This window comes from Sinohyriopsis cumingii, chromosome 8 (assembly GCF_028554795.1).
Source record: "Sinohyriopsis cumingii isolate HCF-2022 chromosome 8, ASM2855479v2, whole genome shotgun sequence".
NCBI classification, from domain to species: Eukaryota; Metazoa; Mollusca; class Bivalvia; order Unionida; family Unionidae; genus Sinohyriopsis; species Sinohyriopsis cumingii.
Genome location: NC_142968.1, coordinates 26,058,110 through 26,202,288, shown reverse-complemented (window position 1 = coordinate 26,202,288; position 144,179 = coordinate 26,058,110).

The following is a 144,179-nucleotide window of genomic DNA, read 5'->3' as shown; positions in this document are numbered from 1 at the left end:
TTGTAATGTTTTGTATTGAACTGTAGTTCCGAAGTTTTACAGACAGGAAATACTTTGTCTGGCCCATGAAACTCATTTGGCTGGTCATTTTGGGATTAATAAGACTTATCAGAATATCTTGACTCACTTTTATTGGCCAAAAATCAAAAATGATGTTTGTAAATACTGTTGATATTGTCATACTTATTAAATGGTAGGAAAATACAATCAGAAGATATTTATGGCTCCTATTCATGCACTGTAAGTTGCACGACTGATTCCACTGGGAGTTGATGTCTGGGGTCTAAGAAAGGGAATGTATTTGATACATTCACTAACAAATATGGCACTTGATGATATTCTGTCTTTTGCCTAATTCGATGGCATCGACGACATGCATTAGTCCACAACTACAAATTTAAACGACGTTTGGAGCGATGCTCAAAGAAAGGCAACTTAAGATAATATATGGCTCGTGTATTCTGTATTGATACTGTGATTGTATCCTACGATTATTTTGAATATTATCTGCCATGAAAATACAAATTAACAGGTCACAAACATTTAAGAAAACTAAAACTGCTTTAGCTGACAACTGATATCGTAATATATTGTTGGATATATGATCCAACGACTGAAATGAGCTAATGCAGCTATAAATTCGATACAGTACACATAAATCCCTCTTGGCTTGCTTCACATCCCGACCCAGTTAGGTCACGCATTTAAAATGAAATAATCCGATAGACGAATGAAAAGCATTCTAGACGAGATGAAAATGTTGACAAAATATATGCACACTTGTATAGAAAACAAAGTCGAAAATAATATTTATTAAGGCACGCTGAAACAAGTCCACAAGTAACGACAAGGCACCAAACATGTATGCACTAGTAATGTTTGAAAGTTTAACTCTGCATTAGTCTAATGTCGTTATTTGTCCGTAAACAATTTTATTGTTAGTATTCTTGAGGCTTCAATTTGTATCAGATTATGAGCAATATTTATTTATAAGCTTTTATTGCAAAGTCATCAAAGACGAACAATAAACGACTAATAAATATGCACAATCACTAGACTTTATATAGTCTGACTGGCAAGGCATCCTTTCTCTCCTTAGGTTGTATTTCAAACATGATTGCAATTTTATTAGTGTGGCTCATTTGACAAACTCTGTAATCTCCGTCATTATCAGTTGTATCAGTTGTCTATACATATAATCTTGAGCTTTAAGGACCAAATTGTCGAGGACACTTAAGAGACGCTTTAGCATGAAAATACACGACTTTTATTAACCCTTTGGTCGTAAACGTGCGCTGTAACGAGCTACTAAACACGCTCATGGCATGACTTGAGATGGCTTCTTCCAGGGAAACTAACAAAGTTTGAATATTTCTTTCATTCGTCTTCGTGTGATTGTATTTACATTTTAGGGATAGGAAGGTAACAGGAAATATTAAGACAAAAGAGAAGTGTGCTTTCGAGAGCAAGATGTTTAAAGTACATGTGTTAATGTGTGTGCAAATTATAGACCAAATTCAATAATCTTCGGAACCATGGAGACAAAGGAAAAGCTGTTCAGTAATGAAGATGCTGTATAAGCAGAAACGGATAGCCATAATTATGAAGACTTTTTTTAAAAAAAATCTGAATGTATTAAACATTAAAAGCATCATCCTTGATTCATCCTGCAATCAGATCAGAAGTGTTTGAAAAAGCGATAATAAACAATGAAAGCACATTTTCTCATTACCTTCAATAGGTGGAATGTAGGAAAATATTGTGGGAAAACCCGCCAAGCAAGCAAGTCAAACTTTAATTCTCTGGCAACTTGATCAGTAGACGCCCGGATAAAATAATTTAATTAGTATCATAATGTATATTTTATGAAAAATTACTTGGTTGGAGTAAGATGTTGAATTTGTTACCTTATCGAGACTAAAAATGTGTGTGTGGTTTGTATTTCAGAAGTAGAGTTACTAATTGTTCAGTCATATAATAATAATAATAATAATAATAATAACAATAATAATAATGACTTTGTATAGCGCCTAATTTTTAGAAGCTCTAAGCGCTTTACAACATTAGATAACACATACAAGATTTTAAAAAAAAACATAATGATATGATTAACACAAACACCATAAAATTAGAAAACATAGAAAAAACATGCGGAGAATATTTAAGGTAGCAAACATTATTAGGTCTTTAAGTTTAATCTTGCAGTCGAAATAAGTGTTTTGAGAGCACTATTGAATGTGATCACTGTGTCTTTGTGTCTAAGTTCATTGGGCAATTCATTCCACGTTGCTGGGCCCTGGTATGCAAAAGAACGCTGTCCATATGACTTTGTTTTCATAGCGGGAATAACGAGTATACGATTGTCAGAAGAGGAGCGTAAGTATCTTGCTGGTGTGTACACATGGGTGAGGTCGCATAGGTATGTTGGACTAGAGTCCGTCAGTGAAAAGAAGCACAGAGAACAATTTTGTGTTTGATTCTGGATCGAATGGATAGCCAGTGTAGGGTACAGAGCAGCGGGGAGGTGTGCTGTGATCGTGGTACTCTAAGTATGATCCGAGCAGCTGTGTTTTGAACTTTTTGAAATTTTTGAAATAGATATTGTGATGAACCAGACAGAACTGAGTTACAATAATCCAGTCTTGAAAGTACTAATGAACACACAAGTGTTTTAGTGGCATCAACTGAAAGATATTTGCGAATGGAGCTGATGCGTCTCAGCTCAAGATATGCAGCCTTGCATATGTTCATGACATGTTGGTGCAATGTGAGAGTACTGTCCAGAGTAACACCTAGGTTTCGTACTGATTGTGTGAATTTAATGTTGGTGTTGCTGATATTTATTGTTTGAGGTAAAGGATGTGAATGAGAACGTCTTTGTGTTGTAATCAGAATGGCCTCAGTTTTATCATCATTCATCTGCAGCTCGTTACATGTCATTCATGATTTCATATCAGAAATGCACCTCTCTACACCTTGGATGGTAGCATCAACTTCAGTTGGGTGGCTAGATTTTTATATTTGGGTGTCATCAGCGTACAATTGGTGAGATACTGGATGATGATCTATGACACTTGAGAGCGGAAGAGTGTATAAAATGAAGATAACAGTTCCCTTGTGGAACACCACAACATGGATCAACTGTGCATGGGGTGTATTCCATTTGCAGACACAATTTGTGTCCTGTTGACCAAGTAGGACTTGAACCACGGTAAGGATGTTATCATGAATGCCAAATACATGCTGAAGACCGTGAAGTAAAATATCATGGTCTATTGTGTCAAATATTGTAGAAGTGTTCTCCATGGTATAGCAGTGTTGGGGACCAGCTTCGCACTGCTAAAAATCAAGGAGGGTGAGAACTGTAATCTTTCTGCTATCCAAAGCAGAGAGAATGTCATTAACTACTTTTAGAAGAGTAGTTTCAGTACTGTGGCAAGGGAGATATGCAGATTGTACATTGCTAAGAAGACTATTTTGAAGTCAGATGAGAACCAAGCTGGGATAGAACAACCTTTTCTAAGATTTTTGATATGAATGGGAGATTAGAATCTGGGCGATAGTTCTTTAAATCGTTATGGTCTAGTGTTGGTTTCTTCAGCAGAGGCTTTACAATGGCAGTTTTGAAAAATGATGGGTATTCCCCTGATGAGAGAGAGGTATTAATAACATCAGTAACATCTAAGCACTAAAGCCCCAGTGATGTTGGAATTGGATCAAGTTCACATGACTTAGGTGCACTCGTCATCAGGATTGTACGTACGAAATCCATAGAGACAGGTTCACATGCTGTTAATGGTTGCCGCTCAAATTCTGTATCGCAACTGTATGGTGACGACGAGTCAATTGAAATTGTGGTGTAAAGTTTATCTCTAATGGTTTGTACTTTGTCACGGAAGAAATTTGCAAAGAGAGAAGGTATTTGGAAGTGGTGTAGATTTGTTCCTCTGCCATTAGCTTCTTAGTAATCTCGATGAGCTCTTTGCAGTTGGAACTTTCCATGATCTTAGTAGTGTAGTGGGCTGATTTCGCTGCATGGACTATATTTGTGACATTCTTCTCTTTTAGCAGTGCGAAGCTGGTCCCCAACACTGCTATACCATGGAGAACACTTCTGAATTGATACTCTGCACTTGGTAGCTGGGGCATGTTTGTCGAGCAATGAACGCAGACAGTTATCGAGTTGTTCTGCGGTAGGAGGTAAGCAAGTTGTGAGGTTAGCTTGGATGTCGTGCATTAGTTTGGTTCTATTTATCATACAGAGATTTCTCTTAGTAGCAGATAAAGGTGGAGGGTTAGGGACTGATACGTCAAGATGGCATATAATGCAGAGGTGATGTGATGCAAAGTTCATAGGATACCAGGGAGGACCGTAGAATGTTATCATCAGGTCTATGAAGAATCCAGTCTAAAATGTGACCATGTTTATGGGTGGGTTGGTTAACTGGGTGGGTTGGTTAACTGACTGTTTGAGATTGAAGCCATTAATGGAATCTATGAGTTTTGATGTGTTTGGGTTCCCGGAACAGTCAAAGTGAAAATTGAAATCTCCAAGAATAATCAGGTTGCCACCTATAGAATTTCCATACTCCAGAAGATTCGGAAACTGCTCCAAAAAGTGAGATTCAGTCATCTTGTTTTTTCTACTAGGAGGAGGGCAGTATAGGCAGAAAATATGGACTGACCTTTGCTCCAGTGTGAGTGTGGTTTGGACTAGTTCCAACAATGTGTGGTCGAAATTGAATGTTGTGGTGTGGTTAAGACGTTTGATCATGGAGTTCTTTGTGATGATAGCAATTCCAATTACGCATGAGTTACGTGGAAACGACCTGATGGAGTAACCAGTGGGTGTTAGATCCGCACACTTGGGCTCATTGCCTGATGTTTTTAGCCATGTTTCTGTCAGGAAAAAGACGTCAATATTCTGGTCGTTGATAAAATTAACTATTCTGTGCGCTTTTGCGGTGGTCCTACTTTTCGGGCATTGAACAATGCAATTCGCAGAGGTATCTCTCGGATAGTTGACACGAAGGTTGACGAATTAATAGGGATTTTAATTAGGTTATCTAAATTAACAGTCGAATTTTTAAATTGTCGAGCCGGAAAGGGCATAAGGGAGATAACTGGAATACTTCTTCCTGTTCTACGCCGGCCAACTTTGAAACAACTTTTCTCTTTTCGCTTCTTTTTACATTTAGGTAATGATGGATGCAGTCCCAGTTCGTTTAGTCTAGAGCACAATGTAGTGTGGAGAGCCAAGGAGTGGTCATTTAAAGCAATTAATGAGGGTCCATCAAAGCATAAACGGGTTGACTGGTGAGTATCACGTGATGGCGGTTTGTTCAAATGGAAGTTGTAGTAGTGGAGCAAGACAGCTGAGAAAAAGTCTAATTGTTCTCGTTTCCAAAACAAGGAGATGAAGAAACACATACGAACTGAACAGCCAATACATAATGAACACAGAAACGCAGACGAAGACAGCCACCGAGCACAAATATCATGAAAACGGCACAAAAACGGAACAGCTGCATCAAGCCGGTTAAGCAATAGCGGCCATCTTTGTGATATCACTAATATGTATACAGCATGACAGTTTATCGTGTTATCTAGCATTGGGGCATCATGCCACAGACATGTATTATGTCCCACCCAGTCACATTATCCTGACACCAGACCAACCAGTCCTAACACTAACTTCTTAACGCTGAGCATCTTGCAGGGCAGATGCTAGTACCGTCTCTGCTAGTACCGTATCTGGTATGACTCGGCCGCAATTCCAACTCACGACCTCCGGCGCCGAGGAGGACGCTCTAACCACAATGCCACCGGAGAGGTCCCCGAGAGTAAATAAGTCACTATATATAATGGGCAGTTCTATAGATCTATGGTTAAAATAATGCAATGATAGCACGTCATCACTGGGTGGATGTCTTTATCGATGAATTCGACAGCCAGGGTGGAAGGCCTCCAAAATGAGCTTCATGACCAGGGCGTCGCAAATAATATCGGTGGACTTCGGCTGTGATCATCCAGTCAGGAGTGGAATGAACTCCTCCAGGCTGTATCTTGCCCTTAACACACCACGTGAAGACATCTAGCATATCGGATCGGTCACATCCCGGGTCAGCAGTGACCTCACCTGCCGCTGCACACCAGGACGAAAGTGACAAGCATGGTGCACCCACTGTCAAATTCAATGGAGAGACAACATCATTATCGGTACATGGAACGTTTGAACAGTGAGAGATATGGAAAATTAGAAAAGACTTAGACATGAGTTAGAAAAGGCACTACTGTATCATTATTGGTCTCTGCTACGTGGCTAGATTAAAACTTTGGCGAAATAAGAACAGAAGAAGGACATAAGCTTCGCTTCAGCCGATGAGGGACAAACACAATCATGGCGTTGTATTTCTTGTGAACAGCATAATGTGTTGCTGCCCAGTCTCAAACAGACTTATTACCATCCGTCCGAGGGCGGCTCCCTTTTAATATCACAATTATATTGTGTACCGACGCCTAACTATGATGAAAGCGAACTGTAGAATGTTATAATCAACTGCAAGATGTCATTGACAAATCGCCCCCCAAAAAAAGATTCGGTTTGTACAAGGAGACTGGAATGCAAAGGTAGGAGTTGATTCACAGACAAACTGGCAAAGGATTTGTGGACCCTTCTGCAATGTAGAGACAAATGAAAGTGGACTCAGGCTTTTGGACATTGCCGCCTACAACAATCTTGTGCTAACCATCACGTTCGGCCCTCACAAAGGATATTGAAGATGGGCCTGGCACGGTCCAAACGGACAATATCACAACCAGACCGACTCCATCTTGGTGACAAGACGATTCAGCACGGGACTGAATATCGCAATAACGCAACGTTTCCCATGAGCAGATATTGGAATTGATCATGATATATTAAAAGTGATCAAAACGCCGTACCAACCAAGAATAACCAATAAGTACGAGAAAAGCACAGGAGTCTAGATAGAAAGACAATGCTTTGAAATCCAAGACAGTCAAAGCAGAGACGTTAGCACGATGGATACCAGCTGGTGAAAGATCTCACATATCTTAAACAAGTACCACCATCCAAGACAAGTCAGGAAAATGGCCCACAGAAGATCAAGAGATCCTCAAACAATTGGCAGAATACTGCTCACAATTTTACAATTATAAAACCCAAGGAGACCCAACAGTATTAAAGCACCTTCCAGCAAAATAAATTGATGACAACACCATTCTTCGTGAGCAAGGAGAAACTGCAGTTAGGTCAGTAAAGACAGAAAATTCAGCTGGCGTTGACAACATGCCAGCAGAACTCATTCAAATAGGAAGAGAAAAGATAGTCACTGTCCTAAAAACAATCTGCAACAAGTTATTGCAGACAGTAGAATGACCCAAAACATGTACTCAACCTTTGGTCATCGTGCTCCCCAAGAAAGGAAACCTGCAGTTATTTCAAAACCACAACACCGTCAGTCTGATCAGCCGCCCAAGCGAAGTCATGCTGAAGACGAAAGACTCAAGCAGAGACTTTTTTGCTGAAGAGCAAGCAGGTTTTCGAGAAATAAGGAGCATAAAGAAACAAATATTCAATATCAGACTCCTTTGAGAGAAACACTTTTAGCATCAGCAAAATCTGTACCATGCCATCAAAGCTTTCAAGAAGGTCGAACAACAGTTGGAAGTCAAACAGGGTTGCATACTGCCACATACACTCCTCAGCAATGTTTTGGAAAGGATCGGAGGAAGAACAACCACCAAACTTCGCTTTACAGATGATAGTGATGGATTAACAGGAGATAAAAAAGAAGTACTTTCTGACTTGGGTGACAAACAACACCAATGGTACCAGTGCAGAAATAAAAGTACTTAGACAGAAGCTGGAAACAGTCACAAGTTTCAGGTACTTGTGAGCTATTATGAAAGATGAGGACTCAAAACTAGAATTACTTAGCAGGATTGCCCGGACAACAGCAGCAATAACAAGCTTGAGGCCAATATGGAAGGATACAAACATTGCTATTGCTTCCATTGACACTCACATCAGATCTACAGAACAGGATTCATTGAAATGAGATGCTTCCGCAAGATCTTCGGAATCGCATACATTGACCATGTATCTAACGCTCAGATAGGCAGAAAATAAAAAAAATAAAAAATCTCGCGCCAAATTAGTAAGGTATCGATTTATATTGAACAAAATCACGGCCATTTTTACAAAGGCGTATATAAGGAAATGTTTGTTTGGCTGAATGACATAAGTGCATAATGTGGTGTATTGAATGCATAGTTTTGGCTATAAAATATAATTAAATTTTGCTAGTACACTTTGGAGTGCGATAATCACTAGTATTAAGCAGAAGTGAATGCCTCAGGACTACCTTCTTTCTTACAATTTACTACTGTTTGCATAATATTCAGGAATACAATATTCCTTAAGAAAATTATATTAGATATTTATACCGGAAATGTTGTTATCCACGTTTTCTAACATGAGACATTACAGAAAATTCTCAGATAGTATTGACAGATTGTGTTATGTAAGAGCTATATTCAATTCATATAGGATGAATCTCTCAATAATAATATTTGGCGAATTCAACCGCATTTTCTAAAGAAAATGCTAGGCACCACAAACTGCACGTTCCTTGGTGAATACATAATGATACACATTTCCTGAAACAACGTAGATGTTACGTATTTTATACTACGGGATTAGTTAGATCTAGACTGGGGATAAACTATAGTTTTCTTAATACATAATATTTCCTTAGGTGCGATCACTTCTAAATATTATGCGAATTTGTTTCAATAAAAAAAACGAAATTCGAAATTGCTTTGTCTATTTGTCTTAACCAAAACATCAGGAAATAGTACTACTATGGCTACTGATACAACTGCTACGACAACTACCACTATTATAACTCAAAGTGCATTAGAAAATGCTACTTCTACTACAGTTGCTAAATTCCTAAATCATGCACTCATGCTACCATTACTGCAGCGACTACTACTGCTGCAACAATCAATATTAATAATACTAATATTACTATAAGCAAACACATAAAATATTGCACGTTATATTTATTCATGTGTTCAGAAATATATTCCAGGTTTTCTCTTTGGAATATTCATATCTTGTTTACACTGTGTTAGGAGATTAGATCATGTTCAATATAGTGGCATTTTGCAACACCAGATTAAATAATAAGTTCAAAATATATATATACACAATATTAAATTTTATAATTGTCTTTACTTTATATAATTTATGTTTGATTTTTTTCAGACGTAATGTCTTTATTATCAGAATATAATGGTAAAATACGACATTTTACGTTTTCTTTGTTTATTGTATCACCCAATGAGTACTGATTTTTATTTTCAAATACACGAAATATTGCATTAAATTCAGTCCAATTCATTTGTAATTAGTAGCACTTGAATAATAATAATAATAATAATACTAACAAAAATAATAATAATAATAATAAAACAGCATTAAAAGTACTACTACTACTATTGGTACTACTGCTACTACTGTTACTAATAATAATATTATCTAAGAAGATAGTTAATAGTCTTGCAGTGGAACCACTATATATGTGATCAGCAAAATCTCCAGGATTAGTGAATACATAAAACAGACGTACACTGCACCAAAAATGTGCACCAAATACACAGCTCATTAAAATATTTGTAGAGTTATAATTTTGCAGAAGACTAAATATTAAGTGCTGGCTTATAATCGTTTCCATTTAACTGTACTAGTTCAAGCCAACTATTTTCCTAACATAGTACTGTAGCGTCATATGCGGTAGTTAGTTTTATACTCAATATTTATAACATCATATGCCGTATTTCCACTATGATGCTGATAAAAGTAATTGATATATTTCCTGAAATCCTTGATCCCAAATCAGATTAAGATACAAAAAAATGAATAGGTTTCCCGAAATCTTTGATTCCCAAACATGTATGTATATTTCAATTTTTTTTAATAAAAAAATCCAATGCAAACAAATGCCGATAATTCAGCGCAACTAGTTTCGCATTTTATGTATGTATCTTCAGGCACAACATCTTTTGAAATAAATAGATGACGTCTTTATATTTTAAAATAACAATCCATGGTCACATTCTATCAAAATAACAGTAGTAACGGGAGAGTTATTATCACTTCCAAACGAGCAATAGAAACAACAGAAGTCGGACTTAGGCGCACATATAAATTTAGCCAGTTAAAGCTGATGTTGTAATGTCTATAAGTGTGTCAAAACAAACACCTTCACGTCCTTTTCTGGGTCTTTAGTATCTGTTAGAAAAGAAACACTACTCAGTGATTGCCAAATTATGTTAAACCATACATTCATTTCCCCAACGGTCGATGGTTTGTGTGTTTGAGTGTGTTTAAGTAACGTATCCATAATATGAGAAAATAAGACAGATGGACACATAAGTTTCCTTGGAATAGTTTCCTTTGAATCACAATGCAAATGTCATAACACATCACCAAATTCCATTTTGTCTTTCTTATAATGTCTGTCTCTACCTTTCATTCTCTTCGCATGCATTTTATTCCCTCTTCATTCTCTTTCTGTTACCTTAACGTCTTGTGTCTAAGACGGGTTTGTATCTTTCTGTTTCTAATTTTGAAGAGTTCTCAACTTCTCGCTTCTTGTGCTTCTTTTTAATAAGCCTTTCAGAAGACCAGTGTCCTGTAACCTGACAATGATAATACATATTTCTACCTTTGTTCAATTTTCTCTTGTTCTTTCTTTTCATTCAGATGTCGCATCTATTGTGACATTTGCTTCCAGAGCCCGATGTCAGATCTCGCATCAATCGTGACTTTTATTTCCAGACGAATTGTCCGTATTCTTATTTTAAGTATTCTTCGAATAACTATCTGTAAATCATAGAGGGTCGACTTAATTTCACTCTTCCATATTTTCCTTCTTCACAGTCGGAACGCAGATTTAATGTATCTGAGGCAACAGAAAGAGAATTTCACCAGCCAAAATTCCTAAAACTTGTATTAATCTATCCACACTCACGGTAGTCAGTTGTCAGCAGTATCAAACAACAATGACTACCAAAGCAACATCAACCGGTAATGAAATTGGACTTAGCTTGAGACATTTATAGCTAATAATACCAAGTCAATAAGTATATAAAGTGTGTTTTTCATGCATAGAAGATGTGAGTGCGTGCGTATAAATTAGTCAAATATAATGTTGTAATCAAATTAAAATGATCTCCATAGTCCAGCGAGATCGTGGACGTAGATGCCAAGTGGTGACATAGACGACGACTTTCCTTGTTTTTGTCCCACGTGCTAACTAAATGTTTAACGCAAGAACATGCCAGCGATGTCGACGATGTGGTGCGTGAAATGAATCAACGTACACTACCTCCTCGGCCACAAGACAAAGAGAATCCTGATCCAGCAAAGATAAAGTCGCTCAGAAACTCCAGAAAATTATTATCATATTTGATAGAGATGCAAAACCTGACCTGACCTGCAGCTAAATTTGACCTGCATCAAATGTGCACCAATGCTTACACCTACAAGATGAAATTTGCAAGAGGTCTTATTCATGTCTGAAGTGCCACCCTAGAAAACAGCAGATTTAATTACAGACTTGTGTGAATCCATCTTAGTTACAACAAAATTGCAGTGCCAAGCTAAAGAGGCCAACCCGGGTTTTTCCTCCACCATTAATACTGGCCGCTATGTGTGCTAAAATATGGCGTTAAACCCTACAACAACAACAACAACAACTATAGAGGCCAATTGTTTGAGAATCTCCATCCAGTTTAAAGTCTCCAATTTAGTAGACATGCATAAATCACACGGTTCAAAATAATTACATACTTCAACACATTCAACAAACCAGTGACAAGTTTAACATGACCGACGGAACCATTACGCTTTGCATGACCCACGCTTCACCTCCTAGAGAGACTGGGGCACCTCGCAAGACGAGAACTATACCGCATAATAGAAAACATCATTCACGTTTTCAATTTCTCCGTTGATCATGGGGCTTGTGAAACTTTAATACTGGAAGCAATTTTTTCCACTGTCTCTTTCCGATTTTAGACTCCACCGACGATATTGGCGCGAAGAGGAAGGATATGTAGCCTTACAAAGACAGCCGTAAGGATGCTACAATCATTGCTCACAATTTCTCTTGATACGACGGAATGTTTCCTTCTGAATCTATTCAAACGATCGCACCGATTATGGTTGGAGCCAGTCTAGTCGAAGTGAAATCGCGACAAATGCATTTTAAAGATTTCATGAATTATTTGGCCATGTGTTTGAAAAAAATGACTAAAATATTTGGAATGACACATGGACAGAAGTTTCTTTCTTTTCTTTTCTTTTTCTATACCTACTTGGTTCCCTCAATCACAATCTGAAATGTTCTTTTTTAGATTTTACCATGGAGGAGTTGTACGAGCAAACATACAGACGACGCCCGAGGTTAGACAGACACAGATACTTCTGAATCCACTAGACAATTTCTTTGTATAAAGAACCAATGCAACGCGCTTGCCATGCGATGAGGACGAATTTCGAAGAAAAGAAATCAAATACATCCATGTTTGTTCCTTGTATCTTTGAATACTTGGATAGTAAAATACAACGTGACCGTCTAGTTTGTAAAGCTTCAGATTAACGCAAATAATAATAATTGCGTCCAAACGAACATACCGCACCAGAGGTCTCAAAGTGGTCGATTTTATCAATCGTCATTTTTCAATAAACCATCTCACAGGGTCTTTGACTGTATGATTCATAGCTACATTGTTTGCATGCTTTGTAGCACTCTTGAAAGTGAAGACTTATACCAGATTGAATCAATACGTTTAAACACAACCTGGTTTGACACCTACGACAACACCCCTTAACGATGGGTGTAACATCAGTTAAAGAAATTAATATTTCCTTCAGATTTCTCTGTCGGATATCGTTTGTCTGTCGATTTCACTATTCGCTCAAAGAACAAAGAAAACAAAGGTATTTCTATGAATGACTAGTTTAGAATTCGGAATTTACCAATTCTGCTAACTGCACGCATTTGCAGAGAGTTTGTCAAGATACAAGTGAAACATCATTTGAGGAATTTTTCTATAATTGCTATTTCCACAGTAGATGAAAAGTTATTCTTGGCAAATACCATCACAGACAGAAAACAACAACGTGAATATGAAGTTTACCACGCTACGGCTTTTGTCCTCACTGTTGCAATAAATTCAGTGGAAGGAAGTCAATGACAGTGTTGAGTTATTAGAGTATCAAGAACCGTTAACAGAACTGATTCCATCCACGTCTATTCCATTATAGTTTGGACGACGGGTAATTTGCGTTTTAATGACGGCATTTTCGTCGGATTTCGGTTATCGAAGCGTAATAATTCCAAATTTATTTTCGTAAGTAAGATACGTTGTGTTAAAATAGCGATGAGCAAACGTTTTCATGCCCATGTTAAGAATACATTCGTCGATCATTAGTTCCGCTTTATACTTATCAAGATGCGTGTATATGCAGTTGTTTATACCAGCAACTTTTCCATTGGGAAGATGTACATGACAAGAAATTTTCTGGTGTCGATGCATGGAAGCAAGAAGGAGTTAACTTACAAACACTGAGAGGTGAACATGAGATAATGATAAAAGCCGTAGTAGAAAACCCGAAACAGGATCTATTACAAATCCACGAAAGTAATTTCGTACAAATATAAAGGAAATGAGAAGAAAGACAATACCGGAGAAATTAGAGACACTAAATTTGTATAAATATAAGAAGACGACCATAGCTTGCACATACATTTAATGGGACAGACATTAAATCACGAACGGAATAATATATGCCGTATGTGTTTTAAATCTTCGAAAGAAAAATGTTTTCTTGTGTTTTGACACCAATATTAGAAATGTTAGTCTAGCTTCAGATGTATTAAATGTATTTTGCATTTGATAATCTTTTCAGCATTCTCAACGTGTTACTATCGCTGCCTCGTCCTTCAATTCCTCTAGTATCAAACGATAGACAAACATTTAGAAAACGTTGGGAGTCCTTGCATATTCGCAATTTCTTTAAAATGTTGATTTATATATCGAGTGGTTCAAACAAACTAGAGCGTTTCATCGAATACAAATCGCATTTGTCTGATTGTCAAGCGTAAAATACCATGCGTTGTTACAAGGTGAGGTTTGCACTTTCTTTAAATTTCTTTCAATTAAATCGATTTTGTTTACAGAAGTCATTTTTCGTGAAGATTTTGGAATCGTGTTTGACTTCAGTCAAACCACATCGTGTCATCTTCGAGGAGATGTTAGAATAAGACGTAGAAGAATAAACCTTGGTTTAAACGCCACGGACACCATTGTAATGCCAGCACAACAGTTATTTCAAGCACATCCCAAAATCAGTCCCAATGCTCATTATGTGCTATTGTTCAAATATGGAAGAAACAGATCACAGGTACATATGTTAGCCAAACAATTGAACCCTATGACTGATCTATGACATTGCAACACCAATGCTTATTTACGCATCGATTTAGAACCAACCAATTCGCTATTATTTGAGACTACTTTGTACCAATTAGTTACACGTTAAGTGTTAATAATGATGTCCTGTTATTTACATATCTCTTTTCGCATCATTCGGAAGAAAGGAAGAAAATTTAAAATCATCCTACACTTCTTTTTTTTTTTTTCTTCTTCAAACGGTAGCCCACACGACCTCCTTTCAATCGCATTCTCCTGCCAAATTGTGTCGTAGTCCGTATGCCATCCGTTGCATTGAAGGTTCTTGCGCATTTATTAGAAGCTGGTTTCAAGTGTTACGACTGTTTACTTTGAGATCACGTCAATTACTTTAAAACATAATCAACATACCCAAACTAACAAACCCATTTTGAAGAAAAAACAAAACAAAAAAAAAACAATATGCAAACCAAAAATCAATTCATTTTTAACTGATGGATGTAATTGTTTATGAGGTGTCATTATTTTGTCCCCTTATATATAGAATCTTAAAAGAAAAAGCTAAATGAAGAAAAATATGAAAGGTCGCCAAAAAAGGCAACATCCCCACAAACAAAAGAATTGCCGCAGAAAGAAGAAAAGCTCCACGAAGAAAAGGGATAAAACAAATATCTTGACATAAAAGAGACGTGATGTTGCTACGTCGTGAAAGCACTATAAAACAAACGACGGCATTGACTGATTGTGTCTCCTCCTGCAAGATGTATTTCATCTTCTCCGTTCATGATCATGCCTGCCAAATCTAATCTAATATCATTGTCCATTGGATGGGAAAATAAAAATTCATTTCTAAATGAACTATTTCTACGGCAGCGACGACGTCTACTACTGTTCTAGCGGCTGCAAAGGTGGCCTTCTCTAAGACAAACGAAGATAAAGGGCAAGTGCACTACAATGTTTTACAAGAAATGTCACTCCTTTTCTCAACACGAGTTTGTAACAATGATTTGCTACACTTAAAAAATTTGTCAAAAGCAAAATGTTTACTATCAATATAAGCTATGTGAAGTGAATTTTCAAACTTACCCACTTATCAACTTTATGTTTTATGTTATACGAGATGTTTGCCGTTTATCACACACATATACCTACAACTTTACCAGAAACCATAACTATATACAATCCCCCATTTTAAATAGCTTGAAAAAATGGTCACAGAATCTAGCAACCCTTCCTTGCATAACTACCTCGGTGTGTGTATGCAAAAATGAGTAAGTGACAAACATTGTCGGTTTGGAAACGCAAACCATCAATGTTACAATGCACGATTTCATAACATGATTGTAAATTCACTATAGTATGTTCTGTAATTGTTGAAAATCAGATCATATGCATTAGGTTTCCACACTGCCTGTCGACAATCAAGAAGGAAACAAACATTTACGTTACTCGTTTTGAGTGATTTCATTGCTTTACATGCTATTTACACAGTGAGAGAGTTAGAGGAGGTTTTCTTTTCCAGGTCCTTATTCGTTTGAAAAAGGAAAACAACGTCCAACCAAAGTTGTTTTCGATGCAAACTGTGTCAGTAATATGTTAAAATACGTAACGGAATGTTTGGATAGCTTTGGTTAGAACTTACGTACTGTTTTCACAATCCATCGTGGACCTTTCTAGGAGCAGACAAGCACGTGATCTTCTGTTTAGGTCACTGGTCATGGAGTCACGTGCCTCGTCAGTATACATTGTCCCCGATGTTGCCCCCAACACGTGCGATTGTGACTTTGAGGTGTTTTTAAAAGCCAATTTCATGGCTGTTGACGTACTCTTTTTACAGCCACTTAACGTCGGAGGTACCAACCTGATTGTTTTAGACTACCTCCCGATCCGCGTTTGTTTTATAATGAATATTGTCCTCGCTAACCACAAGCAGTGCCGCGTCTTTCTGAGAGTATCTACTGGCATAATAGATATGGCCACGGCAAGATAGTTTCTAAACTAAGCGGCAACTCACAGATATGTCACTTCAAGCAGTGTGCCGGGCGTCGGGCCTACAGCACTTCTATGGACCAGTAAGTGAAATAAATGACGGTCAGCTGCTGGCCCAGCAGATGAAATCAATGAGTACTGATATATGAGTTGGACAAAAGTAGATGGTAATCAGTCTTATGAAAGCGGCGCTTAAAGAAACGCATATTCTTTACATGTTTATAATGTCTTCTGTGGCCTTAAAACTCTGCACCGATAGCCATTACGTGGTTGTTGAGAAGGTTCAGTTATGTGAATGATCGGCAATAGATGTACAGACTCGATTTCCGCTTGGTACTGCCATATAGCAACCGTGAAACATCTCTGATCCATGTGTGGTGTTGATTGTCATCGTAAACAAAGTATCCGCAGTTTGATGGTTTTAGCCTGACTTGTATCGGAGATGCACACAGGGTAGAGAGCATGAATTCAAGTCATTCATGTTCACCGCGATGGTATGGTTGAGGTCATCACTTTTGTCAGAGATCCTCATTGGAAACTTCAGTTTGTCAAAGAGAAAGGAATGTCTCATTCAAAATATCCGATGTCGAGTTCATAAGAACGGATCTGTTGGAAATCAACTAAATTTGGTGGTGTTAAAGTCATTTGCCATGAAACGGCTTGTACAGCGAAATTATTTTGCTAGGCCGCTAGCCTAAGTATTTGTTTAAAACTTTTCTATTCGATCAACAATCTTAGCGATTGTCATGATCATGCTTCAGTATCAGGTCGTCAAGGTCACCAGCCAACTTCATTATACTTTGCTGGCAGATATGTAAGCGAGCATGTAACCTTAAAGCTAAGGTTAAAGATGACGTCCTTCTTTCAAAAACCCATCCATCAACGACAACTAGGATCAAAGTAAGCTTATTGCTGCGTGAATTATTCAAATGTAATGCATAGCGGCCTCAAACTCCGAGTCACTCTTAATGTGATACATTGTATGACTCTGTCTAATTATGTTTTTAATGATGCGAATAAACCACTTCTACATATATTAAGTTTATGGAGTGCTATTTCATACCAAACAAAGACATTTTGATCATGATTTAATGTTTCAAAACTGTAGAATAAATATGTATTTAGCAACGTCAAAATGCTAAGAGTTAAAGACGCCCTTAAGTTTCTACACGTTGTTTTTCAAATCACTTTAGACACTCCTAGAACTAATTGGTCCTGATGCACAAACAAAGTTAAAGTCTAAAAGGATAGTGAATGTAAGAATTCAAAGAATTCGAGTGTATACAATCGTTATTGTTGCTTCTCCTTTATAATATTTGTACATTGCAGGTAGGAATATAATAAAATGCCGCGGAAGTGTATTACGATTTATATATGCACAGTAGAGACAGATGTACCAACCGCAGATCAGCAACGAAATGATAATTCTAAAACTCGTACGTTGATAGTGTTTGTGCTTTAGCGCAACCCTCACCTAGAATTATGTTGTGCAGTCAAGTTTCATGATAAGAAATACACAGTCCGATGACACTTCTTTGTGCAGACAAAATGCGCTAATATCTAGTTTGGAGTTCTATTTTTCGACGTACATGGATATTGTCAATTTGTTGCATAATGCATGCCATAACTAATAGTACATTGTACAGTGCTGTGCTTAAAACAGAAGTATACTAAAAGATGTAACGTTTCGTATTCAGCCGATAATGTGGAGAAATTAAAAAAAAAAAAAAGCACTGTTGAATCTGAATCTAATGTTATGCATTCTGTCGCACACACACATACATTCTAAAATACAGCTTGATATTATCTACAAATTAAAAAAAAGGTCAGGCATTGGTCTTCTTCCAGTTTTAATAGTATTACCGTTGAAAAATAAAATGGCCCTATTTTGTACAATCGTGGAGTGCGCCAGCCAAGAATCGATTTCACGTGCATTTTGCAATAACCACTTTGTCTGCTGCAAAAAAAAATGTTTACATCTAAACTCCTCTCACCAAAAACTAAGATCCATAATTTTTAAACCATATTGCAAGTGTCCGCTTGAAACAGCAATTGAATTGTGCGCATCGAACTCATGATGAACAGATTATCCTAAGTTTTAAAATCGATCAGGTCAAACATCTTATTTTATTCAACTTTATACAAGATTATTAATTTAAAAAAAGTTCAAAATGTTATTATCAGTTTAGCGAATAACTTATGGATACATAGTATAAATGAGCAATACGTAGTAAAGATGAAAACAATGCATTCTCTTCTTTGATAACCAGCACGTAAAGAGAAAACTTGTATCGGAAATCATATCACCTCTAATGGTTAATACATACAGAAAATCGGAGAAAAGGGATGAAATTGTCTCAAAATTAATATAGCATTTTGTTCATATTGTATAATGTATAATTTCATTTCAGATTAGTACAGTGCAATATTCATTATCATTTACAAGTGTGACAACTAAATAAATCTTATTGATAATTTTTCTTTAAAAAGTAGGAAACCTTTCCTCACGGAAAATACATTATTAATTAAATACGTATTTATTAAAAATGGAATCAAAATGTTATATTTTTTCAATAAGTAACATAATGCTTTTCCTGAAAAGTGTTCCATGCCGAATATGTAGAGATCGAAGAACACAAGATTACAAAACACAAGATTACAGATAAGTTACTAAACATATTGGGTAATAGCAAAGTTATCATACAGAACGAAACTGGAAACATGACAATTGTTTTTCTTATTCCATGTATTCGACATCGAACTAGATCATCAGCCAATACATGTAGTTGTTGTAGAATAACGATGAATACGACAGGTTACATAATATAACAAACTTAGGTATAGTGGATATCATCGTCATGGATATCGGACTACACATTTTGAACTGTTATCGTGGACACAGAGTGATTTAAGTTCACATAACTTTTCCAATTACAACTAATGTGTATGGCATGAGTGACTCACCCATACTACATTCTTCAAGGTTTCGCATTTGTGGGCTTCATAGAAGAAAAGCTTGAATTGTTCCTCAGAGGTGGCATTGTGGCGTATCACCTTAGATATACGGTCAAGGACTTTGATGAGTTTCGTTTTGGCCAAGACGAATATTTCGTCCTGTCTTTCAAATAATTGAGCTTTGACAAGTAATAAAATTTCCAGTCACATAAACCAGATTGCATCCTAAAGCAGTTTTGCATGATGGCTGCAAATCTTCCGCCAGATCATTAATATTTGGGTACAGCTATATATTATAATTCCTCTATGGAGTATTATGAACCATTCATGTCGAAGCTATGATAAAAACATTACAATATGCATTCGTCTTGTCTCTGATTATAAAGCACTAACAAACAATGCCACCTCTGAGGAACAATTCAAGCTATATCATGCTTATGTGTTTTGGCCAATCCCGTCCCTATAAATAATTTAAGTGACACAGGAGCTTCTGAGAGTCTTTATTATCAGGTACTTCTTCTAATGAGTGTTCTTATTCAGGGAGAAAAGTGCGGCTTTGTTAATATTCACTCTATTGTGTAAATTTGTCATCAGACTTAGTCTTCGGACCCGTGACAGTCGGAACAGTGTTTTACCCGTTGAGGGCATTTGTTTATCACTTGGCAACGACCCAGCTAGACAAAAGGTTGTGGTTAATTCACTTGTAATTGACAAGACTTGTTTGGATCAGAAAGTCGATCCAACTGAAAAAGAATTCTCTGTTTTATACCCAGCTTGTGCAGTTACCAGAGAAGAAAGCTTTTGAGAATGATATTGATAAGGAAAGTATTTCTTTATCTGACACATGTATTGATAAGGCTTTTGATGAGGTCACTTCACTCCTTGTTTGGATCAATCAAAAGGTATTGATCCCAGTTAAACTACTCATTTTCTTTTCTAAAAAGGGTGACAAACGACAATCACGGGTCATCGAATACGAAAAAGATCATAAGATCTTTTTGTTTCAAATGGCCATTAGTGAAACTGAAGCCACTGAAGTTCATGTCTGTTATTTCATTAAAAATGGAAGTCTTATTAGAAAATGGATACCTGCAAATGGAACACATAAGCATGATATAGCTTGAATTGTTCCTCAGAGGTGGCATTGTTTGTTAGTGCTTTATAATCAGAGACAAGACGAATGCATATTGTAATGTTTTGTATTGAACTGTAGTTCCGAAGTTTTACAGACAGGAAATACTTTGTCTGGCCCATGAAACTCATTTGGCTGGTCATTTTGGGATTAATAAGACTTATCAGAATATCTTGACTCACTTTTATTGGCCAAAAATCAAAAATGATGTTTGTAAATACTGTTGATATTGTCATACTTATTAAATGGTAGGAAAATACAATCAGAAGATATTTATGGCTCCTATTCATGCACTGTAAGTTGCACGACTGATTCCACTGGGAGTTGATGTCTGGGGTCTAAGAAAGGGAATGTATTTGATACATTCACTAACAAATATGGCACTTGATGATATTCTGTCTTTTGCCTAATTCGATGGCATCGACGACATGCATTAGTCCACAACTACAAATTTAAACGACGTTTGGAGCGATGCTCAAAGAAAGGCAACTTAAGATAATATATGGCTCGTGTATTCTGTATTGATACTGTGATTGTATCCTACGATTATTTTGAATATTATCTGCCATGAAAATACAAATTAACAGGTCACAAACATTTAAGAAAACTAAAACTGCTTTAGCTGACAACTGATATCGTAATATATTGTTGGATATATGATCCAACGACTGAAATGAGCTAATGCAGCTATAAATTCGATACAGTACACATAAATCCCTCTTGGCTTGCTTCACATCCCGACCCAGTTAGGTCACGCATTTAAAATGAAATAATCCGATAGACGAATGAAAAGCATTCTAGACGAGATGAAAATGTTGACAAAATATATGCACACTTGTATAGAAAACAAAGTCGAAAATAATATTTATTAAGGCACGCTGAAACAAGTCCACAAGTAACGACAAGGCACCAAACATGTATGCACTAGTAATGTTTGAAAGTTTAACTCTGCATTAGTCTAATGTCGTTATTTGTCCGTAAACAATTTTATTGTTAGTATTCTTGAGGCTTCAATTTGTATCAGATTATGAGCAATATTTATTTATAAGCTTTTATTGCAAAGTCATCAAAGACGAACAATAAACGACTAATAAATATGCACAATCACTAGACTTTATATAGTCTGACTGGCAAGGCATCCTTTCTCTCCTTAGGTTGTATTTCAAACATGATTGCAATTTTATTAGTGTGGCTCATTTGACAACCTCTGTAATCTCCGTCATTATCAGTTGTATCAGTTGTCTATACATATAATCTTGAGCTTTAAGGACCAAATTGTCGAGGACACTTAAGAGACGCTTTAGCATGAAAATACACGACTTTTATTAACCCTTTGGTCGTAAACGTGCGCTATAACGAGCTACTAAACACGCTCATGGCATGACTTGAGATGGCTTCTTCCAGGGAAACTAACAAAGTTTGAATATTTCTTTCATTCGTCTTCGTGTGATTGTATTTACATTTTAGGGATAGGAAGGTAACAGGAAATATTAAGACAAAAGAGAAGTGTGCTTTCGAGAGCAAGATGTTTAAAGTACATGTGTTAATGTGTGTGCAAATTATAGACCAAATTCAATAATCTTCGGAACCATGGAGACAAAGGAAAAGCTGTTCAGTAATGAAGATGCTGTATAAGCAGAAACGGATAGCCATAATTATGAAGACTTTTTTTAAAAAAAAATCTGAATGTATTAAACATTAAAAGCATCATCCTTGATTCATCCTGCAATCAGATCAGAAGTGTTTGAAAAAGCGATAATAAACAATGAAAGCACATTTTCTCATTACCTTCAATAGGTGGAATGTAGGAAAATATTGTGGGAAAACCCGCCAAGCAAGCAAGTCAAACTTTAATTCTCTGGCAACTTGATCAGTAGACGCCCGGATAAAATAATTTAATTAGTATCATAATGTATATTTTATGAAAAATTACTTGGTTGGAGTAAGATGTTGAATTTGTTACCTTATCGAGACTAAAAATGTGTGTGTGGTTTGTATTTCAGAAGTAGAGTTACTAATTGTTCAGTCATATAATAATAATAATAATAATAATAATAATAATAACAATAATAATAATGACTTTGTATAGCGCCTAATTTTTAGAAGCTCTAAGCGCTTTACAACATTAGATAACACATACAAGATTTTAAAAAAAACATAATGATATGATTAACACAAACACCATAAAATTAGAAAACATAGAAAAAACATGCGGAGAATATTTAAGGTAGCAAACATTATTAGGTCTTTAAGTTTAATCTTGCAGTCGAAATAAGTGTTTTGAGAGCACTATTGAATGTGATCACTGTGTCTTTGTGTCTAAGTTCATTGGGCAATTCATTCCACGTTGCTGGGCCCTGGTATGCAAAAGAACGCTGTCCATATGACTTTGTTTTCATAGCGGGAATAACGAGTATACGATTGTCAGAAGAGGAGCGTAAGTATCTTGCTGGTGTGTACACATGGGTGAGGTCGCATAGGTATGTTGGACTAGAGTCCGTCAGTGAAAAGAAGCACAGAGAACAATTTTGTGTTTGATTCTGGATCGAATGGATAGCCAGTGTAGGGTACAGAGCAGCGGGGAGGTGTGCTGTGATCGTGGTACTCTAAGTATGATCCGAGCAGCTGTGTTTTGAACTTTTTGAAATTTTTGAAATAGATATTGTGATGAACCAGACAGAACTGAGTTACAATAATCCAGTCTTGAAAGTACTAATGAACACACAAGTGTTTTAGTGGCATCAACTGAAAGATATTTGCGAATGGAGCTGATGCGTCTCAGCTCAAGATATGCAGCCTTGCATATGTTCATGACATGTTGGTGCAATGTGAGAGTACTGTCCAGAGTAACACCTAGGTTTCGTACTGATTGTGTGAATTTAATGTTGGTGTTGCTGATATTTATTGTTTGAGGTAAAGGATGTGAATGAGAACGTCTTTGTGTTGTAATCAGAATGGCCTCAGTTTTATCATCATTCATCTGCAGCTCGTTACATGTCATTCATGATTTCATATCAGAAATGCACCTCTCTACACCTTGGATGGTAGCATCAACTTCAGTTGGGTGGCTAGATTTTTATATTTGGGTGTCATCAGCGTACAATTGGTGAGATACTGGATGATGATCTATGACACTTGAGAGCGGAAGAGTGTATAAAATGAAGATAACAGTTCCCTTGTGGAACACCACAACATGGATCAACTGTGCATGGGGTGTATTCCATTTGCAGACACAATTTGTGTCCTGTTGACCAAGTAGGACTTGAACCACGGTAAGGATGTTATCATGAATGCCAAATACATGCTGAAGACCGTGAAGTAAAATATCATGGTCTATTGTGTCAAATATTGTAGAAGTGTTCTCCATGGTATAGCAGTGTTGGGGACCAGCTTCGCACTGCTAAAAATCAAGGAGGGTGAGAACTGTAATCTTTCTGCTATCCAAAGCAGAGAGAATGTCATTAACTACTTTTAGAAGAGTAGTTTCAGTACTGTGGCAAGGGAGATATGCAGATTGTACATTGCTAAGAAGACTATTTTGAAGTCAGATGAGAACCAAGCTGGGATAGAACAACCTTTTCTAAGATTTTTGATATGAATGGGAGATTAGAATCTGGGCGATAGTTCTTTAAATCGTTATGGTCTAGTGTTGGTTTCTTCAGCAGAGGCTTTACAATGGCAGTTTTGAAAAATGATGGGAATTCCCCTGATGAGAGAGAGGTATTAATAACATCAGTAACATCTAAGCACTAAAGCCCCAGTGATGTTGGAATTGGATCAAGTTCACATGACTTAGGTGCACTCGTCATCAGGATTGTACGTACGAAATCCATAGAGACAGGTTCACATGCTGTTAATGGTTGCCGCTCAAATTCTGTATCGCAACTGTATGGTGACGACGAGTCAATTGAAATTGTGGTGTAAAGTTTATCTCTAATGGTTTGTACTTTGTCACGGAAGAAATTTGCAAAGAGAGAAGGTATTTGGAAGTGGTGTAGATTTGTTCCTCTGCCATTAGCTTCTTAGTAATCTCGATGAGCTCTTTGCAGTTGGAACTTTCCATGATCTTAGTAGTGTAGTGGGCTGATTTCGCTGCATGGACTATATTTGTGACATTCTTCTCTTTTAGCAGTGCGAAGCTGGTCCCCAACACTGCTATACCATGGAGAACACTTCTGAATTGATACTCTGCACTTGGTAGCTGGGGCATGTTTGTCGAGCAATGAACGCAGACAGTTATCGAGTTGTTCTGCGGTAGGAGGTAAGCAAGTTGTGAGGTTAGCTTGGATGTCGTGCATTAGTTTGGTTCTATTTATCATACAGAGATTTCTCTTAGTAGCAGATAAAGGTGGAGGGTTAGGGACTGATACGTCAAGATGGCATATAATGCAGAGGTGATGTGATGCAAAGTTCATAGGATACCAGGGAGGACCGTAGAATGTTATCATCAGGTCTATGAAGAATCCAGTCTAAAATGTGACCATGTTTATGGGTGGGTTGGTTAACTGGGTGGGTTGGTTAACTGACTGTTTGAGATTGAAGCCATTAATGGAATCTATGAGTTTTGATGTGTTTGGGTTCCCGGAACAGTCAAAGTGAAAATTGAAATCTCCAAGAATAATCAGGTTGCCACCTATAGAATTTCCATACTCCAGAAGATTCGGAAACTGCTCCAAAAAGTGAGATTCAGTCATCTTGTTTTTTCTACTAGGAGGAGGGCAGTATAGGCAGAAAATATGGACTGACCTTTGCTCCAGTGTGAGTGTGGTTTGGACTAGTTCCAACAATGTGTGGTCGAAATTGAATGTTGTGGTGTGGTTAAGACGTTTGATCATGGAGTTCTTTGTGATGATAGCAATTCCAATTACGCATGAGTTACGTGGAAACGACCTGATGGAGTAACCAGTGGGTGTTAGATCCGCACACTTGTGCTCATTGCCTGATGTTTTTAGCCATGTTTCTGTCAGGAAAAAGACGTCAATATTCTGGTCGTTGATAAAATTAACTATTCTGTGCGCTTTTGCGGTGGTCCTACTTTTCGGGCATTGAACAATGCAATTCGCAGAGGTATCTCTCGGATAGTTGACACGAAGGTTGACGAATTAATAGGGATTTTAATTAGGTTATCTAAATTAACAGTCGAATTTTTAAATTGTCGAGCCGGAAAGGGCATAAGGGAGATAACTGGAATACTTCTTCCTGTTCTACGCCGGCCAACTTTGAAACAACTTTTCTCTTTTCGCTTCTTTTTACATTTAGGTAATGATGGATGCAGTCCCAGTTCGTTTAGTCTAGAGCACAATGTAGTGTGGAGAGCCAAGGAGTGGTCATTTAAAGCAATTAATGAGGGTCCATCAAAGCATAAACGGGTTGACTGGTGAGTATCACGTGATGGCGGTTTGTTCAAATGGAAGTTGTAGTAGTGGAGCAAGACAGCTGAGAAAAAGTCTAATTGTTCTCGTTTCCAACACAAGGAGATGAAGAAACACATACGAACTGAACAGCCAATACATAATGAACACAGAAACGCAGACGAAGACAGCCACCGAGTACAAATATCATGAAAACGGCACAAAAACGGAACAGCTGCATCAAGCCGGTTAAGCAATAGCGGCCATCTTTGTGATATCACTAATATGTATACAGCATGACAGTTTATCGTGTTATCTAGCATTGGGGCATCATGCCACAGACATGTATTATGTCCCACCCAGTCACATTATCCTGACACCAGACCAACCAGTCCTAACACTAACTTCTTAACGCTGAGCATCTTGCAGGGCAGATGCTAGTACCGTCTCTGCTAGTACCGTATCTGGTATGACTCGGCCGCAATTCCAACTCACGACCTCCGGCGCCGAGGAGGACGCTCTAACCACAATGCCACCGGAGAGGTCCCCGAGAGTAAATAAGTCACTATATATAATGGGCAGTTCTATAGATCTATGGTTAAAATAATGCAATGATAGCACGTCATCACTGGGTGGATGTCTTTATCGATGAATTCGACAGCCAGGGTGGAAGGCCTCCAAAATGAGCTTCATGACCAGGGCGTCGCAAATAATATCGGTGGACTTCGGCTGTGATCATCCAGTCAGGAGTGGAATGAACTCCTCCAGGCTGTATCTTGCCCTTAACACACCACGTGAAGACATCTAGCATATCGGATCGGTCACATCCCGGGTCAGCAGTGACCTCACCTGCCGCTGCACACCAGGACGAAAGTGACAAGCATGGTGCACCCACTGTCAAATTCAATGGAGAGACAACATCATTATCGGTACATGGAACGTTTGAACAGTGAGAGATATGGAAAATTAGAAAAGACTTAGACATGAGTTAGAAAAGGCACTACTGTATCATTATTGGTCTCTGCTACGTGGCTAGATTAAAACTTTGGCGAAATAAGAACAGAAGAAGGACATAAGCTTCGCTTCAGCCGATGAGGGACAAACACAATCATGGCTTTGTATTTCTTGTGAACAGCATAATGTGTTGCTGCCCAGTCTCAAACAGACTTATTACCATCCGTCCGAGGGCGGCTCCCTTTTAATATCACAATTATATTGTGTACCGACGCCTAACTATGATGAAAGCGAACTGTAGAATGTTATAATCAACTGCAAGATGTCATTGACAAATCGCCCCCCAAAAAAAGATTCGGTTTGTACAAGGAGACTGGAATGCAAAGGTAGGAGTTGATTCACAGACAAACTGGCAAAGGATTTGTGGACCCTTCTGCAATGTAGAGACAAATGAAAGTGGACTCAGGCTTTTGGACATTGCCGCCTACAACAATCTTGTGCTAACCATCACGTTCGGCCCTCACAAAGGATATTGAAGATGGGCCTGGCACGGTCCAAACGGACAATATCACAACCAGACCGACTCCATCTTGGTGACAAGACGATTCAGCACGGGACTGAATATCGCAATAACGCAACGTTTCCCATGAGCAGATATTGGAATTGATCATGATATATTAAAAGTGATCAAAACGCCGTACCAACCAAGAATAACCAATAAGTACGAGAAAAGCACAGGAGTCTAGATAGAAAGACAATGCTTTGAAATCCAAGACAGTCAAAGCAGAAACGTTAGCACGATGGATACCAGCTGGTGAAAGATCTCACATATCTTAAACAAGTACCACCATCCAAGACAAGTCAGGAAAATGGCCCACAGAAGATCAAGAGATCCTCAAACAATTGGCAGAATACTGCTCACAATTTTACAATTATAAAACCCAAGGAGACCCAACAGTATTAAAGCACCTTCCAGCAAAATAAATTGATGACAACACCATTCTTCGTGAGCAAGGAGAAACTGCAGTTAGGTCAGTAAAGACAGAAAATTCAGCTGGCGTTGACAACATGCCAGCAGAACTCATTCAAATAGGAAGAGAAAAGATAGTCACTGTCCTAAAAACAATCTGCAACAAGTTATTGCAGACAGTAGAATGACCCAAAACATGTACTCAACCTTTGGTCATCGTGCTCCCCAAGAAAGGAAACCTGCAGTTATTTCAAAACCACAACACCGTCAGTCTGATCAGCCGCCCAAGCGAAGTCATGCTGAAGACGAAAGACTCAAGCAGAGACTTTTTTGCTGAAGAGCAAGCAGGTTTTCGAGAAATAAGGAGCATAAAGAAACAAATATTCAATATCAGACTCCTTTGAGAGAAACACTTTTAGCATCAGCAAAATCTGTACCATGCCATCAAAGCTTTCAAGAAGGTCGAACAACAGTTGGAAGTCAAACAGGGTTGCATACTGCCACATACACTCCTCAGCAATGTTTTGGAAAGGATCGGAGGAAGAACAACCACCAAACTTCGCTTTACAGATGATAGTGATGGATTAACAGGAGATAAAAAAAAGTACTTTCTGACTTGGGTGACAAACAACACCAATGGTACCAGTGCAGAAATAAAAGTACTTAGACAGAAGCTGGAAACAGTCACAAGTTTCAGGTACTTGTGAACTATTATGAAAGATGAGGACTCAAAACTAGAATTACTTAGCAGGATTGCCCGGACAACAGCAGCAATAACAAGCTTGAGGCCAATATGGAAGGATACAAACATTGCTATTGCTTCCATTGACACTCACATCAGATCTACAGAACAGGATTCATTGAAATGAGATGCTTCCGCAAGATCTTCGGAATCGCATACATTGACCATGTATCTAACGCTCAGATAGGCAGAAAATAAAAAAAATAAAAAATCTCGCGCCAAATTAGTAAGGTATCGATTTATATTGAACAAAATCACGGCCATTTTTACAAAGGCGTATATAAGGAAATGTTTGTTTGGCTGAATGACATAAGTGCATAATGTGGTGTATTGAATGCATAGTTTTGGCTATAAAATATAATTAAATTTTGCTAGTACACTTTGGAGTGCGATAATCACTAGTATTAAGCAGAAGTGAATGCCTCAGGACTACCTTCTTTCTTACAATTTACTACTGTTTGCATAATATTCAAGAATACAATATTCCTTAAGAAAATTATATTAGATATATATACCGGAAATGTTGTTATCCACGTTTTCTAACATGAGACATTACAGAAAATTCTCAGATAGTATTGACAGATTGTGTTATGTAAGAGCTATATTCAATTCATATAGGATGAATCTCTCAATAATAATATTTGGCGAATTCAACCGCATTTTCTAAAGAAAATGCTAGGCACCACAAACTGTACGTTCCTTGGTGAATACATAATGATACACATTTCCTGAAACAACGTAGATGTTACGTATTTTATACTACGGGATTAGTTAGATTTAGACTGGGGATAAACTATAGTTTTCTTAATACATAATATTTCCTTAGGTGCGATCACTTCTAAATATTATGCGAATTTGTTTCAACAAAAAAAAACGAAATTCGAAATTGCTTTGTCTATTTGTCTTAACCAAAACATCAGGAAATAGTACTACTATGGCTACTGATACAACTGCTACGACAACTACCACTATTATAACTCAAAGTGCATTAGAAAATGCTACTTCTACTACAGTTGCTAAATTCCTAAATCATGCACTCATGCTACCATTACTGCAGCGACTACTACTGCTGCAACAATCAATATTAATAATACTAATATTACTATAAGCAAACACATAAAATATTGCACGTTATATTTATTCATGTGTTCAGAAATATATTCCAGGTTTTCTCTTTGGAATATTCATATCTTGTTTACACTGTGTTAGGAGATTAGATCATGTTCAATATAGTGGCATTTTGCAACACCAGATTAAATAATAAGTTCAAAATATATATATACACAATATTAAATTTTATAATTGTCTTTACTTTATATAATTTATGTTTGATTTTTTTCAGACGTAATGTCTTTATTATCAGAATATATGGGGTAAAATACGACATTTTACGTTTTCTTTGTTTATTGTATCACCCAATGAGTACTGATTTTTATTTTCAAATACACGAAATATTGCATTAAATTCAGTCCAATTCATTTGTAATTAGTAGCACTTGAATAATAATAATAATAATAATAATAATACTAACAAAAATAATAATAATAATAATAAAACAGCATTAAAGGTACTACTACTACTATTGGTACTACTGCTACTACTGTTACTAATAATAATATTATCTAAGAAGATAGTTAATAGTCTTGCAGTGGAACCACTATATATGTGATCAGCAAAATCTCCAGGATTAGTGAATACATAAAACAGACGTACACTGCACCAAAAATGTGCACCAAATACACAGCTCATTAAAATATTTGTAGAGTTATAATTTTGCAGAAGACTAAATATTAAGTGCTGGCTTATAATCGTTTCCATTTAACTGTACTAGTTCAAGCCAACTATTTTCCTAACATAGTACTGTAGCGTCATATGCGGTAGTTAGTTTTATACTCAATATTTATAACATCATATGCCGTATTTCCACTATGATGCTGATAAAAGTAATTGATATATTTCCTGAAATCCTTGATCCCAAATCAGATTAAGATACAAAAAAAATGAATAGGTTTCCCGAAATCTTTGATTCCCAAACATGTATGTATATTTCAATTTTTTTTAATAAAAAAATCCAATGCAAACAAATGCCGATAATTCAGCGCAACTAGTTTCGCATTTTATGTATGTATCTTCAGGCACAACATCTTTTGAAATAAATAGATAACGTCTTTATATTTTAAAATAACAATCCATGGTCACATTCTATCAAAATAACAGTAGTAACGGGAGAGTTATTATCACTTCCAAACGAGCAATAGAAACAACAGAAGTCGGACTTAGGCGCACATATAAATTTAGCCAGTTAAAGCTGATGTTGTAATGTCTATAAGTGTGTCAAAACAAACACCTTCACGTCCTTTTCTGGGTCTTTAGTATCTGTTAGAAAAGAAACACTACTCAGTGATTGCCAAATTATGTTAAACCATACATTCATTTCCCCACCGGTCGATGGTTTGTGTGTTTGAGTGTGTTTAAGTAACGTATCCATAATATGAGAAAATAAGACAGATGGACACATAAGTTTCCTTGGAATAGTTTCCTTTGAATCACAATGCAAATGTCATAACACATCACCAAATTCCATTTTGTCTTTCTTATAATGTCTGTCTCTACCTTTCATTCTCTTCGCATGCATTTTATTCCCTCTTCATTCTCTTTCTGTTACCTTAACGTCTTGTGTCTAAGACGGGTTTGTATCTTTCTGTTTCTAATTTTGAAGAGTTCTCAACTTCTCGCTTTTAATAAGCCTTTCAGAAGACCAGTGTCCTGTAACCTGACAATGATAATACATATTTCTACCTTTGTTCAATTTTCTCTTGTTCTTTCTTTTCATTCGGATGTCGCATCTATTGTGACATTTGCTTCCAGAGCCCGATGTCAGATCTCGCATCAATCGTGACTTTTATTTCCAGACGAATTGTCCGTATTCTTATTTTAAGTATTCTTCGAATAACTATCTGTAAATCTCTAACCAGAGGGTCGACTTAATTTCACTCTTCCATATTTTTCCTTCTTCACAGTCGGAACGCAGATTTAATGTATCTGAGGCAACAGAAAGAGAATTTCACCAGCCAAAATTCCTAAAACTTGTATTAATCTATCCACACTCACGGTAGTCAGTTGTCAGCAGTATCAAACAGCAATGACTACCAAAGCAACATCAACCGGTAATGAAATTGGACTTAGCTTGAGACATTTATAGCTAATAATACCAAGTCAATAAGTATATAAAGTGTGTTTTTCATGCATAGAAGATGTGAGTGCGTGCGTATAAATTAGTCAAATATAATGTTGTAATCAAATTAAAATGATCTCCATAGTCCAGCGAGATCGTGGACGTAGATGCCAAGTGGTGACATAGACGACGACTTTCCTTGTTTTTGTCCCACGTGCTAACTAAATGTTTAACGCAAGAACATGCCAGCGATGTCGACGATGTGGTGCGTGAAATGAATCAACGTACACTACCTCCTCGGCCACAAGACAAAGAAAATCCTGATCCAGCAAAGATAAAGTCGCTCAGAAACTCCAGAAAATTATTATCATATTTGATAGAGATGCAAAACCTGACCTGACCTGCAGCTAAATTTGACCTGCATCAAATGTGCACCAATGCTTACACCTACAAGATGAAATTTGCAAGAGGTCTTATTCATGTCTGAAGTGCCACCCTAGAAAACAGCAGATTTAATTACAGACTTGTGTGAATCCATCTTAGTTACAACAAAATTGCAGTGCCAAGCTAAAGAGGCCAACCCGGGTTTTTCCTCCACCATTAATACTGGCCGCTATGTGTGCTAAAATATGGCGTTAAACCCTACAACAACAACAACAACAACTATAGAGGCCAATTGTTTGAGAATCTCCATCCAGTTTAAAGTCTCCAATTTAGTAGACATGCATAAATCACACGGTTCAAAATAATTACATACTTCAACACATTCAACAAACCAGTGACAAGTTTAACATGACCGACGGAACCATTACGCTTTGCATGACCCACGCTTCACCTCCTAGAGAGACTGGGGCACCTCGCAAGACGAGAACTATACCGCATAATAGAAAACATCATTCACGTTTTCAATTTCTCCGTTGATCATGGGGCTTGTGAAACTTTAATACTGGAAGCAATTTTTTCCACTGTCTCTTTCCGATTTTAGACTCCACCGACGATATTGGCGCGAAGAGGAAGGATATGTAGCCTTACAAAGACAGCCGTAAGGATGCTACAATCATTGCTCACAATTTCTCTTGATACGACGGAATGTTTCCTTCTGAATCTATTCAAACGATCGCACCGATTATGGTTGGAGCCAGTCTAGTCGAAGTGAAATCGCGACAAATGCATTTTAAAGATTTCATGAATTATTTGGCCATGTGTTTGAAAAAAATGACTAAAATATTTGGAATGACACATGGACAGAAGTTTCTTTCTTTTCTTTTCTTTTTCTATACCTACTTGGTTCCCTCAATCACAATCTGAAATGTTCTTTTTTAGATTTTACCATGGAGGAGTTGTACGAGCAAACATACAGACGACGCCCGAGGTTAGACAGACACAGATACTTCTGAATCCACTAGACAATTTCTTTGTATAAAGAACCAATGCAACGCGCTTGCCATGCGATGAGGACGAATTTCGAAGAAAAGAAATCAAATACATCCATGTTTGTTCTTTGTATCTTTGAATACTTGGATAGTAAAATACAACGTGACCGTCTAGTTTGTAAAGCTTCAGATTAACGCAAATAATAATAATTGCGTCCAAACGAACATACCGCACCAGAGGTCTCAAAGTGGTCGATTTTATCAATCGTCATTTTTCAATAAACCATCTCACAGGGTCTTTGACTGTATGATTCATAGCTACATTGTTTGCATGCTTTGTAGCACTCTTGAAAGTGAAGACTTATACCAGATTGAATCAATACGTTTAAACACAACCTGGTTTGACACCTACGACAACACCCCTTAACGATGGGTGTAACATCAGTTAAAGAAATTAATATTTCCTTCAGATTTCTCTGTCGGATATCGTTTGTCTGTCGATTTCACTATTCGCTCAAAGAACAAAGAAAACAAAGGTATTTCTATGAATGACTAGTTTAGAATTCGGAATTTACCAATTCTGCTAACTGCACGCATTTGCAGAGAGTTTGTCAAGATACAAGTGAAACATCATTTGAGGAATTTTTCTATAATTGCTATTTCCACAGTAGATGAAAAGTTATTCTTGGCAAATACTATCACAGACAGAAAACAACAACGTGAATATGAAGTTTACCACGCTACGGCTTTTGTCCTCACTGTTGCAATAAATTCAGTGGAAGGAAGTCAATGACAGTGTTGAGTTATTAGAGTATCAAGAACCGTTAACAGAACTGATTCCATCCACGTCTATTCCATTATAGTTTGGACGACGGGTAATTTGCGTTTGATTGACGGCATTTTCGTCGGATTTCGGTTATCGAAGCGTAATAATTCCAAATTTATTTTCGTAAGTAAGATACGTTGTGTTAAAATAGCGATGAGCAAACGTTTTCATGCCCATGTTAAGAATACATTCGTCGATCATTAGTTCCGCTTTATACTTATCAAGATGCGTGTATATGCAGTTGTTTATACCAGCAACTTTTCCATTGGGAAGATGTACATGACAGGAAATTTTCTGGTGTCGATGCATGGAAGCAAGAAGGAGTTAACTTACAAACACTGAGAGGTGAACATGAGATAATGATAAAAGCCGTAGTAGAAAACCCGAAACAGGATCTATTACAAATCCACGAAAGTAATTTCGTACAAATATAAAGGAAATGAGAAGAAAGACAATACCGGAGAAATTAGAGACACTAAATTTGTATAAATATAAGAAGACGACCATAGCTTGCACATACATTTAATGGGACAGACATTAAATCACGAACGGAATAATATATGCCGTATGTGTTTTAAATCTTCGAAAGAAAAATGTTTTCTTGTGTTTTGACACCAATATTAGAAATGTTAGTCTAGCTTCAGATGTATTAAATGTATTTTGCATTTGATAATCTTTTCAGCATTCTCAACGTGTTACTATCGCTGCCTCGTCCTTCAATTCCTCTAGTATCAAACGATAGACAAACATTTAGAAAACGTTGGGAGTCCTTGCATATTCGCAATTTCTTTAAAATGTTGATTTATATATCGAGTGGTTCAAACAAACTAGAGCGTTTCATCGAATACAAATCGCATTTGTCTGATTGTCAAGCGTAAAATACCATGCGTTGTTACAAGGTGAGGTTTGCACTTTCTTTAAATTTCTTTCAATTAAATCGATTTTGTTTACAGAAGTCATTTTTCGTGAAGATTTTGGAATCGTGTTTGACTTCAGTCAAACCACATCGTTTCATCTTCGAGGAGATGTTAGAATAAGACGTAGAAGAATAAACCTTGGTTTAAACGCCACGGACACCATTGTAATGCCAGCACAACAGTTATTTCAAGCACATCCCAAAATCAGTCCCAATGCTCATTATGTGCTATTGTTCAAATATGGAAGAAACAGATCACAGGTACATATGTTAGCCAAACAATTGAACCCTATGACTGATCTATGACATTGCAACACCAATGCTTATTTACGCATCGATTTAGAACCAACCAATTCGCTATTATTTGAGACTACTTTGTACCAATTAGTTACACGTTAAGTGTTAATAATGATGTCCTGTTATTTACATATCTCTTTTCGCATCATTCGGAAGAAAGGAAGAAAATTTAAAATCATCCTACACTTCTTTTTTTTTTTTTCTTCTTCAAACGGTAGCCCACACGACCTCCTTTCAATCGCATTCTCCTGCCAAATTGTGTCGTAGTCCGTATGCCATCCGTTGCATTGAAGGTTCTTGCGCATTTATTATAAGCTGGTTTCAAGTGTTACGACTGTTTACTTTGAGATCACGTCAATTACTTTAAAACATAATCAACATACCCAAACTAACAAACCCATTTTGAAGAAAAAACAAAACAAAAAAAAAACAATATGCAAACCAAAAATCAATTCATTTTTAACTGATGGATGTAATTGTTTATGAGGTGTCATTATTTTGTCCCCTTATATATAGAATCTTAAAAGAAAAAGCTAAATGAAGAAAAATATGAAAGGTCGCCAAAAAAGGCAACATCCCCACAAACAAAAGAATTGCCGCAGAAAGAAGAAAAGCTCCACGAAGAAAAGGGATAAAACAAATATCTTGACATAAAAGAGACGTGATGTTGCTACGTCGTGAAAGCACTATAAAACAAACGACGGCATTGACTGATTGTGTCTCCTCCTGCAAGATGTATTTCATCTTCTCCGTTCATGATCATGCCTGCCAAATCTAATCTAATATCATTGTCCATTGGATGGGAAAATAAAAATTCATTTCTAAATGAACTATTTCTACGGCAGCGACGACGTCTACTACTGTTCTAGCGGCTGCAAAGGTGGCCTTCTCTAAGACAAACGAAGATAAAGGGCAAGTGCACTACAATGTTTTACAAGAAATGTCACTCCTTTTCTCAACACGAGTTTGTAACAATGATTTGCTACACTTAAAAAATTTGTCAAAAGCAAAATGTTTACTATCAATATAAGCTATGTGAAGTGAATTTTCAAACTTACCCACTTATCAACTTTATGTTTTATGTTATACGAGATGTTTGCCGTTTATCACACACATATACCTACAACTTTACCAGAAACCATAACTATATACAATCCCCCATTTTAAATAGCTTGAAAAAATGGTCACAGAATCTAGCAACCCTTCCTTGCATAACTACCTCGGTGTGTGTATGCAAAAATGAGTAAGTGACAAACATTGTCGGTTTGGAAACGCAAACCATCAATGTTACAATGCACGATTTCATAACATGATTGTAAATTCACTATAGTATGTTCTGTAATTGTTGAAAATCAGATCATATGCATTAGGTTTCCACACTGCCTGTCGACAATCAAGAAGGAAACAAACATTTACGTTACTCGTTTTGAGTGATTTCATTGCTTTACATGCTATTTACACAGTGAGAGAGTTAGAGGAGGTTTTCTTTTCCAGGTCCTTATTCGTTTGAAAAAGGAAAACAACGTCCAACCAAAGTTGTTTTCGATGCAAACTGTGTCAGTAATATGTTAAAATACGTAACGGAATGTTTGGATAGCTTTGGTTAGAACTTACGTACTGTTTTCACAATCCATCGTGGACCTTTCTAGGAGCAGACAAGCACGTGATCTTCTGTTTAGGTCACTGGTCATGGAGTCACGTGCCTCGTCAGTATACATTGTCCCCGATGTTGCCCCCAACACGTGCGATTGTGACTTTGAGGTGTTTTTAAAAGCCAATTTCATGGCTGTTGACGTACTCTTTTTACAGCCACTTAACGTCGGAGGTACCAACCTGATTGTTTTAGACTACCTCCCGATCCGCGTTTGTTTTATAATGAATATTGTCCTCGCTAACCACAAGCAGTGCCGCGTCTTTCTGAGAGTATCTACTGGCATAATAGATATGGCCACGGCAAGATAGTTTCTAAACTAAGCGGCAACTCACAGATATGTCACTTCAAGCAGTGTGCCGGGCGTCGGGCCTACAGCACTTCTATGGACCAGTAAGTGAAATAAATGACGGTCAGCTGCTGGCCCAGCAGATGAAATCAATGAGTACTGATATATGAGTTGGACAAAAGTAGATGGTAATCAGTCTTATGAAAGCGGCGCTTAAAGAAACGCATATTCTTTACATGTTTATAATGTCTTCTGTGGCCTTAAAACTCTGCACCGATAGCCATTACGTGGTTGTTGAGAAGGTTCAGTTATGTGAATGATCGGCAATAGATGTACAGACTCGATTTCCGCTTGGTACTGCCATATAGCAACCGTGAAACATCTCTGATCCATGTGTGGTGTTGATTGTCATCGTAAACAAAGTATCCGCAGTTTGATGGTTTTAGCCTGACTTGTATCGGAGATGCACACAGGGTAGAGAGCATGAATTCAAGTCATTCATGTTCACCGCGATGGTATGGTTGAGGTCATCACTTTTGTCAGAGATCCTCATTGGAAACTTCAGTTTGTCAAAGAGAAAGGAATGTCTCATTCAAAATATCCGATGTCGAGTTCATAAGAACGGATCTGTTGGAAATCAACTAAATTTGGTGGTGTTAAAGTCATTTGCCATGAAACGGCTTGTACAGCGAAATTATTTTGCTAGGCCGCTAGCCTAAGTATTTGTTTAAAACTTTTCTATTCGATCAACAATCTTAGCGATTGTCATGATCATGCTTCAGTATCAGGTCGTCAAGGTCACCAGCCAACTTCATTATACTTTGCTGGCAGATATGTAAGCGAGCATGTAACCTTAAAGCTAAGGTTAAAGATGACGTCCTTCTTTCAAAAACCCATCCATCAACGACAACTAGGATCAAAGTAAGCTTATTGCTGCGTGAATTATTCAAATGTAATGCATAGCGGCCTCAAACTCCGAGTCACTCTTAATGTGATACATTGTATGACTCTGTCTAATTATGTTTTTAATGATGCGAATAAACCACTTCTACATATATTAAGTTTATGGAGTGCTATTTCATACCAAACAAAGACATTTTGATCATGATTTAATGTTTCAAAACTGTAGAATAAATATGTATTTAGCAACGTCAAAATGCTAAGAGTTAAAGACGCCCTTAAGTTTCTACACGTTGTTTTTCAAATCACTTTAGACACTCCTAGAACTAATTGGTCCTGATGCACAAACAAAGTTAAAGTCTAAAAGGATAGTGAATGTAAGAATTCAAAGAATTCGAGTGTATACAATCGTTATTGTTGCTTCTCCTTTATAATATTTGTACATTGCAGGTAGGAATATAATAAAATGCCGCGGAAGTGTATTACGATTTATATATGCACAGTAGAGACAGATGTACCAACCGCAGATCAGCAACGAAATGATAATTCTAAAACTCGTACGTTGATAGTGTTTGTGCTTTAGCGCAACCCTCACCTAGAATTATGTTGTGCAGTCAAGTTTCATGATAAGAAATACACAGTCCGATGACACTTCTTTGTGCAGACAAAATGCGCTAATATCTAGTTTGGAGTTCTATTTTTCGACGTACATGGATATTGTCAATTTGTTGCATAATGCATGCCATAACTAATAGTACATTGTACAGTGCTGTGCTTAAAACAGAAGTATACTAAAAGATGTAACGTTTCGTATTCAGCCGATAATGTGGAGAAATTAAAAAAAAAAAAAAGCACTGTTGAATCTGAATCTAATGTTATGCATTCTGTCGCACACACACATACATTCTAAAATACAGCTTGATATTATCTACAAATTAAAAAAAAGGTCAGGCATTGGTCTTCTTCCAGTTTTAATAGTATTACCGTTGAAAAATAAAATGGCCCTATTTTGTACAATCGTGGAGTGCGCCAGCCAAGAATCGATTTCACGTGCATTTTGCAATAACCACTTTGTCTGCTGCAAAAAAAAATGTTTACATCTAAACTCCTCTCACCAAAAACTAAGATCCATAATTTTTAAACCATATTGCAAGTGTCCGCTTGAAACAGCAATTGAATTGTGCGCATCGAACTCATGATGAACAGATTATCCTAAGTTTTAAAATCGATCAGGTCAAACATCTTATTTTATTCAACTTTATACAAGATTATTAATTTAAAAAAAGTTCAAAATGTTATTATCAGTTTAGCGAATAACTTATGGATACATAGTATAAATGAGCAATACGTAGTAAAGATGAAAACAATGCATTCTCTTCTTTGATAACCAGCACGTAAAGAGAAAACTTGTATCGGAAATCATATCACCTCTAATGGATAATACATACAGAAAATCGGAGAAAAGGGATGAAATTGTCTCAAAATTAATATAGCATTTTGTTCATATTGTATAATGTATAATTTCATTTCAGATTAGTACAGTGCAATATTCATTATCATTTACAAGTGTGACAACTAAATAAATCTTATTGATAATTTTTCTTTAAAAAGTAGGAAACCTTACCTCACGGAAAATACATTATTAATTAAATACGTATTTATTAAAAATGGAATCAAAATGTTATATTTTTTCAATAAGTAACATAATGCTTTTCCTGAAAAGTGTTCCATGCCGAATATGTAGAGATCGAAGAACACAAGATTACAAAACACAAGATTACAGATAAGTTACTAAACATATTGGGTAATAGCAAAGTTATCATACAGAACGAAACTGGAAACATGACAATTGTTTTTCTTATTCCATGTATTCGACATCGAACTAGATCATCAGCCAATACATGTAGTTGTTGTAGAATAACGATGAATACGACAGGTTACATAATATAACAAACTTAGGTATAGTGGATATCATCGTCATGGATATCGGACTACACATTTTGAACTGTTATCGTGGACACAGAGTGATTTAAGTTCACATAACTTTTCCAATTACAACTAATGTGTATGGCATGAGTGACGCACCCATACTACATTCTTCAAGGTTTCGCATTTGTGGGCTTCATAGAAGAAAAGCTTGAATTGTTCCTCAGAGGTGGCATTGTGGCGTATCACCTTAGATATACGGTCAAGGACTTTGATGAGTTTCGTTTTGGCCAAGACGAATATTTCGTCCTGTCTTTCAAATAATTGAGCTTTGACAAGTAATAAAATTTCCAGTCACATAAACCAGATTGCATCCTAAAGCAGTTTTGCATGATGGCTGCAAATCTTCCGCCAGATCATTAATATTTGGGTACAGCTATATATTATAATTCCTCTATGGAGTATTATGAACCATTCATGTCGAAGCTATGATAAAAACATTACAATATGCATTCGTCTTGTCTCTGATTATAAAGCACTAACAAACAATGCCACCTCTGAGGAACAATTCAAGCTATATCATGCTTATGTGTTTTGGCCAATCCCGTCCCTATAAATAATTTAAGTGACACAGGAGCTTCTGAGAGTCTTTATTATCAGGTACTTCTTCTAATGAGTGTTCTTATTCAGGGAGAAAAGTGCGGCTTTGTTAATATTCACTCTATTGTGTAAATTTGTCATCAGACTTAGTCTTCGGACCCGTGACAGTCGGAACAGTGTTTTACCCGTTGAGGGCATTTGTTTATCACTTGGCAACGACCCAGCTAGACAAAAGGTTGTGGTTAATTCACTTGTAATTGACAAGACTTGTTTGGATCAGAAAGTCGATCCAACTGAAAAAGAATTCTCTGTTTTATACCCAGCTTGTGCAGTTACCAGAGAAGAAAGCTTTTGAGAATGATATTGATAAGGAAAGTATTTCTTTATCTGACACATGTATTGATAAGGCTTTTGATGAGGTCACTTCACTCCTTGTTTGGATCAATCAAAAGGTATTGATCCCAGTTAAACTACTCATTTTCTTTTCTAAAAAGGGTGACAAACGACAATCACGGGTCATCGAATACGAAAAAGATCATAAGATCTTTTTGTTTCAAATGGCCATTAGTGAAACTGAAGCCACTGAAGTTCATGTCTGTTATTTCATTAAAAATGGAAGTCTTATTAGAAAATGGATACCTGCAAATGGAACACATAAGCATGATATAGCTTGAATTGTTCCTCAGAGGTGGCATTGTTTGTTAGTGCTTTATAATCAGAGACAAGACGAATGCATATTGTAATGTTTTGTATTGAACTGTAGTTCCGAAATTTTACAGACAGGAAATACTTTGTCTGGCCCATGAAACTCATTTGGCTGGTCATTTTGGGATTAATAAGACTTATCAGAATATCTTGACTCACTTTTATTGGCCAAAAATCAAAAATGATGTTTGTAAATACTGTTGATATTGTCATACTTATTAAATGGTAGGAAAATACAATCAGAAGATATTTATGGCTCCTATTCATGCACTGTAAGTTGCACGACTGATTCCACTGGGAGTTGATGTCTGGGGTCTAAGAAAGGGAATGTATTTGATACATTCACTAACAAATATGGCACTTGATGATATTCTGTCTTTTGCCTAATTCGATGGCATCGACGACATGCATTAGTCCACAACTACAAATTTAAACGACGTTTGGAGCGATGCTCAAAGAAAGGCAACTTAAGATAATATATGGCTCGTGTATTCTGTATTGATACTGTGATTGTATCCTACGATTATTTTGAATATTATCTGCCATGAAAATACAAATTAACAGGTCACAAACATTTAAGAAAACTAAAACTGCTTTAGCTGACAACTGATATCGTAATATATTGTTGGATATATGATCCAACGACTGAAATGAGCTAATGCAGCTATAAATTCGATACAGTACACATAAATCCCTCTTGGCTTGCTTCACATCCCGACCCAGTTAGGTCACGCATTTAAAATGAAATAATCCGATAGGCGAATGAAAAGCATTCTAGACGAGATGAAAATGTTGACAAAATATATGCACACTTGTATAGAAAACAAAGTCGAAAATAATATTTATTAAGGCACGCTGAAACAAGTCCACAAGTAACGACAAGGCACCAAACATGTATGCACTAGTAATGTTTGAAAGTTTAACTCTGCATTAGTCTAATGTCGTTATTTGTCCGTAAACAATTTTATTGTTAGTATTCTTGAGGCTTCAATTTGTATCAGATTATGAGCAATATTTATTTATAAGCTTTTATTGCAAAGTCATCAAAGACGAACAATAAACGACTAATAAATATGCACAATCACTAGACTTTATATAGTCTGACTGGCAAGGCATCCTTTCTCTCCTTAGGTTGTATTTCAAACATGATTGCAATTTTATTAGTGTGGCTCATTTGACAAACTCTGTAATCTCCGTCATTATCAGTTGTATCAGTTGTCTATATATATAATCTTGAGCTTTAAGGACCAAATTGTCGAGGACACTTAAGAGACGCTTTAGCATGAAAATACACGACTTTTATTAACCCTTTGGTCGTAAACGTGCGCTATAACGAGCTACTAAACACGCTCATGGCATGACTTGAGATGGCTTCTTCCAGGGAAACTAACAAAGTTTGAATATTTCTTTCATTCGTCTTCGTGTGATTGTATTTACATTTTAGGGATAGGAAGGTAACAGGAAATATTAAGACAAAAGAGAAGTGTGCTTTCGAGAGCAAGATGTTTAAAGTACATGTGTTAATGTGTGTGCAAATTATAGACCAAATTCAATAATCTTCGGAACCATGGAGACAAAGGAAAAGCTGTTCAGTAATGAAGATGCTGTATAAGCAGAAACGGATAGCCATAATTATGAAGACTTTTTTTAAAAAAAATCTGAATGTATTAAACATTAAAAGCATCATCCTTGATTCATCCTGCAATCAGATCAGAAGTGTTTGAAAAAGCGATAATAAACAATGAAAGCACATTTTCTCATTACCTTCAATAGGTGGAATGTAGGAAAATATTGTGGGAAAACCCGCCAAGCAAGCAAGTCAAACTTTAATTCTCTGGCAACTTGATCAGTAGACGCCCGGATAAAATAATTTAATTAGTATCATAATGTATATTTTATGAAAAATTACTTGGTTGGAGTAAGATTTTGAATTTGTTACCTTATCGAGACTAAAAATGTGTGTGTGGTTTGTATTTTAGAAGTAGAGTTACTAATTGTTCAGTCATATAATAATAATAATAATAATAATAATAACAATAATAATAATGACTTTGTATAGCGCCTAATTTTTAGAAGCTCTAAGCGCTTTACAACATTAGATAACACATACAAGATTTTAAAAAAAACATAATGATATGATTACTAACACAAACACCATAAAATTAGAAAACATAGAAAAAACATGCGGAGAATATTTAAGGTAGCAAACATTATTAGGTCTTTAAGTTTAATCTTGCAGTCGAAATAAGTGTTTTGAGAGCACTATTGAATGTGATCACTGTGTCTTTGTGTCTAAGTTCATTGGGCAATTCATTCCACGTTGCTGGGCCCTGGTATGCAAAAGAACGCTGTCCATATGACTTTGTTTTCATAGCGGGAATAACGAGTATACGATTGTCAGAAGAGGAGCGTAAGTATCTTGCTGGTGTGTACACATGGGTGAGGTCGCATAGGTATGTTGGACTAGAGTCCGTCAGTGAAAAGAAGCACAGAGAACAATTTTGTGTTTGATTCTGGATCGAATGGATAGCCAGTGTAGGGTACAGAGCAGCGGGGAGGTGTGCTGTGATCGTGGTACTCTAAGTATGATCCGAGCAGCTGTGTTTTGAACTTTTTGAAATTTTTGAAATAGATATTGTGATGAACCAGACAGAACTGAGTTACAATAATCCAGTCTTGAAAGTACTAATGAACACACAAGTGTTTTAGTGGCATCAACTGAAAGATATTTGCGAATGGAGCTGATGCGTCTCAGCTCAAGATATGCAGCCTTGCATATGTTCATGACATGTTGGTGCAATGTGAGAGTACTGTCCAGAGTAACACCTAGGTTTCGTACTGATTGTGTGAATTTAATGTTGGTGTTGCTGATATTTATTGTTTGAGGTAAAGGATGTGAATGAGAACGTCTTTGTGTTGTAATCAGAATGGCCTCAGTTTTATCATCATTCATCTGCAGCTCGTTACATGTCATTCATGATTTCATATCAGAAATGCACCTCTCTACACCTTGGATGGTAGCATCAACTTCAGTTGGGTGGCTAGATTTTTATATTTGGGTGTCATCAGCGTACAATTGGTGAGATACTGGATGATGATCTATGACACTTGAGAGCGGAAGAGTGTATAGAATGAAGATAACAGTTCCCTTGTGGAACACCACAACATGGATCAACTGTGCATGGGGTGTATTCCATTTGCAGACACAATTTGTGTCCTGTTGACCAAGTAGGACTTGAACCACGGTAAGGATGTTATCATGAATGCCAAATACATGCTGAAGACCGTGAAGTAAAATATCATGGTCTATTGTGTCAAATATTGCAGAAGTGTTCTCCATGGTATAGCAGTGTTGGGGACCAGCTTCGCACTGCTAAAAATCAAGGGGGGTGAGAACTGTAATCTTTCTGCTATCCAAAGCAGAGAGAATGTCATTAACTACTTTTAGAAGAGTAGTTTCAGTACTGTGGCAAGGGAGATATGCAGATTGTACATTGCTAAGAAGACTATTTTGAATTCAGATGAGAACCAAGCTGGGATAGAACAACCTTTTCTAAGATTTTTGATATGAATGGGAGATTAGAATCTGGGCGATAGTTCTTTAAAACGTTATGGTCTAGTGTTGGTTTCTTCAGCAGAGGCTTTACAATGGCAGTTTTGAAAAATGATGGGAATTCCCCTGATGAGAGAGAGGTATTAATAACATCAGTAACATCCAAGCACTAAAGCCCCAGTGATGTTGGAATTGGATCAAGTTCACATGACTTAGGTGCACTCGTCATCAGGATTGTACGTACGAAATCCATAGAGACAGGTTCACATGCTGTTAATGGTTGCCGCTCAAATTCTGTATCACAACTGTATGGTGACGACGAGTTAATTGAAATTGTGGTGTAAAGCTTAGCTCTAATGGTTTGTACTTTGTCACGGAAGAAATTTGCAAAGAGAGAAGGTATTTGGAAGTGGTGTAGATTTGTTCCTCTGCCATTAGCTTCTTAGTAATCTCGATGAGCTCTTTGCAGTTGGAACTTTCCATGATCTTAGTAGTGTAGTGGGCTGATTTCGCTGCATGGACTATATTTGTGACATTCTTCTCTTTTGGCAGTGCAAAGCTGGTCCCCAACACTGCTATACCATGGAGAACACTTCTGAATTGATACTCTGCACTTGGTAGCTGGGGCATGTTTGTCGAGCAATGAACGCAGACAGTTATCGAGTTGTTCTGCGGTAGGAGGTAAGCAAGTTGTGAGGTTAGCTTGGATGTCGTGCATTAGTTTGGTTCTATTTATCATACAGAGATTTCTCTTAGTAGCAGATAAAGGTGGAGGGTTAGGGACTGATACGTCAAGATGGCATATAATGCAGAGGTGATGTGATGAAAAGTTCATAGGATACCAGGGAGGACCGTAGAATGTTATCATCAGGTCTATGAAGAATCCAGTCTAAAATGTGACCATGTTTATGGGTGGGTTGGTTAACTGGGTGGGTTGGTTAACTGACTGTTTGAGATTGAAGCCATTAATGGAATCTATGAGTTTTGATGTGTTTGGGTTCCCGGAACAGTCAAAGTGAAAATTGAAATCTCCAAGAATAATCAGGTTGCCACCTATAGAATTTCCATACTCCAGAAGATTCGGAAACTGCTCCAAAAAGTGAGATTCAGTCATCTTGTTTTTTCTACTAGGAGGAGGGCAGTATAGGCAGAAAATATGGACTGACCTTTGCTCCAATGTGAGTGTGGTTTGGACTAGTTCCAACAATGTGTGGTCGAAATTGAATGTTGTGGTGTGGTTAAGACGTTTGATCATGGAGTTCTTTGTGATGATAGCAATTCCACTTACGCATGAGTTACGTGGAAACGACTTGATGGAGTAACCAGTGGGTGTTAGATCCGCACACTTGCGCTGATTGCCTGATGTTTTTAGCCATGTTTCTGTCAGGAAAAAGACGTCAATATTCTGGTCGTTGATAAAATTAACTATTCTGTGCGCTTTTGCGGTGGTCCTACTGATTGGGCATTGAACAATGCAATTCGCAGAGGTATCTCTCGGATAGTTGACACGAAGGTTGACGAATTAATAGGGATTTTAATTAGGTTATCTAAATTAACAGTCGAATTTTTAAATTGTCGAGCCGGAAAGGGCATAAGGGAGATAACTGGAATACTTCTTCCTGTTCTACGCCGGCCAACTTTGAAACAACTTTTCTCTTTTCGCTTCTTTTTACATTTAGGTAATGATGGATGCAGTCCCAGTTCGTTTAGTCTAGAGCACAATGTAGTGTGGAGAGCCAAGGAGTGGTCATTTAAAGCAATTAATGAGGGTCCATCATAGCATAAACGGGTTGACTGGTGAGTATCACGTGATGGCGGTTTGTTCAAATGGAAGTTGTAGTAGTGGAGCAAGACAGCTGAGAAAAAGTCTAATTGTTCTCGTTTCCAAAACAAGGAGATGAAGAAACACATACGAACTGAACAGCCAATACATAATGAACACAGAAACGCAGACGAAGACAGCCACCGATACAAATATCATGAAAACGGCACAAAAAACGGAACAGCTGCATCAAGCCGGTTAAGCAATAGCGGCCATCTTTGTGATATCACTAATATGTATACAGCATGACAGTTTATCGTGTTATCTAGCATTGGGGCATCATGCCACAGACATGTATTATGTCCCACCCAGTCACATTATCCTGACACCAGACCAACCAGTCCTAACACTAACTTCTTAACGCTGAGCATCTTGCAGGGCAGCTGCTAGTACCGTCTCTGCTAGTACCGTATCTGGTATGACTCGGCCGCAATTCCAACTCACGACCTCCGGCGCCGAGGAGGACGCTCTAACCACAATGCCACCGGAGAGGTCCCCGAGAGTAAATAAGTCACTATATATAATGGGCAGTTCTATAGATCTATGGTTAAAATAATGCGGTGATAGCACGTCATCACTGGGTGGATGTCTTTATCGATGAATTCGACAGCCAGGGTGGAAGGCCTCCAAAATGAGCTTCATGACCAGGGCGTCGCAAATAATATCGGTGGACTTCGGCTGTGATCATCCAGTCAGGAGTGGAATGAACTCCTCCAGGCTGTATCTTGCCCTTAACACACCACGTGAAGACATCTAGCATATCGGATCGGTCACAACCCGGGTCAGCAGTGACCTCACCTGCCGCCGCACACCAGGACGAAAGTGACAAGCATGGTACACCCACTGTCAAATTCAATGGAGAGACAACATCATTATCGGTACATGGAACGTTTGAACAGTGAGAGATATGGAAAATTAGAAAAGACTTAGACATGAGTTAGAAAAGGCACTACTGTATCATTATTGGTCTCTGCTACGTGGCTAGATTAAAACTTTGGCGAAATAAGAACAGAAGAAGGACATAAGCTTCGCTTCAGCCGATGAGGGACAAACACAATCATGGCGTTGTATTTCTTGTGAACAGCATAATGTGTTGCTGCCCAGTCTCAAACAGACTTATTACCATCCGTCCGAGGGCAGCTCCCTTTTAATATCACAATTATATTGTGTACCGACGCCTAACTATGATGAAAGCGAACTGTAGAATGTTATAATCAACTGCAAGATGTCATTGACAAATCGCCCCCCAAAAAAAGATTCGGTTTGTACAAGGAGACTGGAATGCAAAGGTAGGAGTTGATTCACAGACAAACTGGCAAAGGATTTGTGGACCCTTCTGCAATGTAGAGACAAATGAAAGTGGACTCAGGCTTTTGGACATTGCCGCCTACAACAATCTTGTGCTAACCATCACGTTCGGCCCTCACAAAGGATATTGAAGATGGGCCTGGCACGGTCCAAACGGACAATATCACAACCAGACCGACTCCATCTTGGTGACAAGACGATTCAGCACGGGACTGAATATCGCAATAACGCAACGTTTCCCATGAGTAGATATTGGAATTGATCATGATATATTAAAAGTGATCAAAACGCCGTACCAACCAAGAATAACATTTGACCTTGAAAAATGGAAAAATCCAAACGTCGAAGAAGCCTTCCAAGCAAAGATATATGGTAAATTTGCACATTTGATAACCCTGGACAACCACAACACGGACCTAGTGTGCTTAACAACCACATTTAGCACAGATGTGACTAGCACAGCCAGCGAGATCATTGCAACAATCGTCGAGCAAAAAACCTTGGCTCACAACCGATATAATTGAAATATGTGACAAAAGAAAAAAGAGACAATTAATGAGCTAGAAAACACAGAGAGTTAAGTAACATGATCAGGAAAAGTACGAGAAAAGCACAGGAGTCTAGATAGAAAGACAATGCTTTGAAATCCAAGACAGTCAAAGCAGAAACGTTAGCACGATGGATACCAGCTGGTGAAAGATCTCACATATCTTAAACAAGTACCACCATCCAAGACAAGTCAGGAAAATGGCCCACAGAAGATCAAGAGATCCTCAAACAATTGGCAGAATACTGCTCACAATTTTACAATTATAAAACCCAAGGAGACCCAACAGTATTAAAGCACCTTCCAGCAAAATAAATTGATGACAACACCATTCTTCGTGAGCAAGGAGAAACTGCAGTTAGGTCAGTAAAGACAGAAAATTCAGCTGGCGTTGACAACATGCAAGCAGAACTCATTCAAATAGGAAGAGAAAAGATAGTCACTGTCCTAAAAACAATCTGCAACAAGTTATTGCAGACAGTAGAATGACCCAAAACATGTACTCAACCTTTGGTCATCGTGCTCCCCAAGAAAGGAAACCTGCAGTTATTTCAAAACCACAACACCGTCAGTCTGATCAGCCGCCCAAGCGAAGTCATGCTGAAGACGAAAGACTCAAGCAGAGGCTTTTTTGCTGAAGAGCAAGCTGGTTTTCGAGAAATAAGGAGCATAAAGAAACAAATATTCAATATCAGACTCCTTTGAGAGAAACACTTTTAGCATCAGCAAAATCTGTACCATGCCATCAAAGCTTTCAAGAAGGTCGAACAACAGTTGGAAGTCAAACAGGGTTGCATACTGCCACATACACTCCTCAGCAATGTTTTGGAAAGGATCGGAGGAAGAACAACCACCAAACTTCGCTTTACAGATGATAGTGATGGATTAACAGGAGATAAAAAAAAGTACTTTCTGACTTGGGTGACAAACAACACCAATGGTACCAGTGCAGAAATAAAAGTACTTAGACAGAAGCTGGAAACAGTCACATGTTTCAGGTACTTGTGAGCTATTATGAAAGATGAGGACTCAAAACTAGAATTACTTAGCAGGATTGCCCGGACAACAGCAGCAATAACAAGCTTGAGGCCAATATGGAAGGATACAAACATTGCTATTGCTTCCATTGACACTCACATCAGATCTACAGAACAGGATTCATTGAAATGAGATGCTTCCGCAAGATCTTCGGAATCGCATACATTGACCATGTATCTAACGCTCAGATAGGCAGAAAATAAAAAAAATAAAAAATCTCGCGCCAAATTAGTAAGGTATCGATTTATATTGAACAAAATCACGGCCATTTTTACAAAGGCGTATATAAGGAAATGTTTGTTTGGCTGAATGACATAAGTGCATAATGTGGTGTATTGAATGCATAGTTTTGGCTATAAAATATAATTAAATTTTGCTAGTACACTTTGGAGTGCGATAATCACTAGTATTAAGCAGAAGTGAATGCCTCAGGACTACCTTCTTTCTTACAATTTACTACTGTTTGCATAATATTCAGGAATACAATATTCCTTAAGAAAATTATATTAGATATATATACCGGAAATGTTGTTATCCACGTTTTCTAACATGAGACATTACAGAAAATTCTCAGATAGTATTGACAGATTGTGTTATGTAAGAGCTATATTCAATTCATATAGGATGAATCTCTCAATAATAATATTTGGCGAATTCAACCGCATTTTCTAAAGAAAATGCTAGGCACCACAAACTGCACGTTCCTTGGTGAATACATAATGATACACATTTCCTGAAACAACGTAGATGTTACGTATTTTATACTACGGGATTAGTTAGATCTAGACTGGGGATAAACTATAGTTTTCTTAATACATAATATTTCCTTAGGTGCGATCACTTCTAAATATTATGCGAATTTGTTTCAATAAAAAAAACGAAATTCGAAATTGCTTTGTCTATTTGTCTTAACCAAAACATCAGGAAATAGTACTACTATGGCTACTGATACAACTGCTACGACAACTACCACTATTATAACTCAAAGTGCATTAGAAAATGCTACTTCTACTACAGTTGCTAAATTCCTAAATCATGCACTCATGCTACCATTACTGCAGCGACTACTACTGCTGCAACAATCAATATTAATAATACTAATATTACTATAAGCAAACACATAAAATATTGCACGTTATATTTATTCATGTGTTCAGAAATATATTCCAGGTTTTCTCTTTGGAATATTCATATCTTGTTTACACTGTGTTAGGAGATTAGATCATGTTCAATATAGTGGCATTTTGCAACACCAGATTAAATAATAAGTTCAAAATATATATATACACAATATTAAATTTTATAATTGTCTTTACTTTATATAATTTATGTTTGATTTTTTTCAGACGTAATGTCTTTATTATCAGAATATATGGGGTAAAATACGACATTTTACGTTTTCTTTGTTTATTGTATCACCCAATGAGTACTGATTTTTATTTTCAAATACACGAAATATTGCATTAAATTCAGTCCAATTCATTTGTAATTAGTAGCACTTGAATGATAATAATAATAATAATAATACTAACAAAAATAATAATAATAATAATAATAATAAAACAGCATTAAAGGTACTACTACTACTATTGGTACTACTGCTACTACTGCTACTAATAATACTATTATCTAAGAAGATAGTTAATAGTCTTGCAGTGGAACCACTATATATGTGATCAGCAAAATCTCCAGGATTAGTGAATACATAAAACAGACGTACACTGCACCAAAAATGTGCACCAAATACACAGCTCATTAAAATATTTGTAGAGTTATAATTTTGCAGAAGACTAAATATTAAGTGCTGGCTTATAATCGTTTCCATTTAACTGTACTAGTTCAAGCCAACTATTTTCCTAACATAGTTCATTTGAGTGCCTGGTTTGCATAAAACAGTGTACAGTACTGTAGCGTCATATGCGGTAGTTAGTTTTATACTCAATATTTATAACATCATATGCCGTATTTCCACTATGATGCTGATAAAAGTAATTGATATATTTCCTGAAATCCTTGATCCCAAATCAGATTAAGATACAAAAAAATGAATAGGTTTCCCGAAATCTTTGATTCCCAAACATGTATGTATATTTCAATTTTTTTTAATAAAAAAAACCAATGCAAACAAATGCCGATAATTCAGCGCAACTAGTTTCGCATTTTATGTATGTATCTTCAGGCACAACATCTTTTGAAATAAATAGATGACGTCTTTATATTTTAAAATAACAATCCATGGTCACATTCTATCAAAATAACAGTAGTAACGGGAGAGTTATTATCACTTCCAAACGAGCAATAGAAACAACAGAAGTCGGACTTAGGCGCACATATAAATTTAGCCAGTTAAAGCTGATGTTGTAAAGTCTGTAAGTGTGTCAAAACAAACACCTTCACGTCCTTTTCTGGGTCTTTAGTATCTGTTAGAAAAGAAACACTACTCAGTGATTGCCAAATTATGTTAAACCATACATTCATTTCCCTAACGGTCGATGGTTTGTGTGTTTGAGTGTGTTTAAGTAACGTATCCATAATATGAGAAAATAAGACAGATGGACACATAAGTTTTCTTGGAATAGTCTCCTTTGAATCACAATGCAAATGTCATAACACATCACCAAATTCCATTTTGTCTTTCTTATAATGTCTGTCTCTACCTTTCATTCTCTTCGCATGCATTTTATTCCCTCTTCATTCTCTTTCTGTTACCTTAACGTCTTGTGTCTAAGACGGGTTTGTATCTTTCTGTTTCTAATTTTGAAGAGTTCTCAACTTCTCGCTTTTAATAAGCCTTTCAGAAGACCAGTGTCCTGTAACCTGACAATGATAATACATATTTCTACCTTTGTTCAATTTTCTCTTGTTCTTTCTTTTCATTCGGATGTCGCATCTATTGTGACATTTGCTTCCAGAGCCCGATGTCAGATCTCGCATCAATCGTGACTTTTATTTCCAGACGAATTGTCCGTATTCTTATTTTAAGTATTCTTCGAATAACTATCTGTAAATCTCTAACCAGAGGGTCGACTTAATTTCACTCTTCCATATTTTTCCTTCTTCACAGTCGGAACGCAGATTTAATGTATCTGAGGCAACAGAAAGAGAATTTCACCAGCCAAAATTCCTAAAACTTGTATTAATCTATCCACACTCACGGTAGTCAGTTGTCAGCAGTATCAAACAACAATGACTACCAAAGCAACATCAACCGGTAATGAAATTGGACTTAGCTTGAGACATTTATAGCTAATAATACCAAGTCAATAAGTATATAAAGTGTGTTTTTCATGCATAGAAGATGTGAGTGCGTGCGTATAAATTAGTCAAATATAATGTTGTAATCAAATTAAAATGATCTCCATAGTCCAGCGAGATCGTGGACGTAGATGCCAAGTGGTGACATAGACGACGACTTTCCTTGTTTTTGTCCCACGTGCTAACTAAATGTTTAACGCAAGAACATGCCAGCGATGTCGACGATGTGGTGCGTGAAATGAATCAACGTACACTACCTCCTCGGCCACAAGACAAAGAAAATCCTGATCCAGCAAAGATAAAGTCGCTCAGAAACTCCAGAAAATTATTATCATATTTGATAGAGATGCAAAACCTGACCTGACCTGCAGCTAAATTTGACCTGCATCAAATGTGCACCAATGCTTACACCTACAAGATGAAATTTGCAAGAGGTCTTATTCATGTCTGAAGTGCCACCCTAGAAAACAGCAGATTTAATTACAGACTTGTGTGAATCCATCTTAGTTACAACAAAATTGCAGTGCCAAGCTAAAGAGGCCAACCCGGGTTTTTCCTCCACCATTAATACTGGCCGCTATGTGTGCTAAAATATGGCGTTAAACCCTACAACAACAACAACAACAACTAAAGAGGCCAATTGTTTGAGAATCTCCATCCAGTTTAAAGTCTCCAATTTAGTAGACATGCATAAATCACACGGTTCAAAATAATTACATACTTCAACACATTCAACAAACCAGTGACAAGTTTAACATGACCGACGGAACCATTACGCTTTGCATGACCCACGCTTCACCTCCTAGAGAGACTGGGGCACCTCGCAAGACGAGAACTATACCGCATAATAGAAAACATCATTCACGTTTTCAATTTCTCCGTTGATCATGGGGCTTGTGAAACTTTAATACTGGAAGCAATTTTTTCCACTGTCTCTTTCCGATTTTAGACTCCACCGACGATATTGGCGCGAAGAGGAAGGATATGTAGCCTTACAAAGACAGCCGTAAGGATGCTACAATCATTGCTCACAATTTCTCTTGATACGACGGAATGTTTCCTTCTGAATCTATTCAAACGATCGCACCGATTATGGTTGGAGCCAGTCTAGTCGAAGTGAAATCGCGACAAATGCATTTTAAAGATTTCATGAATTATTTGGCCATGTGTTTGAAAAAAATGACTAAAATATTTGGAATGACACATGGACAGAAGTTTCTTTCTTTTCTTTTCTTTTTCTATACCTACTTGGTTCCCTCAATCACAATCTGAAATGTTCTTTTTTAGATTTTACCATGGAGGAGTTGTACGAGCAAACATACAGACGACGCCCGAGGTTAGACAGACACAGATACTTCTGAATCCACTAGACAATTTCTTTGTATAAAGAACCAATGCAACGCGCTTGCCATGCGATGAGGACGAATTTCGAAGAAAAGAAATCAAATACATCCATGTTTGTTCTTTGTATCTTTGAATACTTGGATAGTAAAATACAACGTGACCGTCTAGTTTGTAAAGCTTCAGATTAACGCAAATAATAATAATTGCGTCCAAACGAACATACCGCACCAGAGGTCTCAAAGTGGTCGATTTTATCAATCGTCATTTTTCAATAAACCATCTCACAGGGTCTTTGACTGTATGATTCATAGCTACATTGTTTGCATGCTTTGTAGCACTCTTGAAAGTGAAGACTTATACCAGATTGAATCAATACGTTTAAACACAACCTGGTTTGACACCTACGACAACACCCCTTAACGATGGGTGTAACATCAGTTAAAGAAATTAATATTTCCTTCAGATTTCTCTGTCGGATATCGTTTGTCTGTCGATTTCACTATTCGCTCAAAGAACAAAGAAAACAAAGGTATTTCTATGAATGACTAGTTTAGAATTCGGAATTTACCAATTCTGCTAATTGCACGCATTTACAGAGAGTTTGTCAAGATACAAGTGAAACATCATTTGAGGAATTTTTCTATAATTGCTATTTCCACAGTAGATGAAAAGTTATTCTTGGCAATACTATCACAGACAGAAAACAACAACGTGAATATGAAGTTTACCACGCTACGGCTTTTGTCCTCACTGTTGCAATAAATTCAGTGGAAGGAAGTCAATGACAGTGTTGAGTTATTAGAGTATCAAGAACCGTTAAAAGAACTGATTCCATCCACGTCTATTCCATTATAGTTTGGACGACGGGTAATTTGCGTTTGATTGACGGCATTTTCGTCGGATTTCGGTTATCGAAGCGTAATAATTCCAAATTTATTTTCGTAAGTAAGATACGTTGTGTTAAAATAGCGATGAGCAAACGTTTTCATGCCCATGTTAAGAATACATTCGTCGATCATTAGTTCCGCTTTATACTTATCAAGATGCGTGTATATGCAGTTGTTTATACCAGCAACTTTTCCATTGGGAAGATGTACATGACAGGAAATTTTCTGGTGTCGATGCATGGAAGCAAGAAGGAGTTAACTTACAAACACTGAGAAGTGAACATGAGATAATGATAAAAGCCGTAGTAGAAAACCCGAAACAGGATCTATTACAAATCCACGAAAGTAATTTCGTACAAATATAAAGGAAATGAGAAGAAAGACAATACCGGAGAAATTAGAGACACTAAATTTGTATAAAGATAAGAAGACGACCATAACTTGCACATACATTTAAAGGGACAGACATTAAATCTTCGAAAGAAAAATGTTTTCTTGTGTTTTGACACCAATATTAGAAATGTTAGTCTAGCTTCAGATGTATTAAATGTATTTTGCATTTGATAATCTTTTCAGCATTCTGAGCGTGTTACTATCGCTGCCTCGTCCTTCAATTCCTCTAGTATCAAACGATAGACAAACATTTAGAAAACGTTGGGAGTCCTTGCATATTCGCAATTTCTTTAAAATGTTGATTTATATATCGAGTGGTTCAAACAAACTAGAGCGTTTCATCGAATACAAATCGCATTTGTCTGATTGTCAAGCGTAAAATACCATGCGTTGTTACAAGGTGAGGTTTGCACTTTCTTTAAATTTCTTTCAATTAAATCGATTTTGTTTACAGAAGTCATTTTTCGTGAAGATTTTGGAATCGTGTTTGACTTCAGTCAAACCACATCGTGTCATCTTCGAGGAGATGTTAGAATAAGACGTAGAAGAATAAACCTTGGTTTAAACGCCACGGACACCATTGTAATGCCAGCATCATTTACATCACACAACAGTTATTTCAAGCACATCCCAAAATCAGTCCCAATGCTCATTATGTGCTATTGTTCAAATATGGAAGAAACAGATCACAGGTACATATGTTAGCCAAACAATTGAACCCTATGACTGATCTATGACATTGCAACACCAATGCATATTTACGCATCGATTTAAAACCAACCACTTTGCTATTTTTTGAGACTACTTTGTACCAATTAGTTACATGTTAAGTGTTAATAATGATGTCCTGTTATTTACATTTCTCCTTTCGCATCATTCGGAAGAAAGGAAGAAAATTTAAAATCATCCTACACTTCTTTTTTTTTTTTCTTCTTCAAATGGTAGCCCACACGACCTCCTTTCAATCACATTCTCCTGCCAAATTGTGTCGTAGTCCGTATGCCATCCGTTGCATTGAATGTTCTTGCGCATTTATTAGAAGCTGGTTTCAAGTGTTACGACTGTTTACTTTGAGATCACGTCAATTACTTTAAAACATAATCAACATACCCAAACTAACAAACCCATTTTGAAGAAAAAACAAAACAAAAAAAAAAAACAATATGCAAACCAAAAATCAATTCATTTTTAACTGATGGATGTAATTGTTTATGAGGTGTCATTATTTTGTCCCCTTATATATAGAATCTTAAAAGAAAAAGCTAAATGAAGAAAAATATGAAAGGTCGCCAAAAAAGGCAACATCCCCACAAACAAAAGAATTGCCGCAGAAAGAAGAAAAGCTCCACGAAGAAAAGGGATAAAACAAATATCTTGACATAAAAGAGACGTGATGTTGCTACGTCGTGAAAGCACTATAAAACAAACGACGGCATTGACTGATTGTGTCTCCTCCTGCAAGATGTATTTCATCTTCTCCGTTCATGATCATGCCTGCCAAATCTAATCTAATATCATTGTCCATTGGATGGGAAAATAAAAATTCATTTCTAAATGAACTATTTCTACGGCAGCGACGACGTCTACTACTGTTCTAGCGGCTGCAAAGGTGGCCTTCTCTAAGACAAACGAAGATAAAGGGCAAGTGCACTACAATGTTTTACAAGAAATGTCACTCCTTTTCTCAACACGAGTTTGTAACAATGATTTGCTACACTTAAAAAATTTGTCAAAAGCAAAATGTTTACTATCAATATAAGCTATGTGAAGTGAATTTTCAAACTTACCCACTTATCAACTTTATGTTTTATGTTATACGAGATGTTTGCCGTTTATCACACACATATACCTACAACTTTACCAGAAACCATAACTATATACAATCCCCCATTTTAAATAGCTTGAAAAAATGGTCACAGAATCTAGCAACCCTTCCTTGCATAACTACCTCGGTGTGTGTATGCAAAAATGAGTAAGTGACAAACATTGTCGGTTTGGAAACGCAAACCATCAATGTTACAATGCACGATTTCATAACATGATTGTAAATTCACTATAGTATGTTCTGTAATTGTTGAAAATCAGATCATATGCATTAGGTTTCCACACTGCCTGTCGACAATCAAGAAGGAAACAAACATTTACGTTACTCGTTTTGAGTGATTTCATTGCTTTACATGCTATTTACACAGTGAGAGAGTTAGAGGAGGTTTTCTTTTCCAGGTCCTTATTCGTTTGAAAAAGGAAAACAACGTCCAACCAAAGTTGTTTTCGATGCAAACTGTGTCAGCAATATGTTAAAATACGTAACGGAATGTTTGGATAGCTTTGGTTAGAACTTACGTACTGTTTTCACAATCCATCGTGGACCTTTCTAGGAGCAGACAAGCACGTGATCTTCTGTTTAGGTCACTGGTCATGGAGTCACGTGCCTCGTCAGGATACATTGTCCCCGATGTTGCCCCCAACACGTGCGATTGTGACTTTGAGGTGTTTTTAAAAGCCAATTTCATGGCTGTCGACGTACTCTTTTCACAGCCACTTAACGTCGGAGTTACCAACCTGATTGTTTTAGACTACCTCCCGATCCGCGTTTGTTTTATAATGAATATTGTCCTCGCTAACCACAAGCAGTGCCGCGTCTTTCTGAGAGTATCTACTGGCATAATAGATATGGCCACGGCAAGATAGTTTCTAAACTAAGCGGCTACTCACAGATATGTCACTTCAAGCAGTGTGCCGGGCGTCGGGCCTACAGCACCTCTATGGACCAGTAAGTGAAATAAATGACGGTCAGCTGCTGGCCCAGCAGATGAAATCAATGAGTACTGATATATGAGTTAGACAAAAGTAGATGGTTTAGTATTGTCCGGAACCAGGTAATCAGTCTTATGAAAGCGGCGCTTAAAGAAACGCATATTCTTTACATGTTTATAATGTCTTCTGTGGCCTTAAAACTCTGCACCGATAGCCATTACGTGGTTGTTGAGAAGGTTCAGTTATGTGAATGATCGGCAACAGATGTACAGACTCGATTTCCGCTTGGTACTGCCATATAGCAACCGTGAAACATCTCTGATCCATGTGTGGTGTTGATTGTCACCGTAAACAAAGTATCCGCAGTTTTAGCCTGACTTGTATCGGAGATGCACACAGGGTAGAGAGCATGAATTCAAGTCATTTATGTTCACCGCGACGATATGGTTGAGGTCATCACTTTTGTCAGAGATCCTCATTGGAAACTTCAGTTTGTCAAAGAGTAGCGTGTGCAGATGCTTATTATAATTAATGGAAAGATTGGCGTGATCATCATCATTGTAAAGAGAAAGGAATGTCTCATTCAAAATATCCGATGTCGAGTTCATAAGAACGGATCTGTTGAAACTCAGCTATATTTGCTGGTGTTAAAGTCATTTGCCATGAAACGGCTTGTACAGCGAAATTATTTTGCTAGGCCGCTAGCCTAAGTATTTGTTTAAAACTTTTCTATTCGATCAACAATCTTAGTGATTGTCATGATGATGCTTCAGTATCAGGTCGTCAAGGTCACCAGCCAACTTCATTTTACTTTGCTGGCAGATATGTAAGCGAGCATGTAACCTTAAAGCTAAGGTTAAAGATGACGTCCTTCTTTCAAAAACCCATCCATCAACGACAACTAGGATCAAAGTAAACTGTTATTGCTGCGTGAACTATTCAAATGTAATGCATAGCGGCCTCAAACTCCGATTTACTCTTAATGTGATACATTGTATGACTCTGTCTAATTATGTTTTTAACGATGCGAATAAACTACTTCTACATATATTAAGTTTATGAAGTGCTATTTCATAGCAAACAAAGACATTTTGATCATGATTTAATATTTAAAAAATGTAGAATAAATATGTATTTAGCAACGTCAAAATGCTAAGAGTTAAAGACGCCCTTAAGTTTCTACACGTTGTTTTTCAAATCACTTTAGACACTCCTAGAACTAATTGGTCCTGATGCACAAACAAAGTTAAAGTCTAAAAGGATAGTGAATGTAAGAATTCAAAGAATTTGAGTGTATACAATCGTTATTGTTGCTTCTCCTTTATAATATTTGTACATTGCAGGTAGGAATATAATAAAATGCCGTGGAAGTGTATTACGATCTATAGATGTTCAGTAGAGACAGATGTACCAACCGCAGATCAGCAACGAAATGATAATTCTAAAACTCGTACGTTGGTAGTGTTTGTGCTTTAGCGCAACCCTCACCTAGAATTATGTTGTGCAGTCAAGTTTCATGATAAGAAATACACAGTCCGATGACATTTCTTTGTGCAGACAAACTGCGCTAATATCTAGTTTGGAGTTCTATTTTTCGACGTATATGGATATTGTCAATTTGTTGCATAATGCATGCCATAACTAATAGTAACATTCTACAGTGCTGTGCTTGAAACAGAAGCGTACTAAAAGATGTAACGTTTCGTATTCAGCCGATAATAATGGAGAAATTTAAAAAAAACAACACTGTTGAATCTGAATCTAATGTTATGCATTCTGTCGCACACTCACATATATTCTAAAATACAGCTTGATATTATCTACAAATTAAAAAAAAGGTCAGGGTACTTTTACAGGTATTGGTCTTCTTCCAGTTTTAATAGTATTACCGATGAAAAATAAAATGGTCCTGCCCTATACCATACAATCGTGGAGTGCGCCAGCAAAGAATCGATTTCACGTGCATTTTGTAATAACCACTTTGTCTGCTGCAAAAAAAAAATGTTTACCTCTAAACTCCTCTCACCTAAAACTAAGATCCATAATTTTTTTTTAACCATATTTCAAGTGTCCGTTTTAAACAGCAATTGAACTGTGCACATCGAACTCATGATGAACAGATTATCCTAAGTTTTAAAATCAAGCATTCGAACATCTTATTTTATTCAACTTCATAAAAGATTATTAATATAAAAAAATTCAAAATGTTATTATCAATTTAGCGAATAGCTTATGGATACATAGTATAAATGAGCAATACGTAGTAAAGATGAAAACAATGCATTCTCTTCTTTGATAACCAGCAAGCAAAGAGAAAACTTGTATCAGAAATCATATCACCTCTAATGGGTAGTACATACAGAAAATCGGAGGAAAGGGATGATATTGTCTCAAAATTAATATAGCATTTTGTTCATATTGTATAATGTATAATTTCATTTCAGATTAGTACAGTGCAATATCCATTATCATTTACAAGTGTGACAACTAAATAAATCTTATTGATAATTTTTCTTTAAAAAGTAGAAAAACTTTCCTCACGGAAAATACATTATTAATTAAATACGTATTTATTAAAAATGGAATCAAAATGTTATATTTTTTCAATAAGTAACATACTGCTTTTCCTGAAAATTTTTCCATGCCAAGTGTGTAGAGATCGAAGAACACAAGATTAGAAAACACAAGATTACAGCCAAGTTACTAAACATATTGGGTAATAGCAAAGTTATAATACAGAACGAAAAAGGAAACATAACAATTGTTTTTTCTTATACAAGGTATTCGACATCGAACTAGATCATCAGCCAATATAAGAAGTTGTTGTAAAATAATGATTAATACAACAAGTTACATTTTATATATATATATATCAGAACTTCACACATGCAGCTTAGCTTAAAACGTATATATATCATTCCTTTAATCAATGCTCTGCTGACTGGGCACTGTAATAAAGCAATACTACTACAGTTGATAATGGTTACATGGCATAAAAACCATGCTGATTTTCTCCCCAAAGCAGATCTTGCAAAGGGCAGTGTCTCGCATTTAATGGAGTTCTTAGTTTCTGCATTGGTGTTGGAAGCTTGCTCATTGGTTGCCTCTTTTATCTATGTTCTTTGTCTACAAAGGCAGTAATGTGTTTTGCGAGATTTTAAAGATGAGACCAAATAGTTTGAATCACAATTTTGTAATCCTAAGAAAGAAATGCGTGCCAACCATTTCACGCACGTATGAAGTTAACTTTTTATTTAAATAATGCAAAACAAAGCAATGAATTTGTAAGCAAGTGAATTGTTAACAGTTAAATATGTCGCACAGTGAAGACCAATATGATAAAAACATTACAATATGCACTCGTCTTGTCTCTGATTATAAAGCACTAACAAACTTAGGTATAGTGTATGCGTCATGGATATCGGACTACACATTTTGAACTGTGATCATGGACACAGAGTGATTTAAGTTCACATAACTTTTCCAATTACAACTAATGTGTGTGGCATGAGTGACGCACCCATTCTACATTCTTCAAGGTTTCGCATTTGTGGGCTTCATAGAAGAAAAGCTTGAATTGTTCCTCAGAGGTGGCATTGTGGAGTATCACCTTAGATATACGGTCAAGGAGTTTGATGAGTTTCGTTTCGGCGAATATTTCGTCCTGTCTTTCAAATATTTGAGCTTTGACAGGTAATAAAATTTCCAGTCACATAAACCTGATTAGATCCTAAAGCAGTTTTGCATGATGGCTGCAATTGGGTCAACGGTTATTTTTGGCACTATTCCGAACCCGACCATACCAGTGCCAAGAGACACAAGTGTCATTGTAGTATGAAATCAATTCACTGCGTTTGCTGCGCGCTTGTACTTTTTTGTTATTGCTGCTGTTTAATATATGCCTGTTAGGAGGTGTCATTTGAAGATCTTTCTTATGCAAATCTTCCGCCAGATCATTAATATTTGGGCACAGCTTTAATTCCTCTATGGAGTATTATGAACCATTCATGTCGAAGGGTTCTATATCATGCTTATGTGTTTTGGCCAATCCCGTCCCTATAAATGTTTTAAGTGACACAGGAGCTTCTGAGAGTCTTTTATTATCAGGTATTTCTTCTAATGAGTGTTCTTATTCAGGGAGAAAAGTGCGGCTTTGTTAATCTTCACTCTATTGTGCAAATTTGTCATCAGTTTGAGTCTTCGGACCCGTGACAGTCGGAACAGTGTGTTTTACCCGTTGAGGGCATTTGTTTATCACTAGGCGACGACCCAGCTAGACAAAATATTGTGGTTAATTCACTTGTAGCTGACAAGACTTGTTTGGATCAGAAAGTCGATCCAAGTAAAAAATAATTCCCTGTTTTATACCCAGCTTGTGCAGTTACCAGAGATAAGGCGAAGAAAGCTTTTGAGGATGATGTTGATAAGGAAAGTATTTCTTTATCTGACACATGTATTGATAAGGCTTTTGATGAGGTCACTTTCACTCCTTGTTTGGATCAATCAAAAGGTATTGATCACAGTTAAACTACTCATTTTCTTTTTTCTAAATAGAGTGACAAACGACAATCACGGGTCATCGAATACGAAAAGATCATGAGACCTTTTTGTTTCAAATGGCCATAAGTGAAACTGAAGCCACTGAAGTTCATGTCTGTTATTTCATTAAAAATTGAAATCTTATTAGAAAATGGATAACTGCCGGTGACGTGTGGTCAATGAACTATCAAACTTCCAAAATCTTACAGACAGGAAATACTTTGTCTGGCCCATGAAACTCATTTGGCTGGTCATTTTGGAATTAATAAGACTTATCAGAATATCTTGACTCACTTTTATTGGCCAAAATCAAAAGTGATGTTTGTAAATACTGTTGATATTGTCATACTTATTAAAAGTAGGAAAATACAGTCAGAAGATATTTATGGCTCCTATTCATGCACTGTAAGTTGCACAACTGATTCCACTGGGAGTTGATGTCTGGGGTCTAAGAAAGGGAATGTAGTTGATACACTCTCTAATAAATATGGCACTATTTATTTATAAGCTTATATTGCAAAGTTATCAAAGATGAACAATAAACGACTAATAAATATGCACAATCACTAGACTTTATATAGTCTGACTGGCAGGGCATCCTTTCTCTCCTTAGGGTGTATTTCAAACATGATTGCAGTTTTACTAGTGTGGCTCATTTGACAAACTCTGTAATCTCCGTCATTATTAGTTGTATCAGTTGTCTATACATATAATCTTGAGTTTTAAGGACCAAATTGTCGAGGACACTTAAGAGACGATATAGCATGAAAATACACGATTTTTATTAACCCTTTGGTCGTAAATGTGCGCTATAACGAGCTACTAAACAATGCACATAGCATGACTTGAGATGGCTTCTTCCAGGGAAAATAACTAAGAGAGAAAGTTTGATTATTTCTTTCCTTCGTCTTCGTATGATTGTATTTACATTTTAGGGATAGGAAGGTAACAGGAAATATTAAGGCAAAAGAGAAGTGTGCTTTCGAGAGCAAGATGTTTTAAGTACATGTGTTAATGTGTGTGCAAATTATAGACCAAATTCAATAATCTTCGGAACCATGGAGACAAAGGAAAAGCTGTTCAATAATGAAGATGCTGTATAAGCAGAAACGAATAGCCATAAATATGAAGACTTTTTTAAAGCATTAAAATCATCATCTTTGATTTATCCTGCTAATCAGATCAGAAGTGTGTGAAAAAGCGATAACAAACAAAGAAATCACATTTTCTCATTACCTTCAATAGGTGGAATGTAGGAAAATATTTTGGTAAAACCCGCCAAGCAAGCAAGTCAAACGTTAATTCTATGGCAATTTGATCAGTATCCGCCTGGATAAAATAATTTAATTAGTATCATAATGTATATTTTATGACAAATTACTTGGTTGGAGTAAGATATTGAAATTGTTACCTTATCGAGACTAAAAATGTGTGTGTGGTTTGTATTTTAGAAGTAGAGTTACTAATTGTTCAGTCATATAATAATAATAATAATAATAATAATAAGAATGAGGACTTTAAATAGCGCCTAATCTTTAGAAGCTCTAAGCGTTTTACATTAGACAAAACCCATAAGATAAAAAATATATAATGATATGATTACAAACACAAACAACATGAAATTAAAAAGCATAGAAAAAACATGCTGAGAATAATTAAGGTAGGAAACATTATTAGGTCTTTATGTTTGTTCTTGCAGTCGAAATAAGTGAGTTTTGAGAGCACTCTTGAATGGGATCACTGTGTCTTTGTGTCTAAGTTCAGTGAGTAATTCATTCCACGTTGCTGGGCCTTGGTATGGAAAAGAACGCTGTCCATATGACTTTGTTTTCATAGTGGGAATAATGAGTATACGATTGTCAGAAGAGGAGCGTAAGTATCTTGCTGGTGTGTACACATCGGTGAGGTCGGATAGGTATGTTGGACTAGAGTCCGACAGTGAAATGTAGCACAGAGAACAAATTTTGTGTTTGATTCTGGATAGCCAGCGTAGAATACAGAGCAGGGTGGAGGTGTGCTCTGTTCGTGGTACGCTAAGTATGATCCAAGCAGCTGTGTTTTGAACTTTTTGAAGTTTCAGGAGCAGATATTGAGATGAACCAGACAGAATTGAGTTACAATAATCCAGTCTTGAAAGTACTAATGAAGACTAATGAAGACACAAGTGTTTTAGTGGCATCAACTGAAAGATATTTGTGAATGGAGCTGATACGTCTCAGCTCGAGATATGCAGCTTTGCATATGTTCATGACATGTTGGTGCAATGTGAGAGTACCGTCCAGAGTAACCTCTAGGTTTTGTACTGATTGTGTGAATTTAATGTTGGCGTTGCTGATTTGTATTGTTTGAGGTGAAGGATGTGAATGAGAACGTCTTTGTGTTGTAATCAGAATGGCCTCAGTTTTATCATCATTCATCTGCAGCTTGTTACATGTCATCCAGGTAGGACTTGAACCACAGTAAGGATGTATCATGAACATGATGAAGACCGTGTAGTAATATATCATGGTCTATTGTGTCAAATGCTGCAGACAAATCAAGGAGGGTGAGGACTGTAATCTTTCCGCTATCCAACGCAGAGACAATGTCATATACTACTTTTAAAAGAGTAGTTTCAGTACTGTGGCAAGGGCGATATGCAGATTCTACATTGCTAAAAAGACTGTTAGAATTTAGATGAGATAGAAGTTGGGATAGAACAACCTTTTCTATGATTTATTTATATGAATGGTATATAAACTGGACGTTAGTTCTTTAAATCGTTATGGTCTAGTGTTGGTGTCTTCATCAGAAACTTTACAATGGCAGTTTTCAAAAATGACGGGAATTCCCCTGATGAGAGAGAGGTATTAATAACATCAGTTAGTGAAGGCAATACTGGATCTAAGCACTGAAGCCCCAGTGATGTTGGAATTGGATCAAGCTCGCATGACTTTGGTGTACTCTTCATCAGGATTGTACGTACGAAATCCATAGAGACAGGTTCACATGCTGTTAATGGTTGCCGCTCAATCTGTATCGCAACTGTATGGTGACGACGAGTCAATTGAAATTGTGGTGTAAAGCTTATCTCTAATGGTTTGTACTTTGTCACGGAAGAAATTTGCAAGCATATCCGGAAGGTCGACTGAGGAGAAGGTAGTTGGAATTGGTGTAGATTTGTTCCTTGAAATTAGCTTGTTAGTAATCTCAAACAGCTGTTTGCAGCTGAAACTTTTCATGATCTTAGTAGTGTAGTGGGCTGATTTCGCTGCATGAACTATATTTGTGACATTCTTCTTAGCGGCTTCATAGATTTGCTTATGAATAGTGAGTCTGGTGGAAAGCCAAACCCTCTCAGCTTTACGGCGGTCTCTTTTAGCAGTGCGAAGCTGGTCCCCAACACAACACTGCTATACCATGGAGAATACTTTTGAATTGATACTCTGCACTTGGCAGATGGGGCATGTTTGTCAAGCAATGAACGCAGGCAGCTATCGAGTTGTTCTGCTGTAGGAGGTAAGCAAGTTGTTAGGTTAGCTTGGATGTCGTGCATTAGTTTGGTTCTATTTATCATACAGAGTTTTCTCTTGGTAGCAGATAAAGGTGGAGTGTTAGGGACTGATAACTCAAGATGGCATATAGTGCAAGGTCATAGGATACCAGGGAGGACCGTAGAATACTATCATCAGGTCTGTGAAGAATCCAGTCTAAAATGTGACCATGTTTATGGGTGGGATGACTGTTTGAGGTTGAAGCCATTGATGAAATCAATGAGTTTTTATATATTTGGGTTTCCGGGACAGTCTAGGTTGAAATCTCCAAGAATAATCAGGTTACCACCTATCGAATTTCCAAAGTCTAGGAGATTGGGAAACTGCTCCAAAAAGAGAGAATCCGCCAGTTTGTTTTTTTCTACTAGGAGGAGGGCGGTATAGGCAGAAAAAATGGATTGACCTTTGCTCCAGTGTGAGTTTGGTTTTGACTAGTTCAAACGATGTGTGGTCAAAGTTGAATGTTTTGGTGTGGTTAAGACGTTTGATCATGGAGTTATTTGCGATGACAACTATTCCACCTCCGCGATAATTACTGGGGAACGACTTAATGGAGTAACCAGTGCGTGTTAGATCCGCACACTTGGGCTCATCGCCTGATGATTTTAGTCATTTTTCTGTCAGGAAAAAAGACTTCAATATTCTGGTCGTTGATAAAATTAACTATTTCTGTGCGCTTTTCCGGTGGTCCTACTGACTGGGCATTGAATAATGCAATACGCAGAGATATCTCTTGGATAGTTGGCACAAAGGTTGACGAATTAATAGGGATTTGAATTCGATTATCTAAATTAACGGTCGAATTTTTTTATATTGTTGAGCCGAAATAAAGGAGATAACTAAATAGTAAAGATAAAATAATACCTAGCGCAGAGTTCCAATAATTAAATCCAAAATCATATAAGGAGTATGAATAAAATGTAGATGTGAAAGCACAGGCTGGCTATCACGATAGCTTCTGAACTTTGCTTACTATTCTTCCTCGTCTCTGGATCTATACGTCCGATACGAATCTGAAAAATCGACACTCCGTGACAAGATCCAAGCGATGATGTACCGCTTGTAGTAAAACCATCTCCACCATGCCCCAAGTCAACGACAGCCGCATTGACAGTTTTCTTTCCACTAATAGTGACTTGAACTTTTACAATTTGGACTCTTTCTATATTACAGACAATACGTGTATTGTTTACTATTCATTTAATATATAATTCGTTTCATAATGAGAATAGTTCTGGACTGTGGTAATTCTCACACAGGTATGTTCTGCTATACCATATTTTGTATCTTGAATTACAAAAATTACAAGGTTAGTGCGTTAATGTCAAAATATTTCCAAATAACTCATCTAATTTATGCTGTATTTAATTTCTTACTTAGTAACAATAACCTTTTCTATACCTACTTCAGTAACATTCATCGCGCTTGCTAAAGTTTCTACTACAGAGAATGTGAATGAACCTACTGACTTTAACTTGCATTCCAGACTAAGCTTTTACATCAAACGTGCTTGTACTGAAATCTGAAATCACCGTATACATGTTTCTCTGCCTACACACATAACAATGTCCTATGCCTGAATAAAGTGAATATTGCATCGACTTTAGTCAATTATTAAAACGACAACTATTGTTCTTCAGCTTCATATGCATCGATGTCTAATCAAAATGCACCATCAATGTTTAGTCAATGCAGCTGTAACTACAGCATTTTTAAAGATTTATATATGGACGCATGCAAACAGGCTCGCACGCAAGCACGTATGTATGTATATATGTATGTATGTATGTATGTATGTATATATGTATGTATGTATGTGTCACGTAATTGTATAAATCCTTTTATTTATTAAATACTTGTACTTGGGTTTCGTTTTTGCGTACAACCATGCCCTAGGGTGATTTATGTATATTGTACAAAAGATTTCGAAATAGTGAGTTTGGTTCATCGAATGCCGCACGTGCGAAGTGCTTTCAGTGGGTAAAGCCGAATACTTCCAGCGCACAGACGATGTATTGCGGCATCGCCTATGTATAAATACCTCACCGTAGGTCAAAGTCAACACATTATGGAACGTCTCGTCAGTGAGCGGTCTACTTTAATGACTTGCACATCTTCATCTGTAGAGCTGACCAGAGTGATCGGAGTGATGACCAGAGTGATCAGAGTTATCGGAGTGATCGGAGTCGTCTTGGTACAAGCTGTAGAGCTAACCATAGAAGTTGACCATAACAGCTGTGAAGCTGAGCCATAGCAGCCGTAGAGCTGAGTAAAGTATTGCTGGTAGAGTAGCAGCTGATCGTGCGTTTCTGACCCAGATTGGTGGGTGCTGATTGCTTGATTGAGCAATCTGGAATACTGTTTGATTGACCAGTGTGACTGGTGCCAAGTGTGCTGGTGACGGAGTGTGCAACTCCATACATGTAATATTTTAGCCGTGGGTTAACATTTTTAAATTAATACCCAGTGTTTTTTTGAGACTGTAAAGATAATGTGTACATCACTTTCACTATCTGAGTGAATATGTTTTTACTATGAGTAAAATACCAGTTTTTACTATTTGAGTAAAACTCATTTCCTGTGAATCAATAACCCTTTGTCATTGTACTGTTCAAGGTCATTTATTTGTATTTTCATTATTTGGTTCATGTGGATTATGTTAATTAATCCAATATTTGGATATTATACGCACGTATTAATCATAATTATTTTCTCATTCAAGACATTCGTCACTAAACATTGTATTGGCATCACCATCAAAAGTGTTGTAAATCCTAAATCCCACCCGGTTATCTTGTTACAGTATGTATGTTTCAATTCCTAGCAATACGTAGTTTCTACTTCCAAGACGTGATTTTAGATTAACGCATAATGTCATTCTGTGTAAATATTAGTGTACATACTCAATTATACGATCCCACTGATGAGTTAGCAGTATGTATTACCTTCTTCTATATTATCATTGATTTTTGTATCCCTATACATGTATATATTGTCCACGGTCATTATTTAACAACAGTTTTGAAGCTCTGTGTAATTATACAAAACTTATGCACTATAGTTGATTATATTTCCGGTTTAGATTATGCGACTCACTCAACCGGTTTTACCTTAGTTTCCTTTTCATTGAAAACCCGTGATCTATATTTACTAACAAATTAATTATTAATACGCATTCAGATCTAATCTTCTCCTTAACTGAATACTAAATGACTCGTTGGTGACGTAGAAACAACTTTGTTTGCGGTGATAATTTGACATTTAAAAGTGGTAATTTGCAGTCCAAGACTATATTCAAAGTAACATAAAATAGGCATCATACGTCTAGGAACGTCCAGTTTTTTCATTATCATGATATCTGCCACTGTGACCTCTTACCTATGATGTAGCAAACCTAACAACTCAACAGAGCTATTTAAATTCTCTCAATATCTTGTCTGTAGACAACACTTGTGTACGTACCAAACATCCAAGAAAAGTTGCTCCTAAGCAATACAGGTTAATAAATGAATATATATATATATATATATATATATATATATATATATATATATATATATATATATATATATATATATATATAGCAGCAGAGAGGGTGAACAGACCACTTAAGGGAGTGGTCACCTTGTGTTTAGACAAAAAAAAACAAACAGTGACCACTCATAGAGGTCAATACCACGTCTACGATTATTGTTTGTCCCAAACAGAATTGTAGACGACCCTCTCTGCTGCTATCAATATTGGGAATCATCATCTGAATCATGGGAATCTTTTGTTTTGTTCTTCAAGTAATATTCAAGTTCTGATGGTGGTTTTTCTATTTTTGGATTTATGTTTTTTCTTTTTCTGTAATATATCATCAAACTTCTGTATCGATATAATCCTCTAACGCCGTTGTTACATCCAACACATCTTCGTGGACCAGCATGAAGGTTTTTCTTTATAAGATAATTATGTTTTTTACAATATTCTCCACGGCATTTTTTATCACATTTGTTAGTGGTTCCTTGACGCAGCCACGTACAATTGTTCATTATATGAATGATATCAGTTTAATTTAATTTAATTTTATCATCACCCCTGTTACCAAAATATTTTATCAAGACCCACACGATATCTTGTTCTTGGATCATGTAGATTTATTGTTATAAATCCATGTGGAGTAGCTTGCGCTCGTGAGAAGAAATTTTTGAATTTAATTATATCCATGTCACCACCACACCAAGTTTGATGAATATTTCTAAGTGTGTGTGTGTGTGTCTACGCCATTAAACACAACTAAAATGTTGCAGTTGTCTCTGATCACCTTCGGAATTTGTGTATATCGTTGAGTAACATAGATCACGTCTGTATTTTTATGTCTACCTCGGGAAAATATTCTGGCTGGATTTGATTGTTTATCTAGCATCACATCGTCGTATACAACTAAATTATTAATAAATCCGTCTATGGAATCTACGGATGGTGCTTCATCAATATCGGTTATAAACTCTATAACATCATTACCTTCATCCAGTAATCGTGCGTTTTCATTGAAATCTTTAAGTACATCATAACATCGTTGATCATCAGCGGATGGTGCTACTAAATGCAATTTATCCCATTTCAACCATCTCATTATCAGATTAAGTAATAACTGCGTCTTACCCGATCCAGATGGTCCTATGATAATCATTCTGATGGAATTTGGTAGCGCAGGGTGGTGTTTAATTGGCTCTCGTTTTCTTGTTGCTGAGAAATCAATTATATCCATATATATTATGTCATGAATTTATATTGTTTACGCTGTAAAGTTAAAACTCCAACTACTGATTTAGCTACGGTTACAACAAAAAATAAAAAATAGCGTATGGTGGAAAATGTTCTATATGCGGTAGAAAGAAATTTTCGTTTTTACCTAATAAGCGCGGTGGTGATATTGCTAATTTTGATGTCAAAGTTTCCAGGTGCTCCATGGGCTAAATACAGCGGAGAAAAACATCTACCGGGATATAATTATTGCGGTCCTGGTACCAGACTTGATATCAGGCTTGATAATCAGGATCAACCAAAACCAGGCGAGGAACCAATAAACGCTATTGGTCGAGCTTGTCATGTTCATGATGTAGCTTATAAGAGTAAAAATCTACAAGATAGGCATATTGCAGATGTGAAATTAATTCATGCATTAAATTCTATAAAAAATAAAAATATCAGAGAATCATTAGCTAATTGGTTAGTAAGATCTGCGATGAAAAGTAAATTAGCGCTAGGGGCTGGTAATTAATAATGCAATCGATTTATTATTCACCAAGAGGATACTGGAAGGGTAAAGCAGCAAATGGTAAACTCGCTGATGCAGCAGCGGTTAAACATTCTACTGCTAAAACGTGGTTGTCCAGGCAGGCAATATGGCAAATTTATCTACCACGTCCTAAACAAATTCAGTACGCGTATTTCAGTGTCAGTGTTCCTAATGAAGTTCATCAAGCTGATATTTTATTTTTACCATATGATACTGTACGTAGAAAAACGTACAAATACGCGCTAACCGTTGTTGATGTTGCAAGTAGATATAAAGAAGCAGAACCGTTAGCGACTAAAACAGCTGCTGAAGTAGCCGACGCATTTAAACGAATTTATCAACCAGGACTCGGACCACAAGGTGGTCTGCGATGGCCACAGCTGCTACAGGTTGATCCTGGCAAGGAATTTCTTGGTCCAGTATCATCGTTGATGAAACAACATAATACCAAAATACGACGAGGGCATACTGCAATTCATCGTGATCAGGCAATTGTTGAGCGATTTAATCGAACACTCGCTGAGCGGTTATTTGGATATCAATACGCGAAGGGATTGATTCAGGATACGAGATCTCGTGAATGGGTGGCAAGATTACCAAGCGTGATAGCTGCATTAAATAATGAGATTACACGAACAACCAACATGAAACCCATTAGCGCAGTCACAAAAAAAAAATATACCAACACAACGAAAAGATATTGAAAAACAAAAAATATTGGGTGATGTTACAGTTAGATATTTATATGAGCCCGGCGAACTTGAAGGTGGTAGCGCGAGAACGACTGATCCTATTTGGAGTGTTACCACGCATAAGATATCCACCGTAACTAGATCCTCGGGTAGACCCGCAATCTACAGACTAGATTCGGCTGCTCCTCAACGCGGATTTGTACGTGAACAATTACAAGTAATCCCCACGGATACACAACTACCGCCAAAATCACTTCAGTGATTTCGATCACTTAACTAGCACTGGTGCCTGCACCCCGACGTCGATTACATTCAAGACAGGTCAACATGATATTTTCTCGTGTATGACCAAGATTGTTATTTTTTCTATCTACGGTAAATTGTCTTGGATCATTTTTCAGATACCGCCATAACATTATACAATTACAACTTGCACAATGATTATTCTGCTGCTGTTTTAACTCAATAATAAATTCAACATCAAGATCAAAGTCACGTTTATTTTTTTTATCAGATTGTTTGTATCCGATTAGTTTTTTTCTTATTATATCATCATCGATGATGTTAAATTTATCAACGATTTCAGGAATTATAATTCTACGTAATTGAGATATTTTTCTGACCCTCGATACCGCTAAATAAACTAAATTTGACCACTCGATGCGATCGTCTACAATCCAGACTCGTGTATCAGAAATAGTTAATCCCTGAGACGAGTGGATCGTCATGATGTATCCCAACACCCATGGAGATTTGTCAGCGTGTAATGCATCTTCGACCACACTGATATCAACAGCGATAATATCATTTAATACGAGATTCTGTTTTCTTGACTCTATCAAGGGTCCTGGAATATCAACATTAATATTCTGTTTTCGTGTATCTGATGGTCTATAACACAACGGTACGGGTAATTCTGAATATTTTTCTTTATGTAGTTGAAATAACTGCTGTTGTAAATCGTCTCTGATTATTTTTCTGCTTGCTACGATCAAATCGTTGGGTCTCCATAAATTTAAAAAATCACTCACTGAGGTCTCTGAGATCACTCCACGTAATATTTCACACTGAATTTTGTTTGATTGTAATCTGATTAATTTTTTTAATTCCTTCAAATTTGCATCAAGAGCTCTATGATCATCATCTATTTCTTCGTAATAATCAACGAAATTTTTTAACCAATCATGTGGAGATGGTCCAACAAAAGGCTGCGGTTGACCATGATCGCCACACATTATTATAGCGGTATTTTTCGTCAGCAACCAATCAAGAAACATTTTTAATGTATCTAATGAGACCGTGCATATCTCATCCCAAATAATTATTTTAGGTATATATTTTTCTCCCATCCGTTCAGGAGTCCATGTATCCCCGCGCCACCGAAAGAAACTATGATACGTGCACGATTGTACTTGCCGCGGTTTCATCTCACGTGCGAGTCTATGTGTGGGTGTCAGCACGATAATATCTGAATTTCTAAAAACATTAATCGCTCGAGTCGTTTTGCCGCATCCACCAGGTCCATTGAGATATACTGTCTTATATCTGGTTATTGGATCACTCAACGATGGTGCTTTCGACATTTCTGATATTTTATTACCCTTACGATAAAAATCTCTCATTGGAACATCTGCTGATTCTGCATAATTGTGTAATAGTTCCTTTTTTATTCTCCACGAACCCCATCGTTCATCATTACTTGTAAATTTCATAACAGGTTCTAAATATTTACTTGAAATATAAAATGAGTCTGTTGCGACTCTCACTGCGGTCTTGGGAAATTTATTAATCATCAATAATAAATTTATGGAAACATAAGCCAACATGGAAGATCTTAGATGAGTATATTGTGGGGAGACGTCATTTATGTAACTAACGATCGTGCCCAATTTTGTTCCGTCGGATAAATAAACACCTTCTCGATTTACAAATATATTTCTCGCTGTTGTATCAGCAATTATAAATTCGTACTCGGCATCATCTAAAATTAATCGTGCGTGATGTCTTTTATAATCATATGCACCACCTTGAGTAAATTTACCTATAATTTTTCTACCGAGATCTTTTGCGGTTTTGAGTTTATTAGGAATATCATCTTCGGAAACATCAGGATATTTTTCGCTAATAACTTCAGAATCTGACATGGGCAACCAAACTTTCGTCTGTGCATGATATGGTATAATCGCCTCACTGACCACCAACGATGTCAGTATCATACAATCTAGAATATATCGTAACAAAACTATAGGTGCCTAACGTTTTTCACAAAAATGTCTACCAAACCAAACATAACAAATCTTGTGAATATTTTCGTTAAACTCGAATGACTCGATACGAGCAAATCCAGTCAGATCAAATTCAGGTAATGGTCCATTAATTGCCACTCGCGTCATCTCGTTTGTTGGGTGACCAAATCTTTCAAAGTACACAGAACAATCTCCGTATCCAAGAAAACTTCCCGGATAACACACATCCATATCAACCGAAATAACATCATTGTAATTATATTTGGAATTCCATAATCCGCCATGTCCGTATTCGACGCAACTTGCGCGTACGTCCTCGAGTAAATCAAATCGTGTTGGTTTCCATGAATTTCTTTCTCTAGCAAAATGAGCCGCAACAGATGGAACGGTAAAACAATTAGTTAGTAATTTTTCAGTATTTTCCGCGTGCTTGCACTCTAAAAACATCTCCGCAAGATTTTTCATTTCGTCATGGAGGGATTCTGTTCGATATATTTCACCATTTGGTCTGACAAACTGATCAAATTCACCTTCCTCATTACTTTTAGATAACCATACCGATACAAGATCGGTTTTACTTATTTTGTTAATAAAATCAAACATGCATCCGGAGTAAAATCTAACAGTTCGATCACGTGGAAATATTGTTACTGCGTTAGTCCATGCATGCGCGTTATGATCGATAATATTTATTGGAGCTCCTTTCGATTTATATTTCGAGTCGTACAGTACTTCTCCCGTTATTGTCGCTACGGTTATTGGAAATTTTAATAGTTTTCCTAGTTCAGCAACATCTTTTATTGTAGCACCTGTATCCTTAACTGAATCAGCCCACGAGTTTATTTTTTCACGTCTTAAATCAGTTAATCCATTTCCACGCATCGCGTTTGTAAAATGTTCTATTACTCGTTCAGCTACACAATTTAACCTTGAAAATTTCATGGGTGCCAGTTTATCAACGTTGGGTTTTTTATTTATCTCATAGATTCCATAAATAACCGCTGTTACAGGATACGCTCGCTCATAATACGGTTTGTCAATACCCGTCAGTAAACCCGGTCTGGAATTTTACTTAATATGACAGTTTTATTATTGCCAAGGACAGGATCATATTTGTCACGGATAATCCAACTACCTGTTTCTGTTAATACAATAAATTTTACTCTGAAGAAATATTTTTGATTGCCCTCGTATTCATCGATGTAGTTAATGATAGTTGCCGCTCGTTTGTCATTCATTGTGGCGTCCGTGACAGTATTGCGTATAATCTTGAACGTTGACCATGTATGAGATGCACCATCCGTGTAAAATTCCTTCTTGGCGTCGTGAATTTTCGAGATCAGACTTTTATTTTTCGGATCAACCAGATCTCGTACTGGTAAGTCAGAAGATAATCTGTCGAGGTTGAATTTATATTTAACAGGCCTAGTTTGGGATAATCTCTCAAACTCATTCATATAATTAAAACAAATATTTAAATAAAGAAAATTATATATATACAATGTCTCAATGCAAATGGTTGATGATTGGCTCAGTAAATCGATGCAACAAATCCTGCAGAAAGGAATTTTGTTGGATGCACTCACAAAGCATACGACGAGGAAGTCTAGGACCAATACCATGTCTGCGGTGTGGTATTGGAGTGCGAGGAAAAACAGGATTATGTGGAAAGTGCGGGGGGAAACGGTTCAGAGAACTTAAAAGATATTATGACAAAAAAAATAATAATAGTGAAAACGCTATAAAATCCGTGGAGGATTATCAAACTAAGTTTTCAGACAAACAATGATTTAAACAAATAATATTATTATAATGGAGCAAAATAAATTTGTCCCACATCCCACAATAACAAATTACGAATCAAATCGTAATGGAATGATTAGAAATTGCAGGTTGAAGAGACCGGTTGGTTATATTACTAATGTTGGTTATCTAATGTTCAACGCTGGAGGAAAGAAACATTATCTGTGTCATAGATTTACGTATGAGTGTCATAACGGATTGATCGAAGATGGTTTTGTTATTGATCATCTTGACGGGGATCCTCAGAACAACTCCTTATCCAACCTTCGTGTTGTCACGCAAAGCGTGAACTCTGCACGTGGTAATACTGGAAGATGTAAGACAGTTTCTAGAAGGGTAGTAAAGTCTACAAACATAGAAACCGGTGAAGAAATTACATTTCAGTCTATGAACGCGGCTACGAAATATTTTGATATTAACTCGCGTGTGGTAAAATATATCGCAGAAAATATAACCAAATCTACTTTCTCAAAAGTATTTAAACAGAAAATCACCTTTCAATATTGTTAACTATCATCACCACCTCGAATTATATTTAACCACATTGAATTATATTAGTCGCTGTATGTCCCCCTTATACTACTGAATTTTTAATTATGCAAAGGGAGATTACTTTGTAATATATAGTTTTCTTGGTAAATTTCCGATTTTTATGGTCAGATTAACCATTTACGTCGTAATTAATTACTCGTAGAAGTATATTTATGGTTTCTAACTTACAAAATAGAAATTTCCCATCATACAACATAGCGAGAAACTGAGGTAACTTGACCGTTGTTATTGATCCGCACGTAGCTTTATATGCTGCATTTACAAACCGTTGTTATGCACAAATCGATATGCAGTTGATTCATACCGCACGCAGGTTTATATTTGCAGTCTGTTACGAAAAACACTGTTATATTCAGAAACCGTTGTTATAATACAGATATATTCAGAAACCGTCATTTTAATGTAGAAATTATTCCGCTGTTTTAATTCAGAAATGCTGTAGCTATATATTAACTTCCGAAACATATGTTTGTAATAAGATTTGATAGCTCAATCCGTATCGTATTGGACTGTGACGCTCGCGGTCCAGGATCGAATTCCATGACTGACAATTGGTCGGTGGTTACGCATATTAGCGATTTTTATAATTAATTGGGGCACCGCCAGCCTCTCTCCGCTCTCAAAACCATCCAAACCACGTATCACCGGTGGTTAATACATGTTTTGTATTACCTACGGGTTGATTATTGGGGTAGGTGGTTCTATTGAGCGGAGAAAATGGCCTCATTCATTCATTTCATTCATTTATTCATTCATTTCATTCATTACATTCATTTCATTCATTCATTCATTCATTCATTCATTCATTTCATTCATTAGATCTCATTACATCTCATTACATATTTACTGAACCTGCTAAAAGACTCGAATAGAGGTTCATTCATAATATATGTTTGTGCCGTCTCCCCTTCTTGGGCCTCTAGACCGTTGTTTGACGGGTTAGAAGCTCTCGTAGAAGGAATATTTCATGTGCCTGGTGAACTTGATAGAATGCGATGGCAAGCTATGAGTTCTTGGCTGTACTGTCTTTCATTCATTTCATAATATATGTTTGTGCTGTCCTTGAAACATCCCGACGAACTCGCTAAACACTCGCTAGGGGTTCTCTATAGGGATAATTTTTTTTATTTTAAATATATATATGCTAAATAATGAACTACGAAAATATCAATGATGTAATTGTTGCTATTAAAAGATTGGAAAAAGATGAAATTAATATATCTGATGAACTAAATCCTGAAAAAATAGTTTCTGATTTTGAGATTCTACAAGAACGTAAAAACCAAGGAATACACACACTATCATCTGAATATAAGCTCATGAAACGGATTCAGGCAGCTATGTTTCAGTCGCTAGCTACCGTAGAAGATAATCAGGTGAAGGAGTTCATTCCTCTCTCTGCCGCAGTGGAAAAAAATTAGATCGCTGTTATCCCGCGAGTACAAGGCAAAGAAAACGATTAGTACTCGTATAAGACAATTAAGAAAAATTATGTTAGCGAGTAACCCCGTCCAAAGTAGTAATTCCGATGAAGATGACTGAGATCTTTGATGGGTTAGTTGGTACTTAGATTTATGCAATTTTGATGGGTGAGTTGGTACTTGGATTTATGCAATTTTGATGGGTGAGTTGGTACTCAGAATTATTATTTTATTTCTGAATTATTATTTTATTTCTGAATTATTATTTTATTTCTGAATTATTATTTTATTTATTCTGAAATTGATGGGTTAGTTGGTACTCTGAATCATGCAAACCAATCAATTTTGTAATTTTGATGGGTTAGTTGGTACTTGGATTTATGTAAAATGATCAATTTCGTAATTTTGATAGGTTAGTTGGTAGTCAGATTTATGTAAAATGATCAATTTCGTAATTTTGATAGATTAGTTGGTAGTCAGATTTATTATTTATTTTATTTTTTCTGAATTATTTTATTTATTCTGAATTATTTTACTTATTCTGAATTATTATTTTTTTCTGAATTATTATTATTTATTCTGAATTATTATTTATTTCTGAAATTGATGGGTTAGTTGGTACTCAGATTTATGTAAAATGATCAAATTTTCAGAAAAAAAATAAAATATTTCAACATTTGTCAGTGATAATTGATGAATTTTCCATTATCATTCGGGTCAAACCTCAAGCGGTTCTCTAATTGATTTATCGATAAATCGTCAAAAATCAGTAAAATTAGCTCAAAAAATGAGATTTTTCATGCGATTTTTGTTAATTTTTCTGGTAGTTTTCGAAAAAAAATGAGGGTTTTTGACGATTTATCGATAAATCAATTAGAGAACCGCTTGAGGTTTGACCTGACGAAAAACTGTAATTTGACAAATTTTCCCTGACAAATCGACTAAAATACCCATCAAAAACACGAAATTTGTTGATTTTTCAGAAGAAAAAAAATATTTCTGATGAAATAAAATATTTCTTAATCCGCTCCTTATTTTATTCATTCTGGAATATTATTTTTTTAAGTTTACCGACTTTAATGCAGGAATGTGCCTGACTCTGCTACAGATCTCTCTCGACGGAGTTCATTGTGTTGATAAGAAATCTCGTTTCCGTGGCTAAATTGCTCCATGTTTTGTGAAAACGCGCGTTTTCAAGTGTATAAAAACCCTCACGTGCTGGATCTTTCTACGATTTCACATACAGATTTATTACAAGCTCTTCTCCACGTAGGTCAATTAAGCGATTAAGGTGGTCTGTGAGTTTGAAATTTATTCGAGACAAATACTGATTATGTGTGCGTAGATAAACATGATTGGTTGGTACTTGCACGATCAAATCGCCAGGGGGAACTTGTGGTGTGAACGTGTATAGGATGTATCCTTGTTGAGCCTGGTTTGATTTTCCAAGATCTATTTGATAACTGCCTTCGATTACGTCACAAACTAGATTAACCGCGATCGTCGATGTTATATTAACGATTCCCGGAGATATGTGTCTACCGCCGCCGAGTGGATCATTATTATGTCTGAGAACAGTTGCTGGTGGGGTTATTTTTGTCCATGCATCGAGTATTTTAGGAAAGAACTCATCAATGACATCATTGACAGATTTTCTTAACTCAACTACACTATACCCGGGAAATTTAAAATTTGGTACATCGGCTTCTGTTAATTTATATTTATCTAACCATTCTTTTGCACTAGATCCTTCAGAAAATTTTAAACTAACCATAGCTTGAACTATTCGGTTATTAAAATATTCCATATCTGATACAAGCTGATTTAATATTTCCACACGCGTGATGATTTTTTCACGTGATGACGCTGATATGTCAAAAATATGTTCGTTAAAATATTGATTTAGTTGATCTAGTTGTTTTTTACATTCTTGATTGATTTCCTGAAAATATTTAACAATATTACTTTGACGAATACCCAAAGTAGTTGTTTCCCCGGGATTTTTAAAAGTCCATGCCTCAGTACCACCGACAAGGACAAGTGAGCTAAACAGTGATTTATTTTTTAAATTACGTAGTTGTTCCCGGTATGATGGATTAATTTCATGATATGATTGCCTATCCGTGACATAATCAGACTTTTTCGGTTCTGGTGGTATCTGTGTTATCGGTGGTGATATTTCAGGCCATCCTAGTACGGATCTTATCGTGGACTGATAAATATCAACGACGTAATCAGGAGAGTTTATTTCAATCGTCGAGGACAGCGTCGGCTCATGAACATTAATCGATATTTTTGCTTCTTTTCCTGTTATTGATTTTATTCTTCGAGCAAATTCATCATTGATTTGTTCGACCTCATAACTACCAGTTGGTATTCCAACAACAACCCAGTCAGGTGTTCCATCGGGTTTGTTTTTATCAGCAAATACAAGCGAATTATTTGCTGGTGTACCATTAAATGATCTCGATCTGATGTTTGGCCAGCTGGAATATACTCGTAATTGTGCTAGTGCAATTTCATTCGCGCGAATTGCTGTTGGAAAATTGATGTTAAATTCAGGATTAATCGAGCTTAGCGAGATCATCGTTATCTTTGGTGGAGTTGTGTTGGTCACGATCTGCTGAAGTAATTCTGTCATTATTAATACTTGTATCTTTAATACCAGCGCAATTGTATACGCTGATCATCATTGAAAACTCAAAATCGGATATAATTCCATCATTGAGACTCGCTGATAACAACGAGGATAACCTCGTGTATGCGACAGTTGCTATGTGTAATTTTATCTTGTAATCGGATAATTTTTCATTCGTGCAAGTACATATTTTTTTTGCAACGATATTAAGCACACCTGCAATTGTCGTAGTTGCACAAACACAAATAGTCACAGCTACTGGTGCCATCATTGTTACCGCGGATAATATTATTCCGCTTCCGGCAACAACAGCGGATACCGAATAAACAACAACGTCGATGATAACTAATCGTCGTTGATACTTTTTTATTTTTACTGTATATTGTTCGACTCGATCTTTCAACGCCGCCTGCCATTCACGCGCTTGATTGTACCTAAATCCTTGAACGTCGATAGCACTCATTATATTTTATGCCGTAACCAATTGAGGTGTTTCAGCTACAAATTCCAAACACCACCAGTTAGATGTTGCGGTTAATTTTTTATCAGCTGCTTCCAGAATAAATATTTCTTCAGTTCCGCTATTTAATATAACAGATACAATCCCGGAAAACCTGTCGGTAAATGACGCCATGGAAACGTTGTAAATATTTCAAATTTTGCAGCACTAAACACAGACGCCAGTGACTGTTGCGGTATATTTGATAGTATTATTTTGCTGTGACCATGTTGCAAATCCCGATGATACCGTGCATACGATGTTGGTAATGTGCCCGGAAGTTATTCCGGCTGGGATTTTAATCAGACTGGTTTTATTAACGATTTCAGGAATTCCCGCCACGATGTTTTGCTGTGTTTGTTTGATCGTGTCTAGGTTAGTTTTGATATCAACGAGTTTCATGTCAACGGCGTGCGGAGTGCCGAAGAATTTATCTGTGGATTCGTCGGTTTTTTGAAAATTTCTTCGAAATCTTCCAAAAGCGCCTACGTGAACATCATACTCGGCCCGCAACGTGGATAATTTACCATCAACAGTGCCATAGTTAACGTCGACGTATTTTTTTGTTGCTGCGTCTTCGTCGGATGTTGGATCTCTTAGTACTGTTATCTTATTTCCGTTCATGCTAAGTTCACCTGTCATTGTGTCACCGGTATTTTTTACGCGATTAGCAGCAGCTGCCGTAATTTGATTTCTGATGGTTGTAAACGATATACTTGAATCCCTGATTTTGCCGCTGTCAGTAAACACGGTATATTATCCGTAACTGCACCAAGTACTCGTCGAACTATATCATTCCATCTGATATTGTTCGTTTTTAGTTTACCATGTCGATCTTGAAAAATAACAACCTCATCTGGATCAACTCCAGCCAGGTTCATAATATCAGCGAGGTCATCCTTAGTCGCGTACTTCGATAGATCAACGTCGCCGGGCTTTTTCTTAACACGTGAAGAAGATCTTCCGTAAATATCAACCATTATAATAAGACCTGTTGTTTAAAACGCTTTACGCGCAACGAATCGGTTACTTGTGTAATCATGCACAACTTTATGTGGCGGCCTGGATGATTTTGATATAGCGTCGAGTACATTAATTACTTCACGGCCGCATATTGGCGGATCTGTCATTGTTTGTGTGGGTAGCGTTGAATACCAAACTTTGGTTGTTGCGTGAAGTGGTGCAACATACTTGATAAATTCAACAGGCGGAGCTAACCCGTATGAATCAAAATAAACGATTCCACGTGGATCAACCGCGTATGATACCCAATGAGTACCAGGTCCGGAACGTTCGTCGAGATTAATAATACCTGTTTCGAGTTCGTTTGGATGTTTTGGTAATTGATCTCGCATGAAAACACCTCTAAAGGCTTTTATTTTTAATCGTTTAGCGGCATCAAGTAAATCAAAATTTGATGCTGGAACGTCTAACGTGGAAGCCTCAGGCCTCTTCCCCAACGAGATCCTGGCAATCTTAAGCCGCGTCCCTTTTTTTGTATCCTTGCCCTGTTGCTTTCTTTAGAGCCATTCCAGCAGCTGTTCCAACAGCACCTAACGCTGCTGCTTTTGCTACGGCTGGCGCGGCAGCAGCTATTAACGCTGGAATATCCGCAAGAAGTGGAAATATACCGCCTGTTTTAATTGAGTCTTTAACCGCACCCGCAGAGAGATTGAGTTTGACGCCTGTTTTTGATTGTTTAGCGTCGTTGAAATGTTTAAGCTGGCGTTCTGATAATGATAGTTTATTTTGACCACCCGTGATCTGATCTCGCTTTAGTGATATTTTCATTCCGCAGTTTTTTGCTGAATTTGATTGAAGGTTTTTAATCTGACCATGAGTCAGACTGACACTAACGTGTTGATATGGCATTTTATGATAATACTCGTGTTTTTAAATAACACGATTAAAGATTTTCCACTGGTGCATCAACGACTCTCATTCGACCACTACCACCTTCAAGTAACATGGCTTTATCGCTAAGTATAACCGCGATTGCTCTATAATCAACACCACCTGTATCTAATGTTGCTTTAAGATGTATATCAATGACAGATTGTTTTGATAGATCAAGATGCTCCAGTGAGAAATAATAAATCGGATACAAGGTTCTGTAATCATATTGTGATATTTGTAACCCAGTATCTACATTTTGATCATGTCCCATAAATGACATCAAACGATGATATGCACGTCCTACATGATTTTGTGCATAATTTAGTTGTATATTTTCTGTTGGTTCTTGTTGTCCGTTTATCCGTAAGGAAATATTTGTGAGACCTAGTTGGTTAAATATCATATGAGAGTGAGTTTGTGAGTTTAAACGATTAGTTTCCTGAAACGCAATAAAAATATGCCGTGGTGCAGAAACACCTTGTTGTGATGCTATATGCCATGTAAACTGACCGTTAACGTTAGTTTGCATACTATCTGTGCTTGTTATCAACCATGACAACAAGGATTTACCACCTGTGTCCATGAAAGAAATCAATTTTTGTTCTTCTGCGATCGTTGGAGTCATTACCGGCATCCACAGTGAAAGTTTCGATAATATTACTTTACCAGCATCACCAACAGGTCTCCACAGAGCGTCGTTATCATTAACTTTTCTTACAAGAACAACCGTGTGTCTAGCTCCAAAAATAACCCTTTTAACATTCCTACAAAATCCAAAAATGTGCGATAGTGGAATTGTACATGAAAAACCTCTATTGTCTCCTGACAACATATTTCTACGCGTTGCAAATCCCAAGTTGAAATTTGGGTTAGCACCATGAACCACTGGCCACACAGCAGCATCAGCGGTATCGGTATCGTTTCTTGGTCGTCTTATATTATACGGATTGCTTTCAGGGTGATCGGAGTTATCTTTCACAAACATCATTGTGGGACCTGCTGATCTTGTATAATCATCAGAATATCTTGCTAGACCAATTATTGTTGTAGCAACGTCTACATCCTTCTCAATCGATTCAATATTTTTTCCATCAATCATATACGTGGCACTATCAAATAATGCCATGATCCCGTTGTTGACAAAACCAACTTTTACTGCATCTGCGTAATTAGTATCATCCGTTTTTATAATTGTACCATCTACCTCAATAAAGGCCTCAGCGGGTAAAAAGTATCTACTTGTGTCATGAACTTGTAGTTCAATTCTTCCACGTTGATCTGGTACTCGTGCGTCATAAGAAAAAAACTGATAATCACGTACCGATTCATCTTTAAGGACAGGTGCTTCCATGTCAAATGCTGTATCGGATACGCGCTTGAACATTTTATTATAATTATTTCGTCTAACACATTGATTACCGCGTTCGGAAAATTCCACCTCGGGAAGTTCCACTTCCGGATATCAAACTTGAGATATTATTTCCCGATTCACCGAGTCCCTGATCTGCTAACGCTGCTAGTTTTTGATTTGTAGCTTGATTTATTATTTTACTTACGTCTGCGGGCATAATATCAGTACTTGCCAGTTTCACTGGTGGTTGTCGTTTTCGTCGCAATAATCGCGCTAGTCTATCTTTGATCGCCGAGAATGCCTTACCAGCAACATTGACAATTGCTCCAGGAGCTTTTTCACGAACAATATCGATAGCTTTCATCGATAATTGTTTTGCAATAGGTGCTGCTTTTGGAGCTATCCTTGTGAATAATCCCCGAATGACATCACCAAGTCCATCTCCGTAAATAACCCTATAGATTGGTAATCGTGAGTTTACCGCTCTGACCTGTACGGATTTACAATGATTATTATGTATGATCATCTTATTTTATTTACCATTTATCTAATCGCGGTGACTAATCATCAACGAGCTCATCAATAAGTTCTCGGTAAACGCCGATATCCATGATACCACCTTGAAATAATCGCCGGCAAATATCAGCTGCTTCATTGGTTATTTCTGTTGAGTTATTTCCTGCACGTTTCCCCCCTATAAGAACTTCTAACCGTGACACATCATTAATGATATTATCAGGACATAAACCAGATCCTGTTTTAGGTTCATCTTGAGGTGTTTTAAATACTGGTGGTTGCATTACCGGAAAAAGTACTTCAGTGGCGACCGGGGAGTCACTTCTTCGAAATCCATGTGGTGAATCCATCGGTATAAATGTCATTTCCGGCGCAGAAATTATTTTACGTAAATGTGGAGGAAGTTTCCGCTGGGAGGGTTGTTCTTGTTTTAGTTGTTCCAGTCTCTCTCTATAAAGTCTTTTTACTTCTTCATGAAGACTTTCGTATTCTGGACCTCTAGCTTGTTTTTTGTTGTAATATACGCGGTATATCCATTTAATAAAATTATCATCATTTACTTTTTCATGACGTGGTTTTAAAATACTAGATTTATTAAATATACCAAAAAATATCATTTCAGGTAATTTTTCTTTTTCAGTATTTCTAATATCTTCAACAATTCCTTCGTTAAATCTTGCAATCAATTCTAAATTTTCTCCTACTGGTTTGGATTCAGATGCATGTTTTTTTCTCACGTCGGCGACTTCAGTGCGAAGTTTTTCAATACCTTCAAGTATTTCTTCACCGACAGGTGGAGGTTGAGCTGCAGCTATATCAGTTGGAAGATCTCGTAAAATCTTTTTTGTCTGTTTAGTTCTTCTTGCTATTTTTTCAGTCTGCGCCGCAGTTTGTTTTGATACCGGAAGAAGATCTTCTTTGATGACTGTTGTAACTTTCTCAGTAGCTGCAGTGACGGGCTTAAACAGTTTTTTAGTTTCTTCTTCGTACTCAACTTGAGCTTCTTGCTGCGCTTGTAGATTTTTTTCTAAATGAATCTCTAACAGGAAGACATTTTTTAATTGCTTCTAATCGTTCTCGAGCTATCCTTGCAGTATGAGATTCCGGATGTACCATTTTATTATAACATAATGATTTAATTATTATAACAGCAGAAGGGGTGATGATAAAATTAAATTAAATTAAACTGATATCATTCATATAATGAACAATTGTACGTGGCTGCGTCAAGGAACCACTAACAAATGTGATAAAAAATGCCGTGGAGAATATTGTAAAAAACATAATTATCTTATAAAGAAAAACCTTCATGCTGGTCCACGAAGATGTGTTGGATGTAACAACGGCGTTAGAGGATTATATCAGATTTGCAAAAATTGCGGCGGAGATCCATACAGAAGTTTGATGATATATTACAGAAAAAGAAAAAACATAAATCCAAAAATAGAAAAACCACCATCAGAACTTGAATATTACTTGAAGAACAAAACAAAAGATTCCCATGATTCAGATGATGATTCCCAATATTGATAGCAGCAGAGAGGGTCGTCTACAATTCTGTTTGGGACAAACAATAATCGTAGGCGTGGTATTGACCTCTATGAGTGGTCACTGTTTTTTTTTTTTGGTCTAAACACAAGGTGACCACTCCCTTAAGTGGTCTGTTCACCCTCTCTGCTGCATATATATATATATATATATATATATATATATATATATATATATATATATATATATATATATATATATATATATATATATATATATATATATATATATATCTTTACCTAGTACGATGACAGTACCGTTCTACTAAATCTTCACTAAGCATCGCTGTGTAAATCAATGCATCTGCAACAATACAGTTTTAGATCATTTCCCCTCTTTTTTGGTGGTGACTCTTGGCTTAGACATTATTTTAATTTAATGGCACATATTTTATTCTTTAGAATATGAACATTGTGGTATGATTATCCGTGTGCATTTTATCGACCATGCACAGTGAGTAATTTGGCATTTTTGCGTGCCAGGAAGATATATCTGAACGTGGGTTTCTTTACAGGTCAGCCTTGAGGTCATCTTTGAAGAATAATTTAGAATTAGGATATGCTGGAACGTACAGTACTGACAAACAAATGCCTGTACTATATGGGGAAAATGAATGTGATATGCGTATTGCTGTTAAACCATAATTTACAATCAGGCACATTTTAAGATGGCTTGTACCAACTTCGAAACACAACTTGGGTAATCATGTTCTGACCTGGATATATATTTATTAACGGTTCTTTTATTTGGACACGCATTACTACTTATAAGTTTCGCTAAAGAAAATTTTATGTCGTGATATGGAGATGGTGGAAAGAATTAGTGGAAGAGTCGTTTGCTTTCTAGAATTGCCTATATAGTTTCATCAAATGTTTTCTAACCCAATCTTTCGTCCGTGCGTGTGTCACTACGTTTGATATTACATGGGTGATATTGTTCGACACACATACACAGCAGTGAAAATAAACCTCATTCTTTAAAAACAATACGTTTCATTGCTGACATATACATTTAATCAGAAAAGACAACAGTTTTCGTTATCGTATGTCGTACTGCAAGTAAATTTAAGGTACTAATAACATTCACAATCAGTGAGGATGGAATGCATTATTGCTAGGTTGTATCGATTTACACTTTGCAATTACATTAGAATGCAAAAACTTCCCGAAAATCCTTGAAAATATGTCCTTTCAAACATCGAATAATCAGGACCTTAATGAAGCATCATTATATATATTAAACAAATGTTTAGCTTAATACCATAGATAATGGCTCTAATATGGCTCGAAATCGTGACCTCAACAGCAATTTGTTTTATTTTGCTTCTTCCAGTATTTGAACAATGTGTAATTTTTTCCTGGTTGGATCGGAAATAAATGTATTACTCTTGTAAGTTGTTATATAGTGTAGGGTGAAATATTACCACTTGCCTCAATTTTTTTAAAGATTGTTTTTGATGTGTGACCGCCCCCCCCCCCCCCACCTCCTCTGTCACTCTTATGGCTTTAGGTAAATGCAAAATCAAAGCCAAGTGCAAAGCACACGTTTTTATAATATACCTTTTACCTCTAAAAGAGAAAATGAATCTATATTAAAATGTTTTTCAAGCTATATTTTAAGTTTGGTTATCTGCTGTTTAGAAGTAAAATAGTGACATTATAAATGAATAAATACAAAGGAAAGACAGACAAAGAGGAAGATAATAAGATCATAAAAGCAGGACAAAAAAGCATCACGATGTGTATAAATATGGATGTGAAAGGAAGGTAAATGAATGAAAAAGTGAATTAGCAAACATAACCGTGAATGCATAATCAGGACGATAAAGGCGATTCTACAAGGTCAAGATGCATCGCTGTCTGGTTTAATGTGCATGTGAATAACATAAACCTCTAATAATCTGTAAGCGTTCATAGAGTAAATACAATGTGACGTGATCAAGATCTAGTTTCCTTCCTGAAACAGTCAACAGTCGATTTAAGATAGTGAATGAACTCGGTTGTAAAGTAGTAACCTATATTGGTTTTTCTGGAAGACAAATTGCAATTTTGTTGTTTTCCTTTATTCCAACGCAAGCATTTGTGGTTTGAAATCCTCTAATGCTCGACCGATATGAAATGTAATAAACACTGTAAGGTAAAGAATTTTTTTAGAGATGAAAATGATTCCTATCAATAACGAAGAAAAGACGGATTGTGTTTCTACCATTCATTCACTTCCAGATCAATCCGTTTCCAAATAATTCCTGACAAACTGGATAACATCAGAAGCCAGAAGGAAGCTGTGTTTCCTAGTCGTTATATTTGCAGATTCCGAAAAAAGGATAAATAATATGAATATAGCCAGTTAAGTATACATAACAAAAACAAAACTGTTTAGAGAATGATCGCAGTCTCTCTTAGTGTATCAGGTTGCGCCAAAAACCATTTCGTAGCTATACTCGATCCTTCTCAGTGCGTGGTGTGATAGTAACGCTTATTGCGTCCATCGCAAATATTTGTCAACTGCATTTTCTATTACAGCTATATCATACATATGTTCTCTCGGGGCAATTATAATTGTTTACTTGAAAACAAGTCAAATTAGTTTTAAATGATATATACAGACAGTTCTACCAAAGGTTTTGTATGTTTGTCCAAATCAATACAAATTGCAGAATGAAAAAACATGGCTTCAGTTCAGAAATCATGTTTGGCAGAAACGGCATTATTATACCAAGTATTCCTTATGCAAATCTTTGTTGATGACGAAATGCAATATTCGATAAAGGGATGTCATCTATGATTGAATAAATAATACGATTTGATCAGCAAAGTTGTGTCATAGATGAGGAAATTGGTCCTAAAACATCGATATACAATTTCTTGCACTATCTTCACAGTGTGGGGTCACGCTGAGGCAGTGGAATACACTGCTGTCAAACCATAGCTTAGAATCCTAGAATATGGACTATTCACACCTCCAAATTCCAAATTGAATCAGTTGTTCTCATTTGAGAACATGTTAATGCTTATGAATAAGCGGTAGCATTTGGTATTGCACGTTACTGCAACTTACGTAATGTTCTACATTAAACATTTTGTGGTCGCGCTATTATAATGAAAATAAAATAAATTAATCTTGCATGACTCTTAAATAGAAATAATTGTAATGTTTATAGTAATTGTGTGTGCTAGAACTTATGTATATTTTACGAAACTTCTGGTTAAACATGTAAAACATATATACAACAACCCCTTTGGATAGAATCAGAGAACATTCGAGAGTTAGATTATAAAGAAATGTCATTCCAGTTCGTCTAGAAGAATTTGAATATAGTAAAAGTGATACGGTTATCTATACTTTTCATAGTGATTTATGGTTATGGATGAAACTACAATGCACCCCGCTAGATCAAAGAATTTGTACTTTATGCAACGTTATGGAAAAGAAGTATCACTTTGTATACCAACTTATTTTCAGCTAAGAAAAAAATATATAATATCTTATTCTTGGAAAGGCCCAAGTTGTTTAAATGTATTAAATTACTAAGTTTCAGGAAATGAAAAATGTTAGACATCTTGTAAATAGTATCCATAGGGCATACTACTTAAAATTAAATGATTTAGTTAATGAGTGATTAATTATTAATTGTTTCCTAACGTTCAATATAAGTTCATCTCATTTCCATTTCAGTCCTTAATACATTGTCATGTATATATCTATACTATTTGTAAGTCCTGGTATCTGCATTTTTTATATGTAATTCTTATTCATGGTAGTAAATTGTACAAACTATGTTTTTAGACTTTACCTAAGTGACCTGATTCTGTTCAATGCGATAAATTACATAGGATCTATAAACAGATGCTTACGTATGTGTTGGCAAGTACTAATAATAGTGTTCAGACGACTTTGGCTAAAATTTTCATTGACTAAGGAGCTTAGACGATTCTGGAAGAAATCACTAACTCCCCATTTGTTCGGCAAGGTCATATGAATAGGCACGTTTGGGAAAAATAAATAGTAAAATCCGTCACGTGGGATGTACTTTGAGATATAGCCGCAAGAGAAGGTGTGTAAAAGGTAAGAACTGAGCAATCAGATTCAATCTGAGTTATGAAGTCATCTTTATTTCTAGTGTTCCAGTTGTATGTCTGCAGACGTGTTTATATTACACATAGAGGGAAACATTTATTTGGAATGTTCAGTGAAAATATAAAGCGCATATATTTTTACTATAATATTATTAAGGAACGTTGTGAATTTTTTACAGGACGACGCCATCTTGACATATTCACGACTCATGATGGACATTTCCGGTTTTGAAATGTATACTGAACTTTTTCATTGTTTTGGACATTCATAAAACTTTATCAGAATTATTTTGGATTCACTTCATAATACTGTAAGTTCCTCTCACATTTTCATTTATAACTTTGATACTTAACTTATTTGTTAAATTATACAAAACTTGGTTTCGATAATTTATCCTAATTAGTATGTGACCGTAACATCATGCATTGCTAAATCTCTAAATTCATGTATAATGTTCCTATGATACGCATTGTAAATACTACGTTTTGGTCTTTGAAAAAAGCAGCAGAGACTGAGCCCACCAACTGTTTCGTCCAACAGGACCATCTATCAAAAACATTTCTGATAGAAGTTCTTATTTCACAAAATAAACCCTTCTAGCCCGAAACTATGATGACTAAATCCTCTTTTCTGGCCGGAAGGGTTATTTCGACAGCGATAACTCGCTATAAAAAATGTTTCTTCACGTGGGGGGGGGGGGGGCACGACGGCGACGTTGGTGGCTCAGTCTCTCTGCTGCTAATCATTTTAGGATTTTTAGTTAAAAAATGTATCTAACCCAACTCGGTATCGTGTCCGAGGATCATGTAAATTTATCGTCACAAACCCGTGTGGTTTTCGTTGAGCATGACTAAAGAAATTTTTAAATTTATTGAGGTCCATGTCACCACTGCACCAAGTCTGATGAATATTTCTCAGCGTGTGTGCGTCAACTCCGTTAAACACTGCAAGAACGTTACAATTATCTCTGATCACTTTTGGAATTTGTGTATACCGCTGAGTCACATAAATGACATCAGTGTTTTTGTGTCGACCACGGGAGAATATTCTGGCTGGATTTTTTTGTTTATCCAACATTACATCGTCGTACACAACTAGGTTGTTAATTGATCCATCAATGTCGTCGACGGATGGAGCTTCTTCGATGTCAGTTATAAAATCAATAACATCTTCGTGAAAATCACTTTGATTTTCCATTATCGATTTTGCACTTTCGTTAAAATCTTTTAGCACTTGATAACATCGCTGATCGTCCACAGACGGGGCTATCAAATATAATTTATCCCACTTCATCCACTTCATTATTAAATTAAGTAACAGCTGTGTCTTACCCGACCCAGATGGACCTATGATAATCATTCGAACAGAATTTGGTAGCACTGAGTTATGCTTGATTGGCTCTTGTCGCTTTGTCGCGGAAAAGTCAGTGATTTCCATTAGATATATCATAAAATAAATATGAATTTATATTGTGTGAAATGCCGAGCACGTACCCCAACTACGGATACGACAACAATTACAACAAAAAATAATCGACAAGCGCTTACAGGCAAGTGTGAACGATGTGGCACAAAAAAATTTAGATTTATTAAAAAAAAGCGGAGGTGATATCGCAGCCAAGTTAACAGCGCTGCCAGGAGCTCCGTGGGCTAAATACCCAGGAGAAAAACATCTTCCAGCATATAATTACTGTGGTCCAGGAACCCGACTTGATATCAGACTTGATGCTCAGGATCAACCAAAATCCGGCGAGTATCCGATAAACGCTATCGATGCAGCGTGCCATGCTCATGATGTAGCTTACCGAAGCAAGGATTTGCAACAGCGCCATCTCGCGGACGTGAAATTAATTCATGCGTTAAGTGCCATCCCTGATAAATCTTTCAAAGAAAGGTTAGCATCCTGGTTGATAAAAACTGCAATGAAGGGTAAATTAGCGTTAGGTACTGGTATATAATGGAGTCGATTTATTATTCCCCAAGCGGATACTGGAGAGGTAACGCGGCAATTAGTAAACTCGCTGCAGCAGCAAAAGTTACGGCGGTTACTGCCAAAAATTGGTTATCCCGACAGGCAATATGGCAAATTTATCTACCGCGCCCCAAACAAATTCACTTCGCGCATTTCAATGTTAGTGTGCCAAATGAGGTTCATCAAGCTGATATATTATTTCTGCCACATGATACTATCCGAAGACGCACATACAAGTACACGTTAACCATAGTTGATGTTGCCAGTAGATACAAAGATGCGGAACCGTTAACGACTAAAACATCATCTGAGGTTGCTTCTGCGTTTGAAAGAATTTATCAGCGAGGACCTACACCACAAGGTGGTCTACGATGGCCACATCTGCTACAAGTTGATCCTGGCAAAGAATTTCAAGGTGCAGTATCATCGTTGATGAAACAACATAACGTCACCATACGACGAGGACACACTGAAATTCATCGTGATCAGGCAATTGTTGAGCGATTCAATCGAACACTTGCTGAGCGGTTATTTGGATATCAATACGCGAAGGAATTTATTCAAGATACGAGATCGCGCGAATGGGTTGCAAGATTACCAAGCGTGATAGCTGCGCTAAATAATGAAATAACTCGAACAACCAACATGAAACCTTCCATCGCGATCACGAAAAAAAATATACCCGTACGACGTGATTCTTCAGCGCAGCCGATACTGGGTAATGTTACTGTAAGATATTTATATGAACCAGGCGAACTTGAAGGTGGTAAACGAAGAGCGACTGATCCCATTTGGAGTGTTACCACACATAGCATATCCACCGTGACAAGATCCACTGGCAGACCAGCAATCTACAGGTTGGATTCAACTGCTCCTCAACGCGGATTCACCCGTGAGCAACTTCAGGTAATTCCCGAGGACACACAATTGCCGCCAAAATCATTGAAGTGACTTAACTGTCTACGGTAAATTGTCTTGAATTTTTATTCGAATACTGCATAGCATTATACAATTACAGCTCGCACAGTGATTATTCTGCTGTTGTTTCAACGCAACAACGAAGTCATCGTCAAAATCAAAATCGCGATTATTTTTTTTTGTCACTCTGTTTGTAACCGGCGAGTTTTTTTCTTATTACATCACCATCGGTGATGCTGTTGTTTTCATTATTAATTTTATCAGCGTTTGATTCATTCAAGACAATTCTTCGCAGTTGAGATATTCTTCTGACTCTGGATACCGCCAAGTAGACTAAGTTTGACCATTCGATTCGATCATCAATGATCCAGACAGTTGTATCTGAAATAGTCAGTCCTTGAGAACAATGAATGGTCATTGCGTATCCTAGCGTCCACGGGGATTTATTCATCGCTAGTGCATCCTCGACAGCATCGATGTCAACTAGCACAATATCATTCAATACTAAATTCTGTTTCTCTGTCTTTCCTGGAATATCAACATCTATATTTTGTAACCGCGTATTAGTTGGTCTATAACATAACGGCGTTGGCAGCATTGGAAACTTTATTTTTTGTAACCGAAATAGCTGTTGTTGAAGTGTGTCTCTGACTATCTTTCTACTCGCCACTATCAAATCGTTTGGTTTCCACACGCGTAAAAAGTCACTCATCGAAGTTTCAGGAATCATCTCGCGCATAATTTCACATTGAATTTTATTCGGTTGTAGCCTGATTAGTGTTTTAAATTCTTTCAGCGTTGCATCAAGTGCTCGGTAATCATCAGACACTTCTTCGTGATAATCAACAAAATTCCTCAGCCAATCATGCGGAGATGCGCCGACAAACGGTGGTGGTTGACCGTGATCTCCGCACATAACGACTGCAGTATTTTTCGTTAGCAGCCAATCAAGAAATGTTTTTAACGTTTCCAGCGGCACCGTACATATCTCATCCCAAATTATTATATCATTGATATATTTTGTGCCCATTCGATCTGACGTCCATACACCGCCGCTGTATTTGAAAAAGCTGTGATAAGTACAAGAATTGACTCCTCGCTGTTTCATCTCTCTGGCAAGTCTGTGTGTAGGTGTTAGCACAATCATATCTGAATTCCGAAATAATTCAATCGCTCGAGTTGTTTTACCAGACCCTCCCGGCCCGTTCAAATAAACAGTTTTATGTCTGGTGATTGGATCATCCACAGACGGTGCGGAAGATATTTCTGGCATTGTTGATTTATAATAATCGTCCTCGATTGCAACATCAGCGGATTCACAATACTCGTGCAACATCTCGGCTTTTATTCTCCACGAACCCCATTCATCTCCGCCGCAGAATTTCATTATATCGGTCAGTGATTCTGAATATTTCTTGTCGATGTAAAATGAATCCGTGGCAACTCTGACTGCGTTACCATTATGGTAACGGCCAGGAAATCGATTTACCATCGATAACAAATTTATAGAAACATAAGCCAGCATTGAAGATCTCAAATGTGTGTATTGAGGCGATTCTCCGTCGATATAACTTACAATTGTGCCCAACTTTTTCCCGTCGGACAAGAACACATCCTCCCTGTTACAAAATATGTCTCTGGCAACCGCGTCGGCGATTATAAAATCCAATTCAGCTTCATCGATAATCAACCTCGAGTGATGCATTTTATGATCAAATGCTGCACCCTGAGTAAATTTACCAATTATTCTTCGTCCAAGATCTTTCGCTGTGATTTCACTGTTTTTGAGTTTGATCTTGAGAATTTTAGGAGCCTCACTGACAATGACATCCATTGGGGTATTTGGACACTGTCGTGCATACTCGTCGATAACTTCTTCGAGGGTAACACGCTCCGGTGTTGGCAACCAAACTGATGTCTGCGGTTGATAACATGATTGCTTCGCTGACAGTGAACGATACCAGTATGCCGCTGTCAAGCATGTATCGCAATAACACTATTGGTACCCAGCGCTTTTCGACGAAGTGTCTGCCAAACCAAACATAACAAATCGGATGAAGTCCCGTGGCGAATTCAAACGAAGTCACACGAGCAAATCCTGTCAGGTCAGCGTCGGGTAAACTGCCGTTTACGGCGACTCGTGTCATCGAGTTCGTGGGGTGTCCAAACCGCGCAAAGTATTCGCGGCACTCGCCGTTCCCGAGAAAGCTTCCTGGGTAGCAGGCAATCATATCCACGGAAATCATATCCCGGTAGTCATACCGGGTATTCCACAACCCGCCTTGACCATACTCGACACAACTTAATTGTATATCCGAAAGAAACTGACTTCGGGATGGTCTCCACGAATTTCTTTCTCTGGCGGCGTGAGCGGCAACACTTGGAACTGTAAAACAATTAACCAATAATTGCTCATCGCTAGCATTTCTCATGTACGTTTTTGCGAGTTTTTTCATTTGTTGGTGCAACGATTCTGTTCTGTATAATTCTCCGTTGGGTCTCACAAATTGATCATAGTCGCCATCTTCAGAGCTCCTAAATAACCAAACCGACACAGGGTCGGTTTTACTCAGCGCGTAAATAACCTCGTATATGTTTCCAGAATAAAACTTGACAACAAGGTCTCGTGGAAATATTGTAACCGCATCAGTCCACGCGTGCGAATTATGATCAATAATTTCAATCGGTGTTCCTGACTTTTTATAATGCTTCGAACTGTATAATATTTCCCCGGTTAGTGTTTTTACTGTTATTGAGTATTTTAATTTACTTGATAGCGCAGCAACATCATTTATTGTTGCCCCGGTATCTTTAACCGATTCACCCCATGATGTTATTTTTTCACGTCGCAGATCGGTTAAACCGTTTCCTCGTTTTGTGTTTTTAAAGTGTTCCATTACTCGCTCGGCTACACAATTCAACACCGTCGAAGTAAATGACGCAGTCATTCGCATCGGAGCGAGTTTATCAATTTTTGGTTTTTTTACAGGATATATTCCATAAATGACTGCGGTTACAGGATACGCTCGAGCGTAATATGGTATATCAATCCCGGTGAGCATTCCTGGTTTACAATTGTTACTTAACAGAGCGGTCTTTCCGTTAGCATGAACAGGGTCGAGTTTGTCACGGATAATCCACGTATCGTCATCGACGTTGACAATAAATTTTATTCTGAAAAAATATTTCTTTTCACGTTGATGAAAATTAATATAATCAATAATTGTTTTTGCTCTGGCATCAGTCATTGTAGCATCGATGATGTTCTCATCGGTGACATCGTCGTCGTCGCGGATAATTTTAAATGTCGACCATACTTGAGATGCGCCGTCGTCGCGGAATTCTTTCTTACCCTCGTTGATAATATTAAACAGATCAGTTAGATGCCGTCGTCGTGGATCCGGGTTTAGCCTGTCAAGATCGAATCTCCCGCCGCCAACTGCGGATAACCTCGAAAACACTGTCATATTATATTTAAGACAAATATTTAAATAAGAAAATATTATATATACAATGAACAACTGCAGATGGTTAAAAGTTGGATCCGTAACAGTCTGTGGTAAGCCCTGTAGGAAGGAATTCTGCGGTGAACATATACAGAGCATCAAACGAGGAAGCACAGGACCTATTCGTTGCCTGCGATGTGGCATTGGTGTCAGAGATAAAACACAATTATGTGCGGGGTGCGGGGAAAAGCGATACCGTGAACTCAAGCGATATTACAATAAAAAAAATAACGGAGACGCGCTAAAATCCGAGAGTGATTATATAACTAGGTTTTCAGACAAATTATAAATTAGACAAATATATTATTATATAAATGAATCAAGAATTTGTCCCACATCCCACAATCAAGAATTACGAAGCATCTCGCGAGGGAATAGTCAGACACTGTAGGCGGAGAAAACCAGTTGGTGCTGTTAATAATACTGGTTATCTCCGATTTAAGGTTGCTGGGGGTAAAAACTATTATATTCACAAGTTCGTGTTCGAGTGTTTCCGCGGAGAGATCAAAAAAGGTCTTGTAATTGATCATATTGATGAACAGAAACTTAATAATAATTTATCCAATTTGAGAGCTGTGACGCAGAGCGAAAATTGTAAGGCTGGTAATACTGGTCATGGTAATAAGATCGCCAGGAGAGTTATATCTATAAATTTAGATACAAATGAAGAAATAATATTTCAATCGATATATGCAGCTGGCAAGTATTTTGGTATTTGTGTGGCTTCAGTAGGAAAAGTTGCAGAAAATATTACCAAATCCGCGTTGTCAAAAACATATAATAATCAGAAAATTATATTTCGTTATTGTTAGGTAATTTACTGTAATCGAGAGAATTTTCCAACGGAGATAACTCTGCAGTGACTGTGTGAAAAGTCAATGATATAATTATTTCCCGTTGTTACTTGACTTTGTCAAGGATGACAGCGCGCTATAACACTTTACAGGTAACAGCAGACGGTTTTCTGCACAAGGAAGTAAATAACTTCCCTTTATTTCCCCTTGACGCTATCAAGGTGACAGCGCAAGAATGACAAAGTCCTTGATGAAATCAAGGTAAACGTGTATTTATCTTTTTTCTTCACAGACAATATCTTTATTTTATTACACTTGTTCGGGTTTATGGTTCATCTGTAGTTTCCACACGATAATATTTAAGAAAATACGTTTTAAACAAATCACGCTGAGCTATTTCTGAACTTTCGGGTATCAGTCGGTTTATATACAATATCGTCCTAATACTATATTGGGGTTTCGAAACCCAACGAAGTTGCACAACTTTCTCCGTTATCGCCCCGTTTCGGGGTAACCTTTTACCCCAAAACAGGGTTGATTTCAGGGGGTACGTGTGCAACTTGTTGGATGTAGAATTATAACCCCGCATTGTGTTTGTACCGTCCTAGGATAAGTTATGTGTTTGTGCCGTCTTAGGATAAGTTAGAATTAAGTCCTAGGATAAGTTATATATACAATTGTAAAATACAACTGCTGTAAATACAACTGCTGATGTAAATATGCTTCTACTGTAAATACTATATGTTTGTGCCGTCCTTAGGATAAATTAGAATTAAGTACTAGGATAAGTTATGTGTTATGTGTTATCCCCATATGAGCCTTGCTAGCATATCAAATGGTAAGCTAGGAGGTTCACAAATGGGGAATGTCTCGTCGTTTCGCAAACACACCCTCTGGGCTTTCTAGACTGTCATTTGGCACTTTAGGAGCTCAATCGGGGGTAGTGTTTCCGCCCCCTCCTGAGTTTGGTAGGATGTCATAAGACACCCTAAATATTTAAAAATATATATAAATATGAATCAAGAAAATATCAGTAATGTGATTGATGCTTTTAAAAAATTAGAAAAACAAGGATTTAATATATTACTAAATGTTGAAACTATTCTGTCTGATTTTGAATCATTATACGAAGCTAAGTGCGCAGGGCGTTATATTCTTCCTGCTCAATATCGATTCATAAAGATGATCCAAAATAATTTGTATAAATCGCTAGCCAGCGTAGCGGAGACACAAATAAATGAATTTGTTCCACTGTCACGTGCAATCGAAAAGATCAGGCTGGCACTGGCAGCCGAGTATGAAACTAAAAATATAATTAACAATCGGGTCCGGAAATTAAAGCATTGTATGTCCGCTGATGAAGTCAAGGATGAAGTCAATGATAGCTTTGTCACGGATGACGAAGTCAACCGGAAGTAAATACCTCACCTTGACTTCGTCAGATACCTTGATAAAATCAAGGAAGTGAAATCGGGTACCTAGAAGTGAAATCGAAAGTAAAAAAAAGTAATATTTTTTTTTTACTGTGTAAATTATGCAACTGTCCGATTTCGTTGGTTTTCATAGCAAAATACCCCACAAAATTCGCGACTTTGGTCTGTTTTGTTAAATTTTACTAGCAAATACCGTTATGAATCTGTGACTTTGGTCTGTTTTGTTGATTTTTACTAGCAATTACCGTTATGAATCTGTGACTTTGGTCTGTTTTGTTAAATTTTACCAGCAAATACATCTATGAAATCAGCGAAATTGTCAGTGGTAAAAAAAAAATATATAAAGTAAAATATTTTTGAAATTCTTCATATTTCAGGATGGAAATGTCTTTGACATGTTTAAAAATCCTTTGGATGGAAATGTCTTTGACATTTTTAAAAATCCTTTGGATGGAAATGTCTTTGACATTTCTACTGCAGGATCTTATCGAGATGATCCCGTGAAATGCACGAGTGAGCAACATTGAGGATTTGGTCTGCGTCACAAGTAATCATCGTGATATTGTTTTCGCGGAGTTGCTTCAGCTGAAAATCTGTCAGTAAAAAGCCATCATTGCCGTACTTATCGATGATTATTTTAACAACGCCCGGGGAATGATTTCCGGTAAATATTTTTCGGATGAATTCTTCAAGCGCGCTTTTGTTGTGTATTAAACATTTCACATGCTGATACATACTATTATTTTCGCGTTCATTTAATATAATTTATTACGACAGTGCTGTCGCTGATGGTGATGTCGTTGGAAACGCCAACGGGGCTATCATCGGAATCACTGGAAATACTTTGTGTTTCAGATTCACAATCACTGTCAGTGGAAACACTTTGTGTTTCATCATCTTCATCGTTGACAACAAAATCACTGTCAAAATCACTTTGTGTTTCAATGTCAGAGAGATTTTCATCATCAACATCATACTTCTGGTAATTCGATGATTTTTTGGACATTATTATGATATGATATTATTAATTGAAAGTCCTTGAAAAAATCGAAGATTTTTTACGACGGAAATCCTTTAGGATTTCACCAGCAGATTAATACTAACCGTCTCCCCACGCAGGTCCAACAGTCTATGTTGCTGGTCAGTGACTTTAAAATTCATCCTTGTCAGCGTCGGATTATGACACCGCAACGATACTGGATTGATTGGCTCTTGCACAATCAAAAATCCAGGTGGCTCTCTAGGAGTAAATGAATACAGTATAAACCCTTGCTGGGCTTGATTCGATGTTGTCGTGTCTATGTTGTAACTGCCATCGATGACATCACATACAAGATTGACCGCGACGACATCAGTGATTGCTACGATGCCCGGAGAAATATGCCGGCCATCGCTCGCTGTGGAATTATCATGTGCCAAGATAACGGGTTCTGGTAGTATTCGTTTGTGTTGTGCAAGTATGTCATCGAAGTGCTCATCGACGATATCAGTGACGAATTTTCGCAAGATGACCGGGGAAACATATCCTGGTAATTTAAAATTCAGCAGTTCAGCTTCGGTCAGCGAGTACTTATCCAAAATTGTTGTTTAATGATGGAGCTACTGTCGGTTACTACCTGAATCATTCGTTGGTTAATATATTCCATATCTGCGGCAATCTGATTTAATATTTCGATTTGCTTAATAATTTCTCCACGTGAACCTGTTACATCGGAAAGATGTTCTTGGAAGCGTTGCCGTAGATGCGCTAGTTGCGCGCGGTGCTCCACATTAATAGTTTTAAAAAATTCAGTAATTTCGCTCAGATAAACACGAAATCCTAATCCTCCCACTCCCGTTGAATATGTTGCACGAGTAAAAGTCAACACAATATCGCCGCCGTCACTAAGAGGCGGGATCCACCTATCCACCGTTGCACCTTTTATATCATCCAGACGCGGCCTATAACCGGGTGTAATTCCGTGATATGACTTCGCGTCAGTGATATAATCGGATTTTTCTGGTGCAACGGGTGGTGTCGGTGGTGCCGGTGGTGGATTTCGAGGCCATCCTAATACTGTTCTGATTGAACTGTTATAGATATCAACGGTGTAACCCGGTGTTGAGATTTCGATGATCGTGGACAGCGTTGGCTCGTGTGCAGTGATTGATATTTTTGCTTCTTTTCCGGTGATACGTTTTATTTGACTCTGTATTTCTTTGTTGATTTCTTCGATCTGATAACTCCCAGTGGGTAACGCAATGACGTTCCAATCTGGGGTTCCATCAGCGTTATTCTGATACGAAAAAACAAATGAGTTATTTGGCAACTGTCCGTGAAATGATGTCGACCTGATATTGGGCCAACTGTGATATACTCGTAATTGTGCCAACGCGATTTCACTTACTGGAATTGCAGCTGGAAAATTAATGCTGAACTCTGGTTGCGTCGAGGATATTGATATCATTGATGTTTTTACCGGAGCTGTATTCGCGACTATGTCGAGCAGCGCATGGCGCTGAATTATCTCCATCGCTATTGTTGTTGTTCGTTTTCAAATGAAAACCGTTTGCGGTTTCAGTATTCACCGCGCGTTCGTAGTCGTTGTAAATGCCAGACATCAACGTGAATTCGGAATCTGATATGTTGTTGTCGTCTACGCTGGATGATATCAACGAGGACAATTTCGAGTAGGCGCTGTTGGCCGCGTTAGCCATTATTAACATGTACTCGTGTAATTTTCTTGTCGCGCACGAAGATATTTTTTTCGCGATGATGTTGGCGACTCCTGCAATCGTCGTTGATGCTGAAATTGTGATTGTGATCGCGATTGCAGCAGTTACTGGTGTCAGCGCAGACAATAGCACACCCGTGGATGCAACTACCGCGGATACCGAATACACTGTTATGTCCAGCGCGGTCACACGCCGTTTGTATTTTTTATTTTTGTTGCGCATCTGTCAATGGTGTTTTTCAACGTTGATTGCCATTCGCGTACCTGATCATACCGGTATTGCTGAGCGCTTAATGACTCTGTCATTGATGACGTTGTCATCGGTGTTGTTGTTGATGCTGATTTCATTATTCAATTACGCGGTAACCAATTGAGGCGTTTCTGCGACGAATTCCAAACACCACCAGTAAGATGTTGCGGTTAATTTCTTGTCTGCGGCTTCAAGTATAAATATTTCTTCGGTTCCGCTGTTTAGTATTATATTTACAACCCCGGAATACTTATCGGTGGAATGTCTCCAGGGAAACGTTGTGAAGATTTCAAATTTAGCGGCTGAAAACACAGACAACCTGTACACGCCAGTGACCGTTGCTGTGTATTTGATAGTGTTATTTTGTCGGGACCATGTTGCGAATCCCGATGATACCGTGTATACGATGTTGGTGATATGCCCGGGGGTAACTCCAGTGGGGACTTTAATCAAACTGGTTTTGTTAATGATCTCAGGAATTCCCGATACGATATTATGCTGTGTTTGTTTGATCGTGTCAATGTTGGTTTTGATTTCAGAAAGCTTCATATCGACGATCAAAGGAGCCCCAAAGAACTTATCCACGGTCTCGTCGGTTTTTTGAAAGTTTCTTCGAAATCTTGTAAACGCGCCCACGTGAACATCATACTCTGCCCGCAACGTGGCTAGTTTACCGTCAACGGTGTCTACGTATTGTTTGTTTGCGGCATCTTCGGGACCTTCCGGATTTTTTAGAACGGTTATTTTGTTGCCGTTCATGCTGAGTTCACCTGTCATTGTATCACCGGTCTTCGCTACACGCGTCGTTGCGACTTTTCGTGCATCATCTCGCAGCATCGCAATTGATATCGACAAATTTCTGATTCTGCCGCTGTCAGTGAATACAACGATGTTGTCCGTGACAGCTCCAATAACCCTGCGAATTATGTCATTCCACTTAATGTTACTGGTTCTTAGCTTGCCGTGCCTGTCCTGAAAAATAACAACCTCATCTGGGTCTATCCCGGTTAGATTTAAAAGATCATCAATTTCATCTTTGGTCGCATACTTCGATAAATCGATATCTTTTTTTTTTTCCTTGGTTCTGCTTGATCTTCCGTAAATATCAACCATTATCTGTTATGGGGTTGTTTAAATTTGGAAATCATTGATGATTTTTCAACGTGTATTCATGCACGACTTTATGAGGAGGAATCGCTGGATGTTTTGTTATCGCGTCAAGAACATTCAAAACCTCTTGACCACATATCGGAGGATCAATTAATGTTTGTGTTGGTAACGTTGACTGCCAAACTGGAATTGGAAATCCTTGGACGTACCTGAGAAATTCAACTGGCGGTGCTAGCCCGTACGAATCGAAATAGATAATTCCACGCGGATCGATCGCGTAAGCAACCCAATGAGTCCCAGGGCCCTCCTTGTTGTCAAGATTAATAATTCCTGTTTCTGGATTATTCGGTCGTGCTGGTAATTCATCTCGCATAAATACACCTTTGAAGGATTTTATGCGTAATTGTTTAGCAGCATTAAGTAAATCAAAATTGCTTGCTGGAAGTGTTTTTAAAACCTTTTTGGGTACCATGACGCCGGAGTTCCCGGTAGTCTTAGACCCGCTCCGTATTGTTCCACTGGAAGTTTTAAACGATTGGGCTGAGGCATAGTTGTCTTTCGGGGGCGTCTTGTTGGTTTTTGTGTTCTTGTTTGTCTTTTTTTTTAGACTTTCCTTGTGTAAAATTCCTTTTCCGGTTACTTTCTTTAGTGCCATTCCAGCAGCGGTTCCAACTGCTCCTAACGCGGCTGCCTTTGCCGCGGCGGCTGCTGCTGGTGCTAACGCGGCGGCAATTATTGGAAGAAATGGAAGTATTCCGCCGATCTTTTTGACCATATCTTTGACCGCGGCCGGAGAGAGATCAATTCGAACTCCAGTCGTGCCCTGCTTCGCGCTGTTGAAATGTTTTAGCTGAGTTTTAGTCAGCGACAGCTTGTTTGAACCACCCGCTAGCTGATCGTGCTTTAACGTTATTGATGACCCACATGTGCTCGCGTTTTTCGATTGCAATTTCTTCACCTGACCAGGAGTCAGTGACACATTAACGTAACTGTATGACATTTTATTTAATACGATATTGATCTAATTGTTTACAAGTGGAAACCTAAAAGGTTTTGGAGCACCTACAGGTTTTCTACTGGGGCATCGATGACTCTCATTCGTCCGCCAACACCTTCAAGCAACATTGATTTATCAGAGAGTATAACAGCAATTGCTCTGAAACCAGCGGGACCTGCAAGTACGACTGGAGGCCCGGCCGCATCAACTGCTGCAGCTGGAAACTGGCCCACGTCAGCCTTGAAGTGTATATCAACGACAGATTGTTTGGTTAAATCCATATGTTCCAGAGAATAGTAATAAATCGGATACCGCGATATGAAATCCAACTGAGATATCTGTAGACCGGTATCAATATTTTGATCACGTCCCATAAATGTCAGAAGGCGGTGATACGCACGTGCAACCTTATTGTCGTCAAAATCTATACGTATATCTTCGGACGGTTCTTGATGTCCTTTTACTCGCAGCGAAACCTCTCTGACCTGAAGTTTGTCAAATGCCATAGGATTTCTTGTTTGATCGTTTAATCTCTTATATTCTTGGAATGCAACGAAAATATGTCGTGGCGCTGATACTCCCTGCTGTGATGATATATGCCACGTAAATTGCCCGGCTCCGGAACCCAGAATTGAATCTGTTGTTGTTGTCAACCACGATATTAATGATTTACCACCTGAGTCCATGAAAGAGAGTAGCCGTTGCTCTTCAGTGATCGATGGGGACATCACTGGCATCCACAACGCAAGCTTGGATAATACTACTTTACCATGAAGTGCTCTAGTTGCGGAAGCATCAGCACCCGGACCGTGCCAGATAGCATCATTGCTATCACCTTTTCTGACAAGTACAACCGTATGATTGGCTCCAAAAATAACCTTTCGGACACCTCTGCAGAATCCAAAGATGTGAGACAGCGGAATAGCACACGAAAATCTTCCGTCATCTGATAACATTGATTTGCGCGCTGCAAATCCCAGATTGTAATTAGAGTTGGGAAATGCTATATTTTCAACATCAGCATCAGCGTTTCTGGCATTATTTCGTGGTCGTCTTGAAATACTGGGTCTATGATCCGGATAATCAGAATTATCCTTAGCGAACATCATGGTCGGACCGGCTGATCTGGTGTAATCATCTGAGTATCTTGCCAATCCGATAATTGTTGTGGCAACGTCGACGTTATCCTGAATTGTTTCAATTTCTCTCCCGTCAATACTATATGAAGCACTTTTGAACAGCGCCATGATGCCGTTGTTAACAAAACCAACTTGGTCATTTGCTCCGTATGCTGTGTCATCGTTTTTTAAAATCCTACCTTCGACTTCAAGAAACGCTTCCGCGGGCAAGAAATATCTGCTTGTATCCTGAACTCGTAATTCAATTCGGCTCGGCTGATTGGGTGCTATTGCTTCGTAAGAATAATACTGATAATCACGCACAGATTCATCTTTAAGCGTTGGTGCATCCATGTCGAACGCTGGATCAGATACACGTTTGAACATTATATAAAATTATTGTCGTCTAAAACGAAGACCACTTCCTATCAGGCTCGTATTTATTTGTTCGGGTATTTGGTTTACTAGCGCCGCAAGTTTTTGATTTGCGGATTGATTTATTACTTTACTGACATCCGCGGGCATAAGTTCAGTGCTCGGCAATTTTACTGGCGGTGGTTTAACCGCTTTTGGTCTACGTGCTAACCGTAACAGTCTATCCTTGATTGACGTGAATGCTTTACCCGCAAGATCAACAATTGCTCCAGGGGCTTTATCCTTGACAACATCAATCGCTTTCATCGACAGTTGTTTCGCAATCGGTAACGCCTTAGGGGCTATCCTTGAAAACAAACCCGTAACAACATCACCGAGACCATCTCCGTAGGTTGCTCTGTAGACCGGTAATCGTGAATTTACTACTCTGACTGGGCCGGGTCGAGTATCGTGTATGATCATTTTATTTAATTGTTGTTTTCTCTAACTAGTCGCTGTAATAACCATCTGCGAGTTCATTAACAAATTCACGGTAGATGCCGATATCCATGATACCACGCTGAAATAGTCGCTGACAGATATCAGCAGCTTCATTAATTATTTCCGGAGAGTTATTTCCGGCACGTTTTCCTCCGATGAGAACTTCTAGCCGTGATACATCATTGATGATATTATCAGGGCAGGGAATAAAACCCGATCCAGTTTTAGGTTCAAGCATCCCCAATTCTTCAAGAACATCCCCCTCCGGAAGATCAGAGTAAGACGGCGCTGGTTTCTCTTTTTTAGGTCTTCCCTTTCGTTTAGGTGGTTCAGGTGGCGGTGATTGATCTCTCTCTGCGGTAACTTTCTTTTGCACTTCCTTCGCTTGCATTTTCGCGATTTTTTTTTTCTTCCTTTATTTTTTTTGCTTGATCTCTCAGTTCTTTATTATACCCAATTATTCCTGTTTTTATAAAATTATAGGTATCATCATTTGGAGGTATTCGGGGGAGATCTCGATTTATTTTATACACATAATCCCTCCACTCAGCTTGAGACATGCCCTTGGCAGCTTCTGGTTTTAGAAATTCATGTCTGCGACGATAATTTTCGACGATCCAAACAGAAAACTGCCGAAGTTCCTCTACATCAGTCAGTGGAATATTTCTTATTTCGTCGATACCATCTTCGGTAAATTTTTTAATAAATGTTTCCTTGACAGTTGCAAGTGGACCTACTGCACCTGGATCAGCTGCGGCTGCTACTTGTTGTTCACTAAGTTGTTTTATTGCTTGAAGCAAACCCTGCTCTGGTTTTCCACCCTCAATTGCAGCCTCTTGTTCAGTTCGTCCTTTGATAGCAGTTAAAACCTTTCCAGTGACTGCAGTGATAGGTTTAAATAATTCCCCTGTGGTCGTTGCGAAACCTTCCTGTGCTTGCTGTCTCTGCTGCAATTTTTCTCTGACACTATCTCTGACAGGAATAAATTTTTTGATTGCTTCAAGTCGTTCTCGAGCTAGTCTAGCGGAATGTGCTTCTCCGATGTTGGCCATTATTGTTAACTTAAATTTTTAATTCACAACAGAAATCCTAAAATGATTAGCAGCAGAGAGACTACGCCACCAACGTCGCCGTCGACGTCACCCCCCGTGAAGAAACTATTTTTTATAGCGAGTTATCGCTGTCGAAATAACCCCGTTAGCCAGAAAAGAGGATTTAGTCATCATAGTTTCTGGCTAGAAGGGTTATTTTTGTGAAATAAGACCTTCTATCAGAAGAGTTTTTGATAGATGGTCCTGTTGGACGAAACAGTTGGTGGGCTCAGTCTCTCTGCTGCTAAAAAAGTAACCAAAAGATGAATAAAGTATACAGCACAGCCTTATATAATTGTCTCCTGATATGAGCAATCACCCGCAGACATCAAGTCAGTGTCAACATGTCAAGCTCCCGTTATCTATATTACATCTCGTTAACACCTAACGCTGATATATCCATAGAAGACTAGAAAATTTAAAGCTTGCGCTGGTGTAATGGACGTATAATTAATGTACGCATAACTTAGCAAATATTTGTAGAATAAAGCTGTCGATGAAAGCGTCTGAATTCCATTGTGGTTGCAAGTTGCCAGCATCGCTTACTCTGATATTCGAAATGCTAACAGCAACCCGTAACATTTCAAAGATACAGTTGTCTGTACAAACATGCAGTCGTTCGTCCTTTTGACTCGGGATAACAAGATTTATATGTGGCCATATGATCAGAAAAGTTGACCAGTCACGACTGATAATGATAACTATTTTCATTGCATTATTGAATGTCCATGTAAAAGACACATTTCTTCCTAATAAGCCTTGAACAGTCCTTCCTTCTGAGAAAGCAGAAAATTCTATACAGCAAAATACAGTATACAAAACAAACTTGTTCCGTTTTATATGTGAAAGGCGATGTTTAAATGCTAGATAAGACAGTGTAATTCGTCACCGACAAAGTCAGTTTGTACATTTTTTCTTTCCAATGGTGTTTGCTACTCTTCTGTTTCGAAAGTGTGTGTGTGTGTGTGTGTGTGTGTGTGTGTGTTTGTGAGAGAGAGAGATAATCAGAATAATGGAGGAAAAATATTTCTCATGGATGAAACGTTTTATTTTCTTTTAATTACAAAGCGATCTACGTTATATTTTTTCTTACAATGCAGAGCTTTACCATGAATAATAAATGTATATGCTGAGAAGGAACTTATTGATTGGTTGGAAATATTGATTCTCTCTCTCTCTCACACACACACACACACAAACACACACACGCACGCATGCACGCACACACACACAGAGCATACCAGAGTCGGGTGAGATTGCTTTATAAAAGTCAGTTCTTAATAGGATATGAAAAGAGTTGTAGTTGCACAATCATTACATTCTGTAGTCTCCTTCTGGGTAATAGCCATGGGTGTGTAACAAGTGATCCCTGAAAAAATGGATAATGTATGGAGACTGAAGTTATAAAAGATAAATACTTCTCCTTTCCCTGGTATACTTCAAATTTTAAACAACCCGAACATATAAGTACTATGGTATCCGAATATACAAGGACTATTTAATGTCATACTTTGTATAATTAGCTTCTTTTAGACATGGATTTGGACACATAACTTGACAAAACCTCGCCTTGTCGTTTGAGTTCAAGTTATATTTCGTTATTTCATGTGATTCGACTTCGTAATTTTTTCCAAAGAATACGCTTTCTTATGCACGTAAGGGCCACATATGTAAGTCAATGTATTGAGCTAACTCAGTATACAATCCAGTTATGAAAACAAATAACAGCTATTTCAAGAGCAAATAAGAAAAACAAGTATTAGAAAACACAAGCTCACTATCAGGAAAAGTCAGCGGCACTTAGAATATGATGGTGAAATTTTAAACAATGTGAGGGAGAGAGAGAGAAAAGATTACGTATATATACCTCATAGAACAGAAAGTGCTATCTCTAACCCGTAAGATAATGAAACATAGTAAGTCACCTGTGTTGATTTATGTAATTATGGCGTTCTGAACTAACACATTGATCTCTCTTTCCGGGCTCATTGCTATATTTGTGTATCATGTTTAGTACGTGTAGTCAATTTAAACCCATGGGCCTTAAAATCAAGACTATCTCTGAATTCTCAGTGTATATCAATAAGAAGCAATTGATATGACTCTTGGGTATGACTGGATATTATCGGAAATTTTGCTCTATTTTTTCATAATTGATTAAACCCTGACCAATCTTTTGGGTTAAGGAAACCAAGTTTCATTGGTCTGAAAAATGTCAGGAGCCTTTTGATAAATTAAAAGATACTCTAGATTGTAAGAGCTGTTTCTCTTCCTGGTTTCAATCAATTATTTAAAATGTCTTCACATGCAATTGATGTAGTGGTTGTTGGACTACTTATACAAGGAAGACAACAATGATGTGGACCATACAGTGTGCTATTTTTCCAGTTGAATCCATTTACAAAACATTTCTGATAAATTAAATAGCATTAGCAATCAGAAGTATTTTCCACAGAGTAGCCAGATTTTAAGTTGCAAAATAACCAGATGTATCATATATAAAGACAATATTTTGCCCAAATGAAACTTAATAAATGCATAGCTAATTGTAATCTCTCGCCAATAATATGTTGCAGTTATAACAAACCCTTTACAATGAGTGATGTGACCATCAAATAAGATTGTCTATTGTATTTTCTATTTCAATCACCCACCTACACTGCCATATTACCATCCCACAAAACAACCAATACTTCCAACCAATCAATATGTTCCTATACAGCAGATACGTTTTTTATTCATGGTAAAGCTCTGCACTGTGAGAAGAAATATGCCGTAGATCGCAATGTAATTAAAAGAAATTAAAACGTTTGATCCTCTAGAATTATTATTTTTCCTCCATTATTCTGATTCTCTCTCTCTCTCTCTCTCACACACACACACACATACACACAGACACAGACACACACACACACACACACACACACACACACAGCATACCAGAGTCGGGTGAGATTGCTTTATAACAGTCATTAAATGTTTCTCGATTCTTAATAGGGTATGAAAAGAGTTGTAGTTGCACAATCATTACTTTCTCTAGTCTCCTTCTGGGTAGTAGCCATGGGTGTGTAACAAGTGATCCCTGAAAAAAAATGAATATTGTATGGACACTCAAGTTATCAATGACAAATACTTTTCCTTTCCCTGGTATACTTCAAATTTTAACCAAACCAAACATATAAGTACTATTGTATCCGAAAATATAAGGATTATTTAATGTCATACATGGTATAATTAGCTTCTTTTAGGCATTGGTTTGGACACATAACTTGGCAAAACCTCGCCTTGTCGTTTGATTTCAAGTTTTCACTGAATACTGAAAGTTTTCTTATGCAGTTAAGCGCCGAATATATAAATCAATGTAGTGTGCGAGCTCAGTATACAAGAAGTATAATCGAGTTACTTGTGTACATTTGTGTATTATTTTTAGTACGTGTTGTGGGATACGGTCAATTTAAACCTATAGACCTTAAAATCAAGACTATCTCTGAATTCCCAGTGTATATCAATAAGAAGCAATTGATATGACTCTTGGGTATGACTGGATATTATCGGAAATTTTGCTCTGTTTGTTTTCTTAATTGATGTAACCATGACCAATATTTTGGGGTAAGAAAACCAAGTTTCATTGGTCTGAAAAATGTCAGGAGGTTTTTCATAAATCAAAGAATACTATAGAGTGCAAGATTTATTTCTCTTCCAGGGTTCAATAAATCATTTAAAATGTCTGCGATAGATGAAAGGGTTGGTGGCGTATTGACATAGGAAGACAACAATTATCATCCAGTGTGCTAATTTTCCAGTTGAATCCATTTACAAAACACTCCTGAGAAACTACATAGCATTAGCAATCAGAAGTATTTTCCACAGAGTAGCCATATTTTAAGTTGCAAAATAACCAGAAGTATCATATATAACGACAATATCTGGCCCAAAATATATCAATACATGCACAGATAATTGTAATTTGCTTCAGTATTAAGTTGCAATTATAATACACCCTTCAGAATGAGTGCTGTTACCGTCAAATAAGATTGTCTATTGTATTTTCTATTTAAATCACACACACACACCACCGCCACCATCACCATAGAAACACTTTATGATCTTGAAAATATGACCTCAGATGTGCAACATACAAAGGATCCTTGGACTATTCTTAAACGCTATCCACCATGGCAATGATTCATAAGCATAAAACTCTATTCAGATATCCATATACAAGCTTACTGAGCAGGACTATCCCGATTTTCATCCGCTAAATATGTACATGCTTTTGGATCAGGACTATCCAGATTTACATCCGTTAACTATATACATGTTTACTGAATAGGAATATCAACATTTTCATCCGTTAACTATGTACATGCTTTTTGATCAAGACTATGTAGATCTTTATCCGTTAACTATGTACATGCTTACTGAGCAGGACTATCCAGACTTTCATCCCTTAAGTATGCACATGCTTTTTGATCAGGACTATCCAGATTTACATATGTTACCTATGTACATGCTTACTCAACAGGAATATCAAAATTTTCGGCCCTTAACTATGTACATGCATATTGAGCAGGACTATCCAGACTTTCATCTCTTAACTGTGTAATTGTTCATTGAGCAGGACTATCCAGATTTGTATCACTTTTCTAAGTACATGCGTATTGAGCAGGACTATCCAGAATTTCATCCGTCTACTATGTACATACTTACTGAGCAGGACTATACCAATTTTTATCCGTTAACTATGTACATGCTTATTGATCAAGACTATCCATATTTTTATCCCTTAACTATCTACATGCTTACTGAGCAGGACTATCCAGATTTTCATCTGTTAACTATCTACATGCTTACTGAGCAGGACTATCCAGATTTTTGTCTGTTAACTAAGTGCATGCTTATTGAGCAGGACTATCCAAATATTTATCACTTAACTATCTACATGCTTATTGAGCAGGACTATCCAGATTTTTATCTGTTAACTAAGTACATGCTTATTGAGCAGGACTATCCAGATATTTATCCCTTAACTATCTACATGCTTACTGAGCAGGACTATCCAGATTTTTATCTGTTAACTAAGTACATGCTTAATGAGCAGGAGTATCCAGATTTTCATCTGTTAACTAAGTACATGCTTATTGAGCAGGACTATCCAGATTTTTATCCCTTAACTATCTACATGCTTACTGAGCAGGACTATCCAGATTTTTATCTGTTAACTAAGTACATGCTTAATGAGCAGGACTATCCAAATTTTCATCTGTTAACTAAGTACATGCTTACTGAGCAGGACTATCTAGATTTTCATCCCTAAACTATGTACATGCTTACTGATGAGGACTATCCAGATTTTTATCCCTTAACTATGTATACACGTTTCTTGATCAGGACTATCCAGATTTGCATCTGTTAACTATGTACATGCTTACTGAACAGGACCAACAAGACTTTCATATGTTATACATACATATATATATATATATATATATATATATATATATATATATATATATATATATATATATATATATATATATATATATATATATATATATATATATATATATCCTTGCTGAACAGGAGAGCTTTATCGCTTAAACTATGTACATGTTTGCTGAACAGGAATATCCAGATTTTCATCCGTAAACTATGTACATGTTTATTGTAGAGACCTATCCTGATTTTCATCGTAAACTATGTGCATGCTTATTGTAGAGACCTATCGAGATTTTCATCCGTAAACTATGTACATGTTTATTGTAGAGACCTATCCAGATTTTCATCTGTAAACTACGTACATGTTTATTGTAGAGACCTTTCCTGATTTTTATCTCTTAGCTATGCACATGCTTACTAAAATGGATTATCCAGATTTCATACCTTAGCCATGTTCTTGCTTATTGAGCAGGACTATCCAGATTTTCATCTGTTAACTATGTACATGCTTACTGAGCAGGACTAACCAGATTTTCATCTGTTAACTATCTACATGCTTACTGAGCAGGACTAACCATATTTTTATCTGTTAACTATGTACATGCTTACTGAGCAGGACTAACCATATTTTCATGAGTTAACTATGTACATGCTTACTGAACAGGACTGTATTGCTTTTCCTCCTTTAATCATGTACATGCTTACTGTGCAGGACATGATAAGTAGATATCAAAATTATGAAGCTTTGAGATAGGTGTTATAGAAACACATAATTTTCATCATGCATTGTAAATTGATAATCGCGCATCTATGTGCAAGAATGATGCTACAGATAGTAGAGAATGGTGATTAAGTCTAAATCATTACATGCATTTTTAAAAGCTGCCATGTCTTTCTTTTACAGAAATGTTCTTCGAACTGACACATTATTACTTAAAAAACGTAGGAAGAAACCCTGGATGCAGGAAATATGTTCATACACGGGTAAAACGTGTCATGTGTAAGTACTGAAATGACGTAATTTGAAACCGTTAAACGAACGAATGACATAGCGAATTAATTATTCTTCAGCAGCAGAGAGAGCGAACAATCTCTAATTGACACACACGTTATTCGTAAAAATAAGCCTTCCTCGAAATGGTAAGAATAGGTTCGCAATGACTGAAGCGAAGGATTTACCAGTTTGAGTGCCAAGTATGAGACTTCGCCCTCTCTGCTGCTATAGTTAAATAAAATTATAACAAATAATTCCAGAGAGAGGGCGAACAACCTCTTATTGACTCACTCTCTATTCGCAAAAATAAGCCCTCCTGGAAATCGCAAAAAAATCGTTAAAAAAAGGGATTGCGGTGACTGAATGCCGAGTAGGAGACTTCACCCTCGTTCCTGCTATTAATTAAAAATTGTATCAAGACCAATTCGATATCGTGACCGCGGATCATGCAAACTTATCGTTATAAATCCATGCGGGGCTTACTGAACCTGACTAAATAAATTTCTAAACTTAATTATGTCCATATCTCCGCTGCACCAGGTCCGATGAATATTTCGTAACGTGTGAGTATCAACTCCGTTAAACACAGCAAGAATATTAGTTATCCCTGATCACTTTAGGGATTTGTGTATACCGCTGGGTAACATAAATCACGTCTGTGTTTTTATGTCTTCCTCGAGAAAATATTCCAGCTGGATTTGATTGCTTATGCAGCATCACATCATCGAACACAACTAAATTATTAATAAATCCGTCAAGGTCATCTACAGATGGCGATTCATCGATATCAATAATAGACTCAATAACATCATCACCGTTCTCATCCAACAACTTTGCGTTTTCATTAAAGTCTTTCAATACCTCATAGCATCTCTGGGCATCTACAGATGGTGCTACTAAATACAATTTATCCCACTTTAACCATCTCATTATCAAATTAAGTAACAGTTGCGTTTTACCAGACCCAGATGGACCTATGATAATCATTCGCACATAATTTGGTAACGCAGCATGATGCTTGATCGGTTCTTGTTTTCTGGTCGCTGAAAAATCAATTACATCCATATAATTATAATATGGATTTATATTGTGTGAAATGTAGGACGCGTACTCCCCAGGTGAACTAACAATCATCACAACAAAAAATAACAGGTCAGCAATTACAGGTAAGTGTGAACAATGTGGCACAAAGAAATTAAGGTAAGTTTATTCCCGCTGACAAGTCGGTTTGAAAAAAAAGCGAGGAGTTGATATTGCCGCCCAGTTTGCCAAACTACCAGGAACACCATGGGCTAAGTACCCAGGAGAAAAACACCTCCCAGGATATAATTACAGCGGACCCGGTACCAGACTTGATATCAGGCTTGACAGCCAAGACCAACCAAAACCTGGCGAATATCCAATAAACGCCATTGATAAAGCGTGCCACGCTCATGATGTAGCTTATAAAAGTAAAGATCTACAGCAGCGGCATATTGCAGATGTGAAGTTGATTCATTCGTTAAATTCCATAACGGATAAATCTTTCAAAGAAAAACTAGCTAGTTGTTTGGTGAGAGCTGCAATGAAGGGAAAGCTTGTATTGGGAAGCGGTAATTAATCAACCCATTATTGAAATAATGGGGTCGATTTATTATTCCCCAAGAGGATACTGAAAAGGTAGAGCAGCGATTAGTAAACTCGCGTCGACGGCAGTGGTCGGACGTTCTACTGCTAAAAAATGATTCGCCCGACAGGCAATATGGCAAATTTAACTACCACAGCCTAAAACAATACAATATGCGCATTTTGATGTCAGCGTCCCTAATGAAGTTCATCAGGCTGATATTTTATTTTTTGCCACATGATACTAGACGTCGAGTAACATACAAATACGCGTTAACTGTCGTTGAAGTTGTAAGTAGATATAAAGAAGCAGAGCCGTTATCAACAAAGACAGCTGCTGATGTAGTTTCTGCGTTTAAACGAATTTATCAACGAGGTAGTTTACGATGGCCACAGCTGTTATATGTTGATCCTGGCAAAGAATTTCAGGGTGCAATATCATCGCTGATGAAGCAACTTAATGTTAAAATACGACGAGGACATGCAATTCACCGTGATCAGGCAATTGTTGAGCGATTTAATCTAACACTTGCTGAGCGGTTACTTGGCTATCAATACGCGAAGGAAATCATTCAAGACAAAAGATCTCGCGAGTGGGTTGCAAGATTACCAAGTGTGATAGCTGCGTTAAATAAAGAAATTACTCGAACAACCAACATGAAGCCTATTAACGCGATCACAAAAAAATATATACCTGTACAACGACGTGATTTTTCAGTGCAGCCAGTACTGGGTGCTGTTACTGTAAGATATTTATATGAACCTGGTGAACTTGAAGGTGGTAAAAAAAGAGCAACTGATCCTATCTGGAGTATTACAGCACACAAAATTTCTAGCATGGTAAGATCCACGGTAGACCTGCAATCTACAGATTAGATTCAACTGCTCCTCAACGTGAACAATTACAAGTAATTCCTGAAGACACGCAATTACCACCGCGATCACTTAACTAGCGCCGTTACGTCAATTACACTCGAGACAGGTCAACATCACATTTTCACGTGTATGACCACGACTGTTATCTTTTCTATCTAAGGTAAATTGTCTTGGATTATTACTCGAGTACTGCTATAATATTACACAATTACAGCTCGCACAGTGATTATTCTGCTGCTGCTTCAGCGCGTTGATAAATTCAACATTTAGATAAAAGTCGCGTTTTTTTAGTGTCACTTTGTTTATAACCGTCTAATTTTTTTTCTTACTATATCGCTGTCAATAACATCATCAATAATTTCTGTAGCGTCCATAACAATTCTCCGCAGCTGAGATATTCTTCTGACTCTGGACACTGCAAAGTAATCCAAATTTGACCACTCAATACGATCATCTGCAATCCAAACTCGAGTATCAGAGACGGTTAACCCCTGAGATGAGTGAATTTTCATTGCGTACCCTAACGTCCATTGGGATTTATCCATACTCAGCGCATCCTCAATAACATTTACATCAACTACGACAATATTATTCAATACGAGATTCTGTTTCTCAGTCTGTCCTGGTATATCAACGTTGATATTCTGTCGTCGTGTATCAGCTGGTCGATAATACAGCGGCACTGGTAGTTGTGGAAACTTTTCTTTAAGTAACATCAATAACCTCCATTGAAGTGCATCGCGAACTATCTTTCTACTTGTCACTATCAAATCGTTATGGTTCCACGTTTGCAGAAAGTCATTCATTGAAGTTTCTGAAATTATTTTACGCATTATTTCACACTGAATTGTATTCGGCTGTAGTCTATTTTTTTTAATTCTCTTAATTATGCATCAAGAGATCTGGGATCATCAGTTATCTCCGAGTAATAATCAACAAAATTCTTTAGCCAATTGTGTGCAGATGGCCCAACAAACGGTTGTGGTTGACCGTGATCGCAGCAAATAATACAGCTGTATTTTTCAATAACAACCAATCGAGAAATATTTTTAATATATCTTTAGATACTGTACACACTTCATCCCAAATAATAATTTTTGGAATATATTTCTCTCCCATTCGGTCAGGAGTCCATGTATCTCCGTTGTATCTGAAAAGCTATGATAGGTACATGACTGCACTCCTCGTTGTTTCATTTCTCTTGCGAGTCTGTGTGTTGGTGTTAGCACAATCATGTCATTTGAATTATGTCGAAATAATTCGATCGCCCGAGTCGTCTTACCAGAACCTCCTGGGCCGTTTAGATAAACAGTCTTGTGTCTGGATACTGGATCATACACAGATTCCGCAGACGATAATTCTGACATTTGATTATTTTTATAATAATTATCTTCGATTGTAACAATACAACTTTTCATCTTTCATTCTCCATGAACCCCACGACTCATTAATATCTGTAAAGCGAGTTACCAATGATGTATATTTTCTATCGATATAAATGAATCCGTTGCAACTCTAACTCAGGGAATCTATTTATCATTGATAATAAGTTTATAGACACATAAGCGAGCATCGAAGATCTTAGATGTGTATAATGCGGTGATTCTCCATCAATGTAACTAACAATTGTGCTTAACCTTTTTCCGTTGGACAGGTAAGCATCTTCTCGATTAGAATATATATTTTTTGGATGTTGCATCAACGATTATAAAATCATATTCGGCGGGATCCAGAATTAATCGTGCATAATGCCGCTATTGATCGCATGTACCACCCTGAGTAAATTTACCGATTATTCTTCTGCCGAGATTTTTTTGGGATACTTTCTTCGGCGGTATTTTTCGCTAAAATGTCTAATCGCGCATCGAAGTCGTCAAGGTCAGTAGGATAAGGGAGCGGTTTTGGTGATGGTAACCAAACTTCGGTCTGCGTCCGATATGATATAATTGCCTCACTTACAATCAATGATATTAATATTTTACAATCAATTATGATTGATTGTAAAATATTATATCGTAATAACACTATTGGTACCCAGCGTTTTTTCTGAAAAATGTTTCCAAACCAAACATAACAGATCGGATGAAGATCCTTAGCGAATTCGAATGATACAACACAAGTCAGAATCATGTAGTGGTCCATTAACTGCCACTCTGGACCTCTCATGCGTGGGGTGTCCAAACCGCGCAAAATATTCAGCACACTCACCCATTCCAAGAAAACTTCCAGGATATGTCAAATGAAATAACATCAACGCGGTTGTACTTGGTATTCCACAAACCGCCATGGCCATATTCACAACAAGTTAACTGAACATCTTTAAGAAATTCAAATCGCGTTGGCTTCCGTGAATTTCTGTCTCTGGCAGCGTGGGCAACAACTGACTGAACTGTAAAACAATTTTTAATAATTGCTTAGTATTCTCTGTTGGAAATTTCTGCGCAAGATTTTCCATTTCTTCATGATGATATTCTTTACAATATATTTCGCCGTTAGGTCGTATAAATTGATCATAATTTTTATCATCTGAACTTGAAAATAACCATACAGACACAGGATCGTTTTTACTTATTTCGTGAATAAAATCAAACATGTTTCTTCCAGAGTCTGAGTAAAATCTTACAGTTCGATCTCTTGGAAATATTGTGACTGCGCTGGTCCACGCGTGTGCGTTATGATCAATAATTTCAATTGGAGTACCCTTTCCTTTTTTCTTTGATTCATATAAAACCTCTCCGGTTAATGTTTTTATCATTATTGGAATTGTTAATTTATTTGATATCTCGGCGACATCATTTATCGTAGCTCCGGCATCCTTAACCGATTCATTCCACTTGTTTATTTTTTCACGTCTTAGATCAGTTAACCAGTTACCCCGCATTGCCTTTGTAAACTGCTCAATTACTCGTTCGGCTACACAATTCAGCCTTGACGAAGTCAACGATGAAAATCTCATTGGTGCTAGTCTGTTAATATCGGGTTTACTAATCAGATAAATTCCGTAAATGACAGCGCTTCCGGATACGCTCGAACGTAATATGGTCTGTCAATACCAGTCAGTAATTCTGGTTTGGAATTCTTACTTAACAGAGCGGTTTTCCCATTAGCAAGGACAGGGTCACGTTTGTCACGGATAATCCACTCAGTGGAATCTGTTTCTGCTAGCACAATAAACCTTATTCTGAAAAAATATTTCTGATCGCTGCGATAATCGATTATCTTTTCCCCTCGCGTATCGTTCATTGTAGCATCAATGACTTCGTCGTCATGTACAATTTTGAATGTCGACCACGTATGAGATGCTCCATCATCACGAAATTCTTTAGCATTCCTGATAATATTAATCAGATTAATCGTCGGATCAGTCAGAGTTCGCCTCCGCAAGTCGGGGGTTCTTCTGTCAAGATCGAATCTGGAAGTTTTCCAATGCTGGATTGTAGATAATCTCTCAAACTCTTCCATATTATGTTTCAGACAAGTATTTAAATAAAAAGTATTATATATACGATGATTCAAATAAGAAATCAATGCAATTTGTTGATGATATGATCTTCAACTCCTTCTAATAAATCCTGCGTGAAGGAATACTATGGTCCAAATTTGCAAAGTGTGAGGAGGGGGAGTCTCGGTCCACAACCTTGTTTAAGATGTGGTGCTGGAGTGAGGGAAAACACAGCTGTGTGCATGTTGTGGTGGTAAAAGATATAGAGAAGTAAAACGATATTACGATATAAAAAAATAACAAACCTGTCATTGATAAGGTTATAAGATCCCCTGAAGACTATATAGAGCAGATTTGAAGATAAGTTATAATTTAGACAAATAATATTATGTATAAATGGAGCAAAAAGAATTGGTTCAACATCCCATCATTAAAAACTATGAAGCATCTCGTGATGGTGTAGTAAGACACTGTCAGCGAAAAAAGCCAGTCGGTTTTGTTAATAATCAGGGTTATCTCATGTTCATGGCCAAGGGGAAGAAAAAATATCTCTGTCACAGGTTTGTATTCGAGGTTTTTCACGGGGAGATCAAAGATGGTCTTGTGACCGATCATATCGGCAGCGACAAACTCGATAATTCTTTACAACATTTACAGGCTATCACACAGAGCGAGAATACTACACGTGGAAGGGCTGGTCTGTTTAAGAGTACTGGAAAGACAGCAGTTAAATCTTTCAATATAGAGACCGGTAACGAAATAATATTTCAATCAATGAATGCAGCTGGCAAGTATTTCGGTATTAAATCCTCCGGGATACAAGTTTAGATGATAAAATACAAAAATCGGCCTTTTCAAACAAGTACGAAAATTGCATCTCATTCTCTTATGCAAAGATAAAGGCAATGAACGGATATAACTTTACCGAGAATATGTAACGCGGTTGACAGAGTTATTCTCGTTTCCTGTACTGATTAACCACATCCTAGTTTCACTATCGTTTAGTTGAATACACATTACACCAAATCAACGAGCCGCTTACAGTTTCTCAATGCACAATAAACTCAAAGGTAAATTGTCATTCTTTCCTCTCTGTCCTTTCAAAATATTTTTTGTGGTAACGGTTAACACGGAAGTAAAATAACTACTGTCTATCTGGTATCAGTTCTATTTTAAGCCCTAATAGTTATCTCCGATTACTTCCCGTAGATTTTTTATCAATGACTGTCAACACAAGCAGGTCTTATTGATTATTGGGATCAATAATATTTTTTCACAGAGAATATGTATGTTTTACTGAATACGTACGGTTTTCTGGTTCATCTACATTTTTTCTGCGATTATAATTTTTTAAAAAATTAAGAATATAAGTCACGCCTGTCTTTGAATTTCCAAGTATCAGTCCAGCTTATATACTATAGGACACGTTTTCTTTATTGGGGTTTTCGAAACTCAACAGATAAACACATCTTCCTGCCATGTCAACACGTGGCGGGCACCTTTTGCTCTCCAGGGGTTGATTTTGGGTGGAGGATGTGCAAAATCTGTTGAGCGTAGAGAATAACCTCGTGTCCGTCTGTACCGTCCTTACTGTAAATACTTGTAAATAGTGTAAATACATGTAAATAGTGTTGTGCCGTCCCTGTTGTAAATAGTGTAAATACAATGCTGTAAATATTCTGCTATATGTACTGTGCCGCAGATTTTTCACGATTAGAAATCTTTGAAAATCGTAGATTTTTACTATTTTATATATAAATTCAGGTTTAGCGTTTCTCCACGAAGGCCAATCAAGTTCCCGTGTTGGTCAGTTAGTCTGAAATTTATTCTTGAAAACAGTGAATTATGACATCGCAAATAGACGGGATTGACTGGTTCTTGCACAATAAGAGACCCAGGTGTGACTTGTGGGGTAAAAGTATACAAGATGTATCCTTGCTGTGCTTGTGTTGATATTTCTGTGTTTGATAGCTTCCATCAATTGCATCACAGACGAGGTTGATCGCGATCACCGATGATATATTTACGATTTCCGGAGATACATGGCGGCCTGTCCCCGCTGGGTCATTGTTGTGTCAGAGAATAGTTGCCGGAGGTAGTATTTTTCTCCATTGTTCAAGTATTTCAAGAAAGAACTCATCAATGATATCGTTGATGGATTTTTGTAGTTCGTCTGCGTTATACCCGAAAAATGCTGCTAGTTTTTCCTCTGTTGTCGAATAGTACTTAAGAACTTCTTGTTTATGACCAAGGTCTGATACTATTTGTACAGTGTTTTAATTTAATCTTTCAATTTATTTAATGATTTCATCTTTTACAGACGTTACGTCAAAAAGATACTCAGTGAATAATTGACTTAATTTTTTTGTTGCGTTTTATTTTCACTATTAACATCAATAAAGGTGATCCTTATATCCTGCTCAATATATGCCTTTTTGGGAACCCCGTACATCCATATTAGTCCTCCTGATTTTGATATTGATCCTCTAGGATCCCAATATAATTTAACATCGTTCGGGATAGCTTTCATAGCTTTCCACAGTAGATTATTCTCGTATCCTGGATTAATTCCATCATATGAACGATTGTCTGAAGTAAAATCTGACCGCGCTGGTTCAGGTAACGGCGGAGATTCCCTCGGTGCAACATCAGGCTAGCCAAACACTGACCTGATCGATGATTGATATATATCCACGACGTAATCCGGAGATGTGTTGGTTCATGAACGGTTATTGCTATCTTGGATTCCATCCCGGTGATACTTTTTATTCTGCGTGCAAATTCATCATTAATCTGTTCGATTTGATAACTGCCGATCGGTATTCCAACGACGTTCCAGTCGGGGGTTCCATCTGGTTTATTTTTATTTGCAAACACCAACGAAGTATTCGGTCGTAATTTGCCGATTGATTGAGATCTGATATTTGGCCAACTGTGGTATACTTGCAACTGTGTAAGAGCGATTTATTTTACTGAAATCGCAGTTGAAAATTAATACTGAATTCAGGTTTTGTTGAGCTTGTTGATATCATTGTTGTTTTTATCGGCGGTGTGTTCGCGGCTATCTGGTGAAGTAGTTCGGTCATTACTTAAATTTTCATTTTTCAAATGGTGGTTTTCTGAATCGATTACTTCATTGTATATCTTAACCATGTTGGTAAATTCAGAATCTGATATTGTTGTATCGTCGAGGCTGGATAATATCAGGGAAGATAATTTCGAGTACGCGGCCGTGGCTGTACTTAATCGCATAACATAATCGTGCAATTTTGTGCCCGTGCACCTTGATATCTTTTTCGCATTAATATTAAAAACATCTGCAATTGCTGCTGCTGATGAAACACATATTGTTGCTACCGCTAATGTTATCGGAGTCAGCGCTGATAACACTATACAGGTGGATGCAACTAACGTGGACACTAAATAAACTACAACATGAATGGAAACTGCACGCCGCTTATATTTCTTTACTTTCAAGGTGTACTTACCAGTAGCTTCTCGTGGGTCGGTGGTTCTTTCCGGGGTTTTCCGGGTTCTTCCTCCACCATTAATACTGGCCGCCATGTATAGCCTATCGTGTGCTGAAAAATGGCGTTAAACCCCACAACAACAACAACAACAGTTTTTACTTGGGACCACTGTGTTACATAAAGTTTTTCTTGAGACCTAGGTGTTCTATAAATTTTTCCTGAGGCTTATGCATTTTATACGGATTTTCTTTTCTTTTTGGGTTTGCATATTGTAAATACTCATGTCCATTTTCATCAAATGATAAAACTATATTAATCGATGTACAAGTTTTTGAATCAGCTAGAAATGGAGTGTGGTAAAAGAATCAGATATTTTCTCTTTTTTGCCCGATTCCATGGCAGGTAAAAATGTAAAGACAGGATTAAAGGTTTGAACCCTTTCAAACTCGTTATAGTTTATTTTATGTTCTCTTTTGTTTCAAGGGAATTAACTCTTGTTAGTTTGTTCGGATAGCAAAGTGGTTTTCCAACTTTATCTTAAATATGCATCATTTATGCAGACATTTTCAGCTAGCTAGCTTTGTTTTGTCTGGATAAAAATGCGATTGTTTTCAACATAGTATTAAAATGGAAAGTTTAGTCACTGTTTCACATTTGCAGCTTTCTTACTTGATTTCATACCTGAAGTATGGTTTACAAATACATGCTTGTTTGAAGAGGCACGTTAACAGTGTCTTTTTCTCTTAAATATATATTGTTATGTAGATAACACGCGAATGAACACATATATATGGGGCGTCTGTGGGGGTGTATGTGTCTGTGTGTGTCTGTGTTTGAGTGTTTGCTGAACAATTAACTGGATACGTTTGAGCAATGCTTTTATCTGAATTTAATTTTAATAAATGATTAACATTTGTTTGAAGCACTTATATTATATATTATTGGAACAACTATTTTCCATGCATCTAGTGAGAAGGCAAGTGGTTTTTTTTGTTTGCATTATTATATATTTTTTCTGTAAATTCATTAACTGTGGTTTTGTTGTGCACGTTTCCATTTGGGAAACTTTGCACTATTGTATTGTTAGTTTTGCCATTTGTGTTTATTTTGTTCATATTAACTTTGTTGGACGGTCAGCCAAAGGTAGGTTTGAGAAGTACTCAACTCAACTCAACTCAAGGGGATTAGTGCTACTCTGTTTCAAGAGACTTACTATAACACGACCGCCCTAGTATTGAAATTACAATAACTTTATATAAATTGAATCTTTATACAGTGGTGTGGTACCTGTTTTTTTTTCAAGGAATTATGTTATATGAACTTTAATCAAGAGATTTAGCTTTTGTCTTACTACAATGGAAATCATGGAGGAAAGAAATGTAATGACAAAATCTAAACTGAACCAGTACTTCAGAACTAGTGTAGAAGATAGACGACTACTTGTGCACCATCCAACAGGATGTCAGACTTTGGATTTTGAAGGAGCTGCACAAACACCAAGACAAGCGGAAATACTGATGGCATTGCATGTCATGGGTATGGAGATCGGGAAGATAGATGCGCTTCAAAATGGAGGACTGAACAAATATGTGATATACACAAAAGATCGAACTCCGTTATTAGAAATGACGGAAATAGAAATAAAAGGGATGAGAGCAGTGGTTAAGGAGACAGAACCCTTTACAAGGAATATCGAGCCAAAGTTAACAGAGATTCATATAGTGGGGCTTCCATTCGAAGTGGATACAGATCAACTTGTTCTAAAAGTTGAAAAGAAATTCGGAGCGAAGGTCGTAACCCACAAGATAGCAACAATTTGGAGTTTTGCGCCAATCAAATCCGGAAACAGAATTATTTATGTGCAAGAAGAAGATGCAAAGAAAATACCCCTTTTTTCTATGTCATGGGGTTCAAACTCAGAAGTTGGTATAAAGGAGCAGAGCAAGATCGGAGATGCCACAGATGTTTTCAAACGGGACATGAACCACGTGATTGCCCAGGCGTAGAACAAACAGCGCAAGGCACAACCAACAGGGATACGTATGCAAGTAGGGTGGCAGCTGCACCACTAAATCGTAACATGCAAGAACCCGATCCGATACTAAAACTCATAAAAGAAGTCAGAACTGAAAAAGAGCAAAATAAGGAAGTAACGGCAAGCTCACTCACGGATATGGACTTAACAGAAATAAGGGGAGAAGAAGAATCGACAATGGAGTGGCAAAAAGTACTTAGCCCAAACAAATCGGGACCTTCAAAAACCCCAAACAACAAAGAGGGACTAACGTTCAGAAATAGGTACGGATGCCTATCAGAGGAAGAGGAACAGGATAACCATACTGGGAATGACTTAATATGACTTCAACCTCTAACATCCACGCCCATACCAAAGTTAAGAATAAAAAGAAAAGCAGCCACAGGACCGGAATCACCCCAGGAGGGCGAAACAGGAAGAAATGAAGATTATACAATAGCAGAAAGGAAAAATGTGTCAGAGAGGAAGGAAACCATAACCAAAAAGAAAAGGGAGGAAACAATCGAAGAAGAAACAATGGAAACAGAAACAGAAAATGAAACTAGATTTGAACAGGAAAATTAAAAAGAAACTGGAAATGATGATGATTATGAAGCAGGACGTGAATACGAGAGTGAGACGGATGAAACGCAAAGAAAAGAAATGGAAGACAATACGACAGAGAACAAGACTGAACAAGCAAGCAAAGGAAATACAAATTCAACAGAAGAAACCCCACCCACCCTTTTGACCGGGGGGGGGGGGGCTCTGAAGCCAGTGCCCCCGTTGAATAAAAATCTAAAAAAATTTTATCAATAAAAATCAAAATAAAATCAAGTGGCAACCATAAATGCGGCAACCTGGGTGCAACCAGAAATGGAAGGAACGAACTTCCAAGTATACTCAATAAATGTAAATGGAATAAATATAGAAAAACTTGCCAAATTCAATAAAGGCCTAAATTTTGATATTCTTTTTTTACAAGAAACCCATAATGGTTTTAAAAATGATGTGATATCTTTTTGTGAAAGTCACTTAAATGGAATTCTGTTGAAAAATGACTTTGAGGGGAATGATGTGAAAGGGGGTGTGGCAACAATAATTAAAAATAAACCAGGAATCCAATGGGAGAGAATAGAAGAGGGTAAAGATTTTAAAGGTCCAACAAAAATCCAAGACAGGAATTTATTAGAAATCTATCAAAATATCTAGAAAGATATACAATGGAAGATGTAATATTAGGAGGGGACTATAACTGGGTAGGGGATAATATAGATAGGGAGGGGGAACTAACAACCAATGATACAAGATTTAAGATAGAAATGGAAAACTTCATAAATAGGCATACATTTAAAGATGTATACCGACAGTTAAATATACTTAGGAAACAATATACATATGAATATAAAATAAACAAAGGGAGTAGAATAGATAAATTCTTGTGTACAAACTTTAACGAAGAAACACACAAAGAGGCTGGAATTATTGATTTTAAGATCTCTGATCACAAACTTATATACATGACAGTAAATTTTAAAGCTAAAATAACTGGGGAAAAGGGGGCTGGAAATTTAACAATAAGTTATTGGAGGATCCCAATTTTATAAACGAAATTAAAAATGAATTAAAAAGGTTTATTGAAAGAGGAAACATGGATATTATTAGAGAATGGGATAAATTTAAATTAAAAATAAAAAGTATAGCTATTGAAACTTCAAATATCAGAAGTAAAAAACTTAAAATGGAGAAAGAGGAAATTGAACGGCAGTTAAAGAGGGAAAACACAGCAGATATGGAGAAAAAAAACTAAACGATAGACTAAACAAAATAATAGAAGAAAACATCAGGGGTAAAGAAATGAGAGCGGGAAAATTCACACATATATACAGAAAAGCGGAAGGGCTGTATAAGCGAGAAGAGATTGGGGGGGGGGACAAAATTATGGAGACCTTGAAAATTAATGGGGAAAAAACTACTGATAAAAATAAAATACTCAAATACATTGAGGAATACTACACCCAAATATATACATCTCAAAAAATTGAAGACTACAAAATTGAAGACTATCTAAAAAATATTCAGTGCGAGAGGATATCATCAGCACATAAAAACTAATAACACTACTGTATAAAGGAAAGGGGGATAGGGAAGATCTTAAAAATTGAAGGCCCATCTCCCTCCTAAATACGGACTATAAAATACTAAGCAAAATTTTAGCGAATAGGATAAAAAAAGGAAATGGGGAAAAAAATAAATATAAATATAAATCAAACATGTGGTCCCTAAGGCAGAGACATACGAAATAATATATTAAGTATATAAACAATTATTGAACATATAAATGATAGTGGACAAAAAGCTGCTATGGTACTTTTTGACCAAGAAAAAGCCTTTGAATGATTAGAACACAACCATATACAAAAAGTCTTAGAGAAATTTGGCTTTGGAAACAGATTTCAAATATGGACCAAAATCCTGTACAAAAAATAACTTCAAGAGTGCAGGTGAATGGAGCAAAGACGGGTAAATTTGATATTAAAAGATCGGTGAGGCAAGGCTGCCCACTATGTATGCTATTATATGTAATAGCGATTGAAATACTAAGCGTGAGCATTAAACTAAATAAAGATATTGAAGGTATTAAAATACCAATATAAAAGAAGTGAAAATGTTACAACACGCCGACGATTGTACAAACTTTATAAAGGATCATAACTCCTTTAAACACCTGATCCAAGAATTTGACAGATTTAGCAAAGCATCAGGATCACAGATTAATAACGACAAAACGGAAATACTCAAAATAGGAAACTGGAGAGGTAACCACCCAGGTTTACCCTACATTTAATCAAGAAAAGGGTCAAAGTTTTGGGAGTCAATTTTGGAGAAAATGAAGAGAAGGAAAACTGCAGACAAATAAGAGAAGCAATTGAACAGAATGTGAAAATCTGGGCACTAACGCCACTATGCTTAATGGAGAGAGTACAAGTAGCGAAAACATACATGTACGCCCATATTAATTATATATTAAAATCTATAGATATTAGTAACAAAGCATTAAGCACAATAGATAATAATATAATAGACTACATTTGGGATTTTAAACTTCATTATATTAATAAAGAAACACTATATAAAGCTAAAGAAAGGGGAGGTGTAGGACTCCCCAACCCTATACTACTTAAAGCCGGCAATATTTTAAATAGATTTAAGAGGCTAAGGGTAGAACCAAAGAGTCCATGGGAAGGTATTTACATATACCGATATGGATTCTCCATAAGAAATAGGGACGATATTTACAAAAATAATAAGTTAATAAACAATTAGAAATTCCAAGAAAATTCAAAAACATTGAAGATTTACTAATAAAATATAGAGATAGAAAAGAACTAAGGAATAAAGAAGAAACTTTAACATATAACTGGATAAGGGAGGACGTAACAAAAAATATTGAAAGCGCAGCAGAAAAAGAAAATTTATACGTTAACTGGGACAGAGCATGGGGGCACTGGATGAAACTAGGCTCCCTTAAAATTCAAAGCCTCTGCTTTAAATACATGCACAATGCATGGTTGACAGGAGAGGCTGCAGTGAGACGGCGCATGGTCAGAGTCCCACCAAAATGTCCACTGTGTAAAAGAGGCCCGTTTTCTAAATTCCATGTGATAATACAATGTGAAAAAACAAAAATAAATAGGGACAAGGTAATAGCTGAAATAAACAAAACAGATAAATATAAACAACAAAGCATTTTATATCTTGATGGAAATTTTACTAAAAATACGCTATATAAAATTACTGACTATATCGTTACGACAATGATGGCCTGTTGCCAAATAATAGTCATAGGAAAATAAACTAGAGTGAGAGGCAATGTAATGATAACTACCAATGGTAGTTACCCCAATGGGACATTACTCCTGCCTACTCTTGATAAATAATAGTAGAACTACTTAAGCAAATGTATTTTGAATACTAATATCTTTCTTTTATCTTTGAGAATTATAGGACAGAGACCTACACTCACATGGAGCTAGGAAGGAAGGAACAGACATGCGACATGGAAAAGTAGACATACAACACAATAGAAACCAATCTATACTAACACCTATACTGTCACTCAACTGTATAGGAAATAAAAATTTTGGCAACCCTTTTCGGAAACATAATAAATAAATAAAGGTAGCCAAGTTTGAGAGAGTGAAGTAAAAAAAATAAAGTAAATATGGAGCTCTCTCGAACACAGCTGACCTCAGCAGAATATATATTTGCGAAGAACGACACACACATAGCACACACTAAAACAATAGTTGTTTGTTTTTCCCTCAAAATATTATTACACCGTTACGTCGCCCAAAATTCAAAATTCTTATTCTAAAAACTTAGAAATATAAATATATACGAAATCTAGAAGATCCACGTTATAAGGATCGCAGGACAACTGGGGAAGAATTCGATATAGACGGCTGTCCCAACACGAACACAACTATAGCACGAACAAACATATAGCACATTCACACATAGCAAACACGGGACGTAGGCGACCTTTAGCCAAGGTAACAAAGATACTAGGAGAGGGACTCCGAGTCTGGTGATCGAAACCGACTCGGAAGAACAATCCTATAGAATACACTAGGAAATAAATACCCCGTCAAAAATTCATTTAAAATTTTTGATCGAAATTCTGTTTAAATTAAAAAACAAAGCAACATATCTGGGGGACTCAGTGAAACAAAAACACTTTTATTCTTTGGCTAGGTGGGGGGGGGCATCTGTCTGGTGCCCAAAAAAAACCAAAAAAAACCCCAAAAAACAAGATGATTCCTATACTCCTTCTTGAGAAGTACAGTCTATTGTTTTATCGTCTAAAATGGCAAGGACAAAGCAAATATATATAAGGGAACTATATAATACACTAGGAAATAAATGCCCCGTAAAAAATTCATTTAAAATTTTTGATCGAAATTCTGTTTAAATTAAAAAACAAAGCAACATATCTGGGGGACTCAGTGAAACATAAAAACACTTTTATTCTTTGGCTAGGTGGGGGGGATCTGTCTGGTGCCCAAAAAAACAAAACAAAAAAAACAAAAAAACAAGATGATTCCTATACTCCTTCTTGAGAAGTAAAGTCTATTGTTTTATCGTCTAAAATGGCAAGGACAAAGCAAATATATATAATGGAAAGGGAGACAAGAATGACATAAAAAACTGGAGGCCCACCTCCCTCCTAAATACTGATTATAAAATCTTGAGCAAAATTCTAGCTGTACGAGTAAAAAATGATATGGATAAAATAATTAACAAAAATCAAACATGTGGTGCGAAAGGGCGTGACATTCAAAGTAATATTTTAAATATTAGAACAATTATTGATTTTACTGACATTTCTGGACAGAGAGGGGCCATGGTATTTCTCGACCAGGAAAAAGCTTTTGATAGATTAGAACAAAACTATATACAAAACATTTTAAAGAAATTCGGTTTTGGAAAAAATTTCCAAAATTGGACTAAAATCCTGTACAATGGGATAACTTCAGTCGTACAGGTCAACGGAACTAATACAGAAGCAATTGAGATAAAAAGATCGGTGCGGCAAGGTTGCCCCCTATCCATGCTATTATACGTGATAGCAATAGAAATGCTTAACCTAAAGATAAGACAGAACGAAAACATTAAAGGCATTCAAATTCCCAATATAAAGGAAGAAAGGAAGAAATAAAAATGCTACAACACGTAGATGATTATACTAACTTCATAAGGGATGCTATTTCATTCAAACACTTAATGAATGAATTTAACAATTTCGGTAAAGCGTCAGGCCCCCAAATAAATCATGACAAAACTGAAATTCTAAAAATAGGAAACTGGAAGGGAAACCACTCTGGTTTCCCCCCAAACCAAACAAAGGGAACAGTCAAAGCATTAGGAATATATTTTGGCTTAAATGAAGAAAAGGAAAACCTTAAACTCTTAAAAATAAAATAACAGAAAGCACGGATATCTGGGCCCTAACGCCACTATGTCTTATGGAACGGATTCAGGTTGCAAAAGCATACATGTATGCAAACTTTAATTATATAACGAAATCTATAGATCTAAAAAATGACATACTTAAAACTTTAGATAACTCCAATAATTGACTATATATGGGATTATAAAACACACTACGTAAAGAAAGAAACTATACATAAAGCTAGGAAAAGGGGGGGGGGGTCTATCTATTACACATCCTATTATACTGAAATACACTAATATTATAAATAGATTTAAAATTTTAAAAGCAGTTCCCGATATGGCATGGGAAGCCATATACATATATTGGTTTGGCTTGCTCATGAGACACAGAAAGGATATATATATATATATACAAATAATAAATTAAGTAGACGTTTAGAAACACCGCGAAAATTTAGAGAAATTAGGGAAGTAATGAGCCAAGTAGAGTTGGAAAGTAGATACGTAAATTGGAAATTAGCATGGGCGAACTGGATTAAGTTAGGATCTTTAAAAATACAGAGCCTCTGCTTTAAATACATGCATAATGTGTGGTTAACAGGAGAGGTTGCAGTGCGGCGGCATATGATCAGAGTATCGCCTAAATGCCCACTGTGTAAAAAATATAACTTCAGTAAGACACATACAATACTACAGTGTGAACAAAGACAAACTAAAAGACAAAAAGTAATCGACGAGATTAGAAATACAACTACATATAAGACACAAAATCTGCTATATTTGGAAGGGAATTTTGACAAAAAGACTTATATACAGTGACGGATTACATAGTGGACACAATGAGATCATGTGGACAAATAATAAAAATTGGGAAAGACTAACGGACGCTCCCCTGCCAGAATACTCTTTCCTTTCTATACAAAAAAATAAATAAATAAAAAAAAATTTCTATACTAATTTTAAATACTTACTATTCTTCTACCTTGCTTTGCTTCCTTCCACTCTTTCATCAAAAATGTCTCGGAAATATTGGCTAATAAATAAATACAAGATAACCTGCTCGAGATGAGAGAAATACACCAAATAAATAAAGTATGGACGCCATCTCGAGCACAGTTACTTATCTCTGACATACGAGAGCGGTATTATATAACACACACCCAAACCACTAAGGTTTTAAACTTATAGAGTAACACATCGCATTCTCGACAAAATTCAAAAACAAAACAAAAATCCCATCAAGGGAGAAATAGAACAACTGGGTTATAAAGTTGATTTAGAGCTAAGTCCCAACACGTAAACAAATATAGCAAAGAAAACAAATAGCACCAACATATAGCATTCATGGGACATAGGGGACCTGTAGCAAGGTCACTTAAAAAGAACTAAGGGAGGAAATTCGGAAAAGGTGACTGAAACCTTATTCGGACGTACAACCTTATAGATACACTAGGGCCAATTTTAGAAATACCCCGATCAAAATTTCTAAATTCAAACTTTGATTTTAAATTTTTAATTCCTTTAAAAACAATAACAGATACAACACATCTATGAGGGAAAACACAAACACATAAATAATTTCCTCTTTGGTTAAGTGGGGGGGGGGGGCATCTGTCTGGTGCCCCAAAAAAAGAACAAAAGGACAAAGCAAAGACAACTGAAGACAACTGAGTAAGACAAGAGCGGGTAGCTTAGTAGCTTTTGTATATTTTTTGCTTTATATCCTTTCTCTATTTTTTTATTTTTCTTTTGGTTTTATTTTGTTGGTTCTTCATTTTCTTTCTTCCTATTCTCTTATTTTTCTCTTTTGCATTTACACTTCATTTCTCGTTTCTTACGGGGAAATTTAATGCCTTATATTTTCGCATATGTGTGAGAATTACTAGATTGAACATTGCCTATCCCTAGTCATACGGGAAAAGTTTTCATGTGTTTGTTTTATAATACGCAATTGAAATAGCTTTCTTTGGTACATTTATGTGGGAGAACTAACTAAGACTTTATTGTTTGTGACTGTGAAGTTTTGACCCTGGACGCCTCCTTTGGACTATAAAGTGCTTTAGCACATATACATGAGAATACAGTGGTGTGCGACCTGAAAAGTGAGTGATATTCAAACCAAGGATTAAAATGGATCCAATCGGGGATAGATTAGTATCGGAACAGAAAGGGACAAAACTTAATGTATATTTCAATACATATATACAAGATGGACAACTGCATGCGCTACATGCAGAAGGATGTCAGATTATCAACTTTGGAACGGCAGCGGCGATCCCTAGGCAGGGCGAAATCCTAGCAGTACTTAACAACATAATAGACATAGGGAAAATTAACGCACTTCAGAATGCAGGCTACAACAAATTCTGCATATATCCTACAGAAAGGAAAAAGTTGCTGGAAATGGCAACTCTAGAAGTAAGGGGGACAGTGGCTACTATCGAAGACGCCCCCACCCCCCTTTCACAAGACATATAGAGCAGAGGAAGCAGCAGGGAGGGCGAACAGACCTAGGGGATCCGACAAAAAATAAACCTTCCAGAGAAATCTAATCCGGAGAAAGGTTCTATTTACCGAATAAAGGCTTCCTGAAAGAGTTACATCGTTATTGACCCCCAATCCGAAAATAAAACCCTGGTTCGAAGATCTAGCTGCAGAATAATATGTTCATGATTTTTATTTTATCTCTGATTACATTTTGACGACCGACCGGAGATAGACGCCCTCCCTGCTGCTGTCGTGTTTAAATGGAATTTAAGATTCTCACTGTTAAAATATTCTATCTAGGCCGACTCGATATCTGGTTCGTGGATCACATAAATTGACTGTCACAAATCCATACGGTGTAGATTGAGCTCGCCCAAAGAAATTTTTGAATTTATTTATATCCATGTCGCCGCTACACCACGTTTGATGAATGTTTCTCAGTGTATGTGTATCTACACCGTTAAAGATCGCTAGCATGTTACAATTATCTCTGATTACCTTTGGAATTTGTATATATCTCTGAGTTACATAAACAACGTCAGTGTTTTTATGACGTCCACGTGAAAAGATTCTAGCAGGATTCGATTGTTTATCCAGCATCACATCGTCGTATACCACCAAATTGTTTATCGAACCATCTAGAGCATCAACCGAAGGAGCTTCTTCCACGTCGGTGATAAAATCAATTATATTCTCGCCGTTATTCAACAACGCTGCATTCTCATTGAATTCTTTCAATACCTGATAGCATCGTTGATCGTCTACGGATGGTGCAACTAAATATAATTTATCCCATTTTAGCCACCTCATAATCAGATTCAGCAATAACTGTGTTTTACCTGACCCAGATGGTCCTATGATGATCATTCTAATCGAATTAGGTAAAGCAGCATGATGCTTCACCGGAACAGATTTCTTGTAGCTGAAAAATCAATTACATTCATGGTATAATTATATTATGGATTTATATTGTGTACGGTGTAGAACACGAACACCAACTGTGGATGTAGCGACTGTCGTTACAAAAAATAATAGATCAGCCGTTACTGGCAAATGCGAAATATGTGGTACAAAAAAATTTAGATTCTCTTCATCGGGCGAAAAATCGGTTAAAGTAAAAACGATTAAAAAAAAGAAGAAAATACGGAGGTGATGTCACATCAAAGTTATCGTCGTTACCAGGATTCTTTTGGTCTAAATACCCAGGAGAAAAACATCTACCATGATATAACTACTGCGGACCAGGTACAAAACTCGATATCAGATTGAATGATCAAGATCAACCAAATCCTGGTGAGGATCCTGTAAATGCAATTGATCGGGCATGTTATATTCATGATATCGCATATCGAAGTAAGGATCTACAACAGCGACATCTAGCTGATATTAAATTAATTCACGCATTAAATTCCATAAAAAATAAAACTCTCAGAGAAAGATTGGCCAGCTGGATAATTAATGCTGCCATGAAAAGTAAATTAGTTCTAGGTGGCAATTAATATTATATGGAACAGATTTATTATTCTCCTGTTTGATTTTGGAAAGGTAAATCAGCAATCAAAAAACTAGCGAAGGCTGCTAAGGTAAAACCATCAATAGCTGCTACGTGGTTATCTAACCAGGCCATCTGGCAGATTTATCTACCACCACCAAAACGAATAGAATACGCACATTTTGATGTCAGCGTTCCAAACGAGGTCCATCAGGCTGATATCATGTTTTTACCGCACGATACCGTTAACGATAAAACCTACAAGTATGCATTAACCGTAGTTGATATTGCTAGCAGATACAAAGAAGCTGAGCCGCTGATAACTAAAACAGCAACTGAGGTTGCTAATGCCTTTGAAAGAATATATCAACGAGGTCCGTTAACGTGGCCAAGATTGCTTCAGGTTGATCCTGGACGAGAATTTCTCGGCGCTGTTACTTATTTGATGAACAAAAAGAATGTGGCAATGCGACGTGGTAAAGTAAATATTCACAACAACCAGCTATTGCTGAGCGATTTAATAAAACACTAGCCGAAAAATTATTTGGTTATCAGTACGCCAGAGAATTCATTCAGGATAAACGATCCAGCGACTGGGTCATTAGGCTACCGAGTGTTATCTCAGCAATAAATAACGAGATAACAAGATCAATAAATATGAAACCAGCAATAGCTATACAAAAATAATTTATACCTATTCGTCGAAAAGATTTTTCAATTCGACCGGTCCTCGGCGATGTCATCGTCAGATACTTATATAAACATGGTGAAGCTGAGGGTGGCAGAAAAAGAGCAACAGATCCTATTTGGAGTGTAACGACACACAAGATAGTATCTGTAACAAGATCATCAGGTAGATCAGCAATTTATATGCTTGATGTTTTCGCTCCTCAACGCGGTTTTACACGAGAAGAATTACAAGTAATTCCGGCTGATACTCAATTACCTCCTCAGTCACTCAGATAATCTATTCCGCGTCTGTTACACTCTAAACAGGCTAGAGTAACATTTTTTTCTGTTATGTCCTGGATTATTATTTATTCTATCCACGGTAAATTGTCTGGAATCATTCCTTTGATACGTCCAAGTCATAATACAATTACAACCGGAACAGTGGTTACCCTGTTTTTCTTTCAACGATAAAATGAAATCCACATCCAGATCGAATTCATGATTTTTTTTTTTATCAGTTTGTTTATAGCTGAATAATTTTTTTAAATCACATATTCGTTTGTTTCGTCGTTGATAATCGATCTATCTAAGGTGATTCTGCCCAATTGAGATATTTTCCTCACTCTAGATACAGCTAAATACACTAGATTAGACCATTCTACGTTATCGTCCACAATCCAAACCCGACAATCAGAGATAGTTAATCCCTGTGAGGAATGTATCGTCATAGCGTATCCTAACGTCCACGGTGATTTCTCCGCATTTATCATATCGTCGACGAAATCAATATCAACGACGACGATATCATTCAATACAAGATTCTTTTTACCTCGTCCTGGTATATCAATATCAATATTTTGTAATCTGGTATCGATTGGTCTATAACATAGCGGAACAGGCATCAGAGGGAATTTTTCTTGATGTATCTTGAATAGTTTTTGTTGAAGAACATCCCTGATTATTTTTCTGCTGGCCACTATCAGATCGTTTGGCGTCCACATTGATAAGAAATCCTTCATTGATGTTTCCGGGATTACCTCTCTCATTACATCACATTGAATCCTATTTGATTTTAATCGAATTAATTTTTTGAATTCACTCAATCTACCATCTAACGATCTATAATCAGTATCGACCTCCTCGTAATAGTCAACAAATCCCTTCAACCACGTATGAGGTGATTCACCATCAATAGGATTAGGTTGACCGTGATCACCGCACATAATTACGGCGGTATTTTTTGTTGATGGCCACTCTAGAAACATTTTCAATGTACCAGCAAATACTGTGCAAATTTCATCCCATATAATTTTTTTATTTATATGTTTTTCTCCCATCCTAGACGGACTCCACGTACCACCGTTGTACTTGGAAAAACTGTGATACGTACACGAATTTACTCCTCGCTGTTTCATCTCCCGCGCTAATCGATGCGTTGGTGTCAACACAATCATATCAGTGTTCCGTGGATAATTCTATCATCCTATTCTATCATCCTGGTTGTTTTTCCTGATCTTCCCGGTCCGTTTATGTAGACCATCTTGTATCTCGCAGCAGGATCATAAACAGATGGTGCTGTCGATGTTTCTGATACGCTATCTGAATAATATTTTTCTTCATCAGCTACGTCAGCATCTTCACAGTGATGTAGAATATACTCGTCTTTCACTTGCCATGTTCCCCATGATCCATCTCCAGTTAGTTTTTCTAACTCTGGTAGGTATTTTTTGTCAATATAAAACGAATCAGTAGCTACTCTAACCGCGGTATCAGGAAATCTGTTTATCATCGATAAAAGATTTATACTCGCATACGCTAGCATCGATGATCTTAGATGAACATACTGAGGTGATTCCCCTTCAAGATAATTAACCACGGTACCTAGCTTTGTTCCATCAGCGACGTAAACATCCTCTCTGCTACAAAATATACCTCTCTCAGCGGTATCGGCTATTATAAAATCTAACTCAGCCTCATCCATGATCAATCTACAATTACGTCTCTGATGATCATAAGCACCACCCTGAGTGAATTTGCCGATTATTTTTCTACCTAAATCTTTTGCGTCGTCGTGTTCGGTTGGTAGCCAGACGTCAAGTTGTTTCTGATACAAAATAATAGCTTCGCTGACCATCAACGACGTTAACATAGCAGAATGTAGCATATATCTCAATAAAACTATTGGAACCCAACGTTGTTCTGATAGATGTCTTCCAAACCAAACGTAACATATTTTATGTAATCCTGAAGAAAACTTGAATGATGTAACCTTAGCGAATCCTGTCAGGGAGAAATCTGGTAACGGACCGTTAAGTGATACTCTTGTCATCTCGTCGCAAGGATAACCAAACTGAGTAAAATATTTGTTGCACTCTCCCATTCCTAAAAAACTGCCTGGATAACACGCTATCATGTCGAACGAAATCATATCAATAAAATTATATTTTGTGTTCCATAATCCACCATGACCATACTCAACGCAACTCTGCTGAATATCTTTAATGAAATCCTTTCTGGTTGGTTTCCATAAATTTTTCTCTCTTGCTGCATGAGCAACAACAGACGGAATCGTGAAGCAGTTAACCAATAATTCTTCATTCACCGAGTATTTTTCCGCTATCTCCGTTATAGAATCATGTAATTTTTCGCTTCGATACATATCCCCATTGGATCTGACGAACTGATTGTATCGATCATCACTGGAGAACAACCAAACAGATACAGGATCCAATTTACTCACCTCGTAAATAAGATCGAACATATTTCCCGTTGTAGAATAGAATTTGATAACACGATTCCGAGGGAAAACAGTTACTGCGTTACTCCAAGCATGTGAATTATGATCAATTATCTCGATAGGAGATCCTTTAGATTTATACGCAGAAGAATACAGTATCTCACCTGATATCGTTTTTACCGTGATTGGGAATTTTAATTTCGCTGATAATACAGCAACGTCGCTTATTGATGCACCATCAGCAACTGACTCCGCCCAGTCATTTATTTTTTTCTTTTCTTAAATCTGTTAGGCCGTTACCGCGTTTTATGTTGGTAAAGTGTTCTATCACTCGTTCAGCTACACAGTTTATCTTCACTGACATTTTCATCTTAGCAAGATTCTCAGCAACAGGTTTATTCAGTCTGTAGATACCATAGACAACAGCCGCTACAGGATATGCTCGTACGTAATACGGTTTATCTATTCCTGTCAATAATCCTGGCTTGGAATTATTACTCACCGTGACAGATTTTTTTCCGTTTATCACTGGATCACGTTTATCGCGAGTAATCCAAACATCGTTCTCGTTATTCACAATAAATTTTATTCTGAATATAAATTTGTCGTTGTTGAGTGAGTTAATTATCTTTTTAGCTCGTGTATCGTTCATTGTATTATCAATATCAGCTGCTTTCCATGTCGACCATACATGAGCTGCTCCATCATCGTAAAATTCCTTCTTAGCTTGATCTAGCTCAGGAATGATATATTCTACTTCGTCGAGATCAAATACCATTTGTAATATTTTAAACAAGTATATCTTTAAATAAATATGAATAACTGCAAATGGCTCATGGTTGGTTCGTTTACTTGCTGTGATAGATCGTGTAGAAAAGAGTACTGTGGAATACATTTAGCTTATATACTATGAGGTGGAGTTGGCCCTACGAGATGCATCAGATGCAACATTGGAATTCGGGGAAAAACTAGAATATGTGCAGAATGTGGTGGAAAAAGATACCGAGAATTAAAACGACATTATGACAAAAAAATCTCCTAATAGCAATATCGCTATCAAGTGTGAGGAGGATTATTTGAGTAGATTCTCAGACAAACTTTGATTTAGACAAATGGAATATTGTATAATGAATGCTATATTCGTGAAACATCCAATCTACGATAGCTACGAAGCATCTGCTGATGGTACAGTCAGAAATTGCAGATTGAAAAAACAGTTGGTAACGTTGGTAACTCCGGTTATCTCGTGTTTACCACTGGTGGTAAAATTTGTTATAATCACAGATTTATATACGAGTGTTTTCATGGGCCAATAAAAAACGGCCTGGTAATTGATCATATTGATGGAAACAAACTCAACAACTCTATAGAAAATCTGCAAGCAATTACCCAGAGTGAGAATCTGAAGAAGGGAAACACTGGTTATGGACGTAAAGCTTCTAAGGCAGTAAAATCAATAAATACGGAGACACGTGAAGAGATATATTTTCAATCAATGCGTTTGGCTGCAAAATATTTTGGTATCAATCCTAATTCTGTACGGCTCGTTGCAGAGGAGATAACCAACTCAACCTTCTCATATAAATCCGGTAGCTGGATTAAATTTTCTTATTTTCCTCTCATATTAGATAAGTAAAATCATTCATGAACATGAATCAAGAAAATATCAACGAGATAATAAAATCCATTGAGGCATTAAAAATAAAAGAAATACAGCTATCTGATGATCTAGATTCTGATAAGATCATATTAGATTTTGATACCATCATGCAACATAAACAAGAAAACAGGTACACACTGTCGTCCGAATACAGACTCATCAAAAAAAATACAATCTGCGATGTATAAATCGCTCATCAACATTGATGAAGCTGGCATAGGTGATTTTGCTCCGTTGGCACGTGTCGTAGAAAAGATTCGATCATCGCTATCTGATGAATACGAGTCCAAAAAAAAAACAATAGATACACGTTCACGACAACTGCGGAGATTGATAGATGGTGAAAAATTGTAGAATATTTTACTTTTTCTGTAGAATATTTTATTTTCTGTAGATATTTTTTTTCTGTTATTTTCAGTGAATTTCCTATTTTTGACTTTTGGTTCATTTTTTGACTGTTTTGGTCGATTTCACTCATCAGTTTGGTTGAGTAGGATACCCCGATTCTTTAATTGATTTCAATTAGAGATGATAAAAGAGCCAATAAAAACCAGCGATTTTTGACTATTTTGCCTGTTTTTTGACTGTTTTCTGAGTTGATTTTGCTTGTTTTGATTGATTTTGGTTGATTTTTACTTGTTTTTATTAACTCTTGTATCTCTTCTAATTGAAATCAATTAGAGAATCGACCATATTGGGTAACTCATCCTGGGTAAAACAGTCAAAAAATCGACCAAAACAGTCAAAAAATCGACCAAAACAGTAAAATAAACCCAAGAAATTCACTGAAAATACCAAAAAATCTACAGATTTATAAAAAATATTTTTATGATTTTATTAATAAATTTATACTCAGTGTTTCTCCGCATGTATCGAGTAGATGTCCAGATTGATCAGTCAGGGAAAAATTTACCTGCTGCAACAAATTATTGTGACACCTAAGATAAACAGGGTTGATTGGTTCTTGCACAATCTGATCTGACACTTATGCATCAGCGTTATAGCTGTTTTCGATGATATCACATTTGAGATTAACCGTGATAACATTTATTAACTACACCTGGTGAAATATGTCGTCCGGTACCATCCTCAGCGTTATCGCGCTTGAGAATAGATGGTGGTTGTAGCAGTGATTTTTTTTCTCCATGCATCGTGTAATTTAGAAAATTTTTCATTAATGGTATCAGTGAGTGATTTTTTTTAACTCATTTAGGTTATATCCCGGTAATTCATAATTTGGTAGTGTTTCTTCAGTTAATGAGTACGCGGTCATAAATCTTTGTTTATCATCGAATCTTTTATGGTCAATAATTATCTGAATTAATAATTGACGAAGATTTTCTAAATTGGAAAATATATAATTCATTTTTTCTATGTTTTTGATAATCTCATCACATGAAAATAATATATCAGAAATACACTCATCAAAGTATTGTTTCAAATGATTTAGTTTATTACGATAATCATCGAACAAAGGATCAAATATTGGCTCAAGCCGATCAATACTGTATCCTGATCTAACACCTCCCAATGGAAACTTTGAACAGTAAATCCCGGTGGTGATGGAGTATTAAATTGCCATGTCATTCGTTTGCTGTTTGAATCAAATATAAAAAATTTGTGGCTAGGTTTATTTATAGTATCTATCATATTAGTAAATACAAGCGGAAGTGGAACAGGAGTTTGTTTATCCATAATAAAATCCTCAATATTTGGTTATGTGGTATTGGTTGTTCCGGTTGTTTGATCTCAGGCCAACCTAACACTGTTCTTATTGAGCTATTGTAAATATCAACCTGATAATCAGAGCTAACCTCGATAATTGAGGTTAGTGTTGGTTCATGTGCGGTTATTTTTATTCCAGGATCTTTTCCTGTTATATTTTTTATTCTGCGTGTGAGTTCATCATTAATACTAACAATACTGTAACTACCTGATGGTATTCCAACCACGTTCCAGTCTGGAGTACCATCGGGTTTGTTTTTATAAGCAAAAACAAGAGAATTATTTGACTGTAGTCCACCAAATGTTTTTGATCTGATATTTGGCCAACTGTAATAGATGCGTAACTGAGCTAGTGCCATCTCGCTGATAGAGATAGGAGTAGGAAAAATAATGTTAAATTGGGGCTTAGTTGAACTAGCTGATATCATTACTGTTTTTATCGCTGTCGTGTTCGTCGCAATCTGTTGCAGTAACTCGGTCGTTATTTATATTGATATCTTTAATCGCTTGATTATAAATCTTAGATATCAGCGCGAATTCTGCGTCGGATATAACACCGTCGTTAAGACTCTCCGATAACAACAAAGATAATTTAGAGTACGCTGCTGTTGCTGTATTTAGTTTATCTTTATACGCGATTAATTTCCTGTTGGTACACGAAGATATTTTTTTTGTTATAATGCCGAATACACCAGCTAACGCAGTTGTCGTAGAAACGATTACTGTGATAACCAGTGGGGCTATCATAGTTAGCGCGGATAGGATTATTCCAACACCGGTTATTACCGCTGAGACAGAATAAACAGTAATATCGATGATAATTAATCTACGCTGATATTTTTTTATTTTTACCTGATAGACGTCGATGATACTCTTCAACGACATCTGCCATGCACGAGCCTGACTGTATCTGTATTCCATATTTATAATTAGGACGTTTCAACTAGAAGTTCAATCGCGTACGCGTAGGTTGCTTCAGTTAAATTTTTATCCTCAGGATTTTATGCAAGAGTGTGTATGAAACCTTCTCGTAATATATGCATACTCGATGTTATATCGAATTTTGCTGAGCTATTTATTATTGTTAATCTGTAAATACCATCAACGGTTGCAGCAAAACGTACCCCGAATTCTGCCTTTGACCATTTTGCTGACGTGGAAAATGCTACAACACGAACTCTATTATCAAGTAAACCTTTAATATCTGCAAGTTTTATGTTGATCACAGCTGGTTTTCCCCAAAAATCTTCAAGTATTTTGTGTATTTTCAAACTATTATCCCTGAATCTTGTGAATGTAACTAGATGAGAATTATATTCTTCACGCAGAGTCAGTAATTTTAATTTTACATCATCGACGTAATTTTTTGTTGTAGCATCTTCACCTGTTGTTAAATCTCCCAGTGAAGATATTTTATTTTTATTCATATTAATTTTCTCCTAACATCCTATCACCGGTGATTTTCATGCGATTATTAATATCTTCTTTAATTTTTCTGGTATCTTCTTTAACAATATTGAGATTATCTACGTGAGTATTGTGTTCATCTCGCTTAATTATATCAGTTATTTTAATGTTGCTGGTTTTTAATTTACCATGTTGATCCTGAAAAACAACAACATCATCAGGATCTACTCCAGCCAGCGATAAAAGATTATTGATGTCGTCCTTTGTTGCGTATTTAGATAAATCCACATCGATGTCAGGTAACGAGCCAGACCTACCGTAGATGTCAACCATTTATAATTTATTTACCTAATTTAATTTATCTGACGTGTACTCGTGAACTGTTTTATGATAGGGATTTTCTGATCTAGATATCGCTGATAAAATATTTATTGCTTCGTCGCCACATATCGGAGGATCAGTTAGTGTTTGTGTTGGTAGCGTAGAATACCACGTTGGAGTATTTAGCTGAGCTACATAATCTAAAAATTCCCTAGGTGGAGCTAATCCGTATGAGTCAGCATAGATAATCTCATGTGGATTTATCGCGTACGCTACCCAGTGAGTACCCAGTCCGGTACTGTTGTCGAGATTTATAATTCCTGTTTCGTATTTATTCGGACGAGCCGGTAGTTGATCTC